General features: G+C 32.6%; 4 protein-coding genes across 6 annotated transcripts in view; 2 read left to right on the forward strand and 2 right to left on the reverse strand.

Annotated features, from left to right (window-relative positions):
- The first annotated feature begins 2456 nt into the window (after positions 1-2456).
- Positions 2457-58851, forward strand: LOC129234436 (UBX domain-containing protein 4-like). Of its 3 annotated transcripts, none has more exons than XM_054868436.1 (14): positions 2457-2533; positions 4369-4456; positions 15917-16022; positions 34761-34789; positions 39444-39562; positions 41296-41460; positions 41868-41908; positions 42106-42160; positions 44787-44956; positions 46526-46642; positions 47689-47791; positions 49413-49544; positions 55730-55944; positions 58553-58851. In XM_054868436.1, the coding sequence occupies exons 2-14, from the start codon at positions 4375-4377 to the stop codon at positions 58674-58676; spliced, it is 1458 nt and encodes a 485-aa protein (XP_054724411.1). In that variant the 5' UTR covers positions 2457-2533; positions 4369-4374; the 3' UTR covers positions 58677-58851. The 3 variants fall into 3 exon arrangements, with proteins under 3 accessions (XP_054724411.1, XP_054724413.1, XP_054724412.1); XM_054868437.1 differs by lacking the exon at positions 2457-2533 and adding an exon at positions 2750-2892; XM_054868438.1 differs by lacking the exon at positions 41296-41460.
- A 6747-nt stretch (positions 58852-65598) lies between these two features.
- Positions 65599-65952, reverse strand: LOC129234301 (GSK3-beta interaction protein-like). The gene has a single exon (XM_054868296.1). It carries the CDS (start codon positions 65950-65952, stop codon positions 65599-65601), a length of 354 nt encoding a protein of 117 aa, XP_054724271.1.
- A 13099-nt stretch (positions 65953-79051) lies between these two features.
- On the forward strand, positions 79052-120607 carry LOC129234437 (N-alpha-acetyltransferase 35, NatC auxiliary subunit-like). Its single transcript, XM_054868439.1, has 20 exons — positions 79052-79184; positions 82065-82165; positions 84247-84280; positions 85840-85954; positions 86618-86692; positions 88548-88715; positions 89521-89631; positions 92402-92452; positions 92541-92624; positions 93422-93542; positions 100525-100706; positions 100794-100853; positions 102516-102622; positions 104132-104297; positions 104380-104558; positions 108511-108587; positions 109622-109743; positions 111370-111633; positions 119179-119259; positions 120506-120607. The coding sequence occupies exons 1-20, from the start codon at positions 79132-79134 to the stop codon at positions 120563-120565; spliced, it is 2211 nt and encodes a 736-aa protein (XP_054724414.1). The 5' UTR covers positions 79052-79131; the 3' UTR covers positions 120566-120607.
- Positions 120608-130689: 10082 nt separating this feature from the next.
- LOC129234438 (proton-coupled folate transporter-like) overlaps positions 130690-144179 on the reverse strand; it is a 25025-nt gene continuing 11535 nt past the window's right edge. The window contains exons 4-6 of the mRNA XM_054868440.1: positions 139163-139319; positions 136157-136212; positions 130690-133477 (exon numbers count right to left, since the gene is read on the reverse strand). Coding sequence (XP_054724415.1) covers positions 133419-133477; positions 136157-136212; positions 139163-139319 — 272 coding nt within the window. The 3' untranslated portion in view covers positions 130690-133418. The remainder of the gene's footprint in view (positions 133478-136156; positions 136213-139162; positions 139320-144179) is intronic.

Genomic DNA, 144179 nt, shown 5'->3' on the forward strand with positions numbered 1-144179 from the left:
ACGAAGTCCAAATTAATGCAAAACCATCAATCACTGTGATGAAATGTGACATGATCAGTGTTACATATTTTCTAATCCACCAGTAAGTTCATTGTACCATTCTTCCCAACTATTTTAATACTTTCGCGACTGATTCGAAAGTGACATCTGAAGTCTGTATTCAGCATTTCAGGAAATTTTCTCGCAGTAGCCCTGAACTCTGGGGACGTCAGTTCTTCTGCTTGATGCATGTATAATTACAATTTCATCCTCAGTCGATAAGCTTTCTTCAGAATCGCAATTATCTTCTAGTAATTACAGCGCTATCAACATAACATAATTTCCCTTCGTTGTCCGCCATGTTGTTTTCACCCAAGTGGCCCAAGCGCTGTCCAGAGCACAACTGCTCGGGCTCTGCCCCTTACGATTTTTATGACGTCATGGCTGGGACACTTGGTCGCCTCGTGCCGTTACTCTGAACGCACCCATTGTGCTCTGCAATGGTGAGGAAGTTTTAATTCCTCGAGGAAGACCTTTTTGAAAGATGAGGCAATTCCGACAATTTTCCCAAATCTGCTAACATACTTTACTAAAAAAATACCAAAGCAAAGGTCCATCAGGAATTATGCAGTTAAGAAAAATGTTCCCTGTTTGAAAAAAAATTAAACTTGATCTTTCCGCAGATGAAACTGAAATAACCACGTATAAATCTATTATAGATGAAATTGTTCATATTAATTTGCCTAACGAATATTGGGTTTGTATGAAATTTAAAAAATCTCCAAATATTGTAGTTTTTGTATATAATGAAAATTATGTGGAAAATAATATTGACGATAAAAAGATCATTATTGAAGTAGAAGAAAATTTACAAATCAATGCTACTATTTTAGTCAAAGGTGTAAAAGTAGATTATCCTGTTCTTAAATCAGTGTCGGATGTCAGAAAACTTTTTATTGACGTTGATGCTAGAATCGTGTGCAATGGGATGGGTACATCAGAGGAATTCAAATTTGTGTTGCCTGTAATGAAACGAACTGAATATTTTGCTGATGGTTCATCTTTAAGACACTGTAAATGTCAAGGTTTTGTATTGAGTGAAAAATTAAGTTGTAATTTTTGTAAAAAGAAACGTAAATATTTGTTGACACAGAGAGCTCTGAAAAACAAAAGAAATTTAGCAAATTTATAAAGAAGTATGGTTGCGGAAAAATTAAAAACATGCATCAAGTAACTTACCGTCTGAAGAAAAAAATTAATAGATTTATCAAACAAATTAAAAGTTAAGGAAATTAAGAATAAGGCGAAACTTTCGAAACCTTTACAGTTAACTTCGGAAACTGTTTTTAAAATTTAAAAATAAAAAAAGAACAAAATCGAATTTTCGATAAATCGCTTCGAGGTGCACACCTTCATGCTACAAACTAACTTTGTACTAAATTTCATGAAAATCGGCCGAACGGTATAGGCGCTGTGCGCATCACAGGGATCCAGACAGAATTCCGGACAGAAATCCAGACAGAGAGACTCATTTTTATTATTAGTAGAGAAATAAGAGACGCGCTGTTATTGAATACTTAAGGGCCATTCATTAATTACGTAAGGATTATTTTGACAATTTTTGACCCCCCTCCCCCCATGTAAGGGTACGTAAGAATTTTCACCCCCCCCCACCCCCCATTTTTATGTAAGATTCCATTTTGTTTTTCAAAATGATAAAATAACAAATCTTGAATCGTTACATCACTGGAATCGTTATTAAATTCACATTATTAAATTAAACCTTTTACGTAAAGAAGTAGTTACTAAAAAGAATCTAAACTGAATGTTTTTTCGACTTTTTTTTTTTTTTTTTTTTGATGTAATATTAATTACAAATAAAACATGCCGTACGCAATGCGACTCCTTTATTATATTTTACACTATAAATTCTTTGTAAAACAAATAAAAAAACATCTTATCCCAACACGTTTCTTACCTTCCAGACGCAAATGGAATATAATCTCTGCCAAATCACTTGACCGCGCAATTTCTAATGTGAAATATCGACTTGGAAAATATTATGTAAGAATGAGTTTGACCCTCCCCCCAAGTAAGGGTACGTAGAGGCTTTTCCAACCCCCCTCCCCCTCGGGACCCTTACGTATTTAATGAATGGGCCCTTATAGTCTACTATTTTCATTGAAGTAAGGTAGTTTTATAATAAGGTAATGAGGTAATTTTATATGCTTCAAAAAATAAACGAACACCCATGTAACAATTAGCACTTATTACAGAATTTGTCTTATGCGCAAAAATAAGTTTAATCCGAAAAACGGGGCTTTTAAACTGCGAAATCAGCATGCAATCGCTGATTTAAAACGAGTCTGATTGAGGAGCATAACGTACTACTCGAGTGTAGCGCCACCTGGATTTTCCTCAGATCTGACCTCACTTTTTCCCCGCCGATCGGCACACTACTCTTTCTAGGCACTATAATTAAAGCGTAGCCTACTACGAGAACGAGACCTGCTGTTGATTGAAGTAAAACAAGTGCAAACAGGAGAAAAGACAGGTAATTTCTTTACTAATTAACTGTTTTTAATTTCCTAGATATTTTCATAACAAATTTTTAAACAATCGATAACTTACAACTCATCAATCGAATGTTTCGTTTTCATTTTCAGATGTACCGAGTGTAAAAGCAGATTATTATTATTATTTTTTATATAAGCCACACATTATGGTTTTATTAAAGCCCTTTTGTTTGCATTCCGTAATCATTTTTGAGAAGCTTTTGGGTTTTCATTGCTAAAAAAAAATATATGTGCTCTTGCTGACACGATTGAAGCTCGTTTCGCTTTAACTTTTACATGCGTTCAATTTTCTTCTAAAAATTGGGATCACGGAAACGAGTCATTCACTAAATTGGCTGCAAGTTGTCTTAGTTTGTTTAATAACTTAGTTGTGTAACTTTTGAATATGATTCAAAAGAATAGATTGTTATTTCTCTCTTTTTTTATACATTACTATTATTTCTGTTTTCGTCTTTATTGTTTCTAATGTTTAACTGATGGCTCACGAATTTACAGTTTACAATCATTGCTTCCAATAAACGGACCCGAGTTAATATTTCTCGACAGAGCTTTGTATCTAAAAAATCAAGTCAAGATTTATCCACTGTTAAACAAATCAAATTAAGGGGGAAAGTTTTCAGTGTTATTTATTCAATTTTATAACCCTTTAGTTTCAAAATCATTATGTTAATCTTTGATTCTGTAATATCAAATTCAAATTTCCTGCTAATTTTTCATCTTTTAAATTTAAATTTGTTTACTCATGTAGCAAATGGTCAGGGTTTGCCAAACCTAGCCCATCCTAAAACAAAACACTGTCTTAAAAATCTTTTCAATATGCATTAAATCTTTCAGAATTTAATGCATATTGAAAACATATATACTTCAAAAACAAAATTAATATTATAACTGTATTAATCAATACTAAATTCATAAATTAATATCTTAAGATTTTGCATTTTTTGTTGTTCTCTGATGTTTAATGGAAAGATGAGGAATTGTTTTGTATGTTGAAAAAACTTATTTCAACAAATATTTCATGCATACCTTCAAAGATGTTCTGAATTGCTTATTTTACTTTTAAAGCTACTAATGTGCACATAATAGTGTAATTTCTTCATCGTTTGAAATGGGTTGTGCTTAAGGATAAAGATACAGTAGAATACCTTTTTAATGCCTACCTATATAACGCAATTCTCTATAAACTGCACAACTTTTCAGAAGTAAACAATAGGTTTTTAAGTTAAAAAAAAATCCTTTGTTTTGCCTTGCTAACATAAAAATTGTTAGGAATTGTGAAACGTTTTTCCATCTTTCCAAGTTACTTCAAAGCATTTTAATGAAAATTAATATTCACAAGAGAAAATATCAGATAACTCTTAAAAATGCAGCTGTTATGCAAACTATGAAGATGGCAGAAGTGCAGGATAATTCACTTTCTTTTTATTGTAAAGCATATTCATTTGTGAATGATTAGTTGTATAATTAGTATTTTAATACTCATTGCAGATAGAACTAATTTTGAAATGCTAATATATATATATTCTGAATATTAGTTTAAAAATTTGTGAAATGACCTATATAATGCCAAAACCTGTGTAACGTAAAAGCTCTTGTCCCAAGGTGTGCATTAGAACGGTCTTCTACTGTATCTTTAGCAATGCCAATTTTTGATATTGCATTCTTAATGGCTCTTCCTAATTTCCTTAAGATGCTATTTGAGCTGTAGAAATAAGCCTAAGAGTTCAAAAAAATTCTGATTTTTTTTTTTTAAACTGCTGTTAAAATCTTACATGTAATATCTTTAAAATGTTCTTTTTTCTGTATTTTCTAGATAAAAATGGAATGGTTTGGTGGCTCTATTTCAGAAGCTGTGGCTCTGGCAAAGAGAACTAAGAAATTGTTCCTAGTTTATATAGAAGGTATACTGCTTTTTTTGAGGATTTTTTTAAACACAACTATAGATTTTTTAAACATAGTCTAAGAAAAATTAAGTTAGAGAAAGAGATTATTAATTGTTATCCTTATAAAAGCTGGTACCAGATTTTTCTGAACTGGAGCATGTCTTGCAAATTTCCCCCCTATCCACATTTCTTCAAATTTTCAAAGGAGCTTTCAAAAAAAAGAAAATCAGAATAGGCTATATGCAGGGGGGTCATGGCGCAGACTACGCCAGTGAAATTTTTAGAGGGGTGCGGCCTTACCCTTAGGGGAGGGCACCCCTGCTAGATGTGCTGCCGCTCAGAAATTTTGGCCCAGGACAAAGGCATCAGCTTGCTCACGCTAGATCTGGCCCTCATAAAAGTATGATAAGTTTTGTTTTCCTTGTAAAGTTATTTGTGTAAACAATAAAGTCATAGCTAAATACTACTCAGCATTAATTTTACAGGAGGAATTTTTCTTGTCTTTTACATACAGTATAATCATATTTTAAAGTTTAAGAGTTGTGCAGCAGTAAATTGTTGCATACTCTAAATTTATCTTTGAATAATTTTCTTAGATCAGTGAAAATTTTTTGGTCTTCATTCATACTTTCACTCCCCCCCCCCCTCCCATGAAATGTTCAAAGTCTTGCATGCTATAAAAAAGCTATCAAAAATTTCCATTTTTGCACTTCAGCTCGGAAAAATTTAAGATATCCCCCCCCCCCCCTCGTGCAATAACAGGGCCGGATTTGGAAGTGTGGAGGCCCCGGGGCAACGAAGGAGTGGATGCCCTTAATCAGGGTTCCAAAAGATCATCATATTTTCGAAAATATCCGATACTTTGATATATAGGTATCCGAATATTTTGATTATATGTATCTATCTGATATTTTCGACCCGTGAAAGTTACGATATTTTGTAAAAATTTTATTGTGGGGCCCCCTTTGTTGTGGAGGCCCTGGGGCAGTAGCCCCGCCTGCCCTCCCCTAAATCCGGCCCTGTCCATCATCACCAAAGATCATCTAAACTTTTGTTTTTAGAGCTTCAATTTCAAAAAAAAAATCAGTTGAAGTTCCCCCGAAAATTGCCGAAGTAGGGCCCCCAAACCTCTCCTCCCAAACATTACCAACTAAACATTCTAAAAGCAGAGTTGGGTTTTGGACTGTCCAAAACTGGTTTAGGACAGGACAGGTGGATTTTACCGTCCAAAACTGTCTAAAAGTGTCCGAAACTGTCCAGGACTGTGCTGAAGCTAAAGTGGTGTAATCTAATCAATTCTTATTTACTTTAATATTCATAATGCATAAATACAGATATTAAGAAGGTTTAATTAATGACTATTTGATGATATTTTTTCAAATGTTCATTAAAAAAATTTTTACTTTAAAAAATTGTTAATAACTGTTATATAAAAACTTCCTTATGTAACAGTTGGTAAAGTTATGAAAGGAAATTCAAAGCACTACCAAGGCAACTAATTTCAGTTCCATTTATAACTCAAAGGAATGTTATTAACGGTGCAATATTTAGGTGCAAAAAAAAGGTTACTTGTTTTAATGGTTTTTGCAAATAAGTTTTGCATGATGTTTTAACCAAGATTATTTCTTTAATCTTAGATCAAAGTACAAAAAATTGATGATTAAACACTTATGCAGGGCTCATAGTCCTCCTATATCTCCTATATTTCCTATATTTTCACAATTTGTCAGATATTCTCCTATATTTCCTATATTTTCTCACTAACTCCTATATTTTTTTCATCAGATGTCAAATGCTACCCAAAAATGCAAAAACCTTTGATCCATTTTTTCTGCTTTCTCCTCTGCTTTGTCGATGTTGGCATTTGTACTAAACTTCTGTTTAATTAATTTTACTTTTATGAAATATACAAAATATAGATGATTTTGCTTGCAACTTTTAACTTGTTTTCAATTATTTTTTCTTTTTAATGAGTTAACTTTGTAATTGTAATAGTAAGTCATGTTAACTATAAGTTAACAGCTGTAAAGATTTTGAAAGCTTTTAATTTTGTCTCATATAATCTTACATGTAATTCTAATGAATGGTAGGAGCTCAAAAGATTGTTTTTGAAAATGCTGTGTACAGATTTTGATACCAACTCAACTTCGAGTACTTCCGATGTTTCAAAGCTTGTAGCTCGCTAAAAAATGTAACTATCTCGATGAACAAAGCCATTTTATAGGATTTTGTCTGCTTTTTCCAAGGTTGTTCTTTTTTTGTGTGTAGATTTTTCAAGAATTTCGGGAATCGTTAATGCTGTTACAATGAGTGCCGGGTAATTGAATCAGCTACTAATCCTGGATCAAATCCTCAAAAACAAAGCAAAATCCAGTTTTAATATTAAAAAATTGCTGAATATTTGAATCAAACATGCCGCTTTAATGAATCAAGCGTATGCATAGGTGCAAGACCTTCCGTCTTAGGACGGATTTCCGTCTTGGACAAAATTTCCGAGACGGAGGTCGAGACGGAAAGAAATTCGATGACTTCAGTTTTTACTTAAAAAGAAAAATGGAGTGTTTGAAAAATATGGTTTAATATTACTGGACCGTTCCATAACCACGAATTTACATCGACGTTCTCTGGAGTTTCTACCATGGGCTTGTTTTGTTTGCGTGCTTTTGGAGGAGTGGCTTTTAGACTCGCGCGGTTTGACTTTTTTTAGGTTGCTCTGTTATTTCCAACTGCAAACCGCGAAGTTGCTCGCTATTCTCCCTGATTTTTCAAATTAATCGTCTTTTACTTGAAAATTTAGTCTTTTCTCTTGCATTTTTTTTGTCATCCTTTCGTTTTTTCTTGATTTGCGTTTTTTTTCTTTTGCAAACTTTATATGCATAAATGAAAATTATGTGCGCTCTTAAAATGTCTTAAAGTTGAATCTGAATCACCGATTGAGAGTAATTGCTGACGGGATGAAATGTTTACGTCACAGTAATGGGCGTTCACCATCCCAGGTAAAACGGAAACTATCAGGGATTTTGAAGATTTTAGTCAAAATGTGAATTTTGGAAAGAATCGGGGGAAATTTTCAAGCTGGTTTGAAATACCAATGGGCAACTGATTCTGCATTTTTGACATGTTTCTGGTAAAATATTCTAAAACTTGAGGAATCACTAAATTCCAATGTCTTTCAATCTAACACCCGCTATAATGGAAATATGGGGCGAAGGGGGGGGAGGAGAGCGCGAAGGGAAACGAAGAAAATAACGGCAGCACTAGTTTGCGAAAAAACTGCTCTTGCAATAAGTAAGGGTAAGTCCGCAAATTAACCCACGATACTGTGGTCTTAAAACGTTTATATTTTCGACAATCTAAGAGGGGAAAGGGGGGTTACTCAAGGGCTCTAGAATAAAATATCGATAAACTGAATTGAAAACCATTTTTAAAGCTAGGAGTGGATCAGGATTTCTGCTCTGCAAACTTAAAAGTTAAGTCAAAATGATTAGGCTGTTTTAATGATGTAAAATTGGGAAGGAGGAGGTTTAAAAAAAATCGAAAACTGGAGTCCTAAAAACAATAGTTTAAGCAATCATTGGTGAATTTATGAGAGATGGTTTTGGTGTTCTAATCGGAAAATGTTTTGTAGCTTATGTATTAAAAACTATTTGAGGCTATTCTTAAATGACTTAAGGAAGTTGAGTCTATACTTAAATAACTTAATGGAGTTTGCGGAAGGGGGGGGGGGCATGGAAAATTTCTCCATGCTGAAGCTATGCTATTTTGACTATTTTTGAGTGAGTTAAGAGGTAAGGATTTCAGGGGTCTTTCTCGAAACATTTTCGAAATTGAAGTCTTGAAACTTTGGGTTGTCTTTGGTTATGTAGGGATGGGAGTTGCTTTTTCAATAGAAAAATAAATCTTAAACACAAACTTACACTGCTTTCAGTAAACGCAGTGGGGAAGGGGGGGGGGTATTCCGTCGCCCAGCCCGGAATGTTTTGGTTTCTGAAATTTTAAGAGCTCTGGTTTGGGCTATCTTTGGAGGACTAAAGGGGGAAGGGAGTAGGAAGCTTGTTTCAAAAAGTTTCAAAAATTACAGTTTTAAAACTTTTAGTCGGTCATAAGTCATGTATATAGGTACTGTTCCTAGAAAAAAATTTAGAAACTGAAGTCTTAAAAACTCAAATTTAGGATATTTGTGGTGAACTCAGAGGAAGAGGTTTGGGAGTTCTCTTCCGAAAATATATTTGAAATATATTTTAGTGCCTTAAGAGGGATTTGATTCGGAGGCCCTCTCTGGGGTTAGGATTCAGTTCCCCTATTGCTTTTTTTTAATTAATTAATATTGGAAAGTACCTCGTTTAAAAAATATATCTGCTTCACTGAAGCTGTTTTTATTGCTAATTTCACCACCTGCTATCTTATAAAAGAATTCTTTTTCAAATGAAGACTGTGTGGGGGAATGGTGCCAGTTCATTATATCATTAGTTGCCTATACCCTTCCCCCTCCTTTTCTTCTTTTCTGGTTTGATGGCGCTAACATGGGTAGACGGTCAGAACTGATTTATGTTGCTAAAGTGAAAATCTTATGTCCCAAGCGATTTTACTGCTGCAATGAAAATGTTTACGATCGTAAAAAAACTAATGGTGGTTAGCGCCAAATGCTTTTACCCCTAAACATTATCCAACATTGTCTAAAATCGAGTTTTTGTAACTTCAATTTCGAAATATTGCCGCAGGAGAGTTCCTAAACTTCATCCCTTCGTTAATACATTCAAAAAGCGTATAACATGTTGCGAAAGATGGAGTACAATTTTGTTTTTAAAGCTTCAATTTCGTGGAGAGCCCACAGCGTTCCCCCCTCTTTCTCTAATATTTTTGAAATTCGCCCAATATTGTGGTTTTGGGACTATCAGTTTGAAAAAAAAATGATGTAAGGGAGTCACTAAACCTCTTCTTTCCCAGAAAAGTCAAAATCTTAAAATACAAATCAAACCATAATTCTAAAACTGGCATAGTTAAAATCTACAGCATTTATACATAATTTTTTTTTTCCTTAAGCACGCATGCTTGGGGGAGGGGGTCTGAAAATATTTTCCGTCTTGGACACATCACCAAACTTGCACCCATGAGCGTATGAGACGGACCATTTCCTGCAAACGTGATGCATTAGCGCAGTCTTTTTTTCTTTGGCTTCATTTAGTAAAATTAGTTTTTTTTTCTGCAAGTTGTTGGTGGTACACACAAGAACTTGAGGGCCGATTAAAGGTCCTCATGTCATAGGTATCTTTCCCAATTGCGGCATTTAAGACACCACAAAACTGATTTTGATTAAATGAAGTTATAATAATAAATTTAAATTTCTGAGAAACATTTGCTCATATTTAGATATTTTGATAAAGTAATTTTAACTCTTGGTAATTCAGTAAAATTACTGTTCAAAAGTAAAAATTTAAGCTACCATTAATTCCGTCTGCCTTGAGAGCTGTATACAAAAAAAAAAAGTATGTTAATTAATTGGCAATTCCATGAAACTAGAGACATCACAGTAAAAAAAAAACTTGATTGTATCAGTAACCTTTTTCTTTCATATGAGGTTAAAAAGACTGTATTTTTATAAAACTATGCAAAAAAAGTTATAAACACATTTTTTGTAAGTTTTATAGGCAAATTTGAACAACACTACTCAGTGCCCATGTGCCGTTGTATAAGCGGCTCAAAAAGTTAATACCTTTTTTCACTTAGAAAATTAATTGTTATGTCTACAATCTTATTTTTTATTGAAATTTAGTTTACATAGGAAAAGATTAGACCAACAAAGAAACTTTAAACTGTTATAATTGTCTTTTAACAATTTTTTTTAACTAGGCCTCATACTAATGTAACATCAATCACAAAATTGTATAAAACTTTGCACTGCTTAAACAAAAACAAATCCAAGTTTAAAAAAAGTCATATTCTTTTCATTTATGATGATATCTTTAATATTAATCCCTTAAATATTTAGAAATAGTTTAATTTAGTTATTAAAAACTTATTTAAAATATGTAACATCAGTCACACTAACAATCAGTAACGTTTCTCTTTTCGGTAATAAACCTCAAACAAATTGCACAAATCCCATTATCTGCTGCAGAAAGGCAAAAAAAGAGGCGAGATAATTCAGAAATAAAGGAAAACATGAAAATTACAAAAGGTAAAACAAAGTAGAAACTAAAAAGAGCGGATAATACAAAATAAATAAAATAATTTTTAAAACATAGCATAATTACCAAAGTTAGTTCAGAAAAGAACTAAAAAGAGAAATTAGATGATGAAGTAGAACAAGAATAGAACAAATTTAAAGTATTGAAGTCACAGGTTTAAATTATTAGGGCAGTTCTCAAAAGGTGGGAACAAAAAAGTTAACTTTGAGCAATTTCAAAAATTTTCAAATTTGACATCAATTTTGATTTTATTCTACAGCATGCATACCTAGAACACAATATATGAACATGAAAAGACAGCAGGTATTTGTAAAAATTGTTAATTACCAAATTAAATCAGCTGTCTGTAGGTAACAGATTTTGGACATTGTTGTCCTGTAGGTAACGGATTTTGGACATCATCATAATGTAAGTTTCACCATTTTTGACAACTGTTAATCTGATTTTTAACTTTTCCAATGAAAATTTTATTTACTACTTTTTGAATTTTGCAATTTAATGATAAAGAGGATAGTAATGAAGTACTTGAATGGCTATACATACTGCTCTTTACATATGAGCCGCTCAGAAGCCAATGCGGTTAAGTCCATTTTTTGATATTTTCTGATTTTTGGAAATTTTGATGAAATAAATAATAATCTTCTTAGTTATTAAAGGATTTATTTGTTGGTTACTTTTTTCTAGGTTAGACAGCCCTTTTTTTAATAGCTTCTGAATATATTGCATAATAATTTCAGAAGCCATTGTGAATAAGTCCACCTTTTATCAATATTTTTTTACATAAACTTTGAAATAAAAATTAAATTATTCTTCTTCTTTCGATATTTGTTGGCAACACTGAAAAAAAAGAAATTCATAGTACAAGAAGTCATAATCCCAGACGCAGATACTTAAATTCAGATCTTTCTATTGCAAAAATGTATAACCTGTATGTCAAACAATGTAATGAAGAGCAAATTGTACAAGTAAAGGAAAAGTTTTATTACCATATATTTTCGACCAAAATTTAACTTACATTTTAAGCAACTTTCAAAAGATACTTGTGCAAAATCTCATCATTTGGTAATAAAAAACCAATCTACAATAGATGAAGAAAAAAATGCAGCTGAAGTTGAACATGACGAACACTTGCGAAATGCAGAAATTGCCGGTAATAGTATGGCTAATGATCGACTAAGAGCTTGAGATGAAATATACGTATTTAGTTTTGATTTAGAAAAAGCATTACCATTTCTGAAACTATCCACATCAGTGGCTTATTACAAGAGAAACTTATATGTATACAATCTTGGTTGCCATGATTTAAAAGCTAACGAGGGCTACATGTATGTTTGGCCTATAACCCAAGCATTGCGGGATTCACAAGAAGTGTCATAGTGTTTAACTAAACACATTAAAGTGTACGCAAAGGATTTTCACAAAATTATAGTTATAAAATATACGTATTCAGATTCATGTTCAGGACAGAATTGAAATACAAAAACTGTTAAGTTTACTGAAATTGGTTCAGAGTGAAGATATAAAAGCTGAATCAATTCAGCTTAAATTTTTATTAAGTGGGCACAGTTATTTGCCCAATGGTACTGATTTTGCAGTTGTAAAAGCTTATGCAAAAAAAAATCTGTACATTTATAACCTAGTGATTGGTATCATACACTATAATACAAAATAGTAAAAGATACAAAATAGAACCCTTTCAGAGTTGTCGAAATGAATCAACAAGAATTTCTTTCCACAAAACCATTGGAAGAAGCTGTTACCAACAGAAAAAAGTCAGCAAGTGGACTAACAATCAATTGGCTTAATATGAGATGGATAAAATTGGAAAGGTCAAACCCAAGCAGCCTTAAGTTCAAACATGATTTTGCGAGGATGATACTTTTCATGTAATTGATATTAAAAAAAAATAGATAGGCCAGTAAATTTAAAAAATATAACTCAACCTATATTATATCCTAACGGCAGAACAATTTCAAGAGAAACAAAAAAGACATCATATGTTTATTAAAGTATATACCTCCAATTAAATACGACTTTTACAGGATATTAAGGACAACACATGGAGATCAAGATTTACATTTAAATAGCTCGGAAGAAGATGGTGTTTGTTGTGATGAGTAAACATAAAACTTATGACAATAAATGCTATTTTATTATTTTTACATAAATTTCTTATATTTTTCAGCTGCCAAAAGGTATAAGTCCTAGAATTTTTAAGATGCTGTCATTATTTCAATAAATACTTACGTTTTTATTTACACATCCTGTACATATCTTAATTTTTTGCGGAGTTTACACCTCGAAAAAAGATTTTATACACTTTTCTAATTAAACTAATTAACCAAGAATTTTAAAAACTAATGTATCAAAAAACATTAATTTTCTCAATTTTTGTGTTTTGGACTTAACCACATTGGCTTCTGAGCGGCTCATATAATAAAGTTTTGGAATGATTTTGAAGAAGTTGATGAAAGGTAGAAAAAAGCTTCATGGAAATAATTATACAAATTTGTAGTTTGATTTTTTGGGACAAATAAGGAATAAAAATAGAGACAAATAAATATGACATATATATTTTTAAAGGAAAAATAAACAAAATATGCTTTAAGAAAGAATGTAAAAAGTGACATCAGTTTTAATAATGAATATTTTTTCTAATGTCATAGGAATTAAAACGATGTCTAAAGAAAAATTATTGAAAAAAGAAATTCGTATTTCGATTTGGAGATCGTTAAATTATGTTTCCAAAAGAAAGAAGAGAAAAAAAAATTCTAAAATAATAAAAGCGGCGGGGAAAAAAAAATTGCTAGTGCAGGTGATAATGTCGCCAAAACTGGTGCAGCTGACGATTAACTACATTTGTCAAACTGGAATCCCCCTCTGGTAACCTTTAGCTTATCGTATACTGTGTTGTCGCCAACGGAGGTTTGCTTGGCGATTTTCGCGCAAAATGGCTTTCGTTCGATCATAACCAGCCATGTTTCTACTGTAATTTATGTATTGTTCAATGTGTAACGTATTAATTATGCAAAATACCAATGGATTAAAGAAGATAACATCATAATAATCTTTTTTATTGATGTTAGAAGACAGTGGATTATAAAAAAATTATAAATAAACGGACAGAATTATCGGCGTCAAGATCGTAACGCCATTTGGACATCTCACATGTATGTTTAAGAAAAATTATTTTTCTTCTAAGATACTGCATAAAAGCTTATGAAAACACTTTTAAACAATTAAAAACTGATTCTGAGGATCGATAAATACCTTTAAAACGAAAACATCATATACTTAGTTCTCAAATGATAGCATTGTAAAGATCCTAACTTTTGGACATGCATCAAATTTCAAACTTACTTTTTTCTAAAATCGTTTACAAAGTAAATAATCTGTCTTTACTTTTGTTATTTGTGTAAAATATTAACAAAAAATTATTCAGTGTAAGATTCATGCCTTTAATTTTTTTTTTGAAACGTATGGAAATAATTAAAAAAAAATTTTTTTAATGGTACATTTGCTCAGTTAAACTTTTGGTATGTCCAAAATTGTGCCATTTAGCAAATAAAATATTTTTTAAGGGCATTTAAAGAGCTTTTTTTCCATAATTTATGTCAATTCTTGTCTCTATACAGCATTATAATTTACCTCAAAAATTTTAGAGTTAATTAAAATGAAAGTTATTTGGTGTTGAAGCTTCAAAGTTGAAGTCTGTGTTTGCTCCCACCTTTTGAGAACTACACATTAGCTGCTTTATCCCTCTTTAAAATAATGAAACCTTGGTAAAATCTGTCAATTATTAAAAGCGCTCTTTGTTATATCTTCACAAAGGAAAACTGCAGCCATAAAAAAATTTTCCATCATGGAATTTGACAAACAGATTCAACTAATTCTGAATGTAATACATTTGAAAAAAGGTGTTATATCATCGATACAGAATTATTTCTGGAAGTCACAGCGTCATGCAAATTTCAGAGCTATCGCCATCCGACTTGTAGTCATGTTATAAAGAGTTATATTTGAGTAATACTTTTTTTAATTCATAAGCTGCAGCAGGTGTTTAGCAACAACACTTTTTTTTTGCAGTTAAGGAGGGAATCACTTCCAGCAGAGAGAACATGTTCCAAAATTGTTGACTGCAACTGGAGAACGGGTTCTTGAAGAAAATGACTAAGAATTATATCACGAGAAGTTAGATGCATTGAAATTAAAAACTAAGAGTATTTAGTAACTGTCAAGATTAAAGCAGAAAAACATTGGAAATAGCCTGTCAATGTGAAATGAAATTTATTATTCGCATGAGAAAGTAATAAAATAATTAGGGCACTAGATGTAATAAATGCAAGAGGACTTTTTATTTTATGAAATACATCAAAAATATAACTTTTAAAACTTTATAAATATACTTTTCTTGTAATTTAAATACAATTTTAAACAAAACATGTGCTAATTTCATTTTTAAGGAGAAATAATTTATACTTGCAGTAATTCATTGTAAATGTAACATCAATCACAAAATCTTTGTATCATCAGTCACGGCGGTTAAACAATTTTTATATTTTTCGTTTTTAAGTTTTTCGAATAAAACAAAGTGTTTTCATCAAGTCTAAAATCTCTACTTTAAGGGGAAATAATCTGTTTAGATTTTGCGTTATTAGTTTGAAGAGGATTTCAAATTGTATATAAGTCAATTTTCTAAATGTCTTTTCTGCGTAACATCAGTCATGGTTTTTTTATTCCCCTTAATTTCACATAAAAAAATTTCCTCAAGTCTGAAAACAAGTGTGGGGGCAGTGATGTACCATATCATGATATTTTAGATCAATTTCAGGAGAAACAAAATTTCATTTCAAGACAGTGCTGAATTTGTAAGTTAAAAATAGAGTCAAATTGTAACGTCAATTACCGTGGACAGACCCTAATATGTATTCTAGTAGAAATACTTTGTAAAGAATTATATAATTCATAATCGTAACATCACTTTCAAAATTTAGTGATAACAATGCATGAAAGTTCTAAGTTCTTCTACCAGTCAAAAGGGCAAACTGCTTGGCCAGCAAAAAATACTTTTCTTTATCCAAAACCTAAAAAACACTTAAAAAATGAAAACACTTTTTTTCTGGTTTTGTTTTTTCAGTGTTTTTTTTTTTTTTGGGGGGGGGGGGTCTTTAAGTAGGTTTTTAAAAGATGAGACTTTGTTTTAGAGTTGCAAATAAGTACACAGACTTGAGTAGCAATTTTTTTAGTGTAACCCTTTTTAGTTATTTGCTGCAATTTTCTCTTTAAATAGGTTCAGATGATATGTCAAAAAATATGACTGTTACTTATGACAATCCTGCTGTAGCTCGGAAATTATCTTCTGAAAAAGTTGTTGCGTTAAAACTGGTTGCTAACAGGTATGTGTGACTTCAACATTTTACCCCACACTTATGCAGTAACATAATATGCTTAGATATAAACTTTTCATGATATTATGAAACTTTTTCTAGATATTGTGGAAAGCAAGCTTTGTACTGAAAGTTAAAAGCAATAATAATGTTAAATATGCATAAATAACAATGAGGATATTTTACATTTATCAGGTTACAGGAAACCTTTTTTCAATTAATAAGATAGCTGGTAGATGAAAAGACATCCAGCAAAAGCTTTCTGAGAGCTTTTTTTCCCCGCACATTAATAAACTTAACATAAAGCTATCACTCATAAAACAGCATTAAATTAACTGAAATCTGTTGATATTAAAATTAAAAACACTTACAATGAAAAGGAAAGGAATAATGAAAACTAACTGTGATAAAACAATTTTAGCCAGAAGAAAAATGTGGCCTTTTCGAGAAGTGGTACTGTATCAAACCCATTTTTATATGACAAGCGCCAATGAAGGCAACACCAAATGAACCAGCCTTGCAGGAGAAAGGGTGTTCTTAGTTCATTTGGTTTGATAATATCCTTCTGAAATCTGAAAATTGGTTTTATGAACATACTAAATTGCTTGCCTTGTTTGAGATTGCAATCTTTTTGCATCCTGCAAATATTTCAATCTTTTTAAATGTTGGAAGGTTTTTTTACCATATACTACTTTATATCTGTTTATTTTTTTCATTATTTCAATAATATTTTTATTTCTTAAATTTATTTTTAAAAAAATGCAAAAAACTATCAAAAAATGTGGTCCAACTCCCAGTCTCTGATTGTATCGAAACTTGGCATGATTACTGTTTTTATGTATTTAATAAAGCTTTCAAAATATTTATGGTGAATCTCTAATAATTTAGGTTAGGATTAACGACTGGTAAAATTTTTTTGGAATTTCAAGATTAAATAAAGCAATTTCAGTTTTTCTTTTTAAAATCCTGAAAAAGGAATTATGATTTTTTTAAAACCAAATTATGAGTTCCAATGCAAGGAGAAAGGATAATTAATTATATATATATTCATTTTTTTCAAATGTTTTTTGTAAAAGAAATATTCTCCCCCCTTCCCCCCCCCCAAAAAAAAGTGTTGGAAATCAGGACTGTCAGAAGAACTGACAGCGCCCGGGGCGAAAGTTTCCTGGCACCCCCTGCCCCCTTTACGCACAATAAAAAAATTAAGTCAGTTATAACATCTGCATAAGATGCATGAACATATCATATTTGAATTTTTTACATATTAATGAACAGAAAAATCAGAGTGCTATGCATAATACAAACTAACACATAAGCAATGAATCTGTTTCTAATATATGTAAAACATTAATGCCCCAAAAACTTTTTGAAAAATGGAAATATTAAAAATCCAAATATTTATCTAGTAAAATGTTATTCCACTAGACAAAAAACAAACAATTAAAACTGAACTGGTTATTCATATTGATCAAGCTAAGAACAAGAATAAATAATCTGCTGATTATAAATGGAAAATGTATTTATCAAAGTCAATTACATCCAAAATTTAATTTCGATCTGCACTCATCCAGTGAATCTTTTCAAGATTTTATTGGTTTTACTTGTACCAACTTAATATCAGCTTTCATATATGTTAAAAACAAAGATGTTCTTCTTTTGCATCAAATATTTGTAAGTTTTAGGGAGAAGCCTACAAATACTCAACAACATCGCAAATCGCGCAGAATTTCGTTTTTGAAGCTCTAATTTCGAAAAATCACTGTCCCTAATACTACAAAATATGGCTTTACAAATTGCGTTTTAAGACTTGAGTATAAGAAAATATTCGTACAAGGGTTCCCATGCCGCTTTTCTTTAATATCACATGCAATGGGTTTTTTTAAACGACACTTACAAAAAATTTAAGCGGAACAGCCCCTGAATGTAAAAAATTGCTTAAATTATTTGTACCATATTTTAAAATAATTTTCCTGGGAAAATGCTCCAGACCCACCTATCCATAAAATCTTCAAAGTTTGTCTAAAGTTTCGTTTTTGAAAATTCAATTTCAGAAACGTGCAGGGGAGAAGGAATTGATTTCAATCTATTTTTAAAAAATAATCGATCAGAAACAGTCTCTGAGCTCCTTCCCTTACCCTAACGTCAATAAACATGGCCTATAATCACGTTTTTAAAGCTAAAATTATGCTTTTAAATTTAAAAGTTTCAAAATGTTGACTGGACACCTTTTGACCTTTTTCCTATCGGATAAAAAAAAAAAAAATTTTGCTGTTTTTTGTTTTTTCAATGTGCCCCTTAAATCTTTTTTCTGGTTACGTCCCTGCACGCAGGGACAGAATTCAAGCAAATTTGGTGAGAACTAGACAACGGAGAAGTGCCTTTTGTTTGATTCTAATATTTTCAGAAATTGTATCAGCTTCAGTGATACAAATAAAACGAATGTTTTGGAGACTTAAATAGAGGAATAATTTCGTGTCCTAGGAAAAAATAGAGAATCATTCAATGATTCTCTATTTTATGTGCCTATGACTGTGTATCTATGATACAAGAAATGAGGGGGCGCCGCAAGGCGCCCCTAATTTTATACGATTGGAGCATTTCTTTCGATGAGCGTGTAATTGCTTCGTATTCCGTTGAAACGAGGGGCGCCTTGCGGTGCCCCCTCATTTTGTGGCGCCTGGGATGATTGCCCCCCCCCCCCCCACCATTCGGGTAGCCCTGTTAGAAGTTGCTTCCTCTCTTTTAAAATTTATATAGAAATGAACAAACTTAATAGAAATAGTACAATATAGCAATTTTTTTCAAAATGGGATTTAAGTAACAATAACTGATCAAAAGCAATAATAACAAAACACTAGTTTAAATATCTTGAAAAAAAAAAAGAGATTTTATTTATTTTCCTTAAATTTGCCTCACTAGTAAGGGGACTCTCAGATTTAGATTATGATACCAGACTTAATAAGCTTAACATGTACAGCCTGGAGCAAAGGAGAGTCAGAGGGGACATGATTCAGTTATTTAAATTTATCAAAATGAAAGATGTAAATGGATTAAATTTTTGCGGTGAAAGCAGGACAAGGGGTCATTGTTTTAAGCTATTTAAATCTCAGGCTAACTTGGAAATCAGGAAAAACTACTACTTTAGCAAGGTCGTGGGCACTTGGAATAGCTTACCGGAAGAGGCGGTAATGAGCAAGGGAGTGGATAGCTTTAAGAGTGCCATTGATCTTCATTGGGGACTAATTAATTGACTAGGACCAGCCTAGCTGGGCCCAGAGCCTGTTGCTGGTCGTCACATTTGTATTTGTATATATGCTAAAAAATAATGCTTTAATATACATCTAATTTTCTACAGCTATCCCCATTTTCCTAATCTTTTTTATGACTGAAATTTGAAAAATAAATTCTGTTTTAAGAACAATATGTGACATGTATTGTATTAATTACTACCCAATCATTTCAAGCATAATTAGTAGGGAAAAACCTTCGTTAATTCTCTTTGTTCTTTGAAACTGGTTAATTCGCCATTTTGTGTTGAATTTTGGAATGTCATGGACTCAAAGGGCTATTTTGATCTCATCCCTTTTCTGCTTGATTTTAAGAGTTCTTTTTTTTTGGGGGGGGGGGGAGGATTTCCTCCTTTTTGCTCTTTGATCACTCTCATCCCTGTGATGTGTGAAATTTTAAAATTTTATTCACTGATAATGGGACATTTGTGCCTTTCCCTGCTTTTTGGAAACAATGATGCATTTGTGCATGTGTATATATAATATGTATCATGTATTTTGCTCCCCACCCCCCGGAAAACTTTTAAATGGTATACCTAAAGTTATCTAATCATTTTCCCGATGAGTCCTTAAAATTTTTTGAGAGGCCTTAATTTTTACTTTTAAAAATGAGTATGAACCCCGCAGGGCTCATAGTCCTCCTATATTTCCTATATTTTCATAATTTGTCAGATATTCTCCTATATTTCCTGTATTTTCTCACTAACTCCTATACTTTTTTCGTCGGATTTTAAATGCTACCCAAAAATGCAAAACTTTGATCCATTTTTTTTCCTTTCATTCTCCCCTACACTGTGCACTCTTACATCTTGAATGTTGGCATATGTACTAAACTTCTGTTTGATTATTTTTATAAAATATACAAAATGTAGATGGTTTTAATTGCAACTTTTAACTTGTTTTCAATTAATTATTTTTCTTTTAATGAGTTTATTTTGTAATTTTAATAGTAGGTTACAACATATTAACTTTAATTGTATTCATAGGCTGATTTAGGCTGTGAATTCTGGGGGTGCAGCACTATAGCAGTGGCGAAGTTAGGGAGGGGCGGAGAGGGTGATCCGCCCGAGGCAGCATGCTTTTCGGGGCGGTGACTCAGCACTTTTGGTGTGAAAAAAAATCAAATAAGGGAATCATACTTTATATCTAATACTGGAGGCAAAGAAAAAAAACCCCTTTGAAATGTAAGGTTTTGGTATGACTGAACGGTAATTTCAGTGTTCAAAGTTGAAATATTTCCGTAGTGAGCCCTTGAACCTTCCTCATTCACTTAATGTCCTTAAATTGTAATTCAACACTTAAGTTGTATTTTTAAAACTTAAATTTCGGAAAATATTCAAACATGTAATATTAAATATATTTCTGAAATATAACGTTTGTTTCTGTACATAAATATGTACAATATATTTCTGTAAAAGTATTGTTACTTTGCCAGTGCTGAATTAATGCAGAGAAAACAAATTATTGGAACTTTGTTACGGAATAAAAACTGACTCTCAATCGTCCTCAAAGGCTTAAATTGACTTCAGGATTGATAAAGATTCGGTAGAGAACCCCATTCCCACAAAAGTTACTTTTAACTGCAACTTTTGATGTAAATTCAGAATATTTCTCCGAGGTAGGCGCCTGACCCGCCCCCTTTATTTTTGTAGGAAGAATACGGATTAAATTAGTTTCCCTTTGCTACTTTAAAGGAGGTTTTTATTTCAAGCAACAATTTTCAATGCTTTAATGTATTAGATATGTCTCAATGAAAAGGTGGCAAATAGAGGAAGACAGACGACAGAAACTGTAGCTACGCCATTGCAATACAGGAGATAGGGGGGGGGGATACAGCACCTCAAATGGGGACTAAAGCTGCTATTTTGACGGCAAAGGCGACTATTTTGATGACAAAGGCGAGTATTTAACAATCAGTTGTAAAATTGTCGTAAGCAAACATGACTCATATAAGCGACTATGGGTACAAAAATTCATTTGCTCTCACATCTGTGACTCGTCACATTGCTATGACTTCATGCAGGGTGTAAAAAAAAATCACGATTTTTTTCAAAAAAATCGGATTTTTTTTATTTAAATCAGATTTTTTTGAAAATAAAAGTTAGAAAGTTCTGATTTTAATTGATATACATTTATGAACAACTTACCTTCCTTTTCTTTTTAAATATAAAAATACCTTTCAAGTAACGCTTCACCAAAACACTGTGATGTAAACTAAATTAAATGCAAATACATTTTGTTCATTTCACTTTTAATTGGCAGAGTGGCTTTTAATATCAAAAACATAATTGAAACATATAGAAAAAAAATAGAGATAGTAAAGAAATTAAGTAGTATTACACAATGTACATGAAAAATTTATAAGTAAAAGTTTTTGAAATTAAATGATTTTTTCAACCCAAGTGAAATTGAAAAAGAAATATATTCAGCAACTTTTTGCAGATGGATCTGGTAAATTCCCAGTTGATATAGATTTTTTTTTTGACGCATTATTTACCTGTTTAAAGATCTGAACATGAATGCTAGTTTGGAAGCTTTCTCCACCCCCAGCTGGTTTCTTAACTTGCTGTGCACAAAGCCGAAGGTGGAAAACATTCCACCCCTGCAGATGTAGCCTTTGCAGTGATGAGCTGTTCAATCACTAACAGTTCTTTTGTAGAAATACAATCATTTTTTACAGCTGATAAAGACTTCCACCAATCTAACGCACTGATATTTTTTAGAACATCATCTTCAAATAATGGTCCATTAAATGGCTCTGCACGAACAATAAATTTCAAAAGAATAGCCATTAAAGATGCGTCATTGTAAAGTTTTTCTTGCTGGAATGATGGGGTTAACAAATATGCCAAGAAATGTGCCAGTGTTAATGCTAGGTCATATCTTTTTTTGAAAGATCTATATACATCTGATTTCTTAGAGTTAAATACTTTGTTTTCTTTCAGATCTGTTTCTAAATTTTTCCAGATATTTACTGCATCTGCAATACTGCAGCTATCACTCTGCATTCGATCTAATGCAACTGAAATAGGTTTAAGTCGAAGCAATAATTCCTCTGCATTTCTTTTGATTCCTATATTTATGAGCTTGGATTTTATGTCTTCATCGAAAGCATCTCTGTTTTCTTCAATAATTTGCATCAAAATAGGCCAGTTCTTAATGTAACTCTAAAGGATCACACATAGAGTTCCAACGTACTTCTGAGGGCAACTGTAGCCCAACCCCTTTTCCTCCTTTGCTTTCATTAAATTTTGCTCTTGCAAAGTGGTTATTACGGAAATGTTTGATTATTTTCATTACATGTTCCGTGACACAAGGAAGATTTAAATCCTTTGCTAGTAAATTCAAAATATGCGCTGAGCAACCATAGCACACTACATCTATGGAGTCATCTGATTCCGCTGCTAATGTTTGCCTCATGCTTACCACATTAGCAGCGTTGTCACTTACAAAACTGCGAATACGGCAGTTGAATTTGTCCTGTGCATTTTTTATGGCAGTAACTGCAAAACTCTCTAAGCTATTACCAGTATGGGGGGTTCCAGAAGTGTCAAGTGTGTCTACCAAATGTACATTTCCTTTCATAGTAGTCACAAATGCAAACAATGGGTTGATTATGTATGTTAGACCACCCATCTAAACACATACATACAGTTTTATTCTTTAAATCATCATGGCACTTTTCCATTTCCGACTGATAAATTTTATTTAGTAAAGTACCCCCTAAATCAGTTTTTCTAGGTGGAATATATCCAGGGCGGAGTATCTCGATCAAGTTTTTAAAATGTGGATTTTCTACACAACGAAAAGATGTGTTTGTTGCAAAAAAGTACTTTGCAATATGATGGTCAATTATTTCCTTCTGACCGAGTGAAGTTTTTACAACGAAGGAAGACAAATCTTGAGTTTTTAATTTTTTGTCTTTCGCAGATAGAAGGGGAAGGGAAGAAGTACTGCGTTTCAAATTTGATGGGCCAGTAAAATTTGTATTACCACTTATATTGGTTGTTATATTAGTAATACTTAAAAGGCTAACTTCTTCTTGAGTACCTAAAAAAATATATATATTCATGAGTTTAGTCAAATTTCTAGCAGACATTCCGATCTCAATAAAAAATATTTTAAAAGTTTAAAGATTCTTCAAATTTTGTGTTTTGGTAACGTTGACACTTACAATGGCATACCTGCCAACCCTTCCGGATTTCCCGGAAGTTTTACGGATTTTTATGTCCTTTTCCGTTTTTCCGGTTATGAGCAAAATCTTCCGGATTTTTTACGTTTTGTAGAAAAAATAATTATCTCGCCAATTTTGGCGCTAACGAGACTTTTGTGGAACGCGGCACCGCGTTATAGTACAAGTAGCCAAGGAAAGGTTGCCATAAGAGAATGGCACGAGAAGAAGCGAGGCAAGATTATGACATCACTGAGTAATACAGCGCATGACTTCATCGGGATCCAATCAAAGCAAGCATCGCGGCGGGCAACTAGGGGCACATTTTCGGCACCAATTATCTTCTCATTCTCTCAATTCGAGCTGTTTTTGCTTCGTTCTTTTTTTAAGATCAGTAACAAATGTTATTTCCAAACTTTTAAAGAAAGCAATAAAAGTAATATTTACTAAACGAAAGTAAGTTCAATTGATATAAAATTCATAACTAATATATTGTTAAATGTAAAGAGGATAGGTGTCCAGTTTGATTTTATTTTGCGCTAAAATCTTGTGGATAAAAATAAAAAAATCTTCCGGATTTTTTTTCTCGGAGGTTGGCAGGTATGCAATGGCTGTCTGGAATAAAAACTTATTTTTTTTAAAAAAATGTATTCTCATTATTGTGAATAAATTCTTTCTTCCGTTTACATCAATAGATGGTGTTTAAAAGACCTTTGGAATGTATACTGATTTTTAAAATTTTTCTTTCTTTTTTGTGTGTGTGTGAGAGTGTCCTTGCTTAAACTATGATTATTACCTATCATAATCTATACATATAATAAAACAAGATGTTTGTGTTTGTGTGTTTGTGGCGTGCATCCTGGGAAAACGGTAAGGCCTAGAAAGATGAAATTTGGTACACAGGTGCAGTTTTTGCTGAAAATGTGCACCTCGGGCTTCGATTTTTGATATTTTAATTAGAAAAAAAGTTATTTAATGTTTTATATTATTTTTAGCACTTTTTAGTACTTTTGACCTCACAGATCCCAAAGCAATTGCGCCAGACGGATATTTTTTGTACTATTGTGTAAGAAATTTAATTTTAAATATGATGAATGAAAAAAATTTGAAGATAGAGCAATTTTTGTATTTTTTATAGATTTTTGAAAAAAACTTTATTTTACATTTTTTTCTGGGTTTAGTTTTTTTTTAAACCTATCCTGCGACAAGTATTGAACCCTCAATTCTAAAAATTTAGTTGGTAATAGTAAAAACATTCCGCCCCCTTCAGAAGAAAAAAGTTTTGAAAAATACGCAATAGTTTTTTTTTTACAATTTTTTTAATGGCAGAACACAATGCGAGCTGTTCGCTTGCCGGCTGAGTTCCGAGCTTACCTCATCACGTGATCCAACTGAAATCGTTTGCCTTCTCTTCACCTTTTTTTTTTGCAAGCGCGACTTTTTGAACACTACGGGGAACATAGAGCCTTTATTTTTGAGGGATATTTTGAATAAATAAATAAAGCCCGCGATTTTTTGCATGATCTTCGTTTCTGTTACGAATTGGCGATTAGGTTAGGTAGATACAGAGATAGATAGAGGTTGAGTGGACAAAAAATGTTTTTGTTTTCGAATTAATACTTATATAAATAAAAAAAGATTGTACTGTCAGGAGGTAGATATGCGCAGATCGTATAGATTGATAGATAGACAAATATAGAGTTCGATATAGCAGATGGACAGCAAGAAAGAGGCATGCCCGTCATTTAAGGAATTTCAACGGGGTGTCAGTGCCCCTCCCCACACACACCATGACTTTGAAAAAACAATGCTTTCACATAAAAGTGGAAGTGCTTTTTGTTATTTTTCGACAAGATTTGCATGAAGAGTATGTCGTTTGTGTCTCCCCCTCCTTTAAAAATATTCCAAACGACGGAACTGGAGATAGATCTAGAAAATATTTTATTCAAACTACTAATGATATACATAGATATAGATTGATTGATACCGCCACAAAATTTGTTTAAGCAGTTGCTGAAGGCGGCAACATCGGTGTAAAAAGGCGAATGATAATATTGAGAAAAAAGAGAAAAACATTGATTAATACCGTCGCTAAATTGTCTAAGCAGCCGCCGAAGGTGGCAACTCTGGCGCAAAAAGACGAATGGCGTAAAAAGGCGGATCAGCTGGTCGCCGCAGGTGGCTAGTATTGAATAAAATGAATGTTATAAGTTATTAAGTACCTCACTGTATTCTGAGAGTGGTAAAAAAGCAGGAGAAAACCTGACCATTCTTTCGGTTTTAGTTTAACTTTAAAAGTTTATAGCAAATAAATATTAAACATACCTTATTCTGACTTTTTTTTTTTGATTTGTAAAAAATACCAATAAAAAATCAAAACTTTCTTGTACATGAATGAAATTCGCACATTTCTAACCCTAAATATATTTATACTATTGTGAGAAGATAAAGGGTATTATCTGCAGAACTTAATGTAGAGTTTGAAATATTTGAAGAAATATGTTTTGAGGGATTCCATAATTACAAGAGAGAGAATCAACTTTTCTTCTTATGCTTTATTTTCAGCTGAAACCAAGTAAGCAAGCTCGTACAATAAAGCTTAAGTACAATAGATGGCAAAAATTCATAAAATGAAAAATTTGCAGTTGCTTCCATTTACCTTATTGTGGCAGTATAACAATTTGTTTTCTTGCCTTTTAAAAAACACGGTAAAACATTCCTGATTTTTTCCCATACGGGTGCAATAATTTACATTTGACAACAAACTACTTTCTCGAAACATTCTTGTTTACAATTTAATTTTTTGCAATATTGTAATAATTAAAAATTAACGCTTACCCCCAGAAGGCAGTTGTTGTGGATCATCTACTTCTTTATCTTCATTTGCACAAGTAATAAAGTGATTTTTTAATCTTGCAACCAGACCTTGCATTTCTTTACCACATTTTTTTCTGCTTCCTTTTTTACCTACTTCAGATTTATCATTAAAGTACAACCAAATTGGATCTTTTTTTCTTTTCAGCTGACATTTTTATAGTTAGAAATTAATACTTAATTAAGAAATAATTGCTTTTGCAACAATTCGAGTATTTATATTTAACAGATATCAAATGTTAAAAAGTAATTGCTACAGATATGTCCACTTTACGTATACGTGAAGGATGGGAAAGGAAGTCATACTTTAAAAATGCAGAATGCTTTTCTCCAGCAAGGAACAAAAAAAAGTTTGTCAGGAGCAGAGCTGAAAATAATCCTTTCTAGTCTCTATTTCAAAAGCTGTCTGCTATTATTTCCTTCTATTAGGCGCCGCCGCACACGCTAGAATGGATTCCCTCCACCTCTCTCTCTCTTTTTTTTTTGGAACTGTATTCCATTTCATTAACTGATAAGGAATGATCCTAAGCTTATTAGTGCAGAGCATAGCAAATTCATATGAGTTGTTTTTGCTTTTTCTTTTACTTAAAAAGATATCCACACACATCCTATCATGTCTTCACACCCACCTTTCAATTCTGTCTACCTAACACCTGCACTGCAGCTGCCTTTATTTTCTTCATTTCATGTAATAGACAAAACATATAGCTCTAGTTGTGCATATAAATATGTTATTTGAACTGCACCCTCCACCATCTGTGGGGGGAGGGGGGGTTGAGTAGGATTGTTTTTTTAAAGAGGGAAATAAGAGCTCTAATGCTAGCTAAGGTTCAAAAACAATGAAATTGAGATTTTTCAAATACATTTTTTGGAATTGAATTTAAAAAAAAATGATTTAAATCAATGATTTTTCAAAAAAAAAATCAATTGATTTAAATCGAGATTTAAATCAGATTTAAATCAATTATACAAATACAAATACAAATGTGACGACCAGCAACAGGCTCTGGGCCCAGCTAGGCTGGTTCTAGTCAATTAATTAGTCTCCAATGAAGATCAATGGCCCTCTTAAAGCTATCCACTCCCTTGCTCATTACCGCCTCTTCCGGTAAGCTATTCCAAGTGCCCTCAACCCTGCTAAAGTAGTAGTTTTTCCTGATTTCCAAGTTAGCCTGAGATTTAAATAGCTTAAAACAATGACCCCTTGTCCTGCTTTCCCCGCAAGAATTTAATCCATTTACATCTTTCATTTTGATAAATTTAAATAACTGAATCATGTCCCCTCTGACTTGCCTTTGATCCAGGCTATACATGTTAAGCCTATTAAGTCTGGTATCATAATCTAAATCTGAGAGTCCCCTTATTAATTTAGTTACCCTTCTTTGAACCCTTTCCAATACAAAAATATCTTTCTTCAGATAAGGCGACCAAAACTGAACAGCATACTCAAAATGAGGTCTTACTAAACTCCTATATAAAGGCAGAAGAACTTTCTTAGATTTGTTTGAAATAGATCTATTGATAAACCCAAGCATTTTGTTGGCTTTGTTACTAGCAATACTGCACTGTTGACTAAACTTGAAGTCCTGATTTATAAAGATACACAGATCCATAACATTTTCTGCCTGATTTATGACTGAACCCTGTAAACGATATCTCATACGCTTATTTCCATGACCTAAGTGTAGCACTTGACATTTCCCTACATTAACTGCCATACCCCATTTATCTGCCCACTTAGTAATATTATAGTGCCTAGAAAGAATAGTGTGCCGATCGGCGCTTTTTCCCCTTCGATTCTTGAAGACAAAATGTATGAAAACCGCTAGAGGGCAGTGCGGTCGAGGTGTACGTTCAATTTCGCGGTGTTTACATTAGTAGACGCGGGATTTTGTTACAATTTAGTTCCGCGTTTCTCTTTTTTACCTTTATTTCGTGAATATTTCATGAAACAGCGTTTAAGGCTTTTAATGGAGGCATCAAAGTTTAATATTAGAAGAAGTAAAGCTTCATCTTGTTTCGTACCAGGGTGCAAAAGTGGATACAAAACATGCAAAGAAAAAGTTCGCTTTTTAAAGCTCCAGCAGATGAAGAAAAACTAAAGAAGTGGAACTCGTTAATTCCCAGGTTAGATAAAGTTTTTGATAAATATTGCTGAATTTGTGCTCTGCATTTCGAAAAACATTTTATTGAAACGCATTATAAGCATATTATAAATGGGGAGGAAGTTTTAATTCCTCGAGGAAGACCTTTTTTGAAAGATGAGGCAATTCCGACAATTTTCCCAAATCTGCCAACATACTTTACTAAAAAAATACCAAAGCAAAGGTCCATCAGGAATTATGCAGTTAAGAAAAATGTTCCCTGTTTGAAAAAAATAAAACTTGATCTTTCCGCAGATGAAACTGAAATAACCACGTATAAATCTATTATAGATGAAATTGTTCATATTAATTTGCCTAACGAATATTGGGTTTGTATAAAATTTAAAAAATCTCCAAATATTGTAGTTTTTGTATATAATGAAAATTATGTGGAAAATAATATTAACGATAAAAAGAGCATTATTGAAGTAGAAGAAAATTTACAAATCAATGCTACTATTTTAGTCAAAGGTGTAAAAGTAGATTATCCTGTTCTTAAATCAGTGTCGGATGTCAGAAAACTTTTTATTGACGTTGATGCTAGAATCGTGTGCAATGGGATGGGTACATCAGAGGAATTCAAATTTGTGTTGCCTGTAATGAAACGAACTGAATATTTTGCTGATGGTTCATCTTTAAGACACTGTAAATGTCAAGGTTTTGTATTGAGTGAAAAATTAAGTTGTAATTTTTGTAAAAAGAAACGTAAATATTTGTTGACACAGAGAGCTATGAAAAACAAAAGAAATATAGCAAATTTACAAAGAAGTATAGTTGCGGAAAAATTAAAAACATGCATCAAGTAACTTACCGTCTGAAGAAAAAATCAATGGATTTATCAAACAAATTAAAAGTTAAGGAAAATTAAGAATAAGGCGAAACTTTCGAAACCTTTACAGTTAACTTCGGAAACTGTTTTTAAAATTTAAAAATAAAAAAAGAACAAAATCGAATTTTCGATAAATCGCTTCGAGGTGCACACCCCCATGCTACAAACTAACTTTGTACTAAATTTCATGAAAATCGGCCGAACGGTATAGGCGCTGTGCGCATCACAGGGATCCAGACAGAATTCCGGACAGAAATCCAGACAAAAATCCAGACAGAAATCCAGACAGAAAGACTCATTTTTATTATTAGTAGAGAAATAAGAGACGCGCTGTTATTGAATACTTAAGGGCCATTCATCAATTACGTAAGGATGATTTTGGCAATTTTTGACCCCCCCCCATGTAAGAGTACGTAAGAATTTTCACCCCCCCCCCATTTTTATGTAAGATTCCATTTTGTTTTTCAAAATGATAAAATAACAAATCTTGAATCGTTACATCACTGGAATCGTTATTAAATTCACATTATTAAATTAAACCTTTTGCGTAAAGAAATAGTTACTGAAAAGAATCTAAACTGAATGTTTTTTCGACTTTTTTTTGATGTAATATTAATTACAAATAAAACATGCCGTACGCAATGCGACTCCTTTATTATATTTTACACTATAAATTTTTTGTAAAACAAATAAAAAAACATCTTATCCTAACACGTTTCTTACCTTCCAGACGCAAATGGAACATAATCTCTGCCAAATCGCTTGACCGCGCAATTTCTAATGTGAAATATCGACTTGGAAAATATTATGTAAGAATGAGTTCGACCCTCCCCCCAAGTAAGGGTACGCTTATGTATTTAATGAATGGACCCTTATAGTCTAATATTTTCATTGAAGTAAGGTAGTTTTATAATAAGGTAATAAGGTAATTTTATATGCTTCAAAAAATAAACGAACACCCATGTAACAATTAGCACTTATTACAGAATTTGTCTTATGCGCAAAAATAAGTTTAATCCGAAAAACGGGGCTTTTAAACTGCGAAATCAGCATGCAATCGCTGATTTAAAACGAGTCTGATTGAGGAGCATAACGTACTACTCGAGTGTAGCGCCACCTGGATTTTCCTCAGATCTGACCTCACTTTTTCCCCGCCGATCGGCACACTACTCTTTCTAGGCACTATAGTAATATGATCTAAATCCTCTTGCAGCTGTTTTACTTGTTCTTCATTTTCGACAATCCCCATAACTTTAACATCGTCAGCAAAACAATTCATGCTTCCAGAAATATTTTCATTGATGTCATTCATAAATATAATAAACAAAAGAGGCCCTAAAACTGATCCATGAGGAACCCCACTTAAAACATCACTCCAATTAGAATGATTTCCTCTCACAACTACTCTTTGCTTCCTACCAGTAAGCCAATTTCTAACCCAATTTTCTAAAGTTTTTCCTCCTATTCCTATGTCAGCTAACTTGCTGAGAAGAGCAATATGCGGTACCTTGTCAAAAGCTTTTTGAAAATCAATATAAACAACATCCACACATTTTTTGTTATCTAAAGCTGAGGTAACCTTGTTGTAGAAATGCAATAAATTAGTAGTACAGGATTTACCTTTCCTGAAACCATACTGGAAACTAGTCAACAGACTATTAGTCTCTAAGAACTTCATGATCTTAATTTTTATCAAAGTTTCGAAAATCTTACAAACTACCGAAGTCAAACTTACAGGTCTATAATTCCCAGCAATACCTTTCGACCCCTTCTTGAAGAGTGGTGCAATGTTAGCCAGCTTCCAGTCCTCTGGCACTGTCCCCGAGTTATAAGAAGCATTGAAAATATTCAAAATAACATCCACTAATTCCTCTGCACATTCAACTAAAATTTTTGGATAAATATTATCTGGTCCCGGATCTTTAGTTGCTTTAATCTTTTTCAAATGAAATAAAACCTCCTCCCTGGAAAATACAAAATCCTCAAGCTGTATAATAGCTTGTGTCTTGTTAGTGTCAACTGTTGAGAAACAGTTATCGTTAAACACACTAGAAAAAAAGTTATTTAGAACATTTGCAATATCCCTATCGTTATGGATTAAATTTCCATACTCATCAACCAAAGGCCCAATTTGACTGTTTCGAGCTTTCCCAGAATTAGTGTAAGCAAAAAACCTCTTAGGGTTCCTATCAATGTCATCTGCCAGCCTTTGCTCCAATTCCCTTTTCTGAATCCGTACCAAATACTTAAAATTTTGCCTTGCCTTGCCATACTGGAGCCTCTCCGCACTCTGACCAGTTTCTTTAAACTGACGAAAAGTGCCTTGCTTATAATTAAGAGCTTCTTTAGTCTCCCTGGAGAACCACATGGGCCAAATTTTGGTACTAACACCTTTTCTCCTAAATGGAACATAGTCCCCAACCATTTTAGCAAGTTTATCCTTAAATTCCGTCCACTGCTGAACTACGTCGCTATTTTCCAATCCTGACGAAAAAACCTCTTTCAAGCTCTGCCTAAGTGCAACAAAATCAGTGTTTCTGAAATTGGGCACAAACCTAAAATTATCATCTTTGCACACTTCAAATTTAACCCGGAACCTAATGCTGTTATGATCACTATCTCCAATATGCTCCCCTACACACAACCCCAAAACTACCTATGTCACAAAAAACTAGATCCAAAATCGCCTCCTCTCGAGTTCCCTGAGTTACAACTTGATCTAAGAAACAGTCACCAATTACTTTTAAAAATTCCTCTTTTTTGCCATTACCAGGATAAAAATTATTCCAATCAATACCCGGAAAATTGAAATCCCCCATTATGATAACGGATCCCTTACTGGACATGTCACTAATAATACGGTACATCTGTTCATCTTGTCCCTGGTTTGAATTAGGTGGCCTATAAATGTTTCCAAAGCGTAGCTTTTTGCTTTTACTGCTCATCAACTCCAGCCAAACCATATCAATATCAGTAGGCTTATCATTTATGACCAATTCATTGCAAATAAAATTGTCTCTAACATAAAATAAAACCCCACCACCTCTTTTACCTACTTTATCCTGTCTGAACAAATTATACCCAGCAATATGTAATAACTCTGCATCAGATTCGGTAGCCCATGTCTCTGTAATTCCAATAACATCCAACTTCTCATCCATAACTATGCTTTTCAATTCATCCATCTTGTTCCTAATACTGCGAGCATTGGTATAGAAAACTTTAAGCATGCCTAAGTAGCTTTTATTTAACACCCTGAAATTTCCTAAATTACAATTGTTAACATTACTACTCTTGTTCGTCACTTTATTTCCATTTCTAGCAATACCCAAAAAAATTTCATTCTCTCGATACCTGATGCTTGAACCATGCCCCCCATTCCAACTTAGTTTTTTTTGACTCCGAAGCCCCTAAAATTAATCCACTAACCATTTTGACCCCTGTAGAGCTCAGATGCAGGCCATCCCTAGCAATCCAATCCCGTTTACAATGACTCCATACATCAATGAACCTGATACTGCGCTTTTCGCAAATTGACTTCAGTAGCAAGTTCATACACCTCGCACGTTGATTTAGCCAGCTCCTATGCACTCCATACCTGGGAAGCAAACCAGCCATTTGGACATTCGTTGATCAATTGATTTAAATCATTGACACCCTGACTTCAGGCATTATAAAATTGTACTAATACTAGTGGGGTTTTTTTCTTTTTTTTTTTTTTTTTTTTTTTTGTACAGGTTTCCAAACATACTAGGTTCTATACTTTTTCGAAATTCCTATATATTTTTCAACCAAACTCTTATATTTTCCCTCTTAAACTCTTATATATTTTGCTATCAAACTCCTGTATATTTTGCTATCAAACTCCTATATATATTTTCCCTTTTAAACTCCTATATATTGTTTTCCACTTGCTATGAGCCCTGACAAAATAACTGGAACTTCCAATTGTAAATTTTTAAAATAATTATTGGTGTTTGATTTATAATGGGGAATTGCTTAGGGGAAGAATTTGACACTGCTAACAGCTAATGGAGGTGCAAATAAATATTTCAAGGTACAGTAGAGTCTTGGAATTCCAAAGTCAATATTGGCAAGGTTTTGCACAGTACGGTTGTCCATGTCCCTTGTCTCCAAATGTGTAAAACAGTTATCAACTTTTTTTTTTTTTTTTTTTTTTTGTGTGTGTGTGTGTGTGTATGTGTGTTTGTGAAATTGTATTTTGTGAAAAAGTGTCAAAACAGAATAAAATCTTTTAAAATAATAGACATTTTTTAAAATTTTTAAATGTGAATATTTAAAAATATACAAAACTTATTTATGCAGCTGGTTTTAATCTAGTTACATAAAACTTGAAATTCTGCATTAATTTATTATTATGCATACAAGTGAGGTTGTTCAAATTCAAAACCTATTGCAATAATTGATTTAAATGTAATAAATGATAATTTTTCACTTGAAGAAAAACATACATATATTTGAGACTCTTAATAGCTTTATAGTAGTGTTTCTTCTCTTGACTATAATAATGGCTATGGTGCCACTTCATTATCTAAAATTAAATTCAAGCCAAAAATGCTAATATATATATATATTTTATTTTTTTTTTGTAAAATTTCTCAAGCTACTATATATTGTTTATTTTAGTTTCGGAATGTATTATATTAAAAATAAAAATTGTGCTAGTTTGAAAATATTAGTGGTTACATTTTATTATCATTTATTATTCTTTAATTCCATGACTTAAAACAGATTTTTTCTTAAAACATGATGCAAAATAGTATATTCAGAAACCATAAAAAAAAATTTATGCATTTTTTGTTTCTAAATATTACATATTTAGTATCATCCCTTTGAGTCTATAAATCTAACTGAAATTAATTACTTTGGTAGTGTTGCAAAAATTTTTTTTCATAACACTTCCCACTCTTAATAGTTTTTAAATAATGAAGTTATTGTCATGTTTTTACGTAGCAAGGTTTTTTAAATGAACATTTCGGAAAAAAATATAATCAAATATTCATCAACTACGACTAGCTAATATTTATGTTTATGCATTACTAATATTGCAGTAAACACAAACTGATTAGATTAGACCCCTTTAGCTTTAGCATATTTTTGGGTGGATACACTTTGGGTTTTATTCAAGAATATTAATAAAGTTATATATTAAAGAATGTTTTAAAAACTGACTATTTTTTAACCATTATGTATATGTGGTATTCAGTATGCAATAACACCTTGAAAAAACTTAATGGTGCCCTCCGCTCGAATGATATTGTAAAATGTGCTCTTAGGTACAGAAATGGTGGAGACCTGTGTATTAGTCAATGTAGTTTTTACTTTATATTTTAAGTTTTTCGTTCAAATGTCACTACATTGTTGTTTTAATCGATTATTTATGGGCTTTTCTTATTATTAATTATAACACTTTTTTTTCAGTGTACCATACGTCCAGTTTTGTGCCATATGTATCCTTTGGATATTACTATTTTTCAAAACGTTTTTTTTTTGGTTATTTTTTAAATTGCCAGTTATTCCATTTTGTTCAGATTTTTGATGTTCTATTGTATATTTAAATATACACTACTGGCCATTAAAATTGCTACACCAAGAAGGCGACATAGTACAGATATGAAATTTAAACGACAGGAAGAAGATGATGTGATATGCAAATGATTAGCTTTTCAGCGCATTTAGACAGCGCACGCGCCCACAGCGACACCTGTTGGCTATTGAAAAAATTATTGATTCCCATGCAAATTCGTTCTTGCACGTCGGTTGGGTGCGGGCTGACGCGATTGACGTCATCACCAATCGGCGATCGGCACGTGCCGAGTCGACGTGCATAAGACACGTGCATTGAGATGGAATGAGGTGGTGTTTGGAATGAGTGAGTGAGGGTGACTATCAAGTTGATAGATGGAGATCGTTTTTGTTTTTAAGCGATTCTGTTTTTATTTTATTTTCCTGTAAATAGTAATGATTAAGTGTTCAAATAAACGACGAATTTTTAAACATTAGTTTTCCTTTCAAAAACAACTGCTACATGGGCTTAGAACATTGGGAAAGTTCAGGAAAGGAATTTTTTTTATGTCAACAACACCTACAATGTGTTTAAATAAGGAAATTGTACAGACATTTTCCCACATGCTAATTCAGTTTGAACGTTGCTGCGTGTTGGAAAATTGTTGTGATGCCTCGTGTAAGAAGGAAAAATGCGTACCAGCACGTTTCTGCCTTTGATAGAGGTCGAATTGTAGCCTACCGGGTTTGCGGTTTTTCCTATCGCAGTACTGCTGCTCGCCGTCGGTCGAGATCCGATGATAGTTAGCAAAATATGGAATCGATGGGTTCAGGATGGTAATACAGATCATCGTGCTGGTTCTCAACGGCCAGTAATCACTAGCAGCCGAGAGGACAGGCATGTTATCCGCATGCCCTTCATGGATCGTACAGCCACGTCACGAGCTTTGAGTCAAGAAATGGGGTCATTTGCGAGACCACAAGTGTCTGCACGAACAGTTCGGCGACGTTTACAGCAGCATGGACTGTCACCTCGGAGACCATGGCTGCTGCTACCATTGACGCTGCATCACAGACAGGAACGCCTTCGATGGTGTGATCAGCGACAAACCTTGGTATACCAATGGCGAGACGTCATTTTTTTTGATGAATCTAGGTTATGTTTACAATATCATGCTGGTCGCATTCGTGTTAGGCGACATCGTGGTGAACGCACACTGACAGCGTGCTTTCGCCATCGTCATACTGGCCCATCCCCTGGCGTGATGGTATGGGGTGCCATTGGATACACATCTCCGTCACCCTCTGTTCGCATTGACGGCACTATGAACAGTCGGCGTTACATTTCTGATGTGTAACGACCCGTGGCACTACCCTTTATTCGAGCCCTGCGAAACTTTGTTTCAGCAGGATAATGCACGACCGCATCTGGCCGGGAATGTGCAGACTTTCCTTGGTACGGAAATGTTCGACTGATACCCTGGCCAGCACGTTCTCCAGATCTCTCACCAATGGAAAACGTCTGGTCAATGGTCGCTGAAAAACTGGCTCGTCAGCTAACGCCAGCCACTACGGTCGATGAACTGTGGCATCGTTTTGAAGCTGCATGGGTGTCTGTACCTGTACATGCCATCCAATCTCTGTATGACTCAATGCCCAGGCGTATAAGCGCTGTTATTGCTGCCAGAGGTGGTAGTTCTTGGTACTGATTTCGCGGGATCTATTCACCCAAATTTCTTGAAAATTTAATCATTTTTTATTTCTAACATAATATATGTGTCCAATAGATATCATTTTGTTATCTGCATTTCCTCCTGGTGTAGCAATTTTAATGGCCAGTAGTGTATATTGTCAAATTCCATTACAACAAAATTTTCTAAGATCCCCAAATTATATTGAAACATCGTTGCTTGTAGTTTTGGTTCATTAAACTTTTTGTGTTGAAAAATGAATTCTATGTTCCCATCAATTTTGTTAGACCATGACTCAACTGTGCAAAATAAAATGCACCATTGTTAGGAACAGAATAACTAATAATATAAAGCTTTCCCATGAAAAACAGCAATGATTTCAGATTCTAATGTTAATCAGAACCAACTCTTGAATTACAATAGGACTGAAAATACATAATTATAGGACAGGTACATATGTTAGGCCTTGACTATTCCTATGAGTTTTTGTTTGTCAGTTTTTTGATAAATTAAACAATAATTAAAGTGTTAGCAAACAAATTATCTTGTGTTTTTTGATGAGTGCAACTAACTATAGTCCTTGAGTATGTCAAGGCTTAACCACAGCCTTCTATATATCAGGCCTACGCTCTGTATTGCGCAATCGATGTCACGTGACCTCCCAGAGGCGGTCCGCGGTAAATTCCCTTTAGTTCAAACAGCGTTCGTGGACTAGCTGATAGTTGCAAAACAACTCTGGTATAAGTTAGCAAAGTAATAATTATTCGAAAAGTATGTGTGAATGTTCAGTTTACGTTATCAGCAGTCTCTTAATGAAGACTTTGAATGATGTTCTTTTTCTCTTTCTTTGTATTGTTGTGCTTAACGCTGCAGAAGCCGTTGGGCAGATGCTTTCAGTAGTGAAAATTTAACGTATTAAATGTTTAATAATTCTGAATATGTTTGGAAGCTACATTTTTTTGACCAAAACATGTTTTTAAGAAGGTAAGTCTGATTATCAATGCTTTTTTAAAAATAGAATCGATAATAAAAAATAAATACTTGTTAAATAATTTTTAAATGATTTTTTCCCTGTAAGGTACAAATTTTTATGTGTGGTTTTTCATGCTATAAATTTTTATTACTTTCGATTTTAGTGACGAAGGTTTTTTGCCCCCACTTTGGGTAATAATTATATTTTGTAAATATTGTTTCAAGGAACTTTTTAGCATGGAAGAGTGCGGTTTAGTAGATACAATAGATAGCGGCATTTTAAAAAGACCAACTGTTTTATATTTTAAAGCAGCTTCTATTACTGTAAGGTACACATTTTTATGTATGGTTTTTTCCATGCTATATATTTTTATTACTTTCGATTTTGGTGACGAAGCTTTTTTGCACTCAATTTAAGCAATGATTATTTTTTTGTAACTAATGTTTATATAAAGGAACTTTTTACATAAATTATCTGAAGAGTGCAGTTTAATAGATACATTAGACCGCGGCTCTTTAAAAGGACCAACTGTTTTAACTTTTAAAGCACCTTCTATTTGTATAAATATATTTCAAAATGTTGCGGAGGATTTTTAGGAGGAATTCGTATCAAATGAAAATTAATTAAAGCTTTTAACAAATATTGGCGAGCCATGCATTAGAAATCTGGTACATGATCATTACAAGCTTTGGTCTCACAACATTTGCTTGATTTTGCGAAATGTAATGGAAATGATTTATAAAATACTGTTGTACAGTGATGTTCCCATCAATTTTTCTGAGGATTTACTCCCAATAATCCATTACGCACAATTTGTGTATGTGATCAAATGCATAGTATGTCATAATATGAAAATTTATGAAGCTTGAGGGTATACGTTATATGTCTAAAAAATGTTTGAGAGTATACGGCGTATCGAGTATACCTTATAAGAACACCACAGTTGAATAACTTTTCAAAAAAAAAAGAATGAGAAGTAATAATGAAAAAATAGATAAAAGAAAAATAAAGAAGTTAACTCACAATAAATAGATTCCCAGTAAAAATTCATGATAAATCTATACATTTTTTGCTCTGAAATATATACATCAATACTGTCATAATATATCAATTGTTTGGTTTGTTTCATTTGTTTATATGTTTTGTAATTATTATTGGGTATTATAGCGATTCATTTCTCAAAAACGTATGCTGTTTTTTTTTTTTTTTTTACAGTTAGAAAAATGTCTAAATATAGGTTTTTTATTTCAATTTATATTATTGTTTCATTTGTTTACATTTATGCCAAAGAAAATCAATACTACTGTAAATCATTCGCAGGAAAAATGATTATTAGATTATGAATAACAAATATGCACTTCCCGTTTATCTTAACTCATTTTACAATTTACAGTAAGCAAAATTTATTTCGTACTTTCTTTTACGATAGGATTTAAATTTCTAGAGTATTTTCTTCATATCCATACAAATAAATTTTCATTTTCCTTTCTTATCTGTATATGTTGCGTAATATAATATTTAATGTGTCATATGCATACAGTTTAATTGAATTTACTATTTAAGAACTATTTGTGTCGATATTAAATCTTAAACGATATAAAATTTTAATTGAGAGATGTATCAGAGTACTTCATGTGAAAACCATTTACTTTCTCAATGGATTTAAAAAAATCTTAAATTTTTATTCACTTTAGAGCTATTATGAGATGTAAACAAACCGCCTTCACGGGCGGCCATGTTGAATGAGCGCGCAGGCCTTGTGTTAAGATGGCTGTGGGCTTAACCCAAAAATTCACACATATGTTATGTATGCTCTTAGTGATTCATAAGATTTTATTGTACATCTCGTTTTCTTTTGATAGTTGCATAGCATTCCATTTTCCTATTAATTATTGATTTTTCTGCCAAATGCTATTTTTCCTTAATGGAAATTAGATCCTGTTCTAGTTATACCTTCATCCTATTTTATTGGAGCTAATGGAGCTCCCATTGAAATTGTAACTGGAAATTTAACATCTACGGAGTTCATTACCAAAATTGACCAAGTTTTTCAAGTAAGTATTAACATTTTAATGTCAGTTTCTCAAATTGTATTTGAGTTTATGTGTGTGATATTCAGGGGCGGATCTAGAGGGGGGCCATGGGGGCCATGGCCCCTCCCAAAGCCTTGTGATTGTAGGAATTTTTTTAAGGAAAAAAAAATAAAAAAATATTATGAGAAGATAACAAAATTTAACACATGTATGTTACTGAAAAAGAAGTATAGACCTAAATTGGGAGATACCTTATATCCCTATTCTCAAAACAAAACTTATATTTCCAAAATTTTTCTCCATCTTTTACATCATTTCTTGACTCCAACTACAGACACTTGAACGATCTGCAAATGCTGCCATTCTCAGAGTATACCTATTGTTCACAAGACCAAAGAGCGCCTAAATTTTCGTTTTTACGACTTTAATTTCGAAATAGGAGGAGAACCCCCTTTTCCCACGCCCTTTCACAAATGCCTTGATATGTAGCAAAAAATTGCATTTTAAGTGTTTAGTGGGAAAAAATGTCAGGGGAAACTAGCTTATCCAGCCCTTATCACTTAACTTGCTTAAAAGCAACTTAAATGAATTTTTTTTGGAACTTCAATTACAAACGAGTTTTGATAGGACACCCTCCCTCCGTAGTATATATCGTGATGATAGCTTTAAAAGGAGGTTTATTAGAGGAGCTCACGAATCTGCCATCCCTTTCTAAAATATGTATAAATACAGTTAAAAATCGAATTTTTAGAGCCTCAAAGGCAAAATATTTCCAGGAAGGAAGGATTCTAAGCACCTTCACACTTCCTTTAATGTAAGCAAACATTACCTAAAGGTGCATTTTTAGGCTGGGCAGCTGAAGAGTTAGAAGAGCACCCTTCCTCTTCTAACTTCTCAATGTATAATGATAGAATATTTTGGTTTCTAAGCTTTATTTTCAAAAAGTATTTTGGGGCCAGCGCCCGAAACATTTCCTTTCTCCGTACATCAAAAATAGACAAAATGCGTTTTTAATTTCCTAATTTTCAAAAATTACACGGAAATTTAAATTTTGAAACATTTTCGAGGGAGATTCCTAAATCCACCCCCTCACCGAATGCCTCGATACCCCGAAAATTGAGTTTTAAAACTTCATTTTAATAAAATTTCCAGGGAGTTATAAGTGCCCAATCTCCCAATAGGCAGAGTAGGCAGCTGCCTAGGACGGCAAACTTTTTAGCGGCGGCAAATTTGCTATTATAATGCACATTTTTTGAATTAAATTGTTATTCTTGAAAGTAAAATATTAGCATTCTTTCATTTTCCACAGAAGAGACAAATTTTTCATGTAATTTAATAATGATTACTTTCACACATCTTCTGAAAGTCAAATGTTTTTCAATCATGGTGTTTGCTGAATCGTCAGCAAAATTTGCCGAATAAAAAGTTTTTCTGGAGATCACTGTGATCATTTCATCGGGTAGCCTCAGAATGTGAAACGCCATCATTTCTTCATAACTGTGACAGTTTGAACCTGGGGAACACTTTTTACGTTTTTTTTTTTTGAGTCAAGGATATTTTTTAGGGATTCTTTTAGGGGGGGGGGGGAGAGGACGACAGATTTCAAATTTGCCTAGGGGCGGCATGGAGCTAAATTCGGTCCTGGGGAGTTTGTTCAAAAATTTCGGATGGCCCCTCCCAAAACAATCGGCTGGATCCGCCACTGGTGATATTTGCATAATTAATTTTAATTTTGTGTCTGAATTTAATTTCAGTCTTGTGAAATTAATCAAACAACGAATTCTGAATCCAGTTCTGCTGCCGTAGCATCTTCGTCAGCTGCAATAGCCTCTACTTCTATTTCAGAACCATCACCAAGTACTTCAGCATTAGATAATCCTACCAATTCAATAGGAGCTTCTGCATCCCAAGTGGCCACAGTAATTGTTTTTTAACTTTAAAATATTTATTTAAGATTATTCATTAAATTAATTATGTGTTAATTATATTTATTAAAATTAATTTTCACAATTTATGCTTTTTTTTTTTTTTTTTTTGTACAGTTACATTTTTGAAAATCACAGTGAAAATGCTTGAATTGTAGAAACCTGATTTTTATTGAATATTTGATTGTAATTTTGTAATATTTTCCACAAAAAGCTTATGCACCTGCCATTCCTAATGCTTTAAAAATATTATTTAATCTGTTGCATTTAATTCCCAGGTTTCAGATTTTCATTTGTCATATATGCTGTGTAAGAAAATGTTTTTATCATCATTCACTTTTTCCTTAGTTTAAATTTTTGTTCATGTCATAACTGAATGGATTTTGTTTTTGCTTTTTTAGGAACCTGAAAGTAAAGATTCTTTGCAAGAAAGACTGGATAGGTAATACTGAATTTGTGAGCAATTTATTAAAATAAATATAAGTCTCTGCTGGGTTATTTCATATGAATGCAAAACACTTTTGGAAAAAGGATTACTTCTGTACTTTAATTTAAAATACTGAAATAAAATAGTACTAAAATTCACTTAAAACTTAATGTGTACTAATTTTCATTTAAAATCATTTCCTTTTTTTTCAGAGCAAAAAATTTGATTGAAGCTCAAAGACAAAGCAAATCAATGGAAGAACAAGAAGTAATGTATATATTAATATTTTTTCCCACATGTGGTCATTTAGCATTTTCTTTACTGACATGCTTTTATTTTTTGATTGAATATTGGGTCAATCCAATAGAAATCAGACCCTGTTGCTCGACATTTTTGATTTTCCTATTGTTTTTACCAATTATTTCCTACTACTAAGTGAGTTCAAAAGCATTGAAAGGAAGTTTTTTTGTCTGATGCTTTTTTTATGTGCCATTTTATGTTTGCTTCATAGCCTTTTTTTGACCAAAACAAGGTTTATGTAAATGCATCTAACTTGGTTAATTTTACAGCTATCAAGACAAAATAAAATCCAGCATCATCAGAAATGTACCCTAGATATATTTATATTGCTCAATACTATTTAAGTGGTGAGAAAAGTGAAGAAAAAATTTACAACTACAAACTCAAAATTAGCGTAAAATAAGGGTTTTTGTGCTTGAAAATTAGTAAAAAGAGGAGAGTCTCAGCTCTTTTTTTTCTTGCGTAGGTATAGTGTAGGACTACTTGTAGAAATTTTAAGCTTGAAAATTTCGTCCTTTTTTTGTGCAATTTTTCAAAAATGGCCAAAATTGTATTTTATTTTGGAAAAGTTTAAGGTAAAACATCTCAAAAGGGACTGAATGTAAAATTGTGAAATTGATACAGGTAACACCTTTTTATAATATGAAAATATGATACCAATTTGATGACTGAGACTCTACTGGTGTAGAGTTATAGTGCATTAAAGTTAGCAAAATATTGCATTTTCGCTAAGTTTAAAGTAAAATATCTCAAAAGGGACTGAGTGGGTTAACTATGAAATTAATACTGATAACACTATTTTATGATATAAACCTGTGATATCTTTTTGGTGATTGAGATTCAACCGGTACCAGAGTTACAGTGCATCAAAGTTGGCCAAATATTGTAAAATACATCCGCAAAATTTAACATTAATTCAAGGAAAAAATCCACTGTCCAAATATTTGTATTTGTATATTTAACAGCAACAAAAGTTCCTATCATTTAATAAAGTAAATGCATGTGATAGAAATCTGCACAAAAATAAGCAAATAAATAAATCAAATAAGACAGGTAAGCATTATGAAGCCTTCAAGACTGCAGACTTGAATACTGCAGTCTTATTTGGAATCCCTACTACAATAATAAAGCTAAAACTTTTGAGCAGATTCAATCCAAATTTGTTTATTACTTATGTTACAGAACTAATAATCAAGATTTTTAAACTTATTCTTACTCTCATTTATGTAATATTTAAAATGTTCAAACTCTTAAACCACGCCGTGAACTTTTGTGTCTTCTTTTTTCTATAAGATTCTACATAATTTATTTTGTAAATATTTTTCTTCATTTTTCTCACCACTTAAATGGTATTGAGTAATATAAACATATCTAGGTCATCTTTCTGATAATCCTGGAATTTATTTTGTCTTAATAGCTGTAAAATTAACCGAGTTAGATTCACTTACATAAAACCTGTTTTTGGTCAAAAAAACGGCTACAAAGCAAACTTAAATGGCGTGTAAAAAAAAAATGAGCCGAAAAAGATTTCTTTTAACACTTTTGAACTCATTTAATAGTGGGAAATAACTAGTAAAAAAATTAGGAAAATCAAAAAGGTTGAACAACAAATTTCATTCTTTTTGGGTGATTTCAAATGGATAGACTCTATTGTTTGTATAGTGGAGAGAAATTGCGCTTTCAAAAAATGAGGAATGCATAAAGATAAGAGTTGTTATGAATTTTTTAGAGTCTAAGAGTCTTAAGCAAAGAAACTTAAAAAAAAAGAAACATTATGTAGCACCATTTCTACCACTCTTTACATGTCAAAAAGCTATGTGGCAACATTGAGTTTATGAAACCTTAAAAAATCTTTGTTCTAAGCAAAAAATAAAATTAAAAATGTTAAAAAAATAAAAATACTAATAATAATACAAGAAAAGCGAGTATAGATATTGAAAATGTGTACAAAACCGATTGAAATTTTCAGACAAGAAATTACCAAGTTAAATAAGAAACAAATTAAAGTTCTGGAGTTTCGTCCAAACTTACGGAATTATTTCACCATTATTCGCCAATTCCCTTTTTATGGTTTGCCCCTTTGTTATGGTTCAAAAAATCTTCTTTCATCATAGTAAATACAAATAGTCAGTAACCTGTTCTTTCCTTATTGTTGCCTGAAAAAAATTAAGTCGTGAAATTCCCCCTCCCTCCTTTCGCTGTTTTGTTTTAAATACTAAAAATAAATCGATTTTAAGTTTTCTACAGTTGCCAATATTTTTATTGAATGTACTGTAGTGAAATACATTTAACACAAAAACGCTTAACATGAAAAATCGGTTTACGCAAACTGGTATAGCGATCCGGACTGTATACTGCGCACTTAAATATAAATTTTTAACACAAAATTCGTTTATCATGAAATTTTTTTTCCGTCCTTTCAGCTTCGTGTTAAACGTTTTCCACTGTATTTATGTAGTGAAAGAAAGCAAATAAAAATGTTAATCTCTCTTTTTTTTTTTTGTCTCACAATGAAAGATCTTGAGGAAATGTTTGTTTGCTTCAAAATTATTTACCATATCCATTCCATAGTAATTTATATGTGATATTTCAGCTGGAAAAAAGAAGAGAAATAGAAAGAAGAAATGTTGGCAAGGCTGTGCAGCAAGCTCAACAAACTAAACAAGAAAATGAACTCAAAGAATGGGCAAGAAGCAGAGCTAAAGAGAAAGAGGAAGAAAGACTAGCTCGTGAAAAAGTTAAAGCTATGATAGCCCAAGATAGGTAAGTATTTAATTTTTTAAAATGTATATATGTAGTTTTTATGCAGTGAATATCAAAAGAAAAATTTTATATAACTCATTATTAGATTACTTTAGTGTTTTAAGATTTAAAGAAAAAACTTCTTAAAGTTCATGTTTTATTAAATCATTAAAATCAGAAACCAGTCAAATGCCAAGTTTTCCAATTTCGAGATTGCAGTTTTTTTTTTATTTATTTATTTATTTATTTTTTTAAAGTTGTGTTAGTTTTATGGTATTACTTTCAGCCAAGAATATTACAATCCATTAAAAAAAAAATTTTTTTTTCTCTTTAGGTGTAGCAATCCAGTTTAAAATATTTTTTTTAAATTAACTTGCTGTATCCATATAATTATTAAAATTGGTAAAACATGAAATCATACATGTCATACTGTAAAATGTTCAATAATATCAGTGCTAGAATCTATTACGTCTTTGATTGTGTTTCAACTGCTTATTTTATAACTTATTTATCAAAACCTCTGTGTATTGAATTTTTTTCTATCCTATGAAATTCGAGGAAGACGGGTTTTTATTGTATTTTAGTCATTTATGTACAATTTATCAAAGTGGTATTTATCAAATAACTTAATCGTCTGAATTTAAAATAGTAAATATATTTTTTATCTGGAATCTTGATAATTTTTTCTGCTTCTTAACGGCTAAAGTTAACTAATTTGATATTGATTGTTGTGATATAGAAAAACATGTTTAATTAGTAAAATAATCCTGAATATGATGCCTTCGTTATTTACTTAAATCCGAAAACTGTCCTTTAAAAACAAAAAATCAGCCTGGATCTTTTTTAGGTTTGTATGATCTTTGCCAATATTGACAAAAAAGGAAAGAAAAAAAATATGAGGGAGAGAAAAACCTAAACAATAGCCTGCAACTCAAGAAAAAGTTAAAAATGTACAATTAATAATGAAATTGTGCTAAAATTTTGTGTTCTTACATTTCTTTTCTTTCTTTTTGGCAATTAACTTACCTAAATTTGGTTTGTAAATGGTATTTATATTTTATATTTGGGGCCTCGGTGGCCGAGCGGTATTGCTCAGGAACTGCTTGCAAGCAGAGAGGCGCGGGTTCGATTTCCCCCTACAGCCCTGGGTGTTCTTCTGATTTTCTTGTATTGTAATAAATCTGAATTGTGCTATTTGTCTTATGTGTCTCAGCAAAAGTTGGACTTCCACCTAAATGGGGCTCAGTCAAACGAAAGCCGCTTATATTAGCCTCAAAAATGGAGTAACACCTTCGATATCCATCACCTTGGGTGCTCCAAGGGGCATCAGAAACAACAACATATTTTATTTTTTAGATGTTTTCCCCCTATTTTTTACATTTTTACTGTTTCTTAATGCCTTTATTTCTTTTTGAGGAAAAACTTACTTTGGGGGCCTATGAATTGTTTTTAATAACACCAGCAAGGGAATGTTAGAATTAAAAAAATAGGTATTTTATTCATTTTTTAAAAATATAGATGATCTGAAAATTTCCAGTAGTAAATGTGTATTTACATTTTAAAATTAACATGTCTTTATCCCTCATTTAGAGCTGAAAGAGCTGCAAAATATCAACTAACAAAAGAAGCCGAACAAGCAGAAAAAGAAAGGCTTGCTCAAGTTAGAGAAGCTCAGGCGAATGCTGCCAGAATTTCTGCTATGAACAGGTACTATTCTTTTCATTTCAAACTTGTATATCCTGCCCTTAATCTTGTATTTTTGTACAATGTTGGCCACAAAAAATACTGTATGAGGATAGAGGGAAAAGAGTTTAACTTTATTGCTTTTATACCTATTCTGAGAGAGGCACATGATTAAATTTGTCTACTGTTTTGAAGTCACTTAACAACCACTTGTTTTGACTTAACACCCAATTTCTCCTTGTGCTAATTGACCAGCATATTGAAAAATCACAAGCAATGATGAAACTATTGGCATGTGGCAAAAATTGTTAGCACATTCAAACACTGGTCTGAAGAAATACTCTTTCTACACTGCTTTTTAAAGGTTTTTTTCCACAAATAGTGGAATCCTATGACTAGTACTGCCATTACTGTCTAACCTTGTGAATTAGGCAAATTTAATCCTAGTTCCTCCTCTCTTGTATTGTCATTAGTTCTCATGAAGCTTTTCTTTGCAAGCGCTTTGTGTCAGCATCCCTTTTCTGTCTCATACCAATTGTTCTAACAGCATTTGTGGTTTTTCAATACACTGATTAATTTTTGTATGAAAAATTGGATGTTGCCAATCACATTTTCGAAATTCTCTCGTCATTGTAACTAACTGTCAGTTCTGTGTTGTTTTAAATCATGACAATCTTCAGCTCATTTCATCAAGCAACTATGTTTGAAATTTTGTTTTGATTGGTTCAGCAGATATGCCGCTAGGGTTTTATATGTTTATGTACTGGGAATTTCTTTTGTCCCACCTTGTATTAGCAATGCTGTGTGAATACTGTCGATAATATCACTAGTACTGTTAATAAGGAATGATTAGGGCATTCTCAATGCCACCCCCTTTTTCAGATATGGTATTTTTGAGTAGTGTAAAAAATCTAGAGAATCACATTTTAACTCAACAAGTTTCCCTAGTAGAGAGCCAAAAAGCATTGCTAACTTTAATTTTGGGTTTGTTGTCAATTTGTTTTCTTATTTACTGGAGTGTATATGCTGCAATTATTTTGTTCAATCATGCATTAGTATCGTTTTTTCAGCAACGAAGCTCGTTTACAGTTCCGCCTTCCAGATGGTTCTTCCAGGAATCATACTTTTTCTGCAGATTCTACTCTTGAACAAGCTAGGACGTTTGTAAGAGAGGTATGTACTTTGTTTATGCCAAGATTCAAAATGTGTATATTGTATCATTAATGTCAAAATTTGCAACTGTTTGAGGTTTTGACAAGTTTTTGTAAAAACAAAATGTTTACTTCAAAATCTTCTTTGATTTCTCCTAAATTTTGATTTTGAACAAGTTAAAGTTCAAAGCTATCAAGTATTTCAAGTAGATAAAACATCGAATATTTCAAGTAGATTCAAGTCACCGGTAAACAAGGAAAATCATAGAATTTTTATTGCATTTTTTTTCAAAGAACCAAGTGTTGCAAATGAATCAAACTGATCTATTCATTATTTGTATATAGTCTTCCCTAACATTTTAGCTATCATATCATGCAAGTTAACTACTAAATATGTTCTCTTATTAATATTATAATAATAATAATAAAACACCAAAAGACCAAAATGCAACATTTTTCAAATGATTGTTTGAGATTGAGAACTATCTGAGAGTTTGAAATTGTGGAACATCATACTAATTATCAGTTACAACAATAGTTTTATTTGGAGTTATTTTGATATATGCAAGCTTTAGGAGACTAATTTTGTTATTTATTCTGATAATTTATTTATTTACTTTATTTATTTATTGTTAATTTAATTTCAGCATCGAATGAATTTATTAGTAGTTGCATATTTTTCTGAAAACTGCTATCTTTTAAAATATTAAGCACTTAACTGCATGAATCTTTTTTTAAAATAAAATATTTATTTAAAAAGTCTAAATTTAGAAAATATATTTACTTTGAAAACTAGTTAAATACTTCCTCCCCACCAGTAAATGTATTAAATCGGGATTCAGGGCATGTTGGTTCACTTATCTACTTTGTTTTTTTATCTCATCAAATAATGAAATGAGCAGTTTGATTTTCTGCAATAAGTTTCATTAAGTATTTCTCATCATTCCAGATATTTTGGGAAATGTTCAATGCATTTAATTTTTTATATTAATTTTTTAACAGAACTTTATGAAGTACACCAACGTAGCCCGATCCCAGGATGTGTTGGTTCGCATTGCAAAAACAACTTCTGTAACAATTTTAATGATAAATCTTATCCAATATTTTTTGTAACTAACTCAAGTTCTTTTGCATTTAGAATGAAAAAACATCCAGTTTAAAAATCATTTCTACGAGTTAAATTAAACCAAATATTGAATTAACCAATGTATACTTTTGTGTTATTTGTGCCAGAACCATCTACATTTTGTCAAGAATCAGCACAACTTGGATCTTCATCAAGTTCCCTATTGCTATCACTAGAATTTTGCATTTCTAACTTTTCTAGAAGTTTTCGTTTTTTTTTTTCCTAGAAGTAGACTAACTTAGACTAGCAACTGAAAAAAATGTCATATTCTTTTCCTTTAAGGTAAAAAAATAAAAGAACTACAAACAATTGTGAGCTAAAACATCATTTTAAAAAGTAGTTTCAGACTTATAAAAATTACTAAACACTGAAAAAATAGCGAAAAAAAAGTTTCTGAAATAAAATTTGTTTAATGTAACTGTATCATTTACTTTCATTATAGGATTTGTTCGATTATACGTGCTATTTATTGGTCATAAATTGAAACAAAAAATATAAATATTTTCCTTTTCTTCAGCAAGTACAGCCTCCGTTTTCCCATTTCACTTTGTGTACAACATTTCCAAGAAGGCATTTTACAGAATCAAACTATTCAGAAACTTTAAGAGATCTACAACTGGCACCATCTGCTGTACTTTTGATTCTTCCTGTAAGTTTGTGTAGCATTTGAAATATTTACCTCTATGCAAATTATGTTTTTTGATTTTAATCAAATGTCCGAAGTCAAGTTTTAACTGTAGCCATTGCTTTCATACCAGCAACAACACTGGGTAATAATTTATGAGAAAACTTCTGCTGAGTTTGATTTTTGAGCTGTTTTAGTATGAAATAGGCATGCTGATTTCAAAATTATGATATGTTTTCTTCTACCATGTCAGTTTTCTTTTCTCAGCATCTTAAGCGAATGTCGCCACTTTCCTTGGAAAAGTGCATCATAGGAGACTGACTCTATTGCTCATTTACAGCCGCACATTAACATTTCAAAATGAAAAAAACTGCTTCTCTTCCAAATTATTATTACAATAGAACCTTAAAATAGAAATAACAACGTCAAATGAAATAAGCAGACTTACCATTCATTATGATAAAAAAAACAGGTTCTGTAACAACATCCATAAAATTGTTTACGGGATATCACACTGCATAAAAATAATTTTTCACATTATTTTTTAACAAAAAACTTGTACACTGTTTTGTTTGGTATGTGCAATGTGTAATTGTTTCTTGCCTATCTGTGTATATATATTTAACCCTTTGAGTCCATTAAAAAATTTAAAAACATTCCCTCCTTTTGAATCCAAAGTGATTATAAAATAACTGGAGATTATCACAAGTCCTACAATTATTCTAGGATTTTAGTGCCATTGCCGTAAAGTAGTTTAGTGTAGGGTGTTTAGTGCCATTTTAAGTCTGGCATCTAGCAGTTTAAATATATGTTGGACCCTGCCCTGTGCTGAAAAGTAAAAGATAATATTACAATATCAAATCACATTTTAATCTCTCAATTTTTATTTAAACACTGTACCAAACTACTGCTTTGCTACTTTTACTTTTCATATATCTAGTTATTTTAAATCAGCGGGGTCCTTCCTAGGACCCCGCTCTCTTTCTGACAAAGCTGACATGGCCTCTTGTAGGCCCACAAAAGTGAACGTGTATTGGTTAAGAAAGCATCCTAATGCAACAATTAAAAATTAACCAAGTGAGGTATCATCATGATTCATAGTTCAAATTAAACATAAACTTTTGATATTGCACTGAATAAGATGTTTAAGAAAAATATTGAACAAAAATATTTTTATTTAAAAAAAAATGAAAAAGGATAAAAACCTAATAAGAATACTTAATGTCGAACATTTATCGCACATGAAGGAGCGCAACTCAATTTTTTCAGTTCTGAACGAATATAACTTTAATTCCGATATTAAGAGGAAAAATATTAATGCCCTTCATAACACACGCCGCCATTGAAAGGCTCCGACGAAATCTCACTTTGCTGGCAACAATGAAACTGAAACTTTCTGATTTCACCTGACAAGCTTGGATCAGCGATTCTTTGATGCTTAGAATTTTTATAGGGAGTTTTTTGCCTATCAATGAGAGAGGGAGGAGGGCGAAAACACTCTACGGAGATTTTCCTTATGCAAATCCAGTTTACGTCAGATGTTTGCAAAAATTTTGCAGCAGCTCCTTTGATGCTCAAGAATTCACTTAGGGAAGTTTTCTTTCGCATCCCTTCCACAGGGGATTTTTTATACAAATCCACAGTTTTTGTCGGATCTTTGCCAAATTTGGCACAGCGGTTCTTTGATGGTCAGGAATTGTCATAGGGGTTTTCGCCTACCTATGAAGAAAGGGGGGAGGGTGCGAATACATCCCACAAGGGGTTTTCCTTATGCAAATCCAGTTTTCGTCGGATTTTTTTCCAAACATGGCGCAGTGGTCCGTTGATGCTCAGGAATTCACATATTTTTTCTCATCAAAATGGGGGGTGTACAGGGACCACCTTGGGGGGGGGGGGGGGGTTCGCCAGAAAATCCAGAATGATTACAAAAAGATCCAATGATGTCTATATTTAAATTTTGAGTCATAAAATTGTGCTTTCTACAAATTGACGGGAAATGTTTGTGCTATATTTCCTTTTTTAAACCTGATTGTTAAACATGTGTCACTAGACAAAACTTTTATTTTAGAGTTAGAGTGTGCAGTGTCGGGTAATGCAGCTAGTGATATATAAATCAAAAGTATATTTCATTGTTCTGTGGGCTTAATGGGTGTATGGTGTGATAGTTTCCAAAATGTATAGCTGCATTCTTTAAAGATTTATTATTAGTATTTTACTTAATGTTACTCAACTAAGAAGTAAAAAGTCTTAAAGCAAGAGCTATTAAATGGCTAAAAATAAACTATTTAAGACGTCAATGCGAAATATAGTTCAAAGTACATTCAAATTATTGAAACTGCTCCAATTGAAAGATTTAAACAAAATATTGAATATTTAAAACTTGAAGAACCTTTATCATGCATTGAGCTATACTATTTGCACGTCCCCCTCCCCCAGAAAAGTTTTGAATTAGAGAAATAATTGTATTTATTATATTTGGAAATGTTTTTCGTTGTTTTTGATCCTTTGCAATCCCCCCCCCCCACCCCCAAGAAAATATCGATATTTGGCGAGCGATATATATCGCAGTATTAAATTTCTGATATCGCCCAGTCCTAATCCAAATATATTGTCAATTAAAAAATGTCAAAATTGAAGAAAAACATATACAAATTTGAAAAGTTTAGTATTTATATGAAATATAATCAATATTCTTTTTTTCTGAAACATGATCATTTAAAAATTAAACATTTGCCTTGATTTAAAAAGTGAAAAAGTAATATTTTGAAAAAGGTGCTCCTCGTAATCCCCTTGTAAATATATTTCAGTGAAACCTGTGTACAACGATACTGCCTATTACTATAAACCCTCGGTCCCAGCAAAATGTCAGCATGAATAATCAAACTGTCTATAATGATAACCTGTCTATAACAATATTTTTTAGGTCCCAACAGTATCATTGTAAACAGGTTTTACTGTATGTAGTAATATTTTTTTGCAGTTTGTTCTCACAACCTGTAACTTAGTTTTAAGATGAAAAGGGAAACAGAAACCATAAACTGGAATGATACCAAGTATTTCTAAATTCATTGATCTGAGCAGTTGGAATTATAAATTACTAATTTTAACACTATTCAAATTTTTAAGTCACAATCTTGCATATAATAATTTGGGATGTGTCATAAATACTTTCAATGGTGGACAAAACAAAAATGGTTACAGTTGGTGCAGTTATCACACAAGTTCGCTACTTTTAGCTAATTTCATGTGATTATTGTTAAACTGTGAGCTTTAAAAAATGCTCAGTTTATTAACTTTTAGTAGAATCTCAACCAGAACGTGTGATAGTTCTTGAAAAAAACATATTTATCTTGTGCAACATCAAGAAGAGCCAAAGTTAAAAGTAACTTGTTTATTATGGCTGTGATATATACAATGACATGTTAAACGAAATATTGAGAATACGCTCTTTACAACATTCAGTAGCTCATTATACTTGAAATAACTTCTGAAGCCTACATTCTAAGTAGTGATGTGCCGGATCATTAAAAAAGTAGATCCGCGGATACGGATCCAGATCATTAGTGTCAAGATCCGCGGATACGGATCTCAAAATTTTTTTACCCTATTCAACTATCCAAGTGTAAAAATTGTTACGGAAAGTATTCCCGTCAGAATAATGGCAGTTTCTTCAAAAAATGTCAACTGCGGAAAAAATATAATCAAGACTATTATTTACTCTTTAAAGAAATCTCCGTTAAAATTGAGGGAGAGTTGGAAGGAATGGGTCAGCGCTGCATTAACGCTTAGATGGAATATGAATAATTATTTCTAGCTTACTCGGTAGATGTAGGATACAGGAGCAAGAGTGTAAAGCTGCTACTGGACAGGCTAGAAATTTTTCCCATTTTATTTCAGCATAATTGCAGCGCTGACCCATTCCACTGAACTTCTCCAACCGACGAAATACAGAGCCGGGAACACCTTTACAAACAGTAAATAGAGACTTTAGTCTCACTTTTTTTAAAGGATGCCGAGAAAAACAAAAATGAAGAATAACAGAAACCCCAAATCAATAACAAAAACTAATATTAAATTAAACATTAAAAAACAAAACATGTCCCAGAGAGCCAACCTCATATTAAGATGAATTTTGTGGGTCAGAACACACATTTATTAACAAATATGAACTGACAGCAGGTAAAAATTTTAAATCATTGAGCTTTTTCTCCTTATCTTCCGACTATGAAATCACTACCAATCACTCGTATAAAGGCTTAGAATTGCATTTAAAATTTACCTAAGATTATAGCTCCTACTGTATATAATTGGAAGTTTCAAATAAATACCAAAAGCAGAAAACTTTTTTCTTTCAATTAGGGCCAACATTTTTAACGTGAGGGTAAATTTTTACTACCATAATTATGAAAAACGTTAAATCAGTTTTTAATTAATATCTCTAGTAATTAAAGTTCTACAAAAAAAAAGAGGCCAAGCAAAGAACACTTTCGATCAAGTCACCTTTTGAACGAAAAATGAACTATCAAAATCGGTTCATCTGTTTAGGAGCTACAATGCCACAAAAAGACATACTAATACACACTTTAAAAACTTATTTCCCCTTTCTTTTTACAACGGGGAGGGGGGGGGGTACAAGTTGGCTTCTGAAATGATACCTTATAATTTAAATAGGGAATAAAACCTAATTTAAACGGAATATAAGAGTCTTTTATTCAAATATTTTACTTGTTTACTATCAAAAATTTTTAGAATAGAAATGATCCGTTTAAGATCCGTCAAAAAAGTAATGGATACGGATTCAGACCTTTATTTTCCCTTGGATATCCGGAACATCACTAATTCTAAGTCAAAGTATGAAACGTTAAACATATTGAGCTATGATAGTCATGGCAAGAGCAATAAGCTGAATCTATCGGCAGAAACGGACAGACACAACTGAGCTGCCGAAAAAAACAACCAAGTCTGACTTGGGTTGAAATTGAAAGGGAAGAGAATGAGGCAAAGTGCCGGGAGCTTAAATGCTACTGGCAATTTGCATATTCTGCTGACGCAATCTTGTTGCAAGAAGGAAAGAACGAATGAGAAAAAACTAATGCAAATTAAGGTTGGCAACACTTTTGGAAAATAATTTACCTCATTTTCTAACAACTATTGTAAGCTCACTTTTTAAAGTGGCAACCTTGCTTTATGCTGATGTTAAAAACTGTTTCCCTGTTACAATAAAGGCATTTCCCCCAACAATGCAGAAAAAGAAATTGATTGAAATAATTATTGCTTGTTTTCCAAAGTTTTTTTAAAATGTGAAAACCATTTGCATTTTTTTCTCTATAATAATTAATAAATCGTCCAGAAAGGAAGGTGGCTACTTCTGGACTTAATATTGACCAATATAGTCACAATATTTAGTTTGGTTCTGAAGTATATGTTTTTGATATGCAGTAAATTCTGATAAAATTCACTTCACTGATATAGTAGGTCTTTTCAAGTGATCTCATCTGAAAAATACCCGGGCGTTTTTTTTTTTTTCTGTGTGTGTGTGGGGGGGGGGGGGGGGTTCTAATCCCAGTTTGACAAACCCTGCATGTAAAAAAAAATGTCATATGTTCAAGCCTTTCTGTGTTTAGTGGAAAGATCAATAAATTAAAATTGTGTTTTCATGGGAACAGAAAGAACCAATTGCTGTGTATATTTTTATTACAGTCTATGTAATGAGAATCGGTGTGTCAAGGCCAAATAACTTGCCCACTCTCCCCTCTTTTGCCCTTCTGGTTGTCATGGTTATGACACTATAAACTTTTCCCCCATGTTGTTTCTTGATCACATAACATTTGCCGAAGCAATGTGAGGGAAAAGTTCATAGTGCAGTAACCATGACAACTATAGAAGGAGAAAAGAGTGAAGAGTACGAAAGTTGTTTGGCTTCGACATGTTGTTTCTCGTTGCATAGACTACGATTGTCTTCACATAATAGTTGCGTTTCAGTTTTGAAGCAGAAAAATTTTGGAAAGTACTTTCCCTACATGAAAGTTGCTGTCCATTTTTTAATTTTTTAAAATGTTTCTTTGTGTTTCGTATTACTGGCATTAATATTAATTTCTGGAACCTTTAAATATCTATCATGTATTTCGTTTGAATGAATGAATCATGTACATTTTCTTGTATTTATGCATTAGTGCTTATGTTTTTTTTTTAATTATCAATATTTTTAGGCTCAGGCTGTCACTAGTGTTAACCAAGGTGTTGGATTTTTATCCAATCTGTTTTGGACTCTTATGTCACCTCTAACTACGATTTGGAGATTCATAACGGCTTTTTTCACGGGAACGCCTTCACGTCCTGAACCCAGTCCAGCACCAGAAGCTCCTCCGAACACACAGTCAACCACCTCTAAAACTAATCAGCCCGGCAGTAGTGACAGCACCAGGTAGAATCTGATTTTCACCACTTAACATCTAATAATGTTTTTTTATTGTTTATTTTCCGTTACGAATTTCACTTTGTCTGGTCGCTGGCTCCTTTGTGTCTGAAAAGCTACCAGGAAAACCAAACAATCATTTTATAAAATTTAGCTGTATCAATTGGACTGTAATTTTTTATTTGAAACAGAGTTACATACAAGCGAGCAGCATGCTCCCAGCTGCCCTGAACCATCGACTGCTCAATCTGTTTGCAACCAGGGGTTTTTAACCAAGCATAGGCAGTTGCGTAGCTACGCTTTCTGCTGCCCGGGGCGGTTCCTCAATTTGCTGCCCTTTTGTTGGGAAATAGTTAATACATTAAAGAGTCAAAAGTGTTTTAATAAGATTTTAAAAAAGAAGAAAAAAAAATATATTTTTTTCCTTCATACTTACATATATAGGGGGAAAAAAGGAATTCAGAGCCTCACCGAAAAATTAAAGAAGTTAAGTCAAAATTCGGAATTTAAAGCAATTTTTGGAAACACTCATAGAAAAGAGGCTTTATTAAGCTACCTCCAGTTTTTTTTTTTTTTTTCAAAATTAAAATCAGTTTTATGCTTTCTTTGGTGACGTTAGGGGTTGCGACTTCTCAAGGAAATGTTCCGAAATTGAAGTGTTAAAAAAGCAAATTTATGCTATCCTCGGACACGTAAAAATATTGGGGAAGGTTCAGCGGCGCTGTCTGGAAAGCTTTTCAACTAAACTGAAAAACACATAAATAAAGGCTGTATCTAGTGGTGTAAGGGCCTCCCCTAACTCCAACTGGATTTTCCTCCCGAAATATTTTCAAACTTGAAATCAATTTTAGTCTATCTTTGATGATGTTAAAGTGGATAGGAATTGTTCGGGAGCTCTCTAGAAATTTTCTGATGCCGAAGTTTCAAAAACGGAATTGTAGGCTATCTTTGACCGACATAAGTTTCCAACTATTTCCAAAAATGTTGGGAAGTCAGATGGTTTTCCCGTCTCCGTATGAAACTTCTTGAAAATGACTTCCTAAACACGCGACTTTCGCCGTTGTTTGACGGGCAACATAATGAGAGAGAGTTCGGAGGAAGATTTCCCACTCGAAATATTTTTCAAAAATGTTGCTCATTTTAAGTTCTTCATCACTGGGAAAAGCAAGCTTTGCGGTCTTCCCTCAGAAATTTCTAAAAACGAGACACGCAAAATATTCATTTTGACTATTCCCAAGTTAGTTACAACAAGTTTTCTCGTAACGTCTGCATGTACATATGTATGTCGCATAACTCAAGAACGTTATGTCCTAGAAAGTTGAAATTTGGTACGTAGACTCCTAGTGGGGTCTAGTTGTGCACCTCCCCTTTTGGTTGCATTCGGGTGTTTCTAAGGGGGTCTTTTGCCCTTTTTTAGGGGATATAATTGTTAATTTTGATGTAAACTCAAGTGCTGTTACAGTTTGGCGGACACTTGGCAATATATCGGCAGTCTTTTGGTCGCCAACTTGGCGATTTTTTTTTTTTTAAATCTGGTTTGAATTTGACCACTGGTGATATTTAGAGAGTAAACTATTGAATCACATTAAAATTGTCAATAATGAGAAAATGACATTGAATTGGAGTAAAAGGAAGTCATGTGGGGCACATATCAGCTCGTTTATAATAATTATCACATGCTAAGCATTGATTCAGCACTATTAATGCAGAAATGATGATTTTTTAAAAAGCAGAGTTAATCGATTTGGCAACTGAGGCATCCAGGTGTATATATCTCATATAGTTTACATGCCAATGTATGAACTGCATAAAAGCTAACAAATTTTAAAAATAGGTATCAATGCACTATAACTTAAATGTGCACTAAATCAGTGATGTATTAAGCAAAGTAAATGTGTGAACTAAATTTTAATCAGAGGAAGTGTAAGAAAAGGGTAAAGCAGGATAGGACTTGTCTTTTGTGAAAATATTAGACATAAAAAAAAATAATTATAATAGTAGTAATAATAATAAATGTAATTAAGAGAGCTTTAATTTATAGTTGAGTTCTGGTGTTTTTGCATCCAAAATCTCCTTTTTAATTATTTTACCATGCTACGCATGTTTCTGTGTGGGAAATATGCATAGTTGCTACAAATAGATGCAGAATTGAAATTTTTTGCTGCTGCAAGTTGCTCCAAATTTGCAATTTTACTACTCCAGGCTGTTCCAAATTTTCTCCCAACTCACCATTCTCCCGCTCTCAAGATTGCTCCAAAAACAAGTTTTGGTCGCCACATCCCTGCACTGATTATCTTCAAAATTTGAAGATAAATTAATGAAAAATGTTCATTATTGCTTTCATGAATACATGATTGAAAGCAAAAGGCATATTCTTACTAAATATTTTACCTACCCACTGCATTTTGATTTTCATTCCTGCAGATAGTTTTGAGCTATGTGCGCAGATACTTGATATTTTTATCTTATGCTGACTACTAGAATCTGATTTATAACAAACCTTATATATCACCTTAAAACAAAGTTATTTGATGACTTGATTTTGTCCCAAAGGTTCTTGCTAATGACTGATTGATTCATCTAGAATCTCTTTAATTTCATGATTTATTTTCTCCAGCCAATCCGTTAGAAGACGAGAGCCTACAATTTACAGGCGTGATGGAAACATTTTTCGGCTGAACAATCAAAGCGATGATGAGGAAAATAGCACGTATAACGGAAATTCAACTCAGCAAATGTAGAAGAGTGAAGTTTTTGCAAATGGAGTCTTTGAAATGTATCTTTAAAAGTCATATATCTTTTAATTTTCTTGGTGCATGTTTACTTGCACAAATCAGTTAGCAACTTGTTTTTTATAAAATATAAATGAATTTATGTATATTATAATGCTTTGTGAAAATAAAATATTTCAGAGAACTCTCTATGTTTTCGTTATTGAAGAAATGGTCCTACTAATGTTACTTGCTGGTTTCATTAGATGTCACAAATTGTTTATTTGTATGCTTGTAATTCAATAGTAAATCATTTGTCTCAATTGGATACCGTTAAACCGTAGAATTTTAATTCCTTTTCTCTAGGAAATATTTGTGCTTTGTGATAGATTTGCTAACTTAGATTTAGTAATAGGTCTTCAGGAGAAATAAAAAATAGATCATTGATGCTCCATTGAGACGGTAATTAAATTTCCGAAATATGGAACTGCTATGAAAATAGTTGGATGGAAAATATCCCCCCCTCCCTCCTCCCCTTGAAACCATTGAGTTCAACCCTGACTCAGAATATTTCTGCACCTTATGTAAGGTTGTGGTCACAGGTAATAAATGTTATGTTGCTCCAACACCTACTGAACTATAAGGAAACTGGAGGGAGGAATGATGGATGTGGGTTTTTGAGCGAATAGGGCTGGATTAGTGACAGAACAAATGCTATGGACCCCACGCTGTGAGAAAGAATATCAGGTCGAGCTTTTCTCAGCAAAAAAAAAAAAAGTGTTTCATGCTTTCAAAAAAGAAAAAAAAGTTACACCTACTGAAATATTGCTCAATTGGAAGAGTCTTTTTTTTCCTCTCTAATACTGACTAAATATGAATGAAGGTAACAATCTTTTCGCTGCTACAAGTAGGTGTTTTTTAAGCAATTAAGTTTTTCTCACTACTTCAAGTGAAACAAAAAAAATAATGATTTTTCGTGAATTTGGGGGAATTGTAAGATTGGATTTAAATGTTATGAAAAACAATTCCTTGATTTCATATAATTTGAAAGATTTACAAGGTGCGATTAAAAAGTAATAAAACTTTTTTTTAGGCAGTTTTATTGAACTTTTTGGACCATACAACTAATACTCCTCAAAATGGTACCCTTGTGCGTCAATACACCGCTGGTAGTGGTTCTTCCACTGCTGGAAACATTTTCTAAACTCATCATCCGGGAGCGCCTTGAGCTCGTCCTCACAGCCTTTTTGTATCGCCTCGATGGAGTCGAAACGCCTTCCCTTCAGCGTCAATGTTAAAAAATTCACCAACCCGGTTCACGTCTTCCTCTGTTAACGTCGTTGAAGTTCATGCGGGTAGCATATAAGCTACCTTTACTACTGTTCGGGCATAGGAAAATTTCAGGCCCTCTCATTGGCTTATTCGAGTGTCATTCAAAGCTGTGACGCCACTGTAATGTTGCTAGTCATCTTTCGCTGTGTGTTTCTTGTTTGTAATCTGCTAAATACGAATAAGCATTTGCAACTGAGATCTTTAATTGAATGTTGCTGACAAAAACAGCATTATTATTTTCATTCAATTTCATCCTTTGCAAAACAAAAGAAAGCTGCCTTTGAGAAACTATGCTTCGAAATAAAAATAGGTGGCGCTATCTTTAAGCAGAAAATGCACGTTTTATGACATCGTTTTAATTTAAATTGAAGTTATTTTTAAAATAATTCTCATGGTAAATTATGTTGTTGATGGAAAAGCAAATTCTGCATTTTTTATATTCTTAATGATATTTAATGCAATTTAAACAGCTCTTTTTAAAGAAATGATTACCATTTAAGTTAATAATAAATACTTCTAGTGATCTTCTATGGGCACTGTACCGATTTAAAATTTTCTTCTATTTTAACCCAAGCATAAAGGAGTTCATTTTAGGTCAAGCATCAAGTTACCATAGCCACACTATAATTTTTTAAGCAGTTTGAAAGTAAACAAAAGTAAGTAAATGTGTAGTTTGAAAATAACAAGTGCGCATAAACGAATGAAGTTTTGTAAGTTTCCAGATATTTTTAATAAGATCCGGTTAATTTAGGATTTGTCTAAGATTTGAAATAAAAGTAATGTAAAAGTTGTGATTGGAAAAATAAATCTACGAAACTCAAGTCACAAAAAGAACATTTGACTTACACATGAAAAAAAAAACTTATCAATATTTTATTTGCTTTCAGTTTATATTTTAAAGCAAAATCTTAATACTATCCTTTAAATTATTAAAAACAGGTTTGATTCCCAATATTTAACTTCAATTAAATACGAACGAGAATACATAGATATGTAATATACGGTTACGTATAGAGATGACCCGCATTAAAAATTCTTTTAACATGTTTTGATCAAAAAAAAATTTTTTTTTAATGTTTTCTTTGAAGAAACAGTTAGTATTTAAGCTTAATTGGGATATTTTTTTGTAATTTAGAAAACAGAATTCAGTATCTTACTAATATTATATATGCGAAAGTTTGTCTGTATGGATGTATGGATGGATGTATGTTACTCTTTCACGCAAAAACTACTGAACGGATTTTGATGAAACTTTACAATAATATAGCTTATGCATCAGAATAACACATAGGGTAGTTTTTGTCCCGTTATGGGGGGCAAAACCCCCCTTAGGGGGCAATAAAACACAATTTTTGTATAAATTCTCTAATATTGGGATGAAAAAATGCTTGCACATATTTACATTATATGTCCATCGAAAGCTCTGATTTTTCTGCTGAAGATGGCACCTGTTCGAAATTTCTAAGTAGAATAAAAAACGAGTTATGAGCTTTTTAGATCCATGTTCGAAGGCTTTCCTCAACTCAATACAGTATTTAGTGTATCATCTCAACTCCCTGTCGATAGCGACAATTGTTGTATTGTTGACTTTCTTTGCTTTTCGTGATTGTTCAAGGCTTTTCTCAAGTAAAATCTTGAAGTAAGATTTTTGCACAAGATTGGCAAATGATTTGGCTGATGATTTTCCATTTAAACGGAACTTTAATGTAATTAATGGTTTTTATTATTATTTATGCTGATTGAACACTTACTCATTATCCAAACCAGCAGATCGCCAAAATTTTTGCAGAAAGATTTCCGTAGCTGATGCATTTGGCAGTTTTTTCAACGTTGCTGTTTTTGAAGCCAAAGACTACGTCATAATGTTTCTCAGCTTTCACCATGTAAACAAAATATCGCCAATCAAAGAATTTTCAAAAGACTTTTTTTACTGTGTTAAATAATCCAGCAACTAAATTAGGCAAATCCATAAGCAGCACAAAAACTTCCATTAATTTTCCTTTTTGCACAATTTCAAACAATCACCAAATTTTATTACTTATTTTGGTAACATTTCGGATGAAACTGTTTAGCGCCATTTTATGGTGACCAAAAATATCTCAGCATCTGGCGACGATATCTCTGTAACGAAAGTTAATATCATATCGTTTTACAAAGTAAGGAAAGAATGGGGGAGCATCATCGAAGGTACCCCGAAACGACTTTCGCAAATTCGGTAAAATCGCACCAAGAGCCACAATGATTGAAATTTCCCGAAATAACTAAAGCAAGTATAAGGGGATTACGAGCGCAGCTACTTTTTTTTAATCACTTCGTACTTCATTAGCCATACAGAGAAGGTTTTAGACTCCATGTTAAAAAAAAAAGTATCAACAGATTAATCTTTTTAAACATGAGAAGATTAATTTCATGTTTTTTAAATTTGTATATGCTTAAATATAGTGCTTTCGTTTCTAAATCAATACTACTTTGTTCTTTATACTTATTGCTATTTTAGTTTTATGGGTAAGGAAGAAACTCGATTTTTAATCACGTCAAAAAGATGTGTTTTAAATTCTTTCACTTAAAACAGAAAACAAAAGCAAGTAACGATTTTTTCTAATAATTATTACTGACCCAGGCAACGCCGGGTATTTTTGCTAGTATATATATATATATATATATATATATATATATATATATATATATATATATATATATATATATATATATATATATATATATATATATAACCAGAGAAAACATTGCAATACACTTTTCTAAAAAATAAAACAGTAAAGAGCATAAGAAGATATTTTTTAATGATATAGAATATAAATCAAAGTGTGATATGAAACTTAAAAAGAAAATAAATAACAATATTATGACAAAAAAATCCAAAACACATACTTGACTTCACATTAAACATTATTTTTGCATTTGGGACAGCATTTCAAAACACTGGGTTTAACAGAAAAAGATTTGCACTAGTAGCACTACTTTTCAGTTCAATTGCATCAAAAATCACAGAGTAGAATAAATGGAATGATCGGTAACAGAATTTGATAGAGAAGTGAAAGAGTTCTAATAAGTGTTCAAATCATTTGTTTACGTATTGTTTCAAACATTACTTTCAGAAAAGCACTAAACATAACAGAATTACTAGGTTTTCTGAATATTAAAAAAAATTAATTGGATTTAAGATTAAGAAATTCGTTATTTTACAAATAGAGCTTTTATAGAGAATAATCATTTAATAACATCAGGGTTATTGAATTTTGCTTCATAAAAACAATAAATATTAATTAAACATAAAAATGATACAAAAAACATATATCTTTCTAGTCTTCATGGTCTGTTGCTATTTTCCTTAATGCTATGGATAGCAACTTTTATTAATTCTAGTATGAGCTGAAGAATGACTCAAATTGTAATTGTTTAAAACCTGTGATATCAGGAGTGCGCACAAAAATTTTTGGGGCTTGTCACAAATGACTCTTACGGTGCTCCTCCATATTGCTTAAACTTATGTCCCTACATATATTTTGCCACTCATTTCAAAAATCTAAGGCCCCCTTCAAGCTCAGGCCCGGGCCAACAGCTTTCCCTTCCTCTCCCCGTGATTATATAAAACAGTGGTTCTTAACCTTTCAGGTTCTGCACCCCCTTTCAAACACTGATGTCAGACCATACCCCTCCCTCCCCCTTATTCTCCCATATGTGGTCTATACAGAATTGTACAATTAAAATTTAAAACTTAATAAGCTGGTTAGGATAGCTGGAGCTGTAACTGAATTAAAATCTAGGTATTTTTTGCAGACAGAAAATTTATTATTGGTACACTTTCTTTACATATTATTAGAAAACATGGAATCAAAGCAGTAAGCATAAATTAATGAGGATGGCATGAAATACAAGTCACTTTTACAACATCAGAGGGACATATGCCAGTTGGTCCATCACACATTTTTTAATACTAGGCTGCAGAGTTGGTCATTTTGCTGGCAAAAAGGTATTTTTGCCGGGTCAGTGGAAAAAACCATGGCAAAAACCCAATTACTAATAACGTTGCATTAAGTTATATTAATTATGGAATAGTAATGATCTAAATAATATATAACACTGAATAAAAATTTTACTTATCAATTTTATTATTAATTAGACTGATTATTAAATAGAAAAATGCATTGGTAGTAATAACAATGATTTTAAATCTCTGCTATAACATGTTGCTTGTTGCAACACATAAACTACTTTTATTCAAGTCCAATCATTTAAATACTTAAAAAGAGGTTTTTAAAATTAGTAAATTTCTTGAAAATTAAAAGTGTTTAAACTTTTTTCCCTTTGGCAAAAATCTATTTTTTTGCCGAGTCCTATCTGGTTTTGACTAGAGTAGTTGTACAATATAGTAAAACACTAACTTTTATTTCTCTCTAAAGTCTCTAAAGAAACAATGCAGTTTTCACTTTTACAGAGAAAATGGATAGATTTGAGCAGGGGGGGGGGAGGAAACCCTTATATCTCTGGTTTGATACATGCATTTTAGATTAGCTCTACTTCTAAGTAATATTAGCTTATGCTTACAGAAGATGGAAAAGCCATTTATCAACTATGAGTAAGAAGTTACCCCCATTGGTTTGAAGTCAAGTGCATTATTCAAAGATTTCTGCATGCTAGTTACAGCTCTGCGAGCGCGTCATGCAAGTACAGCTACAATAGAAAGATATTTCACAAATTTTTCTTTTGTAAAATCAAAAATCCGAAACTGTTCGCCAATTACAACCCTTAGGAAACGAGTCATGCTGAAATAATAAATAGCTTTTCAAAGATGTTATAGACTATTATTTAAGTGACGTTTTATTTAAGGAAATAATTTTCATTTATCTCAATTTCTTTTTATTGTTACATATTGATTTAACAGATACAATTAAAAAAATATGGAATGTTTGAAAAAATTGCTATATAATACACAAGCTAATTACCTTTACATTGTAAGCTAATAAATATATTCAGGTCTTCAATAATACAAATTGTTAATTTTGTTAGTAACATGTAAAAGATTTAAAAACAAAAATGTTGCAAATATTTAACTCTCTTAAAGCAAATTAAACATTAATATTTTTTTAAACAAGTAAATTAATGAAATAAACGTTTGTCAAAGCATTTTTCACTCTTTTTATTCCCAGGCAACATCTGAAAAATGTGTCGATAAGTTGTTCATGCAAATCCTATTTTTGCCACTTTGGCAAAAACCTATTTTTGCCAGGCGGAAAAAAACGCGGTTTTTTTCCACTTGTGGCAAAAACTTGCCAACCCTGCTAGGCTGTGACAGTGAAAAACCAGTTATAGTTGTACTGTTTCACTCTATTATTTTACACATTCATTCCTCCCTTGAAATCCATTTATGCTCCCCTAGGGAGAGTCCCCCCCCCCCACCTCTCCCCAGGTTGAGAATCGCTGATGCAGAGCATTCTTTACAGTTGATTTCCCCTTCATGCAGGTTTTGCTGTCAGGAGATTAAATGAGAATGAGACAATAGAAGGTTTCAGATTTTGGCATTTTAACATATAACAGAAAAAATTACTATAAAACTATTTTAAAAAAATGCTTTTGTACAAAAATGACTAAAACATGCCCACTAAGAAAATCCCGTTAGACGACTAAGTTTCTTTTCTAACTCATTGGCGAAACAATGCCGGAACTGACTACTGTACTTGTCGAACAAAGCATAAGGAGTCTCGTAGTAGGTTTGGTCAGGAAAACCTTCCTTGGCATCGTCGAAGCAATCTGAAACAACTCGAAACCCGTAACTGGAGAGTTCGACGCATAACTTCTGGCCTTCTCGAGTTTCGATGTTGAAATAAATTTCAGTCGAGGACTGAGGCATTTGTGACGATATTGAAATGCTCTTCAGAGCAAAACCAACATCACGAATAACAGCTTCGGCTTCTTCTTGCCAATCAATAGCTTGGTCTTCCGATGCATGAGACATAGCTTGAACACTGAAAAATAAAACGGGAGAGTGGTAATGAATGGGCCAATTTTTGGTTTTTAATTTCTGACATTTTTTCTAATACTTTTGTTTAGCTCAGAATTGGCTTTATAGTTACTTTACTTATTTGGTTACATAAAAAAGTCGGATTAGGAAATGTTAATAATGAATGATAATAGGAAATAAAAATATAGAAATTTGGCCCATTCATCCTCACCCATGGGGCTGAATGGGCCATTGAAGGTAAGGAATGGGTCACTAAATGAATTCAATGAAAACAAGTGGAAATAATCTTTTAAAAAATGTTCATGAATGAACAAAAATATAAGTGAAAATGTTTATCAATTTCATTACTTTTCATCAATTACTTTTAAATTTTATGTATTTTTTGATAATAAAAATGTTAACTACCTCCCCCCCCCCCCCCCCCGCCTTTTTGGTAAAATTCAATACTATCATTTACAAAGTGTCAATAATAAATAGGAATTATTACCTAGATTTCCAAATAAACAAGTAGTTTTTTTTTTTAAAGAGTATTACTTAAATATACACCAGCATACAAAAGCAAACAATAGGACATTTTCAAAAAAAAAAAAAAAAACATATAAAATCAACAAAGCAAAAGCACACGATTATACTGTAACTTATTTATTAAATACTGGATGAAATCACTTATACCAAATCAAAATGGTGAAATATCAAGGTTGACCGGATTGGACCCAATGGGTTTTTTTTTTAAACTTATTTTAAAAAACCCATTATTTAGCCCACTTTTGTTTTTTTTTAAATTTTCTGAGAAGTTGATAAAAAAAATTAATTAATTTAAATACTTTTATAATTTAAACTTCTTCTTTATTTGGTCTTCACTACAGACAATGGACATTAAAAAAATGAATTTTGAACTTGAATAGTATTTCTTAACTCTTAACAGCATTAAAAAATACTTCAAAGAGATTTTAAATAAACAAATTTAACTTTTTTCTTTAATTGGTCAATAAATAACTCAAATTATCTTGACTAAGTCCTGTCACATCTGATTTTCTCAATATTTGTAGATTGTACAGAGGAAACTACTAGGCTTTCATGTGTGGGGAAAAAATGTGCAATTCTATGTAGATCCGGTGGTTCAGTGATAGGTTCAAATTATCACGACTCGAAGAAAACTTAACATCTTTATTGAAGACTATGTACATTATTTACATTGATGATTAAACCAAATCATTTATTCTAAACAGCGAATTACTCGCTTCCACGGAGCTTGCGCTCGTGTTATGAATTCTATCCATCTCTTCCACTGTCAGAGTTGCCACTAAATTTTTCCATAATCAACTTACTTAATTCAATAAGCGCTTGCAGCGCTCTCTATTGGAATAATAGTTGGGAAGGAGCATAGAGCTTAGGTTTCTCTACACACTCCCCACCTAAACTCCTCGAGTTTACATTTTCTTTGTAATCAAAATATATTGAAATATAACAATAACAATTTTACACAACAAAAATAAATATAGCAATATAAAAAAGTATTTAGAGAAACAAATAATACCATATTCAAATCATTATGCTTTTCAATAAGTAATGAATATCAAATAAAAAATAATTAGATAAATTCAAAAATCAAAAATAAAGAAATTAAAGTTCTAAACTATCAAATCGTTTAACTAATATATAGGAAAGAAAAAAAAATTAAAGTTCCAAAAGTTTTTTTTTTTTTTTCACTGTCCATTGATCATTTCCAAAGGATACACTAGTTGTATCGGCCTCCTGTATTGTCCGTCCTTTGTCTTAACTGTGCAGGCACGAACAAGTCCATCACGTCCTTTAAAGAGTTCTGTAATAATACCTAAAGGCCACAAGAACTTATTTTTGTTACTTCCTTCTAGAAGTACCACGTCCCCTATCTTGAGAGATTTTCCTTCTTTACTGCAATCCAAACGATGTCCGGTTCTTAAATCTAGAAGATATTGGGTTTTCTATTTCAGCCAAATGTTCTTTAACAGTTTTGTCTGATACTCCTTTCTTCTTCTCAATTGGTCAGGAGAAGTTTTGGCGATGAGATCAGAGAAGTGAACTGGATAGCTGTGGTCATTCTTTGCATAATTTAAAAAATGTAAGGGAGTTAATGCTTCAGGTTCATCAAACTCGTTGTAGGTGTAAGATAGTGGGCGCGAGTTCAAAACTGTTTCCACTTCTGTTAGAAGCGTTGTCATTTCCTCGAACGTCAGAAGGGCTTTTCCTATTACTTTTCGCAAACATTCCTTAACCGATCTAACAAGGCGTTCATAGAATCCTCCCCACCATGCGGCTCTTTCGATGATGTATTTCCATTGTGTTCTTTCTTTAGCTATGAAATTTTTAAATGTATCATCTTCCAATATTTTAGAAAACTTTCTCATTTCTTCTTCAGCTTTCTTAAACGTTTTAGCGTTATCGGAATAAATGATTTTGCAATTACCTCTTCTACTTAAGAATCTTCTAAATGCAAGTAAAAAGGCTTGTGTAGACATGTTTGATACAAGTTCAAGATGCACTGCACGAGTTACTGCGCAGGTGAACAAAACAATATACGACTTTTGCATATCTTTGGAGTTCTTTACATATACAGGTCCCGCAAAATCAATTCCGCAAATGTAAAATGGGGGTGACTCTTGGATTCTATCTTTCGGTAAGGGCGCTGTCATTTGATCTGCTGGTTTGGCTAAATATTTCTGGCAAATCAAGCATTTTTTGATGATCTTTTTAATTAACTGGCGCCCCTTCGGGATCCAGAAGCGAGATCTAATTTTGGCTAGAGTAGCAGATGTACCTCCGTGCATTATTTTTTCATGCTCTTTAAGTACTATCAGTCTTGTTAGCGCGGAGTTTGTAGGCAAGATGACTGGATGTTTATTATCCAAAGAAAACTCTGAGAACTCCAATCTTCCTCCTAATCTCATGATTTGCTTTTCATCGATGTAGGGGGCGAAATTGTACAACGGGGAATTCTTTTCAACCGAATTACCCTCACTTAAAGATTTAAATTCTTCTTCAAAGTGTCTCTTCTGTTCACATCGTATCAATAAATTTTCTGCTTCTTGTAGCTCTTCTGTAATTAGAGCTCCTTGTATGTTACTAGATTTTCTCAATTTCGCGATAAAGCGTTTTGTCCATGCTGTAACCCTCAACAACTTTTCTAAGTCACTATATTTGGATAAATCAACTGGGTCTTCTCTATTTTCGACTATACATTCAAGTTCATGTGTCTCCAGGGATTTTTTTCTATATTCTAGCTGAGATTCTTCTATTTTCTCATGGATCAATTTTGGCCAATGGTCAGGCGAAAGTCTCAACCAAGGTGGACCTTGTGTCCAAAGGGGTTTATTAATCAACTTTGAGATCTTTGCTCCACAGCTGACTAAGTCCGCTGGATTATCACAACTTCTGCAGTGTCCTCAATTATTTGGTGACATCAACTTCTGAATATCCTGAACACGATTCTTAACAAAGGGTTTAAATGCATCGGGCTGTTTCTTGATCCAAAAATACGTTATGCTTGAATCGGTCCAAAAATAACAAGGAATATTTAAATTCAAAATTCTCACTATATTATTTCCCAGTTTGGCAGATAGTAATGCCCCCATTAGTTCTAATATGGGTAAGGTGAGTATTTTCAATGGCGCTACCCTATTTTTGGAAGCAATGAACGTCGTTTGAATTTCTTTATCATTCGTCTTGAAACGTAAGTACGCAACTGTACCATATGCCACTGTGCTAGCGTCTGAGAAGCAATGTAATTCGATATTTCTAATGTCTGAGCACAAACTTTCAAAAAAATAATGTCGAGGGATTTTGAATTTATTCATTTGATGCAACTCTTCGCACCATTTTCTCCATAGGGAGATCAAATCTTCAGGAAGTGGCTCGTCCCAATCTATACGTGATGCCCAAATCTTCTGAATCAAGAGTTTGATTCTTACAGTGAAGGGTCCCAAAATTCCTATTGGGTCAAAAATTCGTCAAAACACTTATAGAATAAACCTTTTTGTCTCAATTGGCTTCGATAAAAATGACAATAGGCTTCGAATATCAAAATACAGTAAATCCCTCGAATTATCCCACGCCATGCCCAGAACTTTTAAGGCGGTGTTCTTTTAAGGCGGTGTTTTCAACATCAGAAATTTGAAAATTTGCATTTGAAATTATGCCTTCTTTTTCCCAAAGTTCATGTTATTCTCTCGAATTAGTATGCCATTTGTGCAGTTGCATGCTCGCTTCCTTGAATATCTGGATTGTTTCCAAAGAAGTAGTCAAGGCTTCTCTGACTGTGTCTCGACTTAAAATTATATCATCTACATAAACATTATTTTCTAAAATACTAACTGTTTCAGGGTAGAGTTGTTTATACTTTTTAAAGTGATGTTTGAGAGTTACTGATAGTAAAAATGATGAGCTATTCAGTCCGAAAAGAATTGTTGAAAAACGATAAACAAGAGGCGGGATATTGTCATTGGTGGGGGAGTCAGTGAAGAAAAATCTGGTTACGTCTCAATCTTCTTTATTCAAGAGAATCTGTAAGAAAGCTTGCTTTATATCTGCAGTAAATGCTACTGGATAATATCTAAATCTTAACAGAATTTCGAATATCTCCGGATACAAATTTGGGCCAACGTGGAGACAGTCATTTAAAGATGCGGAGTTTGAGTCATGTGATGACGCATCAAAAACAATTCGCAATTTGCTTGTGGTTCTATCTTCACGTATTACTTCCCTATGAGGCAAATAAAACACGATATTTTCTTTATCCGTTTCGTCTGTGACGGGTTCAATTATATTCTGTTTCAAGTAATCTTGTATTATGTTTTGGTATTCAGAAAATAGTTGCGGATTTTTTTTGAATCGATTTCTAAGTCGGTTGAACCTTTCTTCCGCGATTTCTCTATTATCATCCAATCTTGATGTGTCACTTTTCCATGGTAATTTACTTTATACCGACAATCTTCGTATACTACATCAGATTCGAACTGTTTGAGGATTTCATTTTCGGTTGAATTATAATTTTGATTTTCGCATATGAGTCCGGAATTTTCCAAATCCCAAAATTTTTCTATTTGTTTCGAGATTAAATCTTCCTCTACTATCACATTAAATGATAAAGTAAAGTTATCTTCTCCTTTTCGTCCTTGTAGGCTCCAGCCAAAAATAGTTTCTACAGCGACAAGATTTTTGTTCAAACGTTTAATGTGACCCGTTACTATATTGTAGTAATAATCTGCTCCGATCAAAATGCCAACAGGTTGTTGACTGTCAAGAGAATCCGCTAATATCAAATTTCGTAGCAGTTTATTTTGTCTAATTTCTTTTGATTTTGGTGGAGGAATGTCCGAACCTGATATGTGATCGGTTACCAATAATTCAACTTCTATTCTAGAATTAGGGGAACTTCTATGTTCAAGTACTAATCTAATGACATTGTAAGTCTTTTGAATTGGCGCAGTAATTCCAAAAGTGTAAACCGATAATTTTTCTTTTCTAATTACTTCAAGATCTAATTTATTAGCTAATTCTTGTGTAATGAAAGACTTCATGCTTCCATTGTCCAAAAGAAGACGCGGATAGCTTATGTCTTGTTTTGTTTTGATTTTTACCGAGCAAGTTTGCAAAAGCATCGAATTGGATTTAGAATGTGATATGGCAGAAATGATTTCCTTATTTTTTTCAAATTGATTATCATTATTTCTCGAAAGTGAACTTGCTTCTTTTTTGTCGGTGTCATTATATTTTAACTTTGAATGGGATTTATAACAAATCGCCTCGGAATGAGCTCCTTTGCAAATTTTGCAACGCTTAGTTGCCTTAAAGTGGCAAGCAGATATTCTGTGATTTTTTCTAAGGCATAAATAACACCTGCCATTCCCCCGCAATACATTCCTTTTTTCATCCATGTTGAGATTTACGCATTTTTCCGACTCGTGATCTTCTGAGCAAAATAGACACTTGTCAAGATTTATTGACGTTTTAGCAATTAGCTCATGTGTTGAAGGACATCTGTTTTCTGTAAAGTGCTGTGATCTGGAAGGGATCTTTCTGAACTGCTTATTATTCAAAGTACTTGTGTTAATCTGTTCACTGCTATTCGAAGGCGGAAGTTTTATACTAGCGATTTTTTCCCGAGATTCTATCTCCGAACGGAGAAAGTTTAGAAATGCATTCAAATCTATATTGGCTGAATTCTCTCTATTGCGGTGAAATTCTAGAGCGATATCAGCAGGAATTACTTTCATCAAAACAGGAATTAACATATTCGCGTAACTCTCGGGTTGGACATTGAGTGAAGAAAGGCTTCTTATTTGTACGTTAATTTTATCATACAATTTTCTTAATTTCGTAACTTCATTTGAGCTTTGTACCGGGGTCAAACTCAAGAGGTTGGAAACGTGCGTGTTAATTATCAAGTCGTTTTGACCAAATCTATTTTTGAGAATGCCTATCGCAGAATCATAGTTTGTTTCCGAAATCGAAAAACCTTCTATAGCACTAGCAGCATTTCCGCTCAAATAACTTTTCAAATAGTTGAATTTTTCGACTTTTGAAAGTGTTGTGTTCTTGTGAATAGTTACTTCGAAAGAATTCCAAAAATTTATCCAATCACCGTAATCACCGTTGAATTTTTGGATGGAAGTTTTTGGTAACCGTACGTTACTTTGTGTTTGGTTTCGAATTTCATCAATAAGAGAGGAATTATTTGATACGTTATTAATGGACGTTTTATTTTCATTTCACTGCTCTAATTTCTTAAAATAACGATTTATCCGACATTTCGTCAAAGTTATTTTATCTTTATAATTCATGGAAGTTTCTATATCAGAATCTAGTTTCTTCTCGTCTTCTATCAAAATTTGTATTTTTTCATCTAAGTTATCAAGTTCTATCTCCTTGCTTATTTAACAGTTCTAAACAATTTTCTAGTTCTTCATTTTGCTCTTCTTCTATGTATTTATCAACATTTTTTACGATTACCGTAGTAGAAGAGCGAAGAACAGTTCTTTTTTGTATAAATGATTTTGGTTCCATTTTCAATGATTTTCAACAATGTAAATGATTCAAAAGTTCCTACCTTTTGCAGTCTTCGCATAAAAATGCTATCCAAATGAGATTCACTTACTAAAAGTTCAATAGTTCATCTTTCCGATGCCGATGCACCATGTGGGAAAAAATGTGCAATTCTATGTAGATCCGGTGGTTCAGTGATAGGTTCAAATTATCACGACTCGAAGAAAACTTAACATCTTTATTGAAGACTATGTACATTATTTACATTGATGATTAAACCAAATCATTTATTCTAAACAGCGAATTACTCGCTTCCACGGAGCTTGCGCTCGTGTTACGAATTCTATCCATCTCTTCCACTGTCAGAGTTGCCACTAAATTTTTCCATAATCAACTTACTTAATTCAATAAGCGCTTGCAGCGCTCTCTATTGGAATAATAGTTGGGAAGGAGCATAGAGCTTAGGTTTCTCTACATCATGTGAATTATTTTCTGCAAACCAACATGTCACAAATCTTGAATAAACAAGGTATATTTTTTAGAAATTGACAGGTTTTATAAACGGTCAGACAGAAAAAAGGATGTACAGTATTTTCATTATCTTACGAAAAAGTTTAATATTTATTACTCTGTACACAGAAATAGAAAAACAGGAAACATAAAATTAAAAAAAATGTCTTGATTAAGCTGGAATTCAGTAAAAAAGGATTTAAACTACTTGAGGTTCTACAGTAGTTTTGCATAACAAAATGAAATACAATAAAGTAAAATGTAAAAAAAAAAAAAGTAATTAAAAACGAACAATAGATTTTATCACTCGAGAAGTAACTTTGCCTTAACTGTTGGCAATCATGGAAACTAAAAAATCTGAAGCTTAACCATTCTTGGGTTTTGTCCTGTTTTATACTTTTCTTCAGAAAACGCTGAATTTTAACTACTTTTCCAGTTTTTTCTACCCCAAGACCATTTTTGCGCTTTGTCCATATACTTACGCTACAATATGCTACAAGTACCCCACATTTTCCCTGAAAAAAGACAAAAAAAAAAAAAAAAACACATTTCTTTTTAAAAAATCCAGTTTTAGGGGTTTTTTGGTTTTATTTAAAAAAACCCTAGGTCCATGGGCTTTTGTAAAATAAACGTGTGTTTGTGCCAACCCTGCGAAAAACAGGGAGTGGTCAATAACTGGACAGTTCATCGTAATCATTTATAGAATTTCACCCATGTTTCTGACAAATAGCTAATATTTCTTATGGTTACCTAAACTATGCAAATTATTTTTTGGAAATTACTATAAACCTATTATAACGAGACAGTAATCTAAATCTGTAACATCCAGTTATGCTTCATATTAAAGAGAAAATTTGAAAAAAGGAAGAAAACCATATTTAGGTGGCCATCCATAACCATGATGCAGTGGCCCATTCAGCCCCACCTACACTTCTGGAATAATATCCAGGTTTTTTAAAAACATCTAATTCAAATAACATCAAAAAGCACCTTAAAATTAGTTTACAGATATGGAAAGACTTGCTAATACACATATATGCAATGAAATAATACAAATACAAAAGTGACGACCAGCAACACTTAAAACTATCTACTCCCTTGCTCATTACCACCTCTTCCGGTAAGCTGTTCCAAGGTTCCACTACCCTGCTAAAATAATAATTTTTCCTAATATCCATGTTAGCCTGAGATTTAAATAGCTTAAAACAATGACCCCTTGTCCTGTTTTCAGTGCTAAACTTCAGCCCCGTAACATCTTTCATTTTAATAAATTTAAACAACTGAATCATGTCCCCTCGGTCTCGTCTTTGCTCAAGACTGTACATTTTTAGCCTTTTAAGCCTGGAATCATAATCTAAGTGGGAAAGTCCATTTATTAGCCTTGTAGCCCGCCTTTGAACCCTTTCCAATACATTAATATCTTTCTTAAGATAAGGAGACCAAAACTGAACAGCATACTCCAAATGGGGTCTTACCAAACTTCTATATAAGGGCAGAAGAACATCTTTAGATTTGTTCGAAATAGGTCTATTGATAAACCCTAGCATCTTATTGGCTTTGTTACTAGCAATGCTGCACTGTTGGCTAAATTTCAAATCCTGACTTATTAAGACCCCCAGATTAGTAACTTTGTCTGCCTGACTAATCCTTGTAAATAATAACTTGTACTTATTTCCATGCCCTAAATGTAGCACCTGACATTTCCCAACATTAACAGCCATACCCCAATTATCAGCCCATTCCGTAATATGATCTAGATCCTCTTGCAGCTGATTTGCTTGTTCTTCATTTTCTACAGTCCTCATAACTTTGACATCATCAGCAAAACAATTCATGTTCCCAGAAATATTTTTGTGAATATCGTTCATAAAGACAATGAACAAAACAGGCCCTAACACTGATCCTTTAATTGATAGTATTTATTTATCTGAAAAGGGAAAAAGTTACATTTCAATTAGATTCTTGATCATCCTACTCTAGTGGAAAAATGACTTCTCTCAAACAATTGAAAATCTGATGAGTTGAGCAGAACAAATAGATCCATCTATTAGTGGTATCTAAACTGATTTAATGCAAATACTTTTTCATATTTAGTTAGTGGCCCATTCATTACCACTCTCCCCTAAATAAATACTTGTAAGTTACTGCCCTCAACCCGTGGCAAAGGCAGAAATACAAGCGTACTGTGACAGCTCGGTTACAATATCCAGACTCTCTACACTTCAGGGTACCTTGATCAAGGCATTCCCGACGCCAAGTAAGTATACTTCAGGGTACCCCATACCTACCACTATTTGTGGTTTAACCGGTTAGATGGGGCCCTGAAGCAGGGCCGGATTTGGAAGTGTGGAGGCCCTGGGGCAATGAAGGAGTGGATGCCCCTAATCAGGGTTCGAAAAGATCATCGTTTCTTCGAAAATATCCGATACTTTGATATATATCTGCATACTTTGATATATATGTATATATCCGATATTTTCGACCCATGAAAGTTAGGATATTTTGTAAAAATTTTATTGTGGGAGCCCCTTTGTTGTGGAGGCCCCGGGCCAGTAGCCCGGCCTGCCCTCCCCTAAATCCGACCCTACCCTGAAGACAGCTCTGTTCGTTTGATGCAGACCAGAAGCTGAGCAACCTATGATCTAGCACCCCCAGAGGTACTGCTTTGGAATGAGAACTTGGAAGATATAAAAACAAAAAAACTTAAGGTGCCACAGAAAAGTTTCAATGCTATAGTCAGAGCTGCTAACTTTTGTAAACCTAAATTAGTAAAAATAAGAAACAACAATGTAAAATTGCAGATTATTAAAAATTCATGTGTTTTGAGGTTATAAGAAACCCCTTTTTCAACGCAAAATAATTGAGCCTATGGATGAAACAACTCGTAATTCCAAACTTTTGTTTGTAGAAACTATGATTTTTTCGTAGCAGTTGGCAGCTCTGGCTATAGTCTACAGTCGAACCTTGTTAAAACGCCCCCCCCCCAAAAAAACCCAAACCTTAGTTCGGCATGAAAAACTATGAAAAAAAAATGTTCTGCATAGGAATGCAATATAAATTATATCCTTAAACCCTACCTCACTTTCCTCTAACCACCACTCATTTTCGATGAAAACAGCATATTTGGTCAGCACATCTTGAAAGACCATGTCAAATAATTCAAACCTGGAGATAAGCCATTTAGAAGAGTGAATGTCCAAGATGAGAGACAAAAGGAAATCATTAAATGTCACGCACACCTGCCACTTATGCCCCGTACAAATGCACCAAGATTAGCCACCAGGCAAAAGTGTTCAGCTTTATTCTCTTTTTTCAGTTTGATCTGCCCCTGCCACTCTCAGTCCCCAGGCAGCATTATTTCCAACATCTCCATGAATTGTTAACTTAATTTTATCCGCTCACCCACCCATTTAACCCATTCATTCTGACATTACTCTACTTAACTATGAAAGCATTCATTCTTTATCCCTTTTCTGTTCTAGTTGGGGAGGGGCTTAACCTGTAATGGACATTGTATGCAGACTTCAGCAAATGAGTCTGCATTAAAATTCTGTAACATCGTGTTGGTTTGCTTCGTTCTACAAAGATGTTGAAAGCAATCTCAAACATGCTCCCCCAAAAAAATTCTAATTTGGGTGTTTCAGAACAAAAATCAATCTGAAAGTCATTAATTTATTTTTAATATTTTTTTGAATTCTGGGATGGGGAGGGGAGGGTGGGGGGGGAAGCCAAAGAACCGTCAGTGACACACTGCAAGAAAACCAATTGCTTTTATTTTATTGAAGTTAATTTAGAAAGGAAAATACATGCTTTCATATATATTTTTATGAAAACATGCATTTCTGCAGGATTGGGGAAAACTCATTCAGCTGCCACCCTGGACTTCCGCCAACTTTTGGTCCGTTACTACGGTTGGCAATTTAACAAGGTTCGACTGTATCTACCTTACTCTACCCCCCCCCTCCATCTAGGTACCCTTGCTTTAGCTATTATTGTTAGAATACATTGCAGGAATACTTGTTCATCAAGATGGCAGATGCTTTTTTCCATATGCAGAAACAAAATCTAGGACGACCCCCCCCCCCCAAGAGAAATGGTGCTCAACCCCTTCCAAATTTACAAAGCACTGCCCCCTTCCCTTTCCACTAAAAAAAGGGACTTCCTAATTTTTAAGACTAAAATCCTTTCAAAATAACATCGAATTTTCCCATAGGGTGTGACCCTCTATACACACAGATGGGCACCCAACCTTTCACTCTTATAAGTTGAAAAAATTGGTGGAATATTTAATCACCAAGATGGCTGATGGCTGTCCGCTATTACAGATCTTAGAATGCAGAAACTTGAACTTTGAACCTCCTTCACCCTTGCAGTTCACTATAAATCAGATTTAAAAATCTTTATTTCAAGCAGTGTGTGATGTCACAGCCTCTTCTTTCTCTGTATCACAATATAAGGTGCCCTCAAAGCCTAACAACATTTATTTACAACCTCTAAGTAATTTGCTAACAGGGAACAGTTTTTTTATAGGAAGTGACAAAAATTAAAAAACTGGTAAAATCTTAATACAGCTAAATGTAAAGTTAACTACATGCTACAGAGCAATGAAAAAAACAGAGCAGATATTTTTAAACAAGATACCTGCAAATATGCGAGTAATATTCAACTTAGGCAGCGCAGAGTTGTGGTGCGCTTAAAGAGGATGTGGCGGGGATTCGGACAGATTTTGAAGTAAAGGTGTCAGTCATTTTCCCTTAAAGGTCGTAACTGTGCCAGTGCTTGAGGAGTCGAACAAATTTTGGGGTAAAAGAGTAAGAGTCGAAGGTTCTAAAAATTGCAGGAGTCAAGACATTTTCTCTCAAACTCTGCAGCCCTCTGGAAAGTGGCCAAAACTCTTGAAAAGTTAAAATTATATCCCATAAAATTACTTCTTCCGTTTTTCAAACAATGAAAGCTGGGTTTGTGTCTTAATTGAATCATTTGTTGTGAATTTAGCAACATTGTTAAAGAAAGATTCTTTCTTAATACGCAGGCATTTAAATTTTCACTATTTTTCATGTTGCAGAGTGAAATAATGGTCATGCGCATGTGACACAAGAGAGAGAAGGAAAATAGTTGGTTACCACTGCTCTTTTTTTTTTTTAAATTTATTATAAGTAAGTTTTCAAAATTTTCAAACATTTACTAAACACAGAAACTGTGTGTCACTTTAACGTTCACATGTGTACAAGAAATAGCATCAAACAGTAAATATCGGTTCATAAACACGTTTTAAAAGATCTCAAAGCTTAAAAATTTTACCTTTAATTTTCAATTTGATATTTGGTCTTTTAACTCCAGTAAAAAAAACAGCAAACATCAACGAACGGTTGCGAACAAAGAAAAACGCCAAACTGAACAAAATAGTACTAAATTTTTTGATTGAGACAAAATTTATATTTTAAATGAAAATGAGCAGAATGCAATGTATATGAACAGTTTCAGTAGTTCAAAAAACTCATAACCCATGAACTCGGAAGACTTTATTTTTCCTGTCATTTGCTCGCTTGATAACTGTAACCGTAACCTAGAAAAATGTTTACCTCTCACTGTGATATTTTCTAAACCGAAAATCTTTAAATTCATATTAAATAAAAAGTAAACATGTGCGATGAAAAGACTTGCCAAAAGACTTCCGATCGTCGCTTTGAACATAGGTCTGCATTACTAGATTTTTGTTTTTTGCTCATGTCATATAGTTTACCTGCTAAGTGGTGTCGCACTCAATTTGATAGTCAGAGCTAGAGATGCACCGAATATTCGGTTGGTATTCGGCAAGCAAACCGAATATTCGGCTCCGTCAAGAATACTGTAATATTCAGCAACCGAATATTAAAAAAATTTCGACAATTGATTTACAAGCACATAATTTTTATGATTGAACAAAGCTATGGATAGTACCACAGTACAAAATTAATTCAAGTTGTTACACACTCAGATTCAAAGCAATTTTAATGCGAGAGAAAGCACTCGGATTCTAAATTTAAATTTTCGTTGCATTTCACATTTTTGTAAATATGACACGTTAGATTAACTTCCTACTATTACCAGCATTTAAACAGGAAGCATAAACTAATAATTTAAAAACCCTCAAATAGTATCAGGGGCGGATACAAAAATTTTTTTTGGTAGGGGCCCGAAAAATTGAAGAGCTCCCCCCCCCCCTCTGCTCCCATTTCAGTTTTTCATAACACTTTTCTAGGCAGATCTTCAAACATTTTTTTTTTAAATGTCACTGATTCCATCAAAGAAGAATCAATAGACAAATGTCGGTATTACGTTCCTTTGAGTTCCAAACCAGTAAGTTAATTTGCCTCTCTGGTCTTTGACTCCAGTATTACTACTTTAGCAACCGAAAATGCTTTTATTCAAAATAATATTTGTCTTTTGTGTTCTTTTTCAACAACTGTAAAACATTTCTTCATGTTATGTAGAGAAGTCAATTTAAATAAAATGAAATAGTTATGTTAATTTTTTTCCTTTTGGGGAGTGGCCCCCTTCCCCCCTCCAAAATCCGCTACTATATAGTATTGAGTGTTCGTGAATATCTGAAAACAATAAACTGCTTTTTTTTTTGGAAAATACACAGCTGAAAAAAATCATTTCAAGTATTTAGAACGGTTAGTAAATAAAGGAAATGCTTGGATGCCTTATTTTAGTGGCTGCAGTTTACACCATATTAAATGCTCTTTAAAAAGAAACTAATTTAATCAATCACTCTAATCAAAGTTTAATAATGGTAAGCTATGGTACAGGAACATTGGCGTCCATTAAAAGATCACATATTCTTGCATTGAAAAAAGGTTCCTTGTAATCAGTAGCGAGAGAGGGGAGCCACAGCGGGACACTCAAATAGGATTTCATAGTTTATAAAAAATAAAAATACTTTAATTCTAAAAATTTCCATCAATTTGTCTTAAATTATATTTTATCTGACAAATTTAACAAAAAAAAGAAAGAAAAAAGTGTCCAATATTGCAGGGAGAGGGGGAGGTTACATTTATCATCTTGGACAAATATTGCGTAAAATGGATTTGCAGTTTATATTTGTCAACTTTTATCAAACTTTTGTTGTGCCTAAAAAGTAGAACAGAGTTTTTTCTGAAAATTATATAAATTTCTTATTTGCATAAAACATTTATTTTTTTTGGAGGGGGAAGGGGTAGGGGTGACACTATGAGTTACCGACCCATGTGGCATCTGTGCTAGGAACTCTACTTCTTGTAATGCCAAAATACATGTTGCCTTTTTTGTTGCTATTTTGATCTTTAAATTTTACTTTTTTTTCTGGCAGGTGACTATATAATAAACTTACTAGTTTCATCAACATATCTTTCGACTATAATTAAGAATACATGTGCAATTCTTACATTTCTTGGGAGAAATGAAGGTCTAACTCTTTGCGCCTTCATTGTTAAACTAGATTGGATTGACACACTGCTAATTAACATTAGTGTGAAAAAATCAGAGATTGAAACGGCAGCAACCCTGGACTGGTGTCTGTACATTGGAATATTATCGATGCATTAATTTAGAGAACAATTCTAAATCGATTTAACGATGTAGGATGCACACCGGTTTTTGCGATGCATCGATGCATCACCCAACCCTAGCATATGCATTTATCACAAAAAATAGACATGGGCTGGAGTGTTGTGAGAAAATTCTAATTCTTCAAAGGGTGCCACAAGTCAGAAAAGTTAGAGAACCCCTGCTACACAGCATGTGTTAGATAACCACATGCTTAGCTATCACACATCTAATCTGAAATCCCTTTGGCCTGCCTTAAGTCACTGGGAATGACTTGGAAGCTGCATATTTTTTTACTGATGTTTTACTGTCTGACAAATTGATTGAGCTTAAAAGTGATGAAGGCACTGGTTTCACAAATAAAACTAAATGAAAGGTACAAGGGCACTGATATGCAAAATTTTAAGGGAGGGGGGGCTCAGATATTTTCCCCATGGTTTAGTGGGATATTTTCTCCATAGAAACGGATTTCAGTACAGATTAGAGTTATTAAAATTTGACAATTTTTAATAACTTATTCATTAATTGCTAGAGAAGAAATGTTTTTACATTATTGCAAAGAAAAAAGTACTAAAAGCAAAGAGGTTCTAATTTCAGAGGGGGGCTTGAACCCCCACTTGCCCCCCCCCCATATGGGTGCCCTTGAAAAGGTCTAATTTTAAGGTATGAAATTTTATGAAGTGACCCCTTTTACAATATAGAATTTTGTGCTGGGGCTCTGGGAAATTTTCTTCAGAATGCAGTTTTAATTTTTTTTTTTTTTGAGCAATCTCGAATTGTGTATTGTTCTCACTAGACCGTAGTTGGTGTCCTATCCTTTTTTTCTTCTTTGATAATACATTTACTGCAAATAAAATAACTCTTACTACTATCTCCATAAAAAAGACATTTTGCAACAAAAAATATATTTGTATGCTTTTGACTTAATTTTTTTACCCCAATCATAGTTTAAAAAATTCAAACTATCTGTTTAAATTGCTGCTTTAAGTCAAATTTTATTTTATTAGGAAGAGCAATGAACCCAGCTCTGGAATGACTGATTCATGTAATAAATGTTGCACTTTAAATTGGGTTGATGTCACTGAGGAATTCTTTAAAGCTACTGAAGGTAAGATATATATTCTTCATATTGCTTCCTGTCCTGTCCCATATTGTCCTGTTTTTTCTCTCTTTATTTCTGTTATAATTTTCGTTTTGTGTGATCATTGAATCTTTTAATGTTATTAGTTTTCAAGTTTGGACAATAAGAAGCCTGTAGATGTTGTTTACATTGATTTTCAAAAAGCTTTCGATAAGGTACCGCATGTTGCTCTACTTAGCAAATTAGCTGATATAGGAATAGGAGGGAAAACTTTCATTTGGGTAAAAAACTGGCTGATCGGAAGGAAACAAAGGGTAGTTGTAAGGGGAAATTATTCTAATTCGAGTGAAGTTTTAAGTTAGGGCCTGTTTTGTTCATTGTTTTTATGAACGATATTCACAAAAATATTTCTGGGAACATGAATTGTTTTGCTGATGATGTCAAAGTTATGGGGACTGTAGAAAATGAAGAACAAGCAAAACAGCTGCAAGAGGATCTAGATCGTATTACAGAGTGGGCTGATAAATGGGGTATGGCTGTTAATGTTGGGAAAGTTCAAGTGCTACATTTAGGACATGGAAATAAGTGTACAAGTTATTATTTGCAAGGTTCAGTCATTAGTCAGGCAGACAAAGTTACTGATCTGGGGGTCCTCATAAGTCAGGATTTAAAGTTTAGCCAACAGTGCAGCATTGCTAGTAACAAGGCCAATAAGATGCTTGGGTTTATCAATAGATCTATTTCGAACAAAACTAAAGATGTTCTTCTGCCCTTATATAGAAGTTTGGTAAGACCTCATTTGGAGTATGCTGTTCAGTTTTGGTCTCCTTATCTTAAGAAAGACATTAACGTATTGGAAAGGGTTCAAAGGCGAGCTACAAGGCTAATAAATGGACTTTCTCACTTAGACTATGATTCCAGGCTTAGAAGGTTAAAAATGTACAGTCTTGAGCAAAGACGAGACCGAGGGGACATGATTCAGTTGTTTAAATTTATTAAAATGAAAGATGTTACGGGGCTGAAGTTAAGCACTGAAAACAGGACAAGGGGTCATTGTTTTAAGCTATTTAAATCTCAGGCTAACATGGATATTAGGAAAAATTATTATTATAGCAGGGTAGTGGAACCTTGGAACAGTTTACCGGAAGAGGTGGTAATGAGCAAGGGAATAGATAGTTTTAAGAGGGCCATTGATCTTCACTGGGAATTGTAAATTGACTAGGACCAGTCTAGCTGGGCCCAGAGCCTGTTGCTGGTCGTCACTTTAGTATTTGTAAGTCAGGGATTATGTTTGAAACAATCTGAAACTGCTTCTCCTGCTCAAGATTTTACAAAAAAGTTACCAAGCAGTTAAAAAAAAGATAGAAAATTTTTCAGATGTAATCCTTCAAGAGCTCGCATCATTGATGGATATACGTATTCCCATGGCTTTCACATTAAAATAATTAGAAGTTTGCCAGATTTTTATAGGTAAACAGGTGGAGGATGGAACTTATGAAGAATGCCTTATTATTGGGCTAAATTCTGAAAAAAATCAAAAAAGAAAAAATGCATTGAAAAAGTTGAAATATTACATACAGCACAGCTTTAACAACAGATTAAATCTTTGATTACGAGCAATTTATAAATGAGCTTCTGAAAAATAGGAGGCACTGAATTATTGAAAATTTTTTAAGTTCTACATAATTTTATGTTTTAATGGAAATATGCAATAACAGCATAAATAAGAAATATTTAAAGTTTTATTTTGAAGGCCTGAATTTGTAATTTATCTAATTTTATGATTTGTTTATTGTTATCAAAATCACTGCATCCCAAAGTTATCTTATTAAAACAATTCTGCATTCATGAGAAAGATAGACTAGATGTAAACAAAGAAATATGCCATTGGGCAATGTAAATCCCACGTTTGGCTTGGACAAAAGCATATTGTTGCCAAGCAGATGGTAAAGGCAAATCCTATTGGTCAAATTTTTTTTTCATTCTAGGAAAAATCTGGAGAAGTGGCCATAGCAGCAAACTGTTTGTTTACTTTCGGTCTATCTTTTTGTGAACAGAGTGTATTTACTTAGTTTTGGTTTTGATATATGATTCTCTTCTTATTCTAGAACTGCAACTTGGAGAATTACTTCATGATGACATGTAAGGCTTTTTTCGTATTAAAAGAAATGCATAAAAAATAAGTATATTAATTATTGTTTTTTTTTTCTGTTTGACATACCGTTAGAGAGGAATGAACTCACCCCCCCCCCCCCCCGAAAATTTTGAGAAAACTTTTTTTTCCCTACACGGAAACAAAAAATTAAAGAAAAAATGGAAAAGTGAAATTTTTAGTACAAAATTATGTACTCAGATATTTATAATAATTACACTGGAACGCTTTTTTAAATTTAAATATTTCTTTGTTTTATCAGTGTCCCGCATGAAAACATTAACTTTGTGCAAACTCTAAGATAACTTAATTTCTCTGTACACCATATTGTTTGCTACTTTTTGCATTGACACTGTAAATGGACAGAACAGATCAAATTAGTGCAGATTTTTAATGCCAGTTTGCTAGTGGAGATATTTAAATAAAAAATTTCAATATATTTTCATTTAATATATCATTTATTTGGAAGAAGAGTGTCACAATACAAAAAATGAAATTTTATAGGAGAAGCATTTGAAGTTGAACTCTTCTAGCAATTTTCATTAAGAAAAAAAAGTTTACCCTGCCCTCCAGTGGTTAATTTTAGAACAAAAAAATCTGTCATTATTTTCCAAAGAAGATAACGTCCTTTGAAGGCATTTAAGTGAAAAAAAAAGAAAAATGAATAATTTCGTATTGTGGCACTCTTCTTCCAAACGAGCGATATGCACACACACATATGCATATTATAAATGAATGTAACAAATTTAATAAACATAAGTAAACTTCCAATTTAAAATCTCACAATTTGCAAAAAAAGGAACCACATTTCTGTCCAAAAATTTGGTTTAGCAACTTGTAAAAATTACATTTTACTCAAAAAATTACTAGCTGATTGATTATTTGACTAATTTAGATAATATTTGGTGTTTTGAACCAAAAAAAAGCTGTTTTTAGGAAAAGTTTTACGTAAATTTATGCTTAAAAGGAAAGTAACATGAATTGCATCCAGGGTTGCCAACTGTTTTGCTCCCCAAAAAAAAGCAAAACTTCGCAGCTCAGTAAAAAAGTTGTCTGGTGCTGCATTTCTCGGCCAAGTGTGTTCAAGCATGACATAGTATTTAAAGCTGTTTTTTATTTTTATGCTAGTACTTAACATGATTATCAAAGCTTAAAAGCAATTTTAAATAGGTGGTTTTAGTTTTTTTTTTAATTGAATTTTATGTAAAATACCAAGCTGTTTAATAAAATTGCAAATGCTCCTTCAAATCGCTGCAGATGCTCCTCAATTTGTCACCCCAAGGCTGGCAACACTGTGTTTCTATCTTTTATGGCTACAGAATTTTTTATGTTTTCCAAGAAAATAGCTTTTAAATACATTTTAGTTCACAAAAATCCAATTTTCCATTTTTTTCCCTAATTTGTCGAGACAAAAACCTGTAAACAGGTTTTTTTTTCTGCCGCCTCAAAATTTCCCGAAGTTTTACATCTCTAGTCATATCTCAAATATTTATTCATACTTGAGTCATACATAAATGTTTTGATGATATCTCATTTCGTTTTTTTATAGGTTTGGGCTTTTTGAAGCCATGTCAGCTATAGAAATGATGGATCCCAAAATGGATGCTGGGATGATGTGCAATAGAGGGAGCAAAAAAGTTCTTAATTTTGATCAAGCTCTAAAGGTATTATTTCTTGTTGTCTTAGGTGCATGTAACACATCAGCCCATACCACTTTACCGTATTTTCAGGAATAAACGCCGCCGCGCATACAAGAAAAAAAGTTTAAAAATTGCCAGTGTGGCACATATAACGTGTGCGGCTGTCCCTAAATTGTAATTTTACTGCTCCAAACTGCTCCAAATTCACCATTTTGCTGCTCCAAGCTGCTCCAAACTCACCATTTTCCTGCTCTCAAGATTACTCTAAAAGCGAGTTTTGGTCGGCATATCCCTGGTTTTGTGCCCATTTTCCAAATTTTTGTATATGTCACACTTTTATACGTGGAAATAGTTCTGCTTACATAATTTACATCTTTCTGAAGAAATTTTTTGTTGTGTCATTATAGCGTAAAATCACCAACAATGAAGCAGTTACTATGTATTTTCATGCATAAGAAAATTTATACATCATCTTTGCCATGCAAGTTCCTTTGTTTTGTAGTATTTGTTTAGTTCTGATTTTAAATGGCAAAAGTGTTGACTGTACTGTGCACATTGAAGAAAAGTTATTTGTATGCAATGTGGACAATGCATAAGTGATCAAAACTATTTTGTTTCAAATGTTTGAATTAGAAATGCAAAATTTCAACTGTTCTCTTAACTTGGAAACATATTTTCTTACTACAGGCTGGGAAGTTGAAAATCAGAGATCTGACAGTTAATGAACAAATTGGAATTATTGATGCCACGCTTGCATGTTTAGTAAGTAATAGTTTTATGTGCATTGAATTCTGTACTTTGAATACTTGTCATGAAGAGTAATATATAATTTATTGTCATAAGTCAGATATTAAACATTTCCTATATTTAGATCTAAATTATTTTTTATGTTCCTTGCAGTTAAAAAATTCAAAGTCAATCAAGATTGGAGGAAGGGTAGTCTCAATCTCTCTATACAAAAGAAAAAAAAAATCCTTTTACTTTTTAAAATTATTATTTTGTATGTGCATTGTGTTAGGTTATAAACTTGCAAGCCTCTAAGCTTGACTTGAATATGTTATTATTGAGTTTTCTCCTCTTAAATTTTGAGCTCTTTTGTATATTGATACCTTTTAAAATCCAGACCCAAAATTGTAAATATAAAACCTATTTTCATTTTATTTGTTTTTTTTTAAATCAAAAGTTTATTTCTGTGCATATCAAAATTATGCATAATTTCAAGTCCTTAAATCCATTCATTAGAAAAAATTTAAAGTTTATTTTAAGAAAAAAAATACAAGGCTTGGATATATCAAGTAGGAATGCACCACTAAGTAAATTGGCCGATTACCAATTAATCGGTTAAAGATAATCCACCAATTCTAATAAATTATAATAATTTTTAATATACATACTGCAATTTTTTTTAAGTCAACTTTGTTATTTAAATTACAATTTTGGCTCTTCAGAATTAGCTAATAAAGTGTTTTTCTGAGAATGATTATTTATTTTTCTCCATTTTTATAATTTTACTTCAAAATTTTGCTTTGTAATTTTTTTCAAATTCTGTAAACTAATTTTCTTATTATTGTTAAAAGAAAAAATAATTACATTATGTTGTTAATAAACATTAACGTTGTTAATTAACATGAAATGTCAAATAGTTAGTAGACCATTATATATAGACACTTACAGTTTAGCATTGACTTTTGTACTATTAGTAGCTATTTAATTCCAGCCATCTTTAGGAAAATTATTAGGTAACCTTAAAGCATGATGCCAAAGAATGGGTGTACTGAAATGTATTGATGCATGACATGTATACAATAGGGTGGATCAAAAATATTTTTTTTTTTTGAACCATATATATAATCTAAGGATAAAGTAATAATACTAAGTGCATTGTTTCTAATAATTTAGATGCTTGATTTTTTTGAAGTTAATATGTTTAACTATGCATGTTTTATTCCATAAGTTTAATCAAAAATCATTTGAAAAATTAGTTGATGAGTATTTTCAAATATTTTCAGTTGTTTTAGCATTTTTAGTATATTTGTTTTGATTTTATATAATCAGTTTAATGGAATGTTAATAAATCAATTGATTGATGAACCAAAATCAAGAAAAACTAAAAAAGAAAAAATTATTCATAAAATTTGTAAAACTTACAAATTTAACCTCAATATTTCTAAAGTAACTGGAAATGCCTTTTGAACTTTTGCAGTTTGACAAAAATATGTATTTCCTTGCCTTTCTAAAAAATGCCAAACTGCACCCTTTCTGAAAAGTTGAAAAGCTTGGTGTGCAAAATAACACCTTTTAAAGAAATATCCAACTAAATAACAATCTCATAAGTTTTTACTTCTTTTTTAAAATGTGCATGCATATTTAAACTAATTTCAAAAAAAATGTCTTTTGGCGATCCAGTCAGTGAAAACTGTCGGATTGAAAATAATCGGCAAAGTAGCCAATAATGGCCGATTAGCAGTTTTTGAAAAATTTCAAGAGTTTTAAAGTTGTATCATGAATCTCCGTTTTTTTTGTTATTTGTATGTTACTTTTCCTTGCGTTACGTATGTGTGTATGTGTTTCCATTTTGAAGACAGCTTTTCATTTCTACGTTTATAATTAATTGTAGGTAACTTGGCTTGAAGGTCATTCTTTGGCTCAAACGGTTTTTACAAACCTATACCTTCAAAAGCCTCACCAAGTGGAGGATAAAATTATCCATGCATTTAGCATTCATACATTGAAACTATTGGATGTTATTCGAGAATTCGTAAATAAAGCAGCTGTTTTTGAAGAGGTTGGTATTGGTTTTTTTTTTCGAACCTTAATTATATTTTTATTGTTGTCATTATTTAAGTTCATTATCTTCTTAATGTAACTTTTAATCTCATAGCTGTAAAATGCATCATTATTTTTCAAGAAAGATGTTTAGTTCTGAAATACAAATGCAGAATTTAATTATTATTTAATTTTTTTTTTTTTTTTTTGAGCAATCACGATTGCTTATTGTTCTCACTTGATTGTTTTTGATGTTACGCTGATTTTATTTTCCCACCAGCACCCTCTGCCAGCACCACCGTCGCGTCGACCGGCCCCACGATGCTGCTCCTCTTGCGAAAACCGTCTCCAGCTTGCGTCCATATCCTACACACACACACACACCCTCATGCCTGCACACAGACGCAAACACACACTCCTACACACATACAGACTCATGCCTGCACACAGACACAAACACATATGCCTACATACACACACACACACACAAACGCCTACACATACAGCACTGCATACACAACACGCACACACATGCCTACATACATACACACCCGCACCCGCATACATGCGCCTACACAAACACACACATGCATTCATACACACACGCTCGTGATTGCGAAAAACATAGTTTGAATTCAAAATGCCAAAAATTCAAATTAATATATATATATTTTTAAATAAATTTGCTACAGACCCCTACTGAGAGCCAGCAGATCCCAAGGGGTTCGTGGGTTAGGAAGCTCCGCTCTAGTGATTGCATGATTACAATGATGAATATTATTTTAAAGAGTTTAATTCAATATACCAAAAAAATATTTTTCCAGGAAGATTTTCAGCCTGTAGTATATGGATATAAATTAGCCAATGATGTTACAGAAGGCAAAGCTACTGCAATGATGAAAGAAGTGGAAGAAGAGTTGCTGAAAAAAGTAAAGGTAAAGTTATCATTTATATAGGATTAAGAGCTAGTGAAGCTCAAATCCATCCAGTGTAGTGATTACTAGAGCTCTTACCTCCCAGAATCTACATTTTGAAGTTCCTGCAATTTACAAAGTTTCCTCAATGGCTGAATTTTACTTCTGTTGGTGATACAGATTTTTCTGCCATTGGTATAACCTTGCAACAGTATTTTTCTTTGTGTGAATGTTGGTGTATGTGTCCAATGGCATGACTAGAAGAAATTCAGAGGAATTGAAATGGTTATTTTTTCTGTCCTTTTCTATAGTCAAAAAAAGTTCTGGATGAGTCTCCCCAATCCCCCCCCCCCAACATATATTTGTTAACTATTTCTGGAAAAACTTTTATTAAAATTGTCTTAATTTTGCTATTCTGGCATGCTATCATTTTTAATATCAACTTCTTGATCAATTTTCTTCTTAAATCTTGAGTATTTTGTTGTTGGACAAAGTTTCATTGCTGATGAGTTCATCAGTAAAAGCTAGTAGTAGCAAGTCAAGTAGTGGAAAAGCTTCCATGCTGCAGAGCCAGGTTCAAGTCCAGGCACGTTCGACTCAGCTTTTCATCCCTTCAGTGATTCGATAAATTGAATATAAAGCATGCTGGGAAACTAAACACTGGGGGTTCCACATTCAGCTGACCGCCTAACCGAGCATCTGCTTTTGCACCCCAGAGCCCTAGGTCTGAGCACTGTGATGGGCAAAATAGGTCTTCACCCCATGGGCCATTGCACCACTGAATTTAGTTTTAAAAGCAGTCAAAAACTTTATTTTGCTTTGACATTTGTATTTGTTTTAAAGCTTACTGTGCAAGTTTTTAATGCATTTGGCAATCTGTCCTCTGTGCAGCTTCCTCATTTGAAGGACTCGGGGCAAGAATGCGATAAGCCACATGATGTGAACTTTCAGTAGGCCAATTTCCAACTTATAAAAAATGTATGTAAAATTTTTCAAAGGTAGTATACATTCTATTTTCTGCAATACTAAAACCAGATATGTGTTTCTGCATAAGACGTAATCCACTTTCATGTTTATTTCAATTTTAGTTATGCGAAACAAAAAGTTTGATTGAAAAATCACTCCTTGTCAGGAGCGTGCACAGAAATTTTGGGGCCCATCACAAATGACTTTTCCGGGCCCCTCCATATTGTTTACCCCAAAATATCATCCCTAGTTCTAAAAATATTCGGCCCCCCTTCAGGCTCGGGCCTGGCCAACAGGTGCCCCTCCCCCCCCCTCCTGTTGCACGCCCCTACTCCTTGTGGCTTGTCACATTTCTGGCCCTTGCCCTTTATTTATTTGATACTTCTGTGAAACTGAATGAAACAACTTTTATGATTTCAGGTTATTACAACACATAGAAAGGTTACAAGATTTTAGGAAAAAATCAATTTCAAAAACGTTTTAAAAATAATTTGAAAATAAATTTTTCATTTGATGACTGAAGAAAATAAAACTTCCTGAAATGTATTCAGAAAGAATTTGTATTGCATCTCTTTACTTTGAAAAGTTCTAGAAGTTAAGTACAGAATATAAATGCAGGTTTGTTTTTGTTTGAACCAACCAGTACATTGAGTTTCAACAGTCTGTATAAAGTTCTCATTGGTGGAAGTTCAAGTGAAAAATGAAATGATCTAATCTCGAAATCTGCAATTTTGTGCTATTTAGGGTTCATTTGTTGCACAGTTTTGCATTAATGATGTCTGCAGACATGCCAACTCTCCTTCTTTAGAGTTCAATCTCTGACCCCTTGTCCCAACAGTCATTTCTACTGCTTTTTAAAAATTTTAAAAGTTGTTGAACTTTGTGACTGTCAAGGACATGGTTAGGTTCTTTTTAGTTTTGCATTCATCTTGGAAGTTAAAATTTAGAAAACCTAATGACTGTTAAAGCGTAGGAATTCGATGATTGTTACAGCAAATAAATAAATAAATACATTATCTTCAAGAAATTTTAACTTAAAATTTTTAATATTGTATCTTGTTGATTAATTTTTCTACAATTTAATTTTAGTAACATGAAAATTATCAATTTTGTGCTAGCATTCACCTAGTTCAAAGGTACAAAAACTTCTCCTGCTTTTTTTGCTTTGTAAGGTTGGCATGTTGGCAAGTGTGTCTGTATAATTCAAAATGTCGATCTTAGTTGAAACTAACTCCAAAGGACCTTTACAGTTATTTGTTTTAATTGTAATTTGTCTGATCCAAGAAACAATAAATAGCAGTATGTGTAAATGCAATAGGACAAGGATCTCAAATGTGGCTCATCTTTGCAATAATTCATTTTAAGGATGTCTGAATTAGTGCAGTAACTGTAGACACTTTTCAAATTTACTGATTTTTTTTTTTTTTTTTTTTGAAATTCCATTTTCAAATACAGTCCCCCTTTTCCGCACATCTATACATGCAGGAATTGGACCAAACAAAATGTACACTTTGCAATACAGAAAAAATATGGAATAACTTAAAAACTGCTTACCGAATGTGTTTTAAACTTTAGCAATGATAAAAATACATGCAAAATCTCATATTTCTTTTCTTAAAAAATTCTTACTTGTGATGTTAGGAGTCATCCTGGTTTACTCATTGGGTTAACCTTTTTCACAGAAAGTAAATTTGAATATTATTCATCAATTTGTTTCATCCAAAACAGTTTATGATTTTTTTAATATTACTGTAATTTTTTCTTCTTTGTATTTTACATGCATATTTAGTTTTACTTTGCACATTACATTATACTAAATTCACAGCTCACAAGATCAAGGCCTGGAGAGGAACAAGAGATTGAGATCCAAATGCAGGTTAATTTTACACGTTTATAGTCTAAAATATATCAGCATGTGATGTAGTAACTTTATGCTTTAAATCAATATTGTTTCTATTTTGAAGCATGAAGAAGCTGTTGCTCTTTATTCAAGAATAAAATTCTGCCGCCTTTTGTATCAAGCTCTTCTCTTATTTCTCAAAAAGAGGGTATGCATTTTTTAAAAATTATTTTTTTAAATTATTTTTGTCATTCATTATGTTTAAAAATGCTGTCATTTACATATGCTCAATATTTGTTGTGTTGTCAAGTGCATCACTGCATTACTCTTTTTTTTTTTTAAATTGTCTAGATAATTGCATAACTTTCTTCTTTTTCTTTTTTTTAATTACCTCCCATTTCCAATTAAATTTAGTTATGTAATCCAGATTAGCTATTTTGTCATGTAAATTTATGCTGTCTGATTATTTTTAGCTACTTTTATTGCTTTCTTTTATTCCTCCCCCTCCCCTTTCTTTCTTCTTTTTAATTATTATTATTGTTACCATTATTTTATAATATTTTTTTCAAGTTCAATGATTAAAAGCAGTACTTATGGGAAAAGTTATGGATAAACACGGAAAGCAAGAAAAACACTCTAATAGGAAAGGAAATCAAGTATAGTAATTTGTTGTGGTTTATTTTATAAATAAAATATAAATAATAATAATAATAATAATAACGATAAAATAAATAAATAAATAAAATAACAATAATTAATTTAGTAAAAGGATTATGGTAAATCTTGCATTTTCACTATAAAGTATTTGAACACAATGTGCAATAATTTATTCACACAATATTCTACATCTTGCATGCAAGTATTTAATTGTGATCACCTACAATAACGATGGATGGGTAATATTGTCAGTGGTTTAGGGGAAAGGGGAGTCAAAGTTCGAAGCACAATATTTATCTCAGTGTTTAGTAATAATTTAATGTGTGAGTAATGAATTTGTCCTTTTAGTGTTTTGCTGTGGAAGAAGTTGATAGATATTTAGTGCAATGCTGTGAAATTATTCAAGTTATTGAACGAACAATTCACTTGGGTATCAGACCAGATCCTAAAGCGGAAAGTAGTAACCGAGGTATAAGCAAAAGATTTTTATTTCATGTGTGTGATACTCTGTAACAATGCTAAAAAAAAAATCCATCAGAATTGTAAGAAATCTTAAATTTCTTACATTCTGTAGCTCAAAATGTTTTGTATCAATAAAAAAACTCTCCTTGTTGGTCCTAAAACATGTAGCTAAAATGTTTTTGCAAATTATTTCTGCATAAAGATCAAGTGTTTTACTTCTTATTTATCTTGCTATTTAGCTTAGTTTTAATAGATTAAAATTTCATTTTCCTCTGAATTAATCTTTAAGATTTAAAGTTTAAATGTTTTGCCTGACTTTAAGAAAATTTACTTTTGCTCTTTTATTTTGTTTCTTATTTCATTCTTCTCAGAAACTAATAAGAACTTTAGTCAGTGAATTCAAAATGTATTATATGAGCAAGAGTGTTGCAAATTGTATTCAGTTGATGACTTAGGACGTTTTCTCTGCATACCCAGTATCTTCCCTTCTTTTGTCGACGTTGTGCAGAAAAGTAACCCCCGAACTTCATTGTAAGTGTAATTAATGCTCATAATACGCCAAGGTAAAGAGTTCTTTTCGGACGCTTCTTCTTACCATTTACAAGGAATATTCGATTAGCATCTGAAATTTTCTTTGAATAGTATCAGAACTGAGCCAAAATTAGTCATTAGAAAGTCTAGTACAAGAAATAAATAAAGTGCATTTTATTTTTTATTTATTTCTTGTACTAGATTTTTTTTTAAAAAATTAGTTTTTGCTTTATGTTAGAAAGTTTTTAAAAAAAGCCTCGTTAGCATCTTCAATTGATTTTTTTAAAAATAATTGTAGATATCTTCAGAATTACAAAGGCCTGGCATTTACCTTTTATTTATGGCAAAAAGTTTTGAAACTGCAAGCAACCATTATTTATTCTCTACAGGGTTTAAGCTGGGTTCAAAAGTTCTTTAGCATAAAAGCTAAAATTAATGGAAAAATGTTAGCAAAATGCTAAAATGTTACACATTCTCATATATTGATATATGCCTCAGTGTGTTTCATCTCCAGTTGAAAATGAAATTCATATTTCATTTGTGACATCCTTGAAGAAATAAGTACAACAGCAATTTTTTAAAAACATAAAATAAAAAAAAGAAAACATGATTGGTGTTTAGAACGTTGCAGTCCCCTCCTCCTAATAAGCAGTTTTTTTGGGGGGGGGGGGACATAATGCTGGATAAGACTAATAGTTATTGAACTTAATTGTAGTTTAAACATCTTAGCTAAGACTTAAAAAAGATTAAGTTGATTGTCGCCATGCATGCTTCCTCTCTAGGATCATACATTTCTTCTTTTTTTACAATTTATTTATTTTTTATTTGAGCAAAAAAGCGAAAATGCATTGCTTTATTTTCGCAATTCAGATAGTGTTTTCGCATTGTGCGAAAAATGCAACTGTAGTGGAAACCCTGATTCTCTATCATCCAATATATTAATTGTCATCATGTTCTACCTATGATAAAACAAGGAACAACAAGCATTATTTGTAAACTATCACAATTTGTTTTTATAGTTAAAGAACGTTATCCTTGTGTATACTATTTGTACAAGCAGTTTAAACAAAAGCAATTGTTTTGCTTGCCTTCTCTTTAACCCTTTTTTTTAGCTTGTTCATTATTACTATATGCACTGAAAGTTCATTAAACTATGCACTACCTAACCTAAAATGTGCACTAAAAGTGAAAAAGCATACATTAATACATTAATATATTTTTTTAATTTACAAATGGATTTACCTTTCTGTTTTTACCTTTTGTAATTAATGCAAAACATAAATATATATTAAAGCAGTTATTCACCCAGAAAATGAACTTCAGCTACTTTTAAGAAACATTGTTTGTGATTTTCTCCAATTTCGACATTGCCTTTTGTTATTTAATGTCATTTCTAAAGATGAATGACTAGATTTTGTTGGGCACGATTTTTAAGTGTTTAACTTTGTGCCATGTCAACTTTTACTTCTTCAAAATGAAATTATAATTTCATCTGTATTCAAATCTCTTCCATAATGGGAAAACAAACTCTTTACTGCTTTAATTCAGGTAACTATTCTAAAGAATGGCATCACTGTTTTGAAACTAAAATCTCTGCTCACCCCCTCTAAAAGCTTCCGAAACAAGTACAATTATTCAGAGTTGCTTGCTGAACTTGCTTTTTCTTCATATTAGCTACTAAAAGAGTCAGAGTTTATGCAAACTCTGAAAACAAGCAAAGAAGCATAGTAGAGATGAGACGGGCTCTAGAATCGAAAATAGGTTTTGGGCTCGGGCTCAAGCACAGATATTCAATCGCCAATCTCCATATAAATTCAAAGCAAATAAACATTTTTCTACTGTGAAAAAAATGAAAGGAACATTTAAATCAGTTCAATCAATGTCAAATTTACCCCCCCCCCCCCCACACACCAAAAGAAATAAATAAATAAGTAAATTAACGCTTATTTATAGTGTTTTTTTTTTTTTTTTTTTTTTTTTTTTTTTTTTTGCGATAACTATTGCAACATGTCAGACAGTAATGCATTTGAAGTGGGGCATTTTAAGAAAATTTAGAAACTTCTGTTAATGAAGAACATTTGACGTAACATTTTTCATTAACGGAGAGATCACGTCAGACTGTAGAAGGCTCAGTTTTTGATACAAGAAAGTTTCCTTCAAGCTCGAGCGGGCTCAGATTTTGGTCGAGACAATATCACTCGGGCTCGGGCGGGCTCGGTTACAAATTTTCAGGCTCGGGCGGGCCCGGGCTCTCAAAAATGAGCCCGAACTCATCTCTAAAGCATAATGGCTTAATGGTAACACATAATGGTAATGCACGTCTACACCACAGACCCAGGTTCAATTCCGGAACTGGGCACAATCAACTTGGTCTTTTATCCCTTCAATGTGTCTATAAAATAAGTACCAAGCAGGGCCGTCCGAAGAGCTGACAGCACCCGGGGCGAAAGTTTCCTGGCGCCCCCCCCCCATACACACAGAAAAATCAAGTAAGTTATAACATCAATGCATAATACATACTTAGTTTTTTTTACATATTAATGAACAGAACAATCAAATGGCTATGCATAATACAAATTAAAATAGAAGCAATGAATCTGTTTTGAATATTTGTGAAACATTCATGCCCCAAAAACTTTTCGAAAAATGGAATTGTTGAAAATCCAAATATTTATCTAGTAAAATGTTATCCCACTAGATAAAAAACAAACAATTGAAACTGAGTTGGTTATTCATATCGATCAAACTAAGAATACGAATAAATAATTTGCTGATTATAAATAGAAAATGTATTTATCGAAGTATATTACATCAAAATAATTTTCAATCTGGACTCATCCAATGATTATTTTCAACAGCTTTTTGGTTTTACTTGTACCAACTTAATACCAGCTTTCATATATGTTATAAACAAAGATGTTATTCTCTTGCATCAAATATTTGTAAGTTTTTTAAGGAGAAGCCCACAAATACTCAACAACATTGAAAATCGCTCAGAATAGCGTTTTTGGAGCTCTAATTTCGAAAAATCACTGGCCCTAATATTACAAAATATGACCTTACAAATTGTACTTTAATACTTGAGTTAAAAAAAATATTCGTGCAAGGGTCCCCATGCCCCCTTTCTTTAATATCACAAGAAATAGGTTTTTTAAACAACACTAAATCCAAAAAATCCTTAAAGTTTGTCTAAAGTAGCGTTTTGGAAACTTCAATTTCGAAAACTTGCAGGGGGAGAAGGAATAGGTTTCAATCTATTTAAAAAAAATAATCGATCAGAAACAATCTCTGAGAACGTACCGTAACGTCAATAAACATGGCCTGTAATTGCGTTTTTAAGGCTAAAATTACGTTTTTAAAACAAAAGTACCAAAATTTTGACCAGCAGCTTTTGACCTTTTTCCCTATCCGATCAAAAAAAAATTTTTTTTTGTTTTTGTTTTTTAAATGTGCTCCCTTAAAACATTTTTATGGTTACGTCACTGCATGCAGGGACAGAATTCAAGCAAATTTGGTGAGAACTAGACAAAAGAGAAGTGCCTTTTGTTTGATTCTAAACAGTTATATTCTCAGAAATTGTATCTGCTTCAATGATACAAAGGAAACAAATGTTTTGGAGACTTAGAGATAGGACATTTTTGTGCTCTAGGAAAAAATAGAGAATCATTGAAATGATTCTCTATTTTGTGTGTCTATGACAGGGGCGGCATTTCAACATTTCATTTGGGGGCTTGAGTTTTATAAATATGAATTTTCTCAATATGGAACAAAATATGAGTACATTATATTTAAGTAAGGTCATTAAAGAAATTAAAATTTTAATTTCCCCATTTTTAATTTATTTTATAGTAAACTGTAACAAAAAAGATCTTGATACTACCGTTTCTGAAGTAAATTTTTAATGTACGATTTTTGGAATCCAGAAGAAAAGGATATCTTGGTATTATGTTCCGTCAATATCCAGTGGCATGCTCTTGGCAGTATAGCTGAAGATGAAAGTCTTGCTTGTCCCATCATGCACCAAAAAAAAAAAAAAATCTCTAACCTTCTGAGACACGAAAATGATCTTTCACAGTTAGCTGAGTTGATTAGAATCGGTGAAAAATAATTGAAGCTACAAAGTTATGTTAGAAAACGCATCTTTAAAATTTTTCTCTTTAAAAAAACCCACGCAAGTTTAAAATTTGTGCTCTAGTCTTCATTTTTCATCATTGAAGTACACTGGCTCTTCGCAAAACAATTCTTTTTGCTTAGTTCAACAACTTTCTCTTGTAACTGAAATATTTTATTTATCTTGTTCAATAACCTGCACATATAATATTGAACTTAGATTTATCACTAATCTTGTATTAATTTCATTAGAAACTGAATGAATCTATTATTTTATACAAAATATTGAGCCAATCATATGACTTTGCATCATCATGTGGATTTTTGTCACTTTTTTAAATATATTTTTTAAATGGGTCCAATAATTCCAAATTAACAAGAAGCTCTTAATAAGAGCTCAATCAAGAGTTCTAGTTTTAACTTTTGAATACCATTTTGTACCTCCCAGTTAAAGAGCACCCAGCAAAAGTATTTGATGATGCACGAATTTTTTTCAAAAATAGCGTGTCTTTTGTAAGAAGTTTCCATGAAAGTATACAATGTATTGAGTTGCTCAAATATGCCTCTTAACAGAAGGAATCAATGTTCTCTCACTAACTGAACGTACATTTAAAATATAAGAGCAACAATGAAATCAAAATATCAAGGAACTTCTCGTAAAAATCGGGCCAGTCACACCTGTGCACTGCCCTTTCACATTGGAAGCAGAAGCATCATCTTAACTCTAAACTTACAAGTATGAGGCATTTAACCCATATGAGGAAATTTCTTCTTTAGTTGAAACAAACTTATTCTCCATCTGTTTTTTATTCTGGAAGTTCTGAAAATGATTCATGAATTTCTAAGTTATTATCCAAGTAGCGAAAAACAATTGCTCGTGTCTGGACAGGTCTCGAGTTTCATCAACTTTTAATAAAGATCATCTGCAGATTTTTTTTTTTTAAATTACCTATTGCATATGATCACTGATTCGCGCGTTATGTAAATTGAATTTCCCGATTTCTTAATATTCTGTGCAAAATATTTGGAGGGTGCAACTGCCCCCTCTTGCTCCCCCTATTTGCCGCCCCTGGTTTATGACTGTGTAGCTATAATACACAAATTGAGGCCCCTCGTGAAAATGTCATTTTTGTGTGCGCCCCCTCGTTTTTACCACCTGGGGCGATTGCCCCACTCGCCCCCTCCCCTGGGACGGCCCTGGTACCAAGTATGCTTGGAAACTAAACCTTGGGGATTCCATATTTAATTGGCCACCTAATCGTAACATCTGCCTTGCACTCCACAGACTTTGATCTTATAAACTGAGTTGAGTCCAGTAGACCTTGCCCCCTCCCCCTGAGTTTTCTTTGGAAAAAAAGCAAAAAAAAAAAAAAAAACTATAATATACATTTATTTTCAAATTTTGCATTTGTGCATTTGTAAGCACAAATATCAAAACAAAGGCTCTAATTGTTATCAACTCTTCATACCCATACTTGCCAACCTTCAAAGAAAAAAAAGCAGGAGATTCCACTAGAGGTATATAGGTGATTAACCAGCAACATATCTTCACAAGAGAATTATTAAATTATGCTTTTAAATAACATGAATACTTAAATACTTTAATTAAATTTAAAGTGAAATGGGGATTTTTCGCAGATGTAAGCTAATTTGTAGCAGCAAGAAAAATATACTGCAAAGAAAAAACCAAATAATGAGGAGTAAATTTGCTTAAAGTTTTGTACATTCACTAGTCTTTACCAAAAAAGTAGCTACAAAAATGTAATTACTAAAGTCCAAAAAATAAAAACTACATAATGAAAATAAAATAGAAAATAAGTAGGTATAGGGTAGCACATGTGAAAATAACTTCAAACTTTCAAAAAGTTAAAATATTTTCAAGATGCAAAAGAATTGAAATCTGCTGCAATTTTTGGCAAAAGCATGTGCTTCGTTGAACATGCAATGTGGAAAGCTTCCTAAAAATTAATTTTGACTAAATGAGTTATTAGGAAAAATTGGTGTTCCCTGACATTGGTAAACTAGAAAAGGGCGCAATCTATTGAGAAGAAAGTGAAACTTTCTTATGATTGACTGAAAAAACTGCCAAAAAGGGGAGTAAATCGTAAAAAACGCGAAATCGGGAGATGGAAGCAAAAAACGGGAGTCTCCCGTTAAAAACAGTAGAGTTGGAAAGTATGCATACCTAATGTTTAATGTATTCTGCATATTTGGTTCAATGCCAATATAAAAATAGTTCACACTTTTTTTTTACAAATTTGTTTAAGATATTTTTATCTTTTTTTTATTCTTTAGATTTTTTCTCCCGAAATGTTTTAAATTCTATACTAATGGTCTAACTTTTTCAGCTGACTATCCTACTATTTTGGGTTTTGAACCTTTAGTAAACCAGCGTCTGTTGCCCCCTACATTTCCACGTTATACAAAAATAAAAACAAGAAAAGAATCTACAGAATATCTTGCCTTACTTGTATCTCGTTTGCGAAGTATATGCGGCATTACTGAATGTATTGCATTTCATTCTGCTTTGGTAAGCTAAGTTTTGAAGAACACTTTCATTTAATCTTTTTATGTTTCACTTCCATTTTGCATTTACTTATTTTGTTTTCTTTTGCAGGATTTCTTAAATGAATTCAGTAAAACATCACCATGTGTTTTGTCACGTTCAGTTCTTGATGTAAGTTCATCAGCATTTCTTACAAATAGTGCAACTTTTTAAGTAATCTGGTTTTTTTACTGTGTAAATGAAGTAAAATAGTTAAGACTGTAAATCACATACATTTGTGTTTATTAAATCTAAAATATTAAACTAACAGTATTAGCAGTCTACATAGCTCCTTTTTTTATTATTCTGATCTTTATATCATGGAGTTTTAACCACAGAGATTATGTTAATTTAATCATGTGCACCTTTCATGGTTTGGAGAAGATATTGACAATATTAAATTTTGCTCTAGGCACCATCACATCTAGAATTTACCTTCTGGGAGGTGAGAGTTTGCCTATAACGCCCCCCCCCCCAAAAAAAAAGAAAGAAAGAAAAAAATGCCATATTTGGCTTGACCATCTGTGTTGAAAACAAGTCTGGAGCTTCAAACATTCTCTTGCTTTATTATGATACCATAGCTGCCAACTCTCCTGATTTGGTCAGGAGACTCCCAAATTTTCGATGCCTTTTCCCCAGACTCTCTGATGAAGTAAATGTCTCCCATGAGATTTTCAATGATAATTTTCATCAAAACAACAAAATTCTCAAAAAAAAAAGGGGCATTTTCAGTGGAATTAGAAAAAAATCTCTAAAGTGAAACAATAGTGATCGCAAAAACGAAATCTTTTCATTCACCAGTGTGAAAATTGTACATATTCGATGACTTGAAATGTTTGAATTTCATTTTCCTCTTTTCCAACAATTTGTCTTTCAAAACGCAATTAATGCCCATTTTTATTCGTAACTTTTTAAATTTTTTTCCTGTTGCAAGAAATGTTCATTATCACTTGTAAGAGAAAAACTTATATGTATACCGCTTGACAAACTCTCCTCCCCCTTAAAAGTTGTCAATTTAAAAGCAGTCCTATGCAGGCGTAATTTAAGAAATCCTTACTTAAATTTAAAAATAAATCCTTTTTAAGAATCAAACTTCTGTGGGTAAATGTATTTATGCAAAATTACCCGATTTTATTCACAAGTCTCCCTAATTTCCATCTTTCAATGTTAACAGCTATGGTCTGTGTGTTTTTTTTTTTTTTTTTAAATATAATTATGACTAAGCAAAAAGTTTTTATTTTTTTTTAACATTTATTTTAATAGCCCTTTTATCATCTAATAATTATTGCAAGGCTTGAACTTGTCCTGAAAGTTTTTGACTGTATGATGTTCTTGTGTTTTCCGCATATTATTGGCTTAAAATGTTCAATGCTGGTTTATTTTTACTATTTGAGCATCAAAAAGCACATTTGTGCATAGTTTTATGCTTATTGTTTAGAGCAAATAAAACTGCAAGCAAATATTTATGAGAATAGAGGTTGTACCAATCATCAAATAAATGAAGTCAGCTTAATTTCAGTTTCTATATTGTTTTTTCCTGTGTCTAGTCAGCTTGTCTGTAAATAAATTTTGTGAAAAAAGTAACAGTGTTTGTGTCAGTGGTTTAGGAGTTTTTGACAAAAATAGAATGCAAATAAAATATTTAGGTTAATAACCGCATGTGTATCACATTATAACTAAAGGGTTTCACCATTTCAATAGAATGAAATATAAATTATATGGGTTGTTCTGCTGCTATAAAATGGTGTACATTCTCTATTTTCATTTATTTATTTTTATCTTTGGTCACGTTAGTTGCTGTATTTAAGCGAGCCCGGTAAAGTTCTTGGATCAATGCACATTGTTGATGTGATGAGAGATGCTCTTCGTACATTTATAAAACCACCTTCCTTAGTGCCCAGGTATTTATATAAAGATTAATTTATTTCAAATATTTTAAAATATATCTATCTAATGTACTAATAAAAGATGTTCAATGTTTGCACAATATATGAAATACTAAGTTATCATCTATGTTAAGCAACATATTTCAAAAAATAATAGTGAATAAATTGGCTTTATGAGATACTTTTATGAAAAAAAAATTAAACTATATCATTATTAAAAATAGTCAAGTGCATATGGGGCAAAGTGAAAGAGTTAATTTCATTTACTTATTCAATCTCTTATCAAATCACTTACGCATCCATTTATTAATTTTTTCAGTTTCATTCAACCATTAAATAATTCCCTTACTCTCTTATTCATTTATTCACTTATTTTCTTATTCATTCACTATTTTATTAACCGATTTATTATTCTTTTTAAAATTTATTAACTTATTTATTTATTCGTTTATTGTCTCGTTTCCTTTTCATTTATTCATTCCTTCTTTTATTTGATCAAAAATATTTTTGATAATCAAATAGAAAATATTTCATTAGAAAAATGTTTAATTTTTCACTTTGCTTCATAAAAAAAAGTTGAAAATTTCCATTTTATATTTCTGGAGAAACAAATTTGCTGCCTAAAATAAAAAATGTTTCAGTGCAAGTTTTAAAAATATAATGTTTTTTCTTTATACCATAATTTTTGGAACAAACTTCCAACTGGTTTATTTCGAAAAAAATAAGTTATCTTAACTATTTCACTTTGCCTCACATTCCCCTACAATAAAAAATTATGAAATGCTTTTTAAGTTTAAGGATGAATGAAGCGAGTTTTGTTGTTTAGCATTTTGATGTCAAGTTTCATGTTCTCAGTCATAAAGAACTGAGAGGGGAAAAAATGGATGTGTTTGTGTCTATTTCACTGATATGTTAAACTGATGTGAAGTCTGCAATGTAACTGCTTGTTGAATGCAAACTAGGGCTTAACCTGCTTAGGAGTTGGATTCCTGTATTTTTTTTCTATTTTGGTGAATTTTTACAGATGAGATGGAATTTCAAACTTATCATCATCATAACTAACTAAACAGCCCAGTTATGGAACAATGCCTTCCTTTGAAGATTTTTATATAATGACTTCTGATTAATATTTGATTTTCAGTTCTTTTTATTTATTGCAAGAAAATCAAACTCTAGGGAATCAGCCCATCACAACTTCGTTCTTCCTCGTCTTCTGGTTTCAGTTGGTCTAAAGCAATAACTTTTTAATGTGCTGCCAACTTGAATTTAGATCACATGGACCATCCAGTTCATTCTATTTACTTTAATATATTTAATGATTTCAGGTTGTTTATAAATTGTACTGTATAGTTCAAAATTGAATCTTCCCCAAATTCAAATTATTTAGACATAATATAAATTGTGAAGAATTTAGAGCTTCTATACTTTTTTGTTAGAAAATTAAGTCCTACTTCAAACCATGCTAATTTTTTAGCATTTATTTATTTTTCTGTAAAAACTGAAGCTTATATTTTAATCTTGTAGATCACCTTTAATGATGAATCCTCAAGCAAAAGAATATGTCGAAACATTCTTGAGCCATTGTGTTCGTCCATTCTGCACTCTGGTCCAGATCTCCGGGCATAACCGAGCCAGGCAACGAGACAAGCTTTCCCATCTGTTGGAAGAGATGGCTGCACTTCAAGAAGAGGTTGCTCCTAAATTTAATACTATGTATTGCATTTGAGTCATCTGGCTTTTCATGGCTTTGTTTATTTTTGCTTGTTTTTCAGGCTGACAAGGTTGATGCCTTTCTTCATAATCTTTCAGCAAAGACAGAAAACTCCATGCCCCATCTGGCTTGTTTCGGTACTTGGATACTGTATCACACTCTGAAAGTCATGATTCAGTATCTACTTTCTGGATTTGAGCTAGAATTATATTCTAGTCATGAATATGTGTATATTTTCTGGTAATCATTGTAATGTATTTCATATTTTTAGTCACCTGCATACATGATTTGCTCATATTTGCTTCTCTTTTCAAAACTTTTTAATCTATCAGTGCATTGTTTATTAGAAAATAATCAAAATATTCTGAGACATTTAACCCCTTCCCTCTCGCTCCCGTGAAAATGACGGGCTGGAGTTTTGACCTCCATTTCTTGCGCCTGTGATATTGCAATGCTGGGGTGTGCAATATTAGTGCCAGGGCTGAATTTGGAAGCGTGGAGGCCCCGGTGCAACGAAGGAGTGGAGTACACCAGATGGCAGCACCAGTACATCTTAAATGTAATTGCAGAGATGCAGAAAGGAAATGCGTTGGCCTCAATCTCATGCTTTGAAATTTACCACACAAGAAAAATTTACTAATCTTTGGTTATATTTTACAACAGATTATTAAAATTATTTTTTATTGTTTGAAAGACGTATTTCTTGAATTTTCGCTGCTTGCTTGGGCTTGCTTGTTGGCTTTTCATTAAATTTAAAAAAAAATTAATTTTTTTTAAATTTCATTTTAAAAACATCAAAAATTAAAAATTGAATGTAAATGTTGTTTGTACAATTATTTTTATATAATTTTCTTAAATAAAAAAATAGACACTTTTATGACCGTTTTCTTCAAAATTATTCCATCATTAAGGGGTTAAGTATCTGGTGCAAAAATCCAGATACAAATGGAGATATGTATACTGGATATTTTTCACTCTCCTCATTATGTGCAATGTATTTATTTTTCTGCTGTCCTAAATATTTGAAGAATCAGAAGTGATATATGCCTATTTTTAGTTAATATGCAGGGTGTTTAACAGAACAATTTAAAATTGATGCATAATTTTTTTTTATTGATCCATATCTCATCAAGTTTTCTTTTTTCATTTAATACAATATTAGCTAAAGGCATGTGCTGTCTAACCACGGATTGTATGGAAAGGTAAACATCCGTTTTACACGCAGAAATGGAATCATCTATTAGTTTTCAGGGATGTCAGATTTTGCAGATGTATGTTAGCCTCTCGATTAAGCAGAGTCTCATTCAAATGAGTGGAATACGCGCATAGAATTTTTATTTTTCCCCTCATTCAGATGGAGTCGCCTTAACTGGATGTTTGCCAATTCTATACAATCCGTGGTCAAACAGTAGGTGGCTCTAACATTGAAATTGAATATGGCATGTATGAAAGAAAACTCCGAGGAACACAGCCAAGGAGTTAAAAGTCCCCCCCCCCTCCCATCTCCATCAAAAAAAAGAAAAAAAATGGTTTTAACATATATTGCTAGTCCTCGTATGACAGTTTATGTTCACAGAAAAAAAAAACACTTTTGACAACTGAAGGCAAGTTCTGACTGTGCTAGTGCCTGAAGCAAAGCTAAACATCGTCTAAATCTTCTCATTTTTATCAAAATTGCAAAGATAGAAGTGTATTTAACATTGTGAAAAAAAATTTTTTCGTTAAGTATAACGAAATAAATTAATAGATAAATAAAAACAAATTATATTGAAAATCTAGGTTTTTTCTTTAAATGAATTTTCTTTAATAGTGCAAGACTTTAAAAATGGCATGCATACTTAGTTAGCCCAGGGCTCTCCAACCACTTTTATTCATGGGCCACGTTATAAATGAAGACGAAGCGAGCCAACAAGTCAATATTTTTGTTTGGATGGTCTAGTTAGTGCTGCCTCCACCCTATTCCCACGAATCTTTTGTTTTAATTGTGCCCTTGATGGTGATTTTTGAGCTTAGTTTTCTTTTAAAATGCTTAAAAGAAAGTATGTTATGATTTTTTTTCCCGGTTTATAAACTTTCCAGCAAAATTTCGGCCAGACGAAATCTGTTTGATGGTTGGGGATGGACTGCAAGCCTTAGGTTGGAGACCCTTGGTCTAGCCTTTAATGCAGAAGTGTGATTTTTTTTTTTTTTTTTTTGATATAACCATCTCGAATTTACACCTCATTTCACACTCACTATATACTTGGGATAAAAGTAAGATTTTGTTAGCAATAAGTCAGGACTGCCCTCCCCCTCTCATACTTTTTTTTAAACTGATTTCTATGCTCAGATTTCATTTTAGTTCATTTCATAATCTTCCAACAAGTCAACATCTGGTAGACAGACTTCTTACTTTTTAGAAATATTATTTTGCTATGCATGGTTTGATATAAATATTTACTTTCTTTTTTAAATTTGATTTATGTGAAATTTATATATATATAATAGTAGTATAAATATATATAATACTGATAAAAAATCAATACAAATCTAGAAATCTAAAAAGATAAGAAACAAATTTAAAAAATGCTAGAGTACATAATTTCTTGAACCGAAATCATATATATGTTGATTAATCAAAACTTAACGTTTATTTATAAGCATTTTAAAAGTTTATCTGTTTATTTAGAATTAAATTTTCAAGTTTAAAAATAATTTTTCCCTAAATATAATAATAATAATAATAAATCCTATCAAAGCCATCATGCAAATAGTGTTGCTTAGTTCAGGTATCCTTTCTCATTTGTAAGGGAAAACCATAGAATCCTCCCTCCCTTGCAGTACAAGCCATAAAAGGTATCCCAACAGATTTTCTTACACATAACCCATCCTTTTATTGTTTCATTTATTTATTTAGTTATTTTGCCTATATTTTTTACAATAAAATAAAAAAAATAAATTGTAGCATTGATTTTAACTTGTTGTCCAACTTTATCATTTTTACTTCCTTTTACTGAAAATATTGTATTCACAAAAAAATTTTCTCTCAAAAATCGGCCTTAATTTCCATTTGCTCACCCTCCAATGAATGTTGAGTGTTTTTTCAACCGGACCACACGTGCATAGACGCCCGAAATATTCATTTTGACAATTCCCAAGTTAATTACAAAGAGTTTTCTCGTGACGTCTGTATGTATATGTATGTGCGTATGTATATCGCATAACTCAAAAACGGCATGTGGTAGAAAGTTGAAACTTGATAAGTAGACTCCTAGTGGGGTCTAGTTGTGCACCTCCCCTTTTGGTTACATTCCGATCTTTCAAAAGGGGGTCTTTTACACCTGTTTGGGCGGAAATCCTTGTTAATTTCGATGCAAACTCAAGTGGTGTTATTATTTGGACACTTGGCGATATATTGCCAGGCTTTTGGGCACCAACTTGGCGACAAATATGGCAATTTTTTTAAAGTTTAAATCTGTTTTTAATTTGGCCACTATTGGCGATATTTAGAGAGCTAACCAATGAATGACATCAAAATTGCCAATACTGGGGAAATAAATCTGTGTAAAAAATTTTTCTGCTTTGGTTCACAACAGACTGAGGATGAAAATATTCAGTGTTTCCTTGCCTACTCCAAGGGGCTATTATCATTAAATTGGGGTAAAAGGAAGTCATGTGATGCACACACCAGCTCATTATGAATTATCTTGAAACTTCATTCTTCTCTCCATGAATTTAAAAAGAAACTAATACAAATGATAAAAAAATTAAATTGGTTTTTTAATTTAATATGATTTTGCCTACTGTGAATTTTTTAATCCCTTTCTGAGTAAAATAGTGGAAATTTCATTAAAGAATCAAATTCAAATTGCTGCTTAAAGGTCTAATTATTACTCTTGATTGTTATGAAAATGATTTGTTAAAGAAATGGATGCTTACTCAAAGTGTTTACAGATACTTAGATTTACTTGAATTTATTTTTAAAATTATATTGTGAAGAACAAAGTGAACCTATTCCTGTTACCAAATTGGTCTACTATGAGTGGGTCATTCGTTAGTATAAACTTCGAATTTTTATTTGATTGGATCTATAGACAATGAAACTTGACAGAAAAATAATGAAATTATTGACTAAATATTTTGGGATGTGACTGTTATGCTTTTCTAAATCGTAATAACTTTATAATTTACATAATAACAAATATTGTTTTAGGTATTTACATGAATTTCTCTATGGTTGGATTGTGTCATCATTATATAGAGCTAATACATTTCTAGGAGATTTTGACGGTTAGTATTTTTATGTTACAAGTGTTTATCAAAAAAAAAAAAAGGAAACAACCCACTTTTTGAAAAATGAATGTGACGAATTTTTAATCATTTATTTTGTGGATTATCCGCGAAATTCACTTATCCGCGGTTACCATGTCACCCTATTCTGCAGCTAATTGGGAGTTTACTGTAATTACACATGTTTTAATATTTAGGCAGTATACGAGCGGTCTAGGGTGGCTAGATTCTCTGCCTGAGATGCCTTCGGTGTCTCATACATCAATAACGTCATGCGTTTGTAGTCTTGGTTTGGCAAGAAATTGAAGATATAATATAAAGTTGGCACCATTTTATGGTGACTTAGTTTTGGCCCCAAATGTCACGAAATTTTCACGACATTTTAATCTATTAGTCAACACTGTCGTGTAACCGTGATCAAAGTCACTTGACATCTGTGATGACGTCATCCATCCAACAACCAATCAGGGGCAACCTTTTAGGGAACATAAGTACATACAGGCATACAACCAGTCCGACTTTAACAGTGTAGATATTAGATTTTACAATGTTTAAAAAGTGGTCAACTACTGGAAGTGAGTAGTCAACTACTGGCAAAATCTCCCTTTTTAACTTCTATTTGAAATAGCTTAAAAATAGTAAAGAAAACAGAAAAATGATTAGTAACCTTTGATCCTGATCGTTTTTTAGACACATAGAAACATTTTCAATTGTTTTCCAGTTTTTTTTTCCTGTGAAATTAAATAGAACTAGTAGAAATTTTCACTAAATGGTCAACTACTGGCGAATCACCCTAAGTTGAAAAAAAAAAAATCCAATCTGTTCATTTTGATAAAAGTAAGTTATCTTACCTATTTCACTTTGTCCCACATTCTCCTGATATTAAAAGGTTTCTCTGTATTTTTATATATTTTCTTGTGTCTTCTTAACAGCTTGTATGACTTATATTGCTTGGCTCATTTAACTTTGATTTGATAACCCAATCATTTGAACTGAACTTACATTTATTATCCATTGGCAATATATTTTTATAGATCAATACTATTCTAAAGGCAGAAATGCAAAACGAAATAAAAAGAAAAAGAAGACACAATTGCATAAAAAAGAAATTACTTTGTACCAAGCTTACCAAAATTTATGTGGGGGCTGTTATAAGGTATGCATAATTTCTCTCTTTGAATTGTGTTTGAATGTATGCAACAGATGTTTTATCTTTATATTAGAGTAGTGGTCCACATGGACCCCCAGAGGTCCACTCTGGTCTCCAATGGGTCCATGTCAATAACAAAAAAATTGGGGGTGCATCAGACACAAATAAAGATCCACAAGACTGGATTCCATTTAAGAAAGTTATCACTAAAATTTAGACATTCTACGAGTGATATAATTGACCTAACTCAATTTTTACCTATGCACTTGCATAGTACTTAATTATGTTAAAAGAATAGACGATTTTACTTGACATAAAAATGAACTCTGCAAAAATAAGTTTTAAAATGTTGTCAATATAATTGAACTATCATTTCTCATTACCATGCTTCAATTATTTAAAAAAGTACGAGTAGGTGTTCACCCAGGCTAAACGACTTTTTAGCAAAAAAAAAAAAACTTTAAAGTGTTTTTTCCTTTAGTGACTTTGTGTGTGTGTGGCATACTACAGTGAGTAAAGTTATAGTATGATGCCCTAAGAAAATTATTCAGGCAATTATTAAAATTAAGATGTAATATGCAGATGCTTTAAAAAAACTGCAATTTTGTTATATAAAAAGTATTTTCCACTTACATTTGAAAGTTTTGATTTTTTATCGTATTTTCTTCTTTCTTTTTTGTCTATATTGTTGTTTGCCTAAATAAAACTATAGCATTTTTATTTCAGACAATTATTTAGAGAATTTTTCAGCTTATTATACTATAAATATATGCTTCAAATTCACACCTGACTTTTCATATCATGTGCCACAAATAATTATAGTAATGAACAAAAAAAAATATCTTTATGGTTAGTTAACAATATATTTTCTGATTGAAGTGAAAAACCAACGTAGAGCTATTTCAATGCTACAAGAGAAACCATTTTGGTTCTTCCAGCTTCTTGTTGTGTATTGAACATTTTTGCATTGATGAAAAGACTCCATTATTGCCAGTTATATGCTGTATTTTCTTAATAATTTGTGCATAATTTGTTGTGTTTTTATATCAATTAATTTTAGCACAAAGCTCATTTGATTATTTTTCATTTAATGTATTTTCTGCTCTTTACTACAATGTTATGGGTATTTCGGTATTATTTGACTTGCATATGAATATGTGTGTGTGTGTGTGGTAATGTAAAATGTTTTATCTAATGTTTTATAAATGTCTAGTGAAAGAACATGATTCAGTTGTTTAAGTTTATCAAAATGAAAGATGCTAATGGGCTAAATTTTTGCACAGAAAGCAGGACGAGGGGTCAATGTTTTAAGCTATTCAAATCTGAGGCTAACCTGGAAATTAGGAAAAAAAACTTCTTTAGTAGGGTCGTGGGCATTTGGAACAGCTTACGGGAAGAGGCGGCAATGAGCAAGGGTGTGGATATCTTTAAGAGGGCCATTGATCTTCATTGGGAACTAATAAACTGACTAGGAACAGCCTAGCTGGGCCTAAAATCTGTTGCTGGTAGTCACATTTGTATTTGCATTTGTATATATTTTAACACTTAATTAAAAAAAAAAAAACTTTAAGGTTCATAGTTATTATATGCTAATATTTTTGTGTCATATACTGTGACTTAACATTTTTGTAGGCTGTCAGAGGATTTAGCTTGGATGGCAAACTTCGACGACCTTGCGTAGAGTTCGACAATGAGAGAGTTCGATATGAGCACCGGTTTGCCCCTTTCAATGCTGTTTTAACACCACCCCCAGTTCCTTATTCCCAGTATAAAGAAATGACCAATCTAATGCAGTATGGAGCAGATGTCACGCCTGAAGATCTGTATTTAGAGTCATGCAAATGTTTTCATCATGCAAGAACTAGTCTTGAAACCATTGCAGATCCTAATGAAGAGGTAAGCACTTATTAATGTGCTGAGACACTTTTACTGAGACATTTTTTGAAGTTTGTTTTATTTGATTTTTATCTCATTCTAGCATTTTTATAAAAATGTTAAAGTTGCAATTCTGAATTTAAAAATAATTTTAACTCTTGAAATCTGGAATTTTTCTAAATTCCAGATTTAGAAAAAGAAAAAAAAAAGCTGATAAGGGAAACATTTAATCACTAGTAGCTGACTAAGATATCTGATATGGTAATAACTTAAGTTAACATTGATGAACTCAAAATATTGGTCTACTAGACATGTGTGATAAATTGATATTGAGGTAAAGCTACAGTCCCATTATCTGTCACATATGTATGCAATACTATTAGTTGTATCAACCAACTTTTCACAATCTCTGTTTTACGAACAAAATGAGTTCCACACTGTTGAACTTTTGTGATAAAGCAAATATCATTTGCAGCACACAAGTTCCCTATGATTAAAGACATTTTCTTTAAGTGGAATCAACTTGTGTACAAACTGCATAATTTTCTTTCATATTTGTTACATGTTCCTTTTAAGGGAGTAGCTAATAATCATCACTGTAAAATGTACTATAATTTTATGAAAAACATTGAGCATAAAGGACAGTTTTTGGTAATATCAATGTAAGATTTGTTACAAAGTCGTGACAGACTTATTTTGCAGCAAAACAAAATTTTGGACCCTGTCGAATTTTATAAGAGATCTGTTTCAGTACTTTTTTGAGTCCTAAATTAGATTCTTCATAAAATAAAAATGGCAAAATGAACCCATCACTTAGCTCAAGATGATTTGATTGCAGCAGCCTCAAGTTTACTATAGAGTCCTTTTGGAGAGAAAAGCCCTTTTCAAAATGCTTTCTGCCCATCCGCTATTTCATTCTAGTCAGCAATACCAAAACAGTAATATACCAACTACTTGAAAACAGTTCTATACAAGACAGAAATGTCAAACTTTTTCATGCAATTTTTATAAGTGATGGTTTATCAAAATATTTAAAGTTAGAATTCTAATATTTAGTTCCGTTGATTCCACAACCGAATGGAATTCTTTAAAACTAATTTGCTAAAATTTAAAATAAAGTATGTTCGAACTGCCAGTCCATTATAGGATCCTGAGTATTGTGAAAGCAGAGTCTCTTGCCAAAAAAGGAACAAACATCACCCAAATTTTTTGTACAGACCTCTCTTTTAACTTGATGAAACTGATGATCTTAGTGTTTTTCTGAATTATTCTATCTGATCCCTTGCTCGAAGTTAACTTCTCTAAAACCTGTTTTTAACTCTATTTTAAACACTCCTGATAAGCCCAGGTGTAAAGCCGTTACACTTTTCAGACAACCGACGGGCCATGGTTGTCTGGCCAAGCATCAGGGTTGGCATGGTTTCTACCATCAGTGGTATTTACCATACTTTTTACTGCCCTTGGAAAAAATCTGTTTTCTCCATGATTTTTACCATCTTGGACAAAAAAATGATATTTTTTATTGTTTCTGCCATTTTTGTGAACCTGTTTTTGTTTTTTAAAGTAAACTAAGGTTAAACTGTTTATGTATAAAGTTGTAAACATGAACACTTCCCATTTTTATTCAAATTCAAATCGAATTTCAGTGAAAGTAATCCTTCATTATAATTTATTACAGTAGAGAACCAAGTTCGGGACCATCACTATCCCGGATATCTGAATTTGCCGGTTTTTTGGATCATTAAAAAGCGCTATTGGCCGATTGCTCATAAAACTAAAATTATTATAATAAATAGTAATTCATATTAAAAAAATAAGAAAACAGTTCAAAAATGCTTATAAGAGTATCGAAATATTAAAAACTACTAGTGAGAGAAAAATTTAAACACGTTTTAAAATGAAAGAAAGGGCAAGAAACAAATTTAGAACGTGAATGGGCGGTTTTTCTATTATAGTGTATGAAAAAAATTGTTTTCATGAACCCGTTTTTTAAAATTTTTTACATTTTTTTGTAAAGATTTTGTGTTTGCGATTACGGTAGTCATTGATAACTATTGCTTTTGCATCAAAATAATATCAATAGAAATTTGATTTATGAGTTCTTGCAGCCTTATTACAGTCTTGTGTAAAACGATTTCTAGATTCTACGATCGACTATCCGTAAAATTTGGGAATCTGGTTTTCCACACTTTCACGACGTCACTTACGCTCTAAACGGCTTTTATTAAAGGCAATTCAATAAAATATTGCAATAGAATGCGACAGTATCATTTCTTTAGTTTTCAGTTGGAATATAACACGAAAATTTTAGACTTACGAGTGTACTTATAATTCAAGAAAATATTTCGAAAATTTTGCCACGCATAAAGGATAACCCTTAAAAGTTCGTTTTCGTAAACATTTTCCCGAGTTATAAGTGAGTAATATACAATTTATTAAGAAACCATTCATATTCTTTTAGGTATTTCAAAAAAATGCTTAGTTTTTCAAAAAGTGCCAAAAATGCGTATTTTTTAAAAATGGCGGAAAAATCAGCTAACAGTTGCGGGTTTTCTGGTTTCCCGTTTTTTTGGTTCCCGGATAAAAGGTTCTGCACTGTACTTTTAACTTTAGATTTCCACCCCTTAAAATAAGTTGGGGAGAGGAGGTGTTCTACATAAAAAAGGCGGCAGTTTTTCACTAGGTGATGATGAAATCTGAACTTTTAAGTTGTTCTGGTGGATTTTTGCATGCCAGTGACATAAGTTTAAGGAAAAAAAAAATGGGTTCGAAAAACATTTTGTACTAATATTTTTTAAAAAATATATACAGTGAAGAATAAATAAAAATTCTGGCGGGGTCATTCCATGTCAATTCAACCAAAAAAATGGCATTTTGACACCCACCGACACGGATTTTGATAAAACTTGGTGAGTTTAGCCCTTTAATGTAGAAAAGTATCCACATCAATTTTTTCTTCTCAATCTGGTTTAGTTTTCATTTTACAGCCAGTCGAAATTTTGAATGTTTAGTATTTTCCAAACTATGACGATTCTGCTTGTTGATTGAAAATAATTTGTATTTCCTTTATTTTTTAGCCAATTTTTATGAAAATTTACAGTATTATTAATGAAAGTATGAGGATTTCAGAAAAAAATATTAAATATTCTAAGTAGTATTTTAAAAGTAGAAAAAAATTATTTTCATAATTTTTTTTTCTTAAAGTATGAAATATGTTAATGTCAATATCAACCAAAGGGAATATGTTAATCAAAAAAATTCTTTTTTCCTGATGATCTTAGATGTGTGTTCTGCCATTAAAAAAAAAAAATTAATGGCCTTTTCAGTTTTTTATATTTTTAGCTTAAAAATATATCTGCTTCATTTTTTTTTTTTATTTTTTATTTTTTTCCCACACTATTATCAAAAAATGAATTCATTAAAAAATATAAATATCTCAATAATTTGCACATGAAATACTCTTAATTTTTATTTTAATCACAAAAATGCTATTTTTTTTACAAATTTCATTACAAAGTACACTATTGCAGCCAGAAATACCTTCTGGAGCGGGTTTTTGGACCAAAATTCCCTACTGGAAGGTTTTTTTTGGATCAGTAATACCTTCTGGAGGGGTTTTTTGATCAATACCTTCTGAAGGGGTTTTCTTGATCAAAAATATCTTCTGAAAGGGGATTTTTTCATCAAAACAGTCCTTTCATATGCATAAACTATTGTATTAGAATATGCATGTATGTTAAAACCAATGCCTTTGGGGGGGGGATTCACACACACCCCCCTTGCTGCGCTACTGACATAGTAGCCTATTCAAAAGTCTTCTCATCTTTCTTCCAGCCTGTGAAATGTTCTCCTACTGTAAAAGTGAAACAAATCCTTTTTCATCTACACGTTTCCCAACCAGTAGTTTGCGAACCCCTAGGGGTTCGTGAGGGCTGAGGGGTAGAAAGGGGGTTCTCAAAAATACTATTGTAATGGCGGAAGTTTATAATTCATGTGCTGTTTACTCATCATTTATTCATTTGTCTCTTGCAAGGCATGGGGTTCCATAGAGTGCTGAAGAAGTTACACTTATGGATACCAGGTATATGAAGTTGAAAGCATATAAATACTTTCGTTTTTTCAGTAGCTTTTGATTAGAAAATTCGATTAAACTTAATGGAAACTACATAGAGCATATGGGAACGCTTGCTTTACTATTAAAGTAGGACAAGGAGTTGCTGTGTTTGTTAGCAACAATTTCATATGAGCTTTTAATGATGAAAAAGAGAAGGAATGATTGGCAACCCAAAAATACATCAGGGATGGAAAAAAATATTTTTACTTAAGAAAATTTTTCTGGGTGAAAGTTGCTACAGTGTGAATAACACAGTTTTAAAAACAAATCAAATTAATAAACTATGCAACTTGCTTTGTGGTGTATGTAAAAAAGGAGTTCATGAAATTTGTTCAGATAGAGTTTCTCTTAACAAGTGGGCATACAAATATGTTTGTTGATAAAAAAAATACCCTTTTTTAAATATCTGATTATTAAAGCAGTTCTATTGTTTTTCAAAAATAAAAGAAAATTCTTAAGCACTCAAACTTGAAATTGCAGTCAAATGATAATTATGCGCCATATATTCCTACCAAACAGCAAGGCTCATAGTCCTGTACAAGAAGTTATAAATTTAAAGACTGTTCTAGTTTATTGCATGAAAAAGGATTATATTGTTAAACTGAGAGTTTCTAAAGGGTATTTTCTAAAACAATTCCTTAATTGCCATCTGATTCAATGTTACAAATAAATATACTGTTGAGTCAGAAAAAACTTTTTTAAATTTGATATCCCCTTTTGATCAATGTTTCAAGGAGCAAAAAGGATTTTCCCACACACAGAGAAGCAAATTAAATGCTGAACATAAAGTAAGATTGAAACTGTCAGATATTTGAGTCAAACTTTGAGATACTTTAATTCCTATTGCAGTAAGTTGCAATTAGATGTTCTGTGTGCTTAGAGCTGCTTATGTTTACCTGTTTTAGTAAGAAAAATGGAAGATAAGTGTAGTGTGGGAGAGTTGACATTAACTCATTGTCACAAATTTAGTCATGGAGCACACAAGTTATAGAAAATGTTAATGATTTATCTGAAGATGAACAAATTTTCCTAAAGCTACGCACTGAATCAGAACAAGAATTCAAACTATTTGTCTGCATCACAAAATATTTCTGAAAAAGTTTGAATTTCTGCAAAAGGTAATAATAAAATATTAATTATCATACTACATAAAGAAGTTGGAAAAACATTTAAGTTGAATCAATATTTCAGAGAAAAAGTAAATTAAAAAAAATCTTGTAAATAATAGAAATAACAGGCTGATTTGATAGATGCTGAATGTTTAATAAAATAATACATTAAAAATTGTGTTTGTAGGCTCTTTATTCTAGCAAATAATACAGCTATGTAAACAAATTGGGTAATGAAATTTTTTTGAAAATATTTTGTTTTAAATATATACATACATAAAAAGAAATGGAATAGCCATTAATTTTATTTTTTTTTAAATGGCAGAACATACTTTTAAGATTTTCCCAAAGGCATTGGTTTTAACATATATGCATATTCTAATACAGTAGTTTCTGCATATGAAAGGACTGTTTTGATGAAAAAATGCCCCTTCAGAAGATATTTTTGATCAAGAAATCCCCTTCAGAAGGTATTGTTAATCAAAAAACCCCTTTCAGAAGGTATTTTTGGTCCAAAAACCCGTTCCAGTAGGTATTTTTCATCCAAAACCCCCCTCCAGAAGGTATTTCTGACTGCACTAGTGTATTATGTAATGATTTTTTTTAAAAATAGCATTTTTGTGATTAAAATAAAAATTAAGAGTATTTTATGTGCAAATTATTAAGATTTTTATATTTTTAAATACATTCATTTTTTGATAATAGTGTGGGAAAATAAAAAAATGAATAAAATTAAAAAAAACCCTTTGAAGCAGATATATTTTTAAGCTAAAAATATAAAGAACTGAAAAAGCCATTAATTTTATTTTTTTTAATGACAGAACACACATCTAAGATCATCAGGAAAAAAGAATTTTTTTGACTATCATATTCCCTCTGATTGATATTGAGTTTAACGTATTTCATAATCTTAGGGAAAAAAATTATGAAAATAATTTTTTTCTATTTTTAAAATATTACTTAGAATTTTTTTATATTTTTTTCTGAAATCCTCATATTTTCATTAACATTACTATAAATTTTCATAAAAATTGACTGAAAAATAAATGAAATACAAATTATTTTCAATCAACAGGCAGAATCGTCCTAGTTTGGAAAATACAAAAAATTCAAAATTTTGACTGGCTGTAAAATGAAAACTAAAGCAGATTGAGAAGAAAAAATGGATCTGGATACTTTTCTACACTAAAAGACTAAACTGACCAAGTTTCATCAAAATCCGAGTCGGTGGGTGTCATGGCTTGGTTGAATTGACACGGTTGAAAAAACCCGGCGGGTTTTTGGCGCAAATAAAACAATTCTTATGAATTGATATATTTTTCAAAAAATAGTAATGAAATAAAAATGCAATGAATATGTTTTTGTAAAAGTTATCATGCTTAAAAATATTAATTTTTTCTGTAATTTTATTCAAATAATTAATTAGAAACATGACCTTTAAGCTTATTTACACAGTAAAACAAATGCAATTAATTTTTCTCTAAGCTAAATATCTTAAACAAAAGAAAAAGCAAGAATTTCCTAATCTGGTTAAATAAAAGACAAGAGTTGAACTTGCCAATCTAAATCTAAATTTTCGTGTCCTCTTAACAGTATGTTGCTAAATACAAGTTTGTGTGTGAATGTGCACACTGAGCAGTTACAATAAGACTATGATCAACATTAATGAACAGGTAGCACAAATGAATTATTTTAACCCTGACAAGCTCAGAAAAGTTAATGGAATTATCAATTCAAGTTTTTAATAGCACAGAACTTGACCCTCTTCCTTCCTTCCTATTTAATTTTTTTTCCCCATGTTTGAAACTCGTGAGATAGCTGTCATCCTATTACTTTTCCAATGGTTCAATGGTTATTTGCTAATATGAGGCAGTAATTTGCAAAGGAATGTTAAGTGCCAAAATTAAAAATTTGGAGCTAACCAGTACAAATGATGGGTGAACCTCTCCTCTGTTTTGCAGCCTCCCACCTAGGGCTGCAACTTTAGACACATTTTACTCAAAACTTGAAAATGTCCACCCCTACATTTCTTTTGACCCCCATCTTTTTTGGTGCACCAGCCGCCTATGCTGGGAGGCTAAGGCTGTATCAGGGTAAACATATCACTATGTCATTCCGTTACTTTCTCGTTGTTTATTCATTGTGTTCTTCTCATTCTATCTTTAAATGTAGCCTGCCATTGGAAGTTAAAAAAAAAAATTCATATTAATATGTGTTTTACCAAGCATGAATGTAGTACACTTGTTTGGAAATTCATAGCCATTTTCATAATCTTTTATGTGGACTGAAACAATTATGGTAATTTTTCTTAGATAAATTAAATTTTTGAAATTTTCTCACCAGGTTCTAAACCTTTTGAAAGTTGCAAAGACAAATTTTATTGTTATGAAGCTTGTTATGAGTGGCCACAAGAAAGGTTCCAAGGTATGTACTGCATTACTGTTGTTAACTTTGCTTGAAAAAATATGGTCATAGCTTTGCAGTTTATATTTGTGTTTTTTTTTTTAATTTAGTGGAGAGTACTGTGGTTGAGTTTATATTTTTACCACTAGGAGAAGTATCAGAGTAAGAGAAGATCATACACTGCTTGAAAAATTCTTAGCTGTCAACCATTGCTGTGCATTCATTCCATTACTATAGGAGCACAGCTTTTTTTTTTTTTTTTGGATGAGGCTTTAGAATTTCATGAAGATCAAGATGACCAAGGATGAATCCAGCTTTTGATTTTTTAAAGGGGGGAGGGGGGGGGGGCAAAGTACAATTTTTGAGCTCTGATACAGGTCTGGGGTGATGTTTTCAAAGTATAGCTCTTCACAAATGAATCGTTTAAAGGGGGCATGACCCCAACCTTGTAGACAACATCGGCACAACAGAGATTAATTTGGAAGCTAACAAAGGATTCCAGTATCTCAGAATGCACCAATCAGATGTATTTTTTAGGTCAAGAAGGCAATGCCAATCAGAAACATGCCACTAAATCTGAAAATGATGTATTCTCCTGTGAGCTTTAAAGATCAAGATTATTCAACATACTAACTTCCAAATGATTCTGCATGTAAACCTGGGGGGGGGGGGGAAATGTTAATATGCAAACATTACGGATTTATTCCATGCATCATTAACTTATAAAACACCCCACACTAATGCTTAATTCTGTACCTCAGAGCCAGACTGACATAAGTTTAAAAATTGTAGTTTTCAGTTTATTAGTGCATTGTATGTAGAATAATATTCCGCATAGAGCCGTGTGAACGTAATTCTAAACAAAAAAGTTCCTTTGTAATTATTTATCTAAAAGAGCATACATTCCATCTTTTGCATGCCAGACAATCATTTTTCCTCTCTCCTGTAAAGTTGCGATTTTGTGACTTACGTTGTTCTGGCTCTGAGGAACAGAATTTACCAACATCTTGCATTATAGTACTCAATAACAATTATTGCACTTTCGAGTGTGCATCTACTGTGCAAGTTCTACTTGTTTTGCAGGTTAGCTGCATGGATACTGCATTTTTTTTACCCACTGCACACCTCTCAAAAATTAGCCGTGGGGAAAACAACTCAATATATTTGACAAACACTTTGAACAGCAAAACTATTTTGCAGAATTTATTGAGTTAAAAAAAATCTTGTATGAATGTCATAATAATTATATGCATTTCTTTGTTTCTAGGACCCTCCAGAATTTGATTTCATTACTCATAAGAATTTTCCCACCATCAAAGTTATTTGAATGTACAAATACTTTTGTAAAAAATAAATTTTATTTAACGCATTGCAGTCTTGTACATGAGGGTTGACTATATGGTACTTGTGATTCTTTATTCCCTATGAAAACACTAAAGTATGTATTTTTTAATTCGAATGTAGGATCTGAAGTGACATGTTAAGACAAGAATGCAAACATTAACAATGGAAGTAATGTGTTAATTTACAAAATTTGCACAAAGTGTTTCTTGGTAACAATGCAGTGTTCACAATAAATCTTCGAAATTATGATCAGTATCAGCAGCACAAACTACAGCTGTGATTGGCTCGCAGCGGCTAAAGAGCATTACAAAGGAAGATCTGATGACATTTTCAAACCCTTTAGAAACAGGAATCCCTTCTAAGATTTATTCTGCATTCTCTAAGATTTATTCAAACATTTATTCTGCAGTGGGCAGGTACAGGGCAGTAACTGCAAATTTTTGCAGTTACTGCAGTTTTTTCATTTTTGTCATCTACTGTATGTTAGCTTTATTCTACAAGCTTGCTTGCTTATTTAGTTTCCTCGGGGAAAAAAGCGCAAAGAAACGTCAAAATGCATTACTTCAAATATCTCAAACTCATTTCTGCAGATACTGCCGTTTACCTGCCTACGGCAGTATGATTATTGGTGATCCCAATTTTAAACATTACTGTAAATACTGCTTTGCTAAAAAGGAAGTGTTGATTTGGTAAACTAACACATTTTTTCTCTTATGTCTTTTTTTTTTTTTTTTTTGCATTTGGCCCTTAAAACATCACTTTAAAACCTACATTCCCATGCAAAAAAAACCATGGTTTTACATGTTTAACCACTCCTTCAAGTATGTTTTATGACATAGAACCATCCTGTATATACATATAACTGTGTATATATATATATATATCTTATAAAAGATTTTAAGGTTTAAATAAAATACTAGACGGGAGCACAAAATATTAACCCATTCTTTGCCCCGGCCGATACAGGATCGGCCGCGCAGTTTGTGTTAAAACTGCCCCAGCCGATTCAGGCTCGTCGCAAGAAAGTGGTTCCTAACTGCCTTCGACGATCCTGTGTCGTCACGGCGTTTTTAGCAGTTTTTGCTTCGGCCGAATATGTGTCGGCGATCCTTCCAGGGGCAGAACCCTATTATTGCGCTTCTCTGTTGGGTTCTGGTGCTTTTATGGGAGCGCTAATCAAGCTCTTTTCCTTAGGCAAAAGGGATGTAACTTACAGTATTTCACGAAATTTGTTGTAAATTATTTTATTTTACTAAGATATTAACCTTTCAATTACTCTTAGATGGGACACGAATAATGCTTCAAATAATCAGGCATTATATTTTTATCTTTTCGTGGAAGCTTTGTTTCTTAGCATTCTGGCATTCGAACTCCTGATGAACAAGTGTGAAAATATTTCCTTACACATTTACCAATATTTCTATGCCTGAATAAAGCAAAGAAACAGAAATATTTTTTTCTTGTTATCAAAAATCCACCTTCTTACCCAAGCAACCTTCATTAAATTGTTCATAATCCTCAAATTTTATAATTTATTTTACACACTATTATTTTTTTAATTATCTTACACATCTTAATTTTGTACGAGTATGTTTTTTTTTATTATTATAATGTGTTTACTACGCTTTTTAGTTATTTGTATACTACTATTATTTTTTAATATTTATTCATTTTTAAATCATGATATTTTCAAACTTAAATTATAACGTTTTATATTCGCGGCACCCTTTTATGGCTTTTTAGTGATACAGTTTTGAATATTTTTAATTTCACAAACAAAAATTATGACGACCGCATTGATTATGCATAATAGTTGACCTCTATGCAAAACATAAAATATATACTACAGTACAGATGAAATGATAATATCTTGAGTTCTTTTCGCTTTACTCATACAAAACGAAACATTCCTTTTCTCCCTTTCTTTTTCAGATTTTATTTATTGTTTAAAAAAAGGTCCAGTGTTTTAATTGCACCTTCTTTTATGAGATTTTTAAAAATAGAAATAAAACATTTGATTTCTTTTCAATAATCAAATTACCTTAATTAGTAAATAATCCTATGAAACTAACTAAAATTTATCCAAGTATGTTTTACAAAAAGAAAAACCGACTCGATTTCAAGCAAAATTTTCTTTTTTTTTTCTTCTGAAGACATGTTCCCAAGTACAAACAGTAAAGCTTGCTTTGAAATTCCTTTCTGATTCAAACTGTTTTGTTGTACGAAAATAATGCGGAAGGGTTGACCACAAGACACCAAGGGGGGGTACCTCCTTAGGGAATCCTCCCAGGCCGATTCCTCTCTCAGCTGGGGGCTTTTAGCTGCATGCACAAAGGTATCCTTTAGGGAAATAGGGGATTAGCCGCAAGTTTTGATCTTTTGTAAGTATTTATCTTTAAAATACTTCCCACGCTTGAGCAACTGATATCTGGACACTCAGAAGGGATTTAAAAGTCATCGGAATTAGGATAAAAGAACCGACCAGTCTCTGTGTGTATAGGTCGTTTTGAAGGGTCACAATGTATCAAAAGGCACCGAAGAATACTTTTTATCCTCTTAGAAAAACATTCCCACAGTTATTAAAGCGTTTTGTCCATTCAACAGGTTCAACTCACAGGCTCTACCGATCAGTCAATTGTTTGAAGAATGCTTTGTTGCGCCATTTTGATCATCTTACATTTAACAGTTCTTAAGATTTCTTAAGTGTATAAAAAGAAAACAAAAATGATATACTGAGGTAAAAGCAAAAAAAAAAAAAAAAAATAATAATAATAATAATAATAATAATAATTGAACAAAACAATTAGTGTTATAAAAATAATTGCTTTTTGTCCTATCCTCTATTGTTTATTTTCCCGTTATGTACTGTGTAAATTTAAGGAATATTTCAGCACATATTAGCAACCTTGTATTTCATTGCACTATTTAATTCAGGGTCAAAAAACTAATAAAGCGAAGCGATTTTCGAATACAAGCTGAGCAGCAAAAACAACATTAAAATCCCGATAGCAAAATGGGGGAAAAAGTGCTATTACAACGTAGCAAAAAGCAACACCGTTCGTTATCTGCGGCATGCGCGTTAAGGGGTTTCGGGCTGGTCATGGAATGGGTTAAAGGGAGAACAGAAAAATAATTAACAAATGGAGCCAGTACTCATCAGCAGTGGAAACTCTATGATTGAAAAACCAAAATATTTTTAAGTAAACTAAGAGAGAAACTAATGCATCAGAGCACTGGGCTACACGCACCACATGCAACAATACAAGCAAATAAAGGGTAGCTGTCATGGTGCGTTGCACTAATTTTAGAAGATATATGTAGAATTCATCAAAAGATAAAAGAATTTACTTTCTAGGCCGAATAAGTGGAAGCATCGCCGCTACAATAACTTGAGGCCAACAACTGCCTTGAATGCCCAAGGAAATAAAAAATGATATGACTGACCCCTATATTGAGTGTCATTGTAGGCACAGAAAAGAAACACTTTTGCTATTCTAACATTTATTGTAGAAGGTTGTTGCATTTCACTGATAAACATCGATTTGAAGAATGGGTGATCACCCCAGGAACGAGAAAAAAAAAGATTCACATAAGTACACGCTATTACAAAGGTTGAAAAAGTTCTTGAACATATTAAAAATGGAGCTAGAACATAAAATTAGTTCAGAATGTATCTTGGAGACGAGACAAATACGCGATGGACTGTTCAGAAGCAGGAAAATAAAAAGAGGAATCTTGGCAGGAGACATTGGAATGTACTAGCGTGGGTGACGATTTTATAAAAATGGTTGTCCATGGTTGGGGTGTTGCTTCGCTACGAGTACTCAGGTAGTTTTGCTTTGGAAAGCTTGCAGTTATTGGACATCACACAAACTCGCCGCCGCATACCCACATGACGAGCTCTATCGGTTTAGCATTTTGTTGGGTGACTATTAGATCAAACTATCGGACGGGGCAATGAGCAGATGGACAAAAGGAAAGTTGTCATCATCGGATGAACGGTATTGAGCTACATCAATGTTGAAACGGCTTAAACTTCTACTATTCTTGGTTAAATATGACAAAAATACTAAATAAAGGAAAATTACATAGCTGCTTTAAATTTAAGTCGGATTGGGCACTAAGCCCTCAGCTTCGCTGATCACCATTTCGGATCAAGATTGCCGCCGCCCCGCTAAACTTCGCACGCCACTCATTTGTGGCCTCTCCCCACGAGATCAACAGGCAGAGTGTAGTAAAGTGAATCCGCAAATGAGAGATCGGATCGGGGACGCCGTGATGCACGGGAACCACGAAAGGGATGCCTAACAACGAAAGAAGGACACTATGGGAAAGACGCTAGCGAATTTCAATGGCGATGCAAGAACATGAAAAAGTAACGGATTTTTAATATAAATGAAAAACATGGATGCAATGCTAGAACTGCGGAAAAATGATGAAAACACATAACTGATACATCAAAATGTGCATAATTTAAAGGGGAACCCAAAGGAAAAAGGGAATGCGCCTGAAAACACAACAAAATGGGGGAAAACGATTAAATTGACCGAAAAAAAGGGAAACAAGATTGTTAGCCAGAAAAATGTAATATGCAATATCACAGTAGCTTATACCTAAAACTAAGCTGGGGGTTTCGTCTATACCATTAGAAGCCAGATGGCTACAATGCTGGTACACCACTGGACCCATTACCAGCACATGCAAAAAATAAACAAGATCTTACATAATTTTCAGAGTTGAAAGAACAAATCCAGGCCCACACACATAATGTCCGTTCCAGTTGTCAAAAAATAACAAAAGCACCAAAGAAATAAAAAATCACTTAATCTAATCCAAAATCTAGTCCTAGTGCATGCCTGTCATCCAAAGAAATGCACCAAATGTTTCATCCATAAACACGACTCATGTGCGCGGTTTCTCACGGTTATATCATAAGTTTGGGCATAAAGACTTACAGTGAAGCGTAGTTTTGATTAAAGGCGATGTTTGCAAAAATATTTGTGATTAGATTAATAGGAAAATTATTATCAATAAGCTTATTTCTAAGCAAAGAAATTTCTTGTTTGAATGCAGGGATTGTATTGCACATTCTTTTATTCTAAGTGCTTGTGAAACAATTATACCAGTAAAAACTTTTTTACTTAGGCATGAAGAAAATTCCTGCAGACAGTTAACTTTGAACCAAAATTCTTGTGTCTTATTGTAAATTGTGGTATCACAAGAGGAGCCAATTGTACTATTCAGATACAAAAAATAAAAGAACATAGATTAAAACTAGTTTTTTTGAGTGGTAAGGAGTTCTGATATATTTTTTTACCGAGTTCAAAAAAATTAACAAAGTAAATACATAACATGATGTTATGAATTAAAAGAATCCCTGCATTCAAACAAGTAGGTGGTGCATGTAGCCCAGTGCTGTGATGCTCTGTAGATATTCGGAACTTGTACATTCCTCTCTTATTTTATTTTAAAATATTTTGATTTTTCAACTATAGATGGAGTTTCCACTGCTGAAGAGTACTGGCTCCATTTATGACTTACTTTTCTGTTATCCCTTTAATATTTTGTGCTTTTGTATTGTACTTTATTTAATCCTCAAAATCTTTTAAAAAGCAATTCACATGGCCTAAACCTTCTGCTGCTTTCGCGCATCTTTAAGCTTTGGGTTTGATATTTTTTGTACTTTATATATATATATATATATATATATATATATATATATATATATATATATATATATATATATATGGGTCATTCTCCAGAAAACGTAACTTTTACAAATACAAATGTGATGACCAGCAACAGGCTCTGGGCCCAGCTAGGCTGGTCCTAGTCAATTAATTAGTCCCCAATGAAGATCAATGGCCCTCTTAAAGCTATCCACTCCCTTGCTCATTACCGCCTCTTCCGGTAAGCTATTCCAAGTGCCCACGACCCTGCTAAAGTAGTAGTTTTTCCTGATTTCCAAGTTAGCCTGAGATTTAAATAGCTTAAAACAATGACCCCTTGTCCTGCTTTCCCCACAAAAATTTAATCCATTTACATCTTTCATTTTGATAAATTTAAATAACTGAATCATGTCCCCTCTGACTCTCCTTTGCTCCAGGCTGTACATGTTAAGCCTATTAAGTCTGGTATCATACTCTAAATCTGAGAGTCCCCTTACTAATTTAGTTACCCTTCTTTGAACCCTTTCCAATACAAAAATATCTTTCTTCAGATAAGGCGACCAAAACTGAACAGCATACTCCAAATGAGGTCTTACTAAACTCCTATATAAAGGCAGAAGAACTTTCTTAGATTTGTTTGAAATAGATCTATTGATGAACCCAAGCATTTTGTTGGCTTTGTTACTAGCAATACTGCACTGTTGACTAAACTTGAAGTCCTGATTTATAAAGATACACAGATCCATAACATTTTCTGCCTGATTTATGACTGAACCCTGTAAACGATATCTCATACGCTTATTTCCATGACCTAAGTGTAGCACTTGACATTTCCCTACATTAACTGCCATACCCCATTTATCTGCCCACTTAGTAATATGATCTAAATCCTCTTGCAGCTGTTTTACTTGTTCTTCATTTTCGACAATCCCCATAACTTTTACATCGTCAGCAAAACAATTCATGCTTCCAGAAATATTTTCATTGATGTCATTCATAAATATAATAAACAAAAGAGGCCCTAAAACTGATCCCTGAGGAACCCCACTTAAAACATCACTCCAATTAGAATGATTTCCTCTCACAACTACTCTTTGCTTCCTACCAGTAAGCCAATTTCTAACCCAAAGTAAAGTTTTTCCTCCTATTCCAATGTCAGCTAACTTGCTGAGAAGAGCAACATGCGGTACCTTGTCAAAAGCTTTTTGAAAATCAATATAAACAACATCCACACATTTTTTGTTATCTAAAGCTGAGGTAACCTTGTCGTAGAAATGCAATAAATTAGTAGTACAGGATTTACCTTTCCTGAAACCATACTGCAAACTAGTCAACAGACTATTAGTCTCTAAGAACATCATGATCTTAATTTTGATCAAAGTTTCGAAAATCTTACAAATCACCGAAGTCAAACTTACAGGTCTATAATTCCCAGCAATACCTTTAGACCCCTTCTTGAAGAGTGGCGTTATGTTAGCCAGCTTCCAGTCCTCTGGCACCATCCCTGAGTTATAAGAAGCATTGAAAATATTCAAAATAACATCCACTAATTCCTCTGCACATTCAACTAAAATTTTTGGATAAATATTATCTGGTCCCGGAGCTTTAGTTGCTTTAATCTTTTTCAAATGAAATAAAACCTCCTCCCTGGAAAATACCAAATCCTCAAGCTGTATAATAGCTTGTGTCTTGTTAGTGTCAACTGTTGAGATACAGTTATCGTTAAACACACTGGAAAAAAAGTTATTTAGAACATTTGCAATATCCCTATCGTTTTGGATTAAATTTCCATACTCATCAACCAAAGGCCCAATTTGACTGTTTCTAGCTTTCCCAGAATTAGCGTAAGCAAAAAACCTCTTAGGGTTCCCATCAATGTCATCTGCCAGCCTTTGCTCCAATTCCCTTTTCTGAATCCGTACCAAATACTTAAAATTTCGCCTTGCCTTACCATACTGGATCCTCTCCGCACTCTGACCAGTTTCTTTAAGCTTACGAAAAGTGGCTTGCTTATAATTAAGAGCTTCTTTAGTCTCCCTGGAGAACCACATGGGCCAAATTTTGGTACTAACACCTTTTCTCCTAAATGGAACATAGTCCCCAACGGTTTTAGCAAGTTTATCCTTAAATTCCGTCCACTGCTGATCTACGTCGCTATTTTCCAACCCTGACGAAAAAACCTCTTTCAAGCTCTGCCTAAGTGCAACAAAATCAGTGTTTCTGAAATTGGGCACAAACCTAAAATTATCATCTTTGCACACTTCAAATTTAACCCGGAACCTAATGCTGTTATGATCACTATCTCCAATATGCTCCCCTACACTCAACCCCTGAACAAAACTACCTATGTCACTAAAAACTAGATCCAAAATCGCCTCCTCTCGAGTTCCCTGAGTTACAACTTGATCTAAGAAACAGTCACCAATTACTTTTAAAAATTCCTCTTCTTTGCCATTACAAGGGTAAAAATTATTCCAATCAATACCCGGAAAATTGAAATCCCCCATTATGATAACGGATCCCTTACTGGACATGTCACTAATAATACGGTACATCTGTTCATCTTGTCCGTGGTTTGAATTAGGTGGCCTATAAATGTTTCCAAAGCGTAGCTTTTTGCCCTTACTGCTCATCAACTCCAGCCAAACCATATCAATATCAGTAGGCTTATCATTTATGACCAATTCATTGCAAATAAAATTGTCTCTAACATAAAATAAAACCCCACCACCTCTTTTACCTACTCTATCCTGTCTGAACAAATTATACCCAGCAATATGTAATAACTCTGCATCAGATTCGGTAGCCCATGTCTCTGTAATTCCAATAACATCCAACTTCTCATCCATAACTATGCTTTTCAATTCATCCATCTTGTTCCTAATACTGCGAGCATTGGTATAGAAAACTTTAAGCATGCCTAAGTTGCTTTTATTTAACACCCTGAAACTTCCTAAATTACAATTGTTAACATTACTACTCTTGTTCGTCACTTTATTTCCATTTCTAGCAATACCCAAAAAAATTTCATTCTCTCGATACCTGATGCTTGAACCATGCCCCCCATTCCAACTTAGTTTTTTGACTCCGAAGCCCTTAAAATTAATCCACTAACCATTTTGACCCCTGTAGAGCTCAGATGCAGGCCACCCCTAGCAATCCAATCCCGTTTACAATGACTCCATACATCAATGAACCTGATACTGCGCTTTTCGCAAATTGACTTCAGTAGCAAGTTCATACACCTCGCACGTTGATTTAGCCAGCTCCTATGCACTCCATACCTGGGAAGCAAACCAACCACTTGGACATTCGTCGAAAAGCTGGTTGCTTTATCCAACAGGGATTTCCATTCCCTAGAAAACTCCTCATTTTTACTGTGACCTACATCATTTGTTCCCACCCACAAAATAACCATGTCCTCCTTATGCAATACTCGCTTCTTTTCCGCAACCATATTAACGTCTTTTACCCGAGCCCCTGGTAAACAACACCTAGCCACCTTACGCTTTACTCTCCCAACTGTGTTACCCACCTCCCTTACCATAGAGTCCCCCAAAATTACACCCTTAGTTTCCCAATCTAACTCCTCATTTGAAACTTCCCCCTGAATCTCTGGAACATTTATACCCTCTGCAACTGGCCTACACCCTAATGCTAACTGGGCTTCCAAAACTAGCATCTTAAGTCTTAAGTCTGAGAGTTCAGCACATTTAGTGCAAATATAATCCTCCTCAAAAACAGACTCATTTACCCCCTTATACAGGCAGAACATATGACATAAATCACAAGAGATCCACCTGTCCCCCTTCCCACTCTTTACCTCTTTCATAATGCATATAACACCCATTTCTACTCAGTGAATATGTTCCAAAAGGCAAAACAGAAAGATAAAAATGCAAAAAAACACAGAATAAATACTAAAAACAGCAGTAAATAAACAGAGTTGCTACACCCAATAAAGCACACAAGATCAAAAACCAGGAGATCACCACATGTTAGGCTTAGCTCCAAAAAATGCAAAAACACTTCAAGAATACAATAACAGCAAAAATGAGCCCCCAAAACACAATAAAACTAAATTACATGATAAAGTGAAGTAAAAAAACCTAAAACTAGACAGTAATAATGAAAAATTATAGTAAAAAAACACTTATCAAATTAGCAGCAATAACACTCCCTGCATCACAGGCGCCCTCTAGTGGCTAAAGCTGAAGGCAAATATTTTGAAGGCAAATATGTTTCAATTTCGAAACCTTCTGTTTTTTTCTTAAATGAAAGTGTTACCTACTAGAAGTAACAATAAACAATGGCCCAGCTAAGTTCCAATTATTTTACTCATAAATAAAAAATAAAAAAAAATAATGCCTTGTTCACAGAAATAAAATAAAATTAAATAAAAAAAACTTTTAATGTATAAAAATTGAGGCCAGTTTAATAAAGTAGTAATTTTGTTAATTGTACAAACAATGAGCTATTTTAATGATTATTGGGAATTTAATATTAAACTCTCCTAGTTTAAGTACAGCTTAATTAGCAGTTATCCTTTTAGTTCAAATGTGTGTTAAAAATACGTGTCTAGTAAATTTGAGAATATACTGGTAATTTATAATACTGGTAGAATGCCTAAGATTGATGTATTTCCTCTCCATCAGTTATTTTCACCTCGGAAACAATGACATTGATAAGGTCTGTCACGGAGGTGAGGAATTTTCCATTAATATAGGCCTAATGGATACATTTCTCAGGGAAATATTTTGTTTCTTCGTTGCTATGATCTGCACATGTTAAGCATATGACAACATGTTCTCTTCTTTTTTTACATTAATTTACATCCCTGAAATTCAAATTCACGGAGGTGAGAAGTCACAATAACCACTTAGTTTTTAAAGCAAATTCTTCTTGTTTTTCTACAAAAATCTCACACCTTTTTTTTTTATGGCTGAAAATAAACAAGGGGGCTCCCTTGTACCATGGAAAATAAAATTTAATGTAATTGCTGCCACGTTTTAATGAGGGATGGCATCTTGTGTTTAGATAACGGAGGTGAGAATTTATTGTGTGACATGACTCCTTATCCTACTAAAACAAACTAAAAGACAATATTAAAAAATTAAATATAATTAAACACTTAGTATTTGAGACATTTGTGAAAGAAATAATAAATAAAGAAGAACATACTTTTAATTAAACAAGTTATTAAGCAACATAAACAGTCACACAAGGTGTGTGACATGCCACGGAGGTGAGAATTCACATGTTGTGAAACAAAAATATTGTAAAATAAAAATTATTAAAAAATTGTTGGCAGGTTTAAATAGATATGTTTATGATAAAATTAAAAAGCATTGTTAAATGAATCGTTCCTTAAAGTTTTTTCTGTAAAAGGCATGTGACAGAAAAGTTACACTTTTTGAAGAATAACCCATATATATACACAATCACGCCCATTTATTGCAAATTTATTACTGTAACATAATAGTTTCAATTCTCTTTTGCTTTTTACTGAGTATTATTTGTTTTTTCATAGCTAAATTACAGTTATAGCAAAAATAAAATTGATCTCTTCCACTTCGCTATAAATAGGTGCGAATGTGTAACATACGTAATGTTCATACCTTGAATATAAGGAATGAGAAAGAGTATGAGTAAAAAGTAATATGATGCAAAAAGTTAGTGAAGGAATATCACAATAAATTGAGGTACTGACGTTGAAAAGGGTTTCAGTCCAAAAAGTTAGATTTTTGTAACAAATGGTCCAAATGACCTAAAACATCATACCTGTTAATACATACATAGTCAAACCTCATTATCACGTCCTCAACAAAATGTCCTCATAAGATAACCGGAATTGCTTCAAAATACATAATTAAACAAAAATTTATAAAACAATTGTAGAATAAATAAATTGATAAAGAGTTTGACATTATTAATTAGAATCAATTAATGTAATTTTGAATTATTTAACTTTAATGACATTATGTATGAAAAAGATTGAGAGATAACAAAAACAATTTTGATCTGAAGATGTAAAATTTAAGTTCAACTTGGATGTTTTCTCCAGATAATAATAACCTACTTGAAGATAAAATACAGTGAAACCCTGATTTTAAGTTTCTCAAGAGACTGGGTAAGAAAAAACTACAAGACGGGAAAACGTAAAATACTAGAAATGCATAGAGAGCAAAAATCAAATAGAAAAAACTAAAGGTAGTAAAGATGACTCTTTTAAAAGGTATAATACATGTATTTTACGAAAAGTACATTATTATGTATACCATTTTAGATAATTTTATCACATTTAGTTGTGTCTTGGCGTTTGAGGTGGAAATAATTCATTATATAACCCAGGGGTGTTAGTAATACGTAACATATCTAGCTTATTTTAGAACTTTTTTTTTATCCTTTCCCAGGAAAAACTTAACATGCGAGAAGTTTAAAAAAAAAACTTTCTATCCAGATTAAATTAACATTTAGTGTGTGGAAAAACTGGGACCTGATGAATAAAAATGTAAAATGCAAGAAAAACGTAGATTCGGCGAGTGTAAAATCGGGGTTCCAAAATATTTCTTATTATATAAAAGTCTTTCTTAAAAATTTTACAACATTATTTTTCTAAATGAAATTATAAACATCTGAAATTGAAATATTTTGTTTCAACTACAACAGATAAATAATAGCAATGAGTAATATCGAGTAAATGTTACTCAAAAAATGTCAACATACTATAAAACCTATAAAACTGGTTTTAAAATAAAAAACGTAACATGTTATCTTTTAGAATTGGGTCCAAATTATTTAAAAAAAAAACACACATCATAACAATTAAAAAAAAAACAATAAAAATTTTACTTACAATGCCTAAGCAAAACATTATCTGGAATGTTCCTTGTATAAAGGATCCAGATTTCAAAAACTAATGATCAATGACACTTTGTGATTAACAACAAAAATTTTTAGAAATGGTTGAGCAATATGAAACTCAATAATATCACAATAAAAAATTTGCCATAGAACTCAATAAATCAGTTTTAAAATCAAAAAGGCACATAAAACAAACAATGTCATGTATGATTAATATCAGCGCTAGGATTTACTCCAGTAAACTATCAGCAATATTTTTTTTTTCAATTAAAAACAAATTGTAAAAGATGCTGTAAAATATCCTTAATTGATGGCACCAGTAGCAGCTATCACATGACAAGTTTCATCGGTACAGCCGTCTTCTGGAATAAAAATGATAGAAATACATTTAGACATTAAGACTAGGGGGGGGGGGGGGAATCAGTGTTTCAATAATGAAAAAAATCAACAAATTTTAATCCTACAAAATTCAATATTTTGGATAGAGCGCGATACGGCGCGAATTGAACACTTTCAAAAGAAATCTCACTTGAAAAATATTTGGATGTGGGACTTCCTTGCGATTTTGTTACCGTTATTTGTTACATTGAGTAATAAGATTTAAAAAGAAATCTCTCTTAGTTTTCCAAAATCTCACTCTAATTTCAACAGAAGGTGAGATTTTCTCACCCACATTTTTCCCTCCAATGGGAACCCTGCCCAAATATTTAATACAGTAAAGGAACAGCTGGCCGCATTGTCGAGTGGTCAGAGAAGTCTGATTGCGATAGGAAGGTTCGATTCCCAGCTCAGGCATGAATGTACTTTCTTTCTCCTGTCTTTGTCCTTCCTTTTTATGAGTGCATTGTTGTGCAGTGAATGGTTACCTATCGTATGAACGGGTCCTTATGGCATGTGTGTACTGTGGAAGTCGAACTTCACACCAAGTTATGGTACAGTTGGAAAAGTGAAGCAACGCGCGCAAAAATGCCAGCCCAGCTGTCACACGACAATAACGATCCTATATTTAAAAGGGTACACAACACCATGTAGTACCCTGAATTAGTAGCAGAAGTTATACTTACGCATGTTAATTGTGAGCAGCAAATGTGAAATGGAAAACTAATGTCATTAATACTGATATGAAAAGAAACTATTCGTGGGAACATTGTCATTATAATCAGGTTGACACTTTAGCAGATGTATTGCATTGAAGTTTTGATGTGAACAATTTGTCTAGACATGATTGTGGCAGTTTTGCATGATTGAAGTTATATTGAGTGAGTGCTTATTTAAAGTTCTACTCAGTGGTTAAAGTTCTACTCAGTTTCTGCCACTCGGGGTAGTTCCTCTATTTGATGCCCTTTTATTGGTACATATCTCATACATTAAACTATTGAAAATTATTGAACATATTGAAAACTTCATTTAAGGAGGAAAAGGGGAAACTAATTTAATCTGCATTCTTCCGACAAAAAAAGGAGAGGGGGGGGGGGGGTGGAGATGTTAGGCGCCTATCTCAGAGAAATATACTAAATTTACATTAAAAATCGCAGTTAAGAGTAATGTTTAGGGGGGTGGAGTTCTCTCAAGAATCTTCATCAAAACTGAAGTCAGTTTCAACATTTGGTGACAAAAGGAAGTCAGGGTCTTTTCTCGAATATTTTCCAAAATTTACGTTTTACGTGGATGTTAAGGGAATAAAGAAGGTTCAGGGGATCACAACAGAAATATTTCAACTTTGAACACAAAATAAAATTTATTGGTTGAAAAATCAACTTCTCTGTCAAAGTACAAAAATAAATGTTTATAAACCCTTTTATGAATGGTTCCGAGGGGGGGTCATGACAACCCCCCTAAATCGTTGGCAGTAACATCTGTCCAAATTGTGTTCAAACACTTTATGAATAAAATTTTAGTGATTTCAGTATTTTTTTCAATTCATTAGTTATTTTTGAAAGTAAATATTTGAAATACTACTTTTTTTCATTGCCTATGAAATTAATTTGTAACGTTTATAACCTATTAGGTACCTTATTCCTGACCGATTTGGCGCTTTTTATTGACACCTAAGCAGTTTCAGAAATTTTCCGTACCTAAAACCATAGGTTTGGGTGAGTTGGGGGGGGGGAGGAAGAAAGGATGGATTCTTGAGTATGACCCCCCTCTCCCTAAAATGGTAGTTTGTATCTGCCCATGTCTATGACCAGTTTTAACATATGAGAGTGCCGAACTCTCACTAAATCAGAAGAGAACAAAGTGATGGTGTTAGAAAGAAAACACTTTTGAAGAATTTTGATGCTGTCAACCAAAACAGAGGGAGCTCTCTTTACTATTTTGAGCTTCTCGAGATATTCTATAAGCAGCCAGATATTGCCCATGTCCTAAACGCTAACTGGATTAGATGGTTAAGACATATCAACAGAGCGGTACTGGAAAGGTAGGGGGAAGATCCAGAGGCATGCACAGAAATTTTGGGGCCCGTCACAAGTGACTTTTACGGGCCCCCTCCATATTGTTTACCCTACGTCTCTACATATGTTTCACCACTCATTTTAAAAATATCGAGTCCTCTTCAGGATTGGGCCCGGGTTAACAGGTGCCCCTTCTCCCCCCCCCTATGCACGTTTCAGGGAGGATCGTGCGAATATTGTGGCATATAGGTATGATTGAACGACTGAATGCAGAGAAGGTACTCTGGTTTAGAAAATCGGTTATTGGACTCTATGTAAGCCAATTGGGAAAGTATAATTCTTTTTATAGCAATCACAACAATTAAAGACTTAAATGAAACAAGGAGGTACCCATTCAATATATTTTACTTCAAAATTACAAAGGCAAATAAATAAACAGTTTTATCATGATCCTGTTAGTCATATTTTTATCTCTAACCAAATGTTTTTTCCCCCAAAAATTTTATCTTAAACATTTTATTGTATTTCATTCTCTAGGCAAGACAACCAAAGTAAAAAAAGAAAAAAGTTTTTAAAATTTAGGGATTATTAATCCTAACTCAAGGTTTAAAACGTGCAAAAGTAACATTGAGATCTATTAAAGCTTACCATTTTCCATTATTTCATAAACTGTGACAATATCATGTCTCGTTGCATAAAGGAATCTGAAAAAGAAAAAAAATATCACTATTGAATTAGAGTGCTTTCAATTACTTAATGCTAACTTTTTCGTAGCAATGCATTTTTAAAAAAAGTATTTAAAAGGAAATTTTTTTCTTGAAATTAGAATTTTAAAAATATGAGACTGTATAACAATAATTATTCCAAAAAAAATCCCTACATTTTTTTTTTAATACCAAAAATGGCCACTTAAAAATGCCACTTTAAAAGTATTCAACCTTTCTCTACATATTTTCGCTCTTGAGATTGTTTGCAAGAAAACTGAAGAAGGACACCGATTGACTGATTGATTCATGTAGTGTATGATTCTTCTAGAACAAAAGGAGCCTTTTTTGTAGTGTGTTGTGAACTATGATAAATTTAAGAGTGCTGACCTTTTAAATGTTTTTTCTTTTGTTGTTGTTGTTGTTGAAGGTTTACACAAAATGTTTTGTGTTGAAAGTTGTAACAAAGTATTAGCTTTTTTTTCCTTTTTAAATTGGGATTATTTAATAGTATATAAACAGTTGTTTTAGAATTTAAGATAATATTTTGAGAGTTTGTTTTTCATGCTCCATGTTCACAAATTTAACAAATGTTTATTCAATTGTTAACTATTTGTCAGAGTTTATTCTTTTTGATAGATCACCACACCTTTAGTTTTATGTGTTTGTAAATTTTGATTCATTTTAACTTAAGGTTTTATGCAAGGGGCCAACAAAACCAGCTTATGGTACCAAAGCGGTTGAGTTACGAGAGGGAAAAAATGCCACAAGATGTTGTTCTGTTTGCACATTTTCAATGCACTTCAGGGGAAGAAAGTAGTCATGCTTGATTATTCATGAATATCTTCTAAAATTTGATTTTTCTTTTAAATTTGCCGTAGTCTCACAAGTGAGTGCAAACAAAACCAGCTCTATCTTTACTAATAATAAAGCTGAAAGTCTGTCTGGATCTCTGTGACGTGCATAGCCCGTAGACCGTTCGGCCGATTTTCGTGAAATTTGGCACAAAGTTAGTTTGTAGAATGGGGGTGTGCACCTCGAAGCGATTTTTCGAAAATTCGATGTGGTTCTTTTTCTATTTCAATTTTAAGAACAAAAATAGCAAAAGATGGACGAGTAAATTGCAAAATTATCATAACGTGGAACCGTAACATGGGCACAAGCCAATTGGCGAGATGCGAAATTATCATAACGTGGAACCGTAACATGGGTACAAGCCAATTGGCGAGGAAATTCACCATACATTATTTATAAATATACAGGCGAACCAAAAGACCTTTTAATTTTTTTATTACGGGCAAAGCTGTGCGGGGTACCACTAGTGCATTATAAATGTATTTGGTTTAAATATATTAAGAGTTTTAGGAGGTATATATTGCTTCCTTTCAATTTAAATTTTCATGCATGGAATTTGTTAAATGCTAATTTTAAGAAGCACTATAAACCAAGCAAAGACAGTTTGAGCACTCTAACCATGCTTAAAATTGAAAAAAAAAAAAAGCAGGATAAATGACATAAGCTTAAATTGATTGAAAACATTATTGATTTATTGGCCTCAAAAAATAATTATAATATAATATATATAATTAAATAAATAAAATAAAATATCTAAAAAAAAAAAAAAATCATGAGCTGAGAACATTTGCATCTGATACATATAATAAGCATCCAACATTTTAATATTTATGTAAATTTTACAATTCTTTCTATCACTACAAATTTTTAATCATTTTGAAAGTTGTATGAACTATGCCAGCATTTTTGAGCTTCATGTTCAATAACAATGTCATTCTGTATTAAACAAAATCACTAAAAAATTTCATAGAATAAATATAACCTTTTTAGGACTTCTTTTTTAAAATAGTGGTACATTAAAAAAAATGAAGATGAAAGTTTTTTAAAAATAATTCAATTAGGTCATTGAATAGAATTAGTATGATTTTTCAGCCTAATGAAAAGTGGTAAAAAATAATTTCACTAGACATTCATTAGTTCATGGAATTGACAAGAAATTTTCTTGCTATCGCCTTAGAATGAGTGCATTAGGTAACTTTTTGAGTACTTTCAAGTATCTCATATTACATGAGCCATTGAGTGCAAAAGTGACGAAAATCAATCTTTTTATAATTAGTATGTATACCATTAGAAATTAGTTTTAACTAGGCTTGCCAAAGTCCCGGTTTTCAGACACAATCCCGGTGTCCCGGCCGGTTTACCTCACGTCGCGGAAAAAAGATAAATTTGATTACAAATGACCAAAAAGGCTTAAAAATAATTAATCATGAAGGATATTTTAGGATAATTACTATATCATTTATACAATTGAGTTGTAAAATGAATACCAGATTAGCTTGTGAGGATTTTTACATGATGAAAACCAAAAGATACTGTCTGAAAAGCACTATAAAATGAAAAGAATAACTAAATAGCGTTCAATTTTTTATTTACTCCTCATTCAAAGTATTTTTTCAAACTAAAATAAATTGCAAATATCTACATCTAAGAAGTGAAATGTTAAAATTTTATCTGTTGATGTCATGTTTTATTACTACTGTTTTATGTTCATAATTAGTAAACATTTAATCACAGGAATAAACTGCCTACACTCCAAAAATTTATCCACAAGTGTGTACCCGTTGGAGTACTAACGACGTTGATTGGGGGGGGGGGATCCCTGTGTCCCGGTTGAACATCTCAGAAATCTGGCAAGCCTAGTTTTAACCTCCGAATGCTTCATAAAAAAATGGTACAAGTCTAGATTCCACCATTTGACAATAGGCAGTCATCCTAAAACGGAACAGCTGTAGTTTTGTCAAAATCTTGTCTTACTGACTCACGCCAATTTTGCTCTCAACGGCTCTTATGCTTGTATTCAGCATGATCATAAGTCTAGATTTGGTTCAATTTTGCATTTTGCTGCACACAGTGATAAGATTGCAATGTTACTCACAGAAATATCAGCAAAGCCAAAACTTGCAAGCCAGCAGCAACCTCAAAACAGAGTCCAGGAAAAAATGATTCTGTGTTCTTAAATATTGTAGTTAACGTCAGTGAACCCAAGAAGTAACTCAGATTTTGCAGAATTGTGGCAAATGCAAATATTCTACCTATAACAGAAAAAAGAACTTTTGAAAACAACAATATTGTACCCATAGCTGCACCAATGAAAATGAAAACATTTTGCTGCAAATCACAGAATAAGAGTTTGGTAAATGTGAATATTCTGTACAACTGTGTACATGAATACTGAACAGGTTCTGTTGAACTTAAATTTTGAATGGAATAATATAAATAAAACAACAGAGAGAAATTAATGAATAAAATTACATTTTTGCTCTTAAACACAAATTTGCGTTTTCAATTCTTCACAAATCATGGCATCAAGTAATGAGTGACCAATGACATAGTTGGTAGGGTAGGATGCTTTCATCATGAATGCTCGGGTTCAAATTTCAGGAAAGAAGGATGTTATGTATCAGTTTAGCACTTCTCTGTCCTAGTGATTTGGCCTCAATTTAAGTTTCAGGTCCTACAGTCATCCATAGAGATGCTTCAAGCTACCTGTTTAGTTAAATGTTAAGTGTATAAGGAAACTTTGGTAACTACTAAAGTATCAAAAAAGATATGACACTGAAACTTCAGTCTCGAACGACCCCCCCCCCCCTTCCTCTCGCAACTACCAATCTTAATTGGTTTAATGAGGTTTAAATGGCTCATCAAACTCTGGCATATGGGTCACTGAAACCTCCACAATTTCAGCACAGTACCAAAAGAGATTGAGAGTTTTCAGTACCCTGTATCCAAAGCAGCTGCTAGCCACCAACCCCAGGATTTTTGTACCATTGTACCATTATGTGCATGTACTTGTGGGTATTTGGTAGGACTCGACCGATGCATCGGCCATGCCGATGCATCGGCAATGCATCGAGGCAATGCATCGGCAATGCATCGGCCATGCCGATGCATCGGCGCCGATGGTTCAACAATTTAGCCATCGGCATCGGCATCGGCGGCTGATGCTAGCTTGCAGGAAACATCGGCCCATCGGCCTTAAAAAACATCGAAAAGCCGATGGAATTGGCCGATGTTTTTGAAAAAAAAAGGACCTTTGCTGTTTTACTTTTTAATACAAAGTAAAGGAAGTTATAGTTTTCATACAAAATTGTTTACTTAAATTTCTGTATGACACCCCTATCAGTCACCCCTGAAAGAGTTTTTAATACTGCATTCTTAGGTACCAAACAAATTAATTATTGCTTTGTTTCTTGCAGCTGGATGTGCGTATGTATCTCTCATAAGTTATAACTCAAAAATGGTAAGCTGTAGAAGGATAAATTTTCGCATGTGGGGTGTGCGTACGTTCCAGTTGTGCACTTCCCTTTTTGTTTTCGATCGCGTGTTCTGAAAAGCCTGTTTACTCATTTTTTGTGGCTATTAATTACTTATTTCAATGCAAAACTAATATAGCGTCTCAGACTGACGATCATTTGGTGATATATTACCGATTTAGAGACTATGGAAACAAATATGAGATGGCGAAACGGGTTTTTGTGTCATTTTATTAGATTCCCGTTGAACCGACGGTAATTTTTAATTTTTCCATATTTGTAATATGAATCACAGTAATGCAGTCTTTTCTGTATCGCTTCGGCGGAGTTACAAGTTTGAGACCCGTCGAAATACATTTTGGGGCCCTATTTCTCTATCATAGAAGTTGTAAAACATTTATCAGAAGCATTTTTGTAACTCCTACGGTGTCCCTGCGGTAATGAGGCCTTTCGCGCAATTGCAACATTTGCTATATTTTATATCCGCCACTGCACGTCAAAACAAACTCGGATGCAAGTTTTGAAAGGGTTTTTTTGCTCAATGTTTATGATTATTTTGAACTCTATTTTTTATGACTATTTTTTTAATTTCCGAGAACACTTGCGTGCCCCTCCTCCCACTCCCTTAATTTCTGAAATTAAACTCTAGTTGTATTTCTGAGTTGTTTGAAACTAATACCATTCATAAAATTAGAGATTTTTTTTTCAAACTTTATCTATTGTTTAGGAAGACATTAGAGCATCAATGTAAGAAATTGATTAAAGACGTTTTGAATAGTGACATAATTCGGAAATCAAAAGGACTTGAATTTTTTCTTCAGAAGTGCTGAAGTAGATTCAGAAACTCTTCCGAGGCGTTGGTGGTAGCGGTTCTGTACTAAAACGAGCTAAAGTGTGCATCACATGACTTCTTTTTACCCCAACTTAATGTTATTTCCCCATTATTGGCAATTTTAATGTGATTCAATAGATAACTCTCTAAATATCACTAACAGTGGTCAAATTGAAACCAGATTAAAAAAAATAATAAATATATTTTTTAAATCGCCAAATTTGTCGCCAAGTTTGTAACAAAACTTGGCGACCAAAAGACTGGCAAATTATCGTCAAGTGTCCGCCAAATTATAACACCACTTGAGTTTGCATCGAAATTAACAATGATTCCCCCCCCCAAAAGGGGCAAAAGCCCCCTCTAAAAACACCCGATTGCAACCAAAAGGGGAGGTGCACAACTAGACCCCACCAGGAGTCTACGTACCACATTTCAACTTTCTAGGACATGCCGTTCTTGAGTTATGCGACATACATACGCGCATACATACATACATACGGACGTCACAAGAAAATTCGTTGTAATTAACTCGGGGATTGTCAAAATGGATATTTCGGGTTCTATACGTTCTTAGGCACTTATCCGCGTGTGGTCGGGTTCAAAAAAAAAACTCAACATTCGTTTAGGGGTGAGCAAAATGGAAATTAAGGCTGATTTTTTAGTGAAATTTTTTTCGCGAATACAATACTTCCTTTTTTTTTTTGTAAAAGGAAGTAAAAATGAGGCCGAAGTGTGAGTTACTCCAAAATCAGTGGGTGACACCCCCCCCCCCTAAACCTCCCTCGTCGTTTCAAGCATTTCTTAAATATTTAGCGATTATTTATTTTAGTCAAGAAATGTCATTTTGCGTATTTCTCGTACTTGTTTCAACTATATTTCGTAATGCGCCATCTTTTTTTGCATCATTAAAATAGCGATCGATTTTTTTTTCTGTTGTAAGTAGTTATTTTTATTATGTATTTATATAAAATCAATGAATAAGATATTTTCGTTTTTTATAGAAAAGTTTCAAGGATTTTCTATTATGCAATTTTTTAAATTTCAGAAAATTGTTAAATTGAAAAATTTAATTTGAACTTGTTTGAAAAGCTTCATAAAAGATTAAACAATTAAATTGTTCAATATTACGTGTGCAAACATCAGATCAAGTAGTATATGTATTCAGTTATTAACTTGGTGTAATTATTGAGTTTGTTTATTGTAGCGGCGTTTAAAGAACCTCGCTCTTTTCATGGCTATTTCTTTTTTCAGCAAAATTTATGTCACTGTTATAGCTTTCAAGAAAAATGCAAACTTTTCTATTCGTAAATTTTAAATAAGTATAAAAATATTCCTATTTTGATTTAATATTGTAATTTATCTGTAACATTTTTTTTTGGTTAATTTGATGACTAAAAAATGTCTACGTGCAATTTTTCCACTTTAATTGCGTAATTTGTTGACGGTTTCATAGTTTTATTCTTATTTTTTTTAATGATTAAACAACATAATTTAACGTTTTTTAACTATGTTTAATGTACCTAAATCCATACATTATTACACTATTACTGAAATCTTAGTTGAATGTTCAATTAAAAAAACAAAAACAAATTAATTGGTTACTAAACAGTCTCTTTGTTTTTCTTCCTTTTTTCTTTCTGTCTTTCTTTCTTTTTTTTTCTTTTTTGGCTGTTGTTCTTTCTCTTTCATCATACAGCAGTTAAAAAAAGGAGAAGCATATCTACACTCTATGCAGATTGTACGTAGTACGATCCAAAAGTTCGGGGACAAGCTGTATAAAACCTTACCCAGAATAGTTTACATTACCGAAGCACATCCACCTTCAAAAGGTCACCTTGAAAGTCTATATACTTCTGCCAGTGTTCATATAACTTTTGGGAACACGCCTAGAAGCCATTTTTTGCTACCTTCTATGATGCAGCTTTATCTTCTCCTGGCGGATGAAAGCGGTGTCCATGCAAATGTTTTTTGCTGGGAACAGGGACGTAACTAGAGGGGGGCAGACGGGGCTCGTGCCCCGGGCGCCAGTTTTCAGGGGCGCTAAACTGACTAAGTAAATGCTCAAATTTACTTTTGTAAAAGAAAAAAAAGGAAACATTTTTTAAAAGTCCAAAAAAGACCCCCTCAGTTCGGGCGCAGGCAGAAAGCTTGCATGGTTTAATGTGGATAAACGATAAAATGTGGTGAAGATGACGGAAAAAGAGTGAGGGGGGCACAGTAAATAGCATGAATGTATTTTCTTAGAGTTATTAGTACTTATTATATTTTATCTAAATAACCTCCCTCTCGGAGGAGGAATATAGGAGCAAAGCCTATGGGGAGTACACACCAATACAAAACAGCGGAAATGCTCAAATGTCATTTTTCTACAATTAAACGTCATAAAAAGCTGCCAACATGATGTCTTCCTTTCATTTACAATGGCGAGAGCTTGTCTACCCCACACGTTACACTGCTCCCTTGCCCTAGTTTAGTTTACAATTTTCCCATTCTTGGAGAAAAATCTCGCACTATAACAATGGAGATTCAATTTAAAGTCGAGAGGCTGCCTATTTTTCTTTAGAAAATACTTAGGTTTTTTAGAGATAAATTGAGCTAAAATGAGAAATTTTAGACTTAGTTTCGATATATTTTTGCCACCCACACAATATTTTACATATAATCATCTACTTCAAATTCAATTAATGTGTCAGAAATAAACTATTTGTTCACCTCTGAAACTTCAATTTTGCTTTGGTACTTTTGATGAATATTTATATTTACAGCAGAATCTCGTTTATGTGGCTCCCGTTTATCCAGATCTCTGG

The sequence above is a fragment of the Uloborus diversus genome, chromosome 1 (assembly GCF_026930045.1).
Source record: "Uloborus diversus isolate 005 chromosome 1, Udiv.v.3.1, whole genome shotgun sequence".
NCBI classification, from domain to species: Eukaryota; Metazoa; Arthropoda; class Arachnida; order Araneae; family Uloboridae; genus Uloborus; species Uloborus diversus.

Excerpts from the sequence above, each read along its gene's own strand:
- LOC129234301 (XM_054868296.1), bottom strand. The coding sequence starts at position 65,952 with ATGTCTCATGCATCGGAAGACCAAGCTATTGATTGGCAAGAAGAAGCC.
- LOC129234437 (XM_054868439.1), top strand. The coding sequence starts at position 79,132 with ATGTGCGATGAAAAGACTTGCCAAAAGACTTCCGATCGTCGCTTTGAA. Across the intron at positions 79,185-82,064 it reads GATCGTCGCTTTGAACATAG|GAAGAGCAATGAACCCAGCT; the intron begins GTCTGCATTACT and ends TTATTTTATTAG. Across the intron at positions 93,543-100,524 it reads AGCGGAAAGTAGTAACCGAG|CTGACTATCCTACTATTTTG; the intron begins GTATAAGCAAAA and ends TAACTTTTTCAG.
- LOC129234436 (XM_054868436.1), top strand. The coding sequence starts at position 4,375 with ATGGAATGGTTTGGTGGCTCTATTTCAGAAGCTGTGGCTCTGGCAAAG. Across the intron at positions 16,023-34,760 it reads TTAAAACTGGTTGCTAACAG|TGTACCATACGTCCAGTTTT; the intron begins GTATGTGTGACT and ends CTTTTTTTTCAG. Across the intron at positions 42,161-44,786 it reads AATCAATGGAAGAACAAGAA|CTGGAAAAAAGAAGAGAAAT; the intron begins GTAATGTATATA and ends GTGATATTTCAG.